This window comes from Anolis sagrei, chromosome 1 (assembly GCF_037176765.1).
Source record: "Anolis sagrei isolate rAnoSag1 chromosome 1, rAnoSag1.mat, whole genome shotgun sequence".
In the NCBI taxonomy this organism is placed as follows: Eukaryota; Metazoa; Chordata; class Lepidosauria; order Squamata; family Dactyloidae; genus Anolis; species Anolis sagrei.
In genome coordinates, this window is record NC_090021.1 from 8,974,319 (window position 1) to 9,118,497 (window position 144,179).

Consider the following 144,179-nt stretch of genomic DNA (forward strand, 5'->3'; position numbering starts at 1 on the left):
TCACCATTCAAGGGTCTTCTGCAGCTGAGACCAACCCACAGATTTCCAGCCATAGACTTTTGTATACAGCAGTGCAATAGAGAACCTCTTCCTTTTCCACATTCTCCGCTGTTTCTTTTGGTGAGCTACAACGCCCCAGCAAAGTTAGAGCATTGATCATACTAGAAGCATTGAATTGGAAGGGACCCCAAGGGCCATCTAGTCCAACCCACTGTTCAATGCAGAATCTCCAACTAGAACATCCCAAGCAGGGAGCTGTCCAGAAAAAATAACATCCTGATCCATTCTTAGGCAATTGTTTCAGTTGCCCAACCACTCCGATCCTTCCAAACTATCATCGTTGGCACTAAACAAACATTCGCTTGCAGGTCTGCTTCCCATTGAGGTGAGTCAGCCTTCGTCTAACTGCTTATCATTCAGGTGTGTGGAACTATAAAGGCACATAGACATTTTCACCTGTGATGGAAATGTCTGTAGACCTTTGTGATCCTGCACAGTTGAATGAGAAGCAGACCTCATAGAGTTGAGAGATGCCTTAATATTACCTATACTATAGAATGAGTACACTGAGTTGTTGTAGGTTTTTTGGGCTCTATGGCCATGTGCTAGAAGCATTCTCTCCTGACGTTTCGCCTGCATCTATGGCAAGCATCCTCAGAGGTTGTGAGGACCTCACAACCTCTGAGGATGCTTGCCATAGATGCAGGCGAAACGTCAGGAGAGAATGCTTCTGGCACATGGCCATATAGCCCAAACACCTACAATAACCCAGTGGTTCCAGCCATGAAAGCCTTCAACAATGCATAGAAAGAATGCAGTTTGGCACCACTATAATAGCCATGATCAAATGTTATGGGATCCTGGGAGTTGTAGTCTAGCAAAGTATATAGTGTTCTCTATCAAATAGAAAGAGAGCCTCACCAAACTATGAACCCCAGAATTCCATAGCATGGACCCACAGTAGTTCAAGTGGTGTAAAACTGCATTAATTCTGCAGTGCGGATGCACCAAATCTCAAAGGGCTTTTGAAGTGTTGGCTGCCCTCCAATGGACATGTTCCAACTGATCCACATTCTCTCCCTCTGCTTTTGAATCTTACTGGTAATCCCAATTGGAGTTTATTATTCATTGCAGGTCTGAATCCGGGGAGCGGAGTGAGCTTCCGCTGACAGCCCCAGCTTCTGCCAACCTAGCAGTTTGAAAACATGCAAATGTTAGTAGATAAATAGGTACCACTCTAGCAGGACAATAACTGCACTCCATGCAGTCATGCCAACCACATGACCTTGGAGGTGTCTATGGACAATGCCGGCTCTCTGGCTTAGAAATGGAGATGAGCATCAACCCAGAGAGTCGGACACGACTGGAATTAATGTCAGGGGAAAATCTTTACCTTTACTTTATCCATTGCCTTCAAGCCAATTCATGACAAACATATGGATGGGATATTGTTCCTTAGAAATCTTGCTAACACTAGCAGGAGTGGCCATGGACTGCCAAAAAGACAAATACTCCAGCTTGAGGAGCTCCATTGAATCCATGGAATTTACCTAGATTCAGAATAATTTATGCAATACTTTAACTGGGGGCCCCAGTGACACAGTGGGTTAAACTGCTGAGCTGCTGAACTTGCTGACCAAAAGATCGGCGGTTTGAATCCAGGGAGTGTGGTGAGCTCCCGCTATTAGGCCCAGCTTCTGCCAACTTAGGAGTTGAAAACATGCAAACATGCAAATGTGAGTAGATCAATAGGTACCGCTTGTGTGGGAAGGCAAAGGTGCTCCATGCAATCATGCTGGGGTCTATGGACAATGTCCGACACTGGGGATGGAACTCATTAGTCATGTCCAACACTGAGGATGGTGCTCACTAGTCATGTCCAACACTAAGGATGGTGCTCACTAGTCATGTCCAATACTGAGGATGGTGCTCACTAGTCATGTCCAACACTAAGGATGGTGCTCACTAGTCATGTCCAACACTGAGGATGGTGCTCACTAGTCATGTCCAACACTGGGGATGGTACTCAGTAGTTATGCCCGACACCGGGGATGGTACTCACTAGTCATGTCCGACACTGGGGATGGTACTCAGTAGTCATGTCCGACACTGGGGATGGTACTCACTAGTCATGTCCGACACTGAGGATGGTACTCACTAGTCATGTCCGACACCGGGGATGGTACTCACTAGTCATATCCGACACCGGGGATGGTACTCACTTGTCATGTCTGACACTGGGGGTGGTGCTCACCTCCATTTCTCTTCAGCTTAGAATTGGAGGTGAGCATCAACCCCAGTGTTGGACATGACTAGACTTAATGTCAAGGGGAAACCTTTACCTTTACTACTATAACTGGGATTACCAGAAAGATTCAAATGTTAAGCTTCAGTGCCCAGAATTGGATTTCAACAAAGAGAGGGTTGTTCTAAGTTTTTTGGGCTGTGTGGCCATGCCCCAGAAGCATTCTCTCCTGACATTTCACCTGCATCTATGGCAGGCATCCTCAGAGGCTATGAGGTCTGTTGGCATACAGCCCCAAAAACTTACAACAACCCAGTGATTCTGGCCATGAAAGCCTTCAACAATATAAAGAGGGTCACGTTATCTCACCAAAAACAACTCAATAACATCTCTCTGTTCTCTCTGTTTGGGCATAAAAACAAGATTTAAAAGAAAGTAGGTAGATACATTGAAATATACCACATATTAACAGCATAGTCCTAGGTATGTTTACTCAGAAGTCCCACTGCATTCGGTGGAACTTACTCCCTAGTTACTAGCATGGGTTGAAAAGTGCAAACCAAAACGGATGTAAATATTCCAATATTGTGCCAGGTCAGACTCTTTGTCCATATAATTCGACATGCCGTAATCTGACCAGTAGCAGTTCTCCAGGGTCTCAGTCATGTTCAAAATCTGTGTCCCAATCATGTCATTGAGATTAATACAGATGAATGGTATAAATGCCACCCATCACAACTGTACTTCCATTCTTCTCAGATGTAGATGGATCAACACTGAAAATCCAGTCTCAGTGCAAATATGTCAACACACATCAATGTACTTCTCAGTGTCTGAACATTCATTTAACATATGGAGAAAAATCAAGGCTTGATGTTTGCTCTCAGACATTGGTTGTCATATAATACTCATCTTGATGTGATCTGGTGATACCTGGAATCAGCAAATAAGTCCTCCAGGTAAGACTGAGGTCCATGCCTCCTGATTCCTTTAGGAAGATGATAGTATACACTGCTTGTAGCTATTCTCATGTCATAAGATTTCTAAGACGCAGGAACATCATGTGCAAAAGAACAAGAACGAGGAAACTCCTCCACTGAAGAAAGCAGAGATCTCCACCAGAGATGTCTTTACCCTCCAAAAAAGAGGAGGAACACACTTGCTCACATGGACAATATATTGAAGTATTTTTAAAAATACCACATTATGGTTCTCTCTGTTGAAAAAACGAGTCTCATGTCATAGGAAGTGTGAGGAAACATCTTTCTCCCAAAGGTTCAATACATCTTATCCTAAAAGTCTAGATCATCTTGATCAATGACCTCTGTGTTCTCATCCTTCTTTTTGGAGCCCTGGCTGTTGTTCTCTTCCTTTTCATCAGTTTTGGGTTCTTCTGCTTTCCCACCACTTCCTGGTGAGGATGCTCGATCTTCTTCCTCTTCCTCTTCCTCTTCTTCGATGTCAGCATACATTGCTCCAGACTTTTTCTCTGAGTTGCTTCCAGCCTCTCCATTGACATTACCATCTTTGTTCATTTCACCTTCTTCTCCATCACTCCCATCCTCAGATCCTTTCTGAGATTGTTGTGAACAGTTCCCCATGGAGGAGATAGCCGAAGCTTTCCGGAGGTTCTTCATAGCTTCACTGGGTTCCTCACAATCCTCTGCCTCCTCCTCTTCTGCAACTGTCTCAGGGTCTACTTCATCTCCATCAGTCTGTTCAGGTACATTGCCATCTTCTCCCTCAGCTTCCTCTTCCTTCTCCTCAGCTTCAGCCTCACCTTCCTTGTTTTCACCTTCTTCTTCTGCTTCAGCTGTTTCGGAACAAGCTTCACAGTCTTCTTCTGGCTTGGCGTCCTCCTCCTCAACCACTTCTGCTCCACCACCGCCTTCAGTGTCTTCCTCAATTTCCTTTTCCTTTTCTCCAGCTTCTGCTTCCAAGCCTTCAGCATCATCAGCATTTTCTGCATCTTCAGTTGGATCTTTTTGGCTCTCTCCTTCTCCTCCCTCTGGCTCTGGCTCTACTGCTGCACCATCTGCTTCATCTTCCACTTTGGGTTCTTCTTCAGTTTCTTCATCTTCCTTTTGTTCGTCATCTACATCTTTCTCTTCTTCTTCATTTTTGTCTTCTTCTTGATTATTATCCTCACAAGCCACTTCTTCTCCTCCCTCTTCTGCTACTTTTTCTTCGTCCTTCTCCTCTCCTTCCTTTTCATCTTCTGCTTCCTCTTTTTCTTCTTCTTCATCTTTCACCGGTTGCTCCTCTTTTTCTTCTTCCATTTCATCAAGAGTCACATCTTCTCCTGCATCTTCTCCTTCTTCCCCTCCCTCCTTTTCTTCTACTTCCTCTTCTCCTTCTTTCACAGATTTCTCCTCCTTTTCTTCCTCTGCTTCGTCAGGAGCCACTTCTCCTCCTCCATGTTCTTCATCTACTCCCCATTCTATTTCTTCTTCTGCATCCCCTTCTGCATCCTCCTCTTTCACAGACTCATCCTCTTTTTCTTCCTCCATTTCCTCCTTTTCTTCTTCCTCTTTCACAGACTTCTCCATTTCTTCTCCTGTTTCCACTTCCTCTGTCTCTGTTTCTTTCTCTTCTGCTTCCTGTTCTTCCCCTTTTGCTTCCTCTTCCTCCTTTTCTTCCTCCTTCACACTCACTTCCTCCTTTTCTCCTTCCTCAATTACGTCTCCCTCTTCTACTTCTTCCCCTTCGTTTTCTTCTTTAACTGATTCTTCTTCATTTCCTTCTCCTGCTTCCACTTCCTCCCCTTCCTCTACTTTCACATCTACTTCCTCCTCCTCCTGTGCATCTTCTTTCTCCTCCTCTTTCTTATCTGCTTCCCCCTCCTTTTCTTCTTCTTCTACTGCAACTTCACCTTCCTTTCCCTCATCTCCTTCTTCCTCTCCCACTTCTTCTTTTGCTTCCTCCACTGCTTCTTCATTTGTTGCTTCCCCTCCCTCAGCTTCTTCACAGTTCTGATTTTCAGGTGCTTCATCAGGGAGAACTTCAACTTCATCTTCTTTTACTTTCTGATCTTCTTCTTTCTCATCGGTTTCACCCACCTCTTTTCCCTCCTCAGGTTCTGTTTCCTGAGCAACCTCAAGTTCATCAGTCTTCCCTTCAGCTTCTTCGTCCTGGTCTTCTTCAGCGATACTGTTCTCCACCATCTTCTCAGGAATGCTGCCTTTCTTCATCTTCAGGATCTGGTGGAGGTCAAAAGCTTTCACAACAGGTGCGTTTGCTGCCACTGGTAGAACGACTGGGCCCCGGAAGGCTCTGGCCTCTATTTTCTTCCTGATGCAGGCATCACATGGGCAATACTCCTCCTCACTAGGCAACTCGCTGTCATCATCTCTAATGGTACTAAAAATGAAGTCTTCATCAATCTCATAAGATAACGTCTCTTGCGGGTTACTCTGGTTTGGATTCTGGTCATTGTACAGGGACATTTTACGAATGCTCTGTAAGCGGCGGCGACGGTTTTCCACCTGAAGGGTAGACTCACGGCGGAGTTCATCAGGAGGTCTTGGTATCTTCCGGCCTGCCCTGCTTCTAATTTTCTTCAACTCCTTCTCGATACTCTTTTGTATCCTCCGATTCACTTCTTCCTTCAACTCGGAGATCATCAGGTTCACCTCATCAGAGTTGGGCAGGTTCCATTTCACCTTGAAGTCATTCATGGCGCTGACGTAGTGAGTCATGAATTCCTTCTCAATCTTCTTCAAAAGTTTCAGCACCCAGATGGGGTCAGGGTCAATGGACCTTTGTTGTACCATGGGGGAAGCTGTAATTGGGGTTTGAAGGGGAACTATCTTGCTGTCGGCTTGGGCATCAGCTTCAGTCTGCTTTGCTCCACCTATTTCAGACTCTTTGTCATCATTACCATCCTTTGCACTTGGGTCATTGTGGCCTGGCTCTTCAGTTAATTCATGGTTGCTTGGCTCTTCAGTCACTTGGTCAACATTCTCTTGACCAGGGCTGTCTTCTGCTTCTTTAACAAGGCTATCTTCTTGGGTTTCCACTTGGATAATCTCTCCATCAACGTCCACTTCTCCCCCCTCTACATTTTCATTTTCTTGCTGGCCACTTTCTTCTACTGCTTCCTCTTCCGCTTCCACTTGGACAGTCTCTCCATCCACATCTGCTTCTCCATCCACTACATTTTCATCTTCTTGCTGGCCACTTTCTTCTTCAGCTTCCACTTGGTCAGTCTTTCCATCAGCATCCGCTTCCCCACCTTCTTCATTTTCATCTTCTTGTTGAGCATTTACTTTTACTGATTCCTCTTCAGCTTCTACTTGGACAGTCTCTCCATCAGCACCCACTTCTCCATCCACTACATTTTCATCTTCTTGCTGGTCATTTTCTTCTACTGCTTCCTCTTCAGCTTCCACGTGGAGAGTTTCTCCAGCATCATCAACTTCTCCCCCCTCTACATTTTCATCTTCTTGCTGGCCAGTTTCTTCCACTGTTTCCTCTTCAGCTTCCACTTGGACAGTCTCTCCATCAGCATTCACTTCTCCACCCTCTACATTTTCATCTTCTTGCTGGCTGGTTTCTTCCATTGCTTCCTCTTCAGCTTCCACTTGGATGGTATCTCCATTAGCATCTACTTCTCCACCCTCAACATTGTCATCGTCTTGCTGGCCTGTTTCTTCTACCGCTTCCTCTTCAGCTTCCACTTGGAGCATATCTCCATCAGCATCATTTTCATTTCCTTCTTGGTCATTTTCTTCCACTGCTTCCTTACCAGATTCCACTTGGATGATATCGCCATCAGCATTTACTTCACCACACTCCACATGTTCATTTTCTTGTTGGTCACTTTCTTCCACTGCTCCCTCTTCAGCCACTTCTTTTTCACTTGCCTGCTCAGTTTCACAGTCCTCTGTGCCTTTAGTTACTTCCTCACCACCAACAGATTCCACTTCTTCACCTCCTCCTTCTGATTTTGGTGGCTGAGAAGCTTCTTCTTCAGCCTCCTCATTCCCAACTTTCAGTTCAGCATTTTCTGCATCTTCTTCGGCAGGTTTGGCTTCCTCTGTTTTCTCTTGTGACAAAGCATGATCCCGACCACCAGCCACACTCCCTTCTCCTGAACCTCCATCACCACTACTAACATCAACCCCTGAAGAGGACATGGGAGTGAAATCGCCCTCTTTTGAACAGTGGCCTTTGTAACCAGAGGGCACTTTTGCTGAGCCCTCTTCTTTTATGTCAGCACTTGGCCCCCCTTTTTCTGATGTGTGCCCACACCAGAGGGCCTGGAAAATATTCAAGAGCTCTGTATATCTTGGCCTATTGAGACCTTTACTTGATTTGTTGGATGGGTCTAACTCTTCATCAAGGAGCTGAAGGCTTGCGAGGCAGGTGATCAAAATATTGGCTGAGTTGCTGAGTTTTCTCCCCATTGTTGGAGATACCTCTGGCAAACTATGTGCTCGGTCCATCTTTGGCTCTTGTTTGGATGCCAGCAGTGCTTTCATGATCTGGACAGAAGTCTGAATGGTACTGGGCAAGTCTTTTTTGTGGTTGTTTTGGCTGGTGAGGGCAGAGAGATTGCACTTGGCTTCTTCAGCTTCCATCTCTTCTAAAACAGCTTCAGAAACCTTCTCATCATTGAGTTCCTCCTTTGGTTCCTCGTCAACTGCCTCTTCTTCTGTTCCTTCAATGATGGGTTCGGCAGCATCTGCAATGCTTTCAGCTTCCTTGGTGTCCTCTTTCTTCTCCTCTGAGTCTCCCTCCAGCAATTCCTGGCTGTTTGAACAGCCTGGTATCTCCGTATCTAATTCTGCACCTTCTCCGTCATCCTGCATCTCACATTTCATCAGCAGGGTCTCAGAAGGAATCTTTCTTAACCATTCATGAACAACTTGTTCCAGAGAGGCATTGGGCAAAGAAGAAGGAATGATTTCGTTGCCACCACAGGAAGCAGAAGGTTCCATTTCTGCTTCTTCTTGGAGCTTCTCTTGGCATGTCCCCTCCTCTGTGTTCAAAGGTTCAGGGGGTTGTGAGACAGTCACTTCTTTCTCTTCCTTGTCTGGGATCAGTTCGGATTCTGTGCATGCACTGGTTCCTTTAGAGCTCTTCTTCAGGAGCAGAGGCCTACTTTTTCTGCTACTAGGTCTCCCTTTTGGAGGGGAGGGATAGCGCAAACTGTACATGGACTCAGAGGCTGATACTTGGCTAGAACCTTCAATATCAGCATGGAGGCTGTTGGCTTTCTTTCGTCTTGGTTTGGAAGACATTGCTATGCTGGACTGTGAGCAAGCATCATCACTTCTCCTTGAAGCTTCCGTCTCTGCACATCTGCTCCTAGCTTCAGAGTGTGAAGAAACCTTTGAACTAGTGCTTCGAAGGTCATCACGACAGGGTTTCGTAATGTGGCCACATTTTGAGCAAGTGGATTCAGACACACCTCCCTGCCTTGAAGAGCCTTCTGGAGAGCCAACTTTGGGAATTCCATCTCCATTTTCCCCACCATAGTCTGAAAAGCTGGAACAATGAGATGGTACTTTGATGGAGCCCTCTATCAGGTTCTCCTTCTGGCTATTTCTGGAGGACCTGCTGTAGCACCTGGAAAGACTGCTTGTACTCTCTGCTTTGTAAGCTGGAGGAGCTGCCACCTCACTTGAGGATGACACATGGGAATGAGGAGGGCTTGAATCTTGGGATGCATGGCCAGAATCTCTTTTATCCACTTCATATGAGCTTCTGGAATAATGAGAAGCCCTGCTATTGGACCTTGCATCTTCTGCTTGGAAAGAACCATTTGGTTTTTTCTTCTTCTTACTGGAGGTGGACCCTCGAGATGACCCAACGGACCTGTTGGATGCCACCTCCAGGTGATTTTGGCTTGGCTTGCTCTTCTTGGAAGTTCTGGAGGAAGCCGATGCAGCACTGCACAGGTGAACTTCATTGCTGTTGTTTCTCCTATGGTTTCCAGCACTAGATACCGACCTTATGGACCTTGCTGTGGAAGATCTTCCACATTCACTGGTATCATCTTTGATGGATGGATTGGAGCATGGATTTTCTGAAACAGAATATATTTCATTGATCTCTTCATCCTCCTTTTCAGCTTCATCCCCTGCTGCATCTTTCTTAGCGCACGAATCCATGGAGATAGAAGAAACTGCACGGTCATTCTCGGAAACCTCATCAGCATTTTCCTGTCCTCCGTCAAATACGCTGCCCTTACCAGACCTGCTGTAGACACTGTTTGGAGGGGATGAGCAGGCAACAGCATCTTCAAGCTCTCCTTTGTCCTTGATGCTACCAGACGAAATGGTCCTTTCCAAACTGCTAGTTTTTTCACATATTCTTATTTGGCTTTCTGCTGAACCTTGAGAGGATTTCGATTTGTTACTCCCTGGTCGGCTACCAGTGTTGATATTTTCTCCTCCCTCTGCTGCATCCTCCTCCTCGTTTTGCAAACTGACTGAGTTGACTATGGTGTCCATTGCCTCAGGCGTCCCCCTTTGGCTTGTGTCGGACTGGCCGCAACCACCTTGACAGCAGCAATTTTTGACCTCACGGTACTCTACCGTATTCTCTACAGTCTCTGAGTAATGAGAAGATTCTCTGACCACATGTTTGGAATATTCCTCTCCACTGGACGAGGTGCGGATGCTGTCCACGGAGGCCACCTTTTTGCGGACGATCCTCCGGTGGGATGAAGTGCTTGAGCATGAAGAATGGGTGTACCAAGTGCTCCTCACCCCTGGTTCCTCTTTCTGAGAAATGTGCATGGGGTTCTTCCAGATGTCATAGTCCTTGCACGGCTTCCCACAATTACGGCAACGGACCTCGTCGATCTCTGACTCATCAACGTTGGACATGTAAGAATCAATATCGCAGGGGTAGAGGAGGGAAGCGTCATCCAGCTCTGAGCTAGCTTCTGGGTTCTCCGTGAGCTCTACTCCATTGTCGTTGCTGACACTCAGTTCTTCACCAGGTATCTTATGCATGGACTTCTTGAGCTGCGTGGACCAATGCAGTGTCTCATCATTCAGCAGACGGAAGCGTACTTTCATCTCGACAGACAGACTGCCATCTTTATTCACATGAACCTTCTTCTCTATGTCGTCATTGACTAAGGAATGGGTCAGGTCCTCTGCTTTCGAGTGCGGACAATTGCGTGGAAATGGAGCGCCATTCTCAGATGACGTTGTCAAGCCATTGATGGAGGATTTTTCCGACGACAAGGAAAACCTTTGAGACCGATTGCTCAAAGATGACCGTGGGTGCATCACACTCTTTTTGGCTTCCAGTCCGAAGTTCACTATGGTTTAAAAGGGTGGGTGTGGAAAGGAATGAGAAAATGGAAAAAGTGTTACAAGAGTAGGTGCTAAAGGGATTAAATGGGACACAATAAGGAAAGGGGAATATCTCCATGACAAGGCACTAGGCATGTGTGATCCATGTATCTAATTTTTTCTAAAGTATTTACAAAACTAGGAGGCAGTGGTGCTTTGTTTCTAAAGTGTTTCTAAAGTTTTGGTGGTGAAAATTTCAGAACTCTAACAAAACTTTCAAAGGGTTGTTGTAGGTTTTTTCGGGCTATATGGCCATGGTCTAGAGGCATTCTCTCCTGGCGTTTCACCTGCATCTATGGCAAGCATCCTCAGAGGTAGTGAGGTCTTTTGGAACTAGGAAAAAGGGTATATATATCTTAAAATTATATACCAGGGTGGGACAAAGGACTCTTGTCTGCTGGAGCTAGGTGTGAATGTTTCAACTGACCACCTTGATTAGCATATAATGGCCTGACAGTGGCTAATCAAGGTGGTCAGTTGAAACATTCACACCTAGCTCCAGCAGACAACCACAACCACAACGACAATTATAATGATGTAATAATACAGTAGACTCTCAGTGGGTTTTGTAGGTTTTTTCGGGCGATATGGCCATGGTCTAGAGGCATTCTCTCCTGGCGTTTCACCTGCATCTATGGCAAGCATCCTCAGAGGTAGTAAGGTCTGTTGGAACTAGGAAAAAGGGTTTATATATCTGTGGGACAAAGGACTCTTGCCTGCTGGAGCTAGGTGTGAATGTTTCAACTGACCACCTTGATTAGCATATAATGGCCTGACAGTGCCTGGAGCAAACTTTTGTTGAGACTTTCAAACTTTCAAAATTTCACCACTGTTAGCTCACCAAATTTCAGAACATTTGACTTATCCACTGATTTTTCAAAGTTTTTATAAAACATTTTTTAATAATAAAGAAAATCTGTTCTTGGTTTGAAAGTGTTATTTCCTGATCCATGGTGTGGTATTTACTCCAGAAGCTTTATTTTTGAGCCAGAAACTTTGTTCAATTTGTGGAGACACAACAAACCAAAATGTGCTATAGGGCGATGTCCCTTGCACAAAGACAGCTTTTGCAGTTAAATAAACTTTTGCTATGTTTATATGGCAGAACCAATTAGAAACTGCCATTTATTTTGAAAGTTTTGTTAGCATTCTGAAAATTTCACACCAAGACTTTAGAGGTGGTTGAACATTTACCTTCAAAGAGGTTCAGCATATTGGCTGGCTCAGTTTTCAGACTAGACCCCACAGTGGAGTCACCGCACCACTGGCATGCAAGACCTTATAGTCATCCCTCCAAATTTGCTGAGATTAGGAGCTGGGGGAAATGCAGACAAAAACATCTGCATATACAGCTCTCTGGGAATCTATAGGGCAGTCATGGCCAAATTTTAGCCCTCCAGTTGTTTTGGACTACAACTCCCAAAATTCCTAACAGCCTACCAGCTGTTAGGAATTGTGGGAGTTGCAGTCCAAAACACCTGGAGGGGCCAAGTTTGCCCATGCCTGCTTTAGGCCCTCCAGTGCACCTCTATGGTGAAATTCTGCTAGACATTAACCATAGTGGACCATCAAAATGACTATTGATGTATTCCCTTTAGGAGTCTTTAGGTCTTCCAGTGCAACACTATTTTGGCCATATCTGGAGATTCCTAGAGAAAACATAACAATCAGATCCTCAAATGTGAGACCCACAAATCTGGAGGCATGATTCTAGCTGCCATTGACATCCTTGGAAAAGCAAATGTACCACTACTCTTACTTTCTTGGTTTTCGCCATTGTTGTTGCTGCTGGCTCGAGATGTCAGGCCTGGCAGTTTCTCCGAAGAGTGTTTCCTGGGGTTTTCCTTCACCATTGGTTTGAAAGGCTCCCGGCCGACGCAGACCAACACATTCGGACAGTGCAACAGGGCTTGCATGCTGTCAATCTGGAGGAGAGAGGAACACAGGAGTCATCAAAGTCTGCAAGTCATTTCAAACTTGGGGCAATCCTAAAAGAGAGTGTACAACTAGTCCAAGTTTACCCAATGGGTTTCCATGACTGTTATGGTGGCCAAGATCCTGTCTGGGGATTGCGTAGGTGAATTTTCTGCCTGTGGAACAATGCATTGATTGTGCCACCCAAACTTGGAAAGGACCACAAAGATTGTCTAGTCCAACCCCTGCCATGCTGTTATGCATAGCTAAAGCACTTCCCAAAATTTCCCATTCAACCTCATAGAATCATAGAGCTGGATGAGACCTCGTGGGTCATCCAGTCCAACCCCATTCTGCCAAGAAGCAGGAAAATTGCATTCAAAGCACCCTCGACAGATGGCCATCCAGCCTCTGTTTAAAAGCTTCCAAAGATGGAGCCCCCACCACACTCTGGGGCAGAGAGTTCCACTGCTGAACAGCTCTCACCACCAGGAAGTTCTTCCTTGTGTATAGATGGAACCCCCTTTCTTGTCGTTTGAAGCCATTGTTCTGCATCCTAGTCTCCAGGGCAGCTGAAAAGAAGCTTGCTCCCTCCTCCCTATGACTTCCTCTCACATATTTATACATGGCTATCATGTCTCCTCTCAGCCTTCTCTTCTTCAGCCTAAACAAGCCCAGCTTCTTAAGCCGCTCCTCATAGGGCTTGTTCTCCAGACCCCTGATTCACCTTCTTCTGGACACATTCCAGCTTGTCAATATCTCTCTTCAATTGTAGTGCTTAGAATTGGACACAATATTCCAGGTGTGGTCTAACCAAGGCAGAACAGAGGGGTAGCATGACTTCCCTGGATCTAGACACTAGACTCCTATTAATACAGGCCAAAATCCCATTGGCTTTTTTTGCCGCCGCATCACATTTTTGGCTCATGTTTAACTTGTTGTCCACAAGGACTCCAAGATCTTTTTCACATATACTGCTCTTAGTTTAAAGACCTCCTACACATTCTCGTGTCTGCCCCTTTCTAAGGCTGTCCATGCCATGGTTAAACAGCTCTTACAGTCAAGAAGATATGCCTAACATTAAGGTGGAATCTTTATCCTATTTTGAAACCACTGTTTTGACTCTCAATCTCGAGAGCAACAGAAAACAGCAGAAGCGTGCTGGGCCCATAACCCTTATCAAGGCCAACTTGCTTCATATCATCCGATTAACTGACTTCAGACAGTTGTTTCTGCTTCAATAAGCGGCTCTTATCCTTATTTACATTTCATTCATTGCAATAACATTTACTCTTTAGCACGGTCACGATGCAAGAGAGAAGAAGCAGAACAATGGTGTCTGCTATTTATACCCCACTATTATCAGCTCATTAATCCAGCCTCCTAGACTATTGCAGCATCTTCCTTGCCTGTTCTATGCATGCTTCATAATGTTCCAAAGATTAACTCTTTCACAGCTAGCAGCATGGACATTTTAAACTTGTACAATATATATATTGACATGACACTGATAATGATATCCCTTCAAACATTTAAACATGGCTATCATGTTTAGCTGGGTTGCAGCTAAACATAAAAAAAACCAAGATTATGGCAACAAGAATGACTGACAACTGGAAAATAGAGGGAGAAAATGTGGAGGCCGTGACAGACTTTGTATTTCTAGGTGCAAAGTTTACTGCAGATGCAGACTGTGGCCAGGAAATCAGAAGACGCTTCCTTCTTGGGAGGAGAGCAATGTCCAGTCTCGATAAAATCGTAAAGAGCAGAGACATCAGACTGGCAACAAAGATCCATTGCCTAGTCAAAGCCATGGTCTTCCCTGTAGTAACCTACGGATGTGAGAGCTGGACCTTAGGGAAGGCTGAGCAAAGGAAGATAGATGCTTTTCAGCTGTGGTGTTGGAGGAAAGGTCTGAGAGTGCCTTGGACTGCGAGAAGATCCAACCAGTCCATCCTCCAGGAAATAAAGCCCAACTGCTCATTGGAGGGAAGGAGACTAGAGACAAAGTAGAAGTACTTTGGCCACATCATGAGGAGACAGCAAAGCCTAGAGAAGACAATGATGCTGGGGAAAGTGGAAGGTAAAAGGAAGAGGGGCCGACCAAGGGCAAGATAGATGGATGGCATCCTTGAAGTGACTGGACTGACCTTGAAGGAGCTGGGGGTGGTGACGGCCGACAGGGAGCTCTAGCATGGGCTGGTCCATGAGGTTCAGAGTCGGAGACGACTGAACGAATGAACAACAACAATCATGTCTCCTCGCCACCTTCTCCATTCCAAGTTTAATATACCCAGGTCCAAAGCCATTCCTCAGAGAGTTTGGTTTCCAAAGCATTTTAGTTGCCCTTCTCTGGACACCTTCCAGCTTGGATTGTTGCACAGTATTCCAGGTCAGGTCTCACCAGTGCAATTTGGCACCCCTTTAATTGCTATCAAATCCTGAGAGGTGTAGTTCAACCAGTTCTTTATTATTTTCTCCTACTGCCTAGTCAAACTACAACTCCCATGATTCCATTGCATTGAGCAATGGCAGTTAAGGGGATGTCAGGCTGCATTCATTCTACAGTGTCGAGGCACCATTTGTCTCAGAAGCGCTACAAGATCCCTTTGAATGCCAGCCAGTTAGCTCTCTTTTGATAACCATTGAATGACACACGAAACACCATTCTTCCTTATACCTATAGGTTCGCCATCCAGTTATCTCAATTCACCGTCTACCATTGCACTTATGCAGGCACTTTTAACATGCCCGGATTTCTCTTTCTTCCTTTCCTGTTGTCTTTGGCTTACTTCCATTGCTGCAATCTCAGTTCATACTACAAACATAGTTTCCATTGAAAGGGTTGCAATCTTGCAATTCCCAGTAGACCCAGGCAAAAGCAATCTGCTGCATCCTCTCTTAACATGCACACCCCTTTTCATTCATAACATTTGCCATCTTAACCACACTATGAAGATGCTTGGCCGCACAAGTCCCAGCTAATTCTGCAAAATGTTGGAGGGTATGTGTTCTGGTACGGTTGTACCAGGAGCTCCAACTTTATTTGCTTTGTATTAAATGTTTGCTTGCAGTCCAAGGTTTCAGAGACTCTGCAGATAGGTGGCTTCCTTTGGTTGCAGTCATAGGGCAAGTCACCTGTCCATCATCGTTAAGTGTTGGTTCCGCTCCTTGTTCAGGGCAATTGGGAAGGGAAGGGAGCCATTTTTAGTTAGTCTCAGTAAGGTAAGCTAATGTACAAGACATGTACAAGCTCCTCCTGTACAAAAGCTTCAACCCTTAAGACTTTCCGGAGGAGAACAGTCTTAAGAGCCTCCAAAGATTCCAAAGATTTCCAGGGAAACAGCCCTAAAGCTTTGAAGAATTACGGAGGGCAAACAGTTTGGAAGACCAAAGAATTCCAGCTGGAGAATCTACTGGCCTTTACTGGTAGGTCCACTCGGTGCTCGAGACACAGATAGACCCGGTAGTGGAGCCCACATCAGTAAGGATTAGATTACAGTCAGCCTGAGAGAAGTTAAAAAGGGATTTTCCTTAAAGTAAAGTAACAGTTACTGAAGACAATTGCCTGTCCTTCGTGGACAAGATTAGGAAGCCACCAGTTGCATAGAAGCCTGGAAGCATTTGTTTAACTTTATTGAAGACAAGAAAAGTTTCTGTTTGATTGTTCATTAATAAAGGGCTTTGTTATACTTCACGAGCCATCTAAAGACCATTTGTGGTGGAAGATCCCTGAGAACTTCTTTTTGGGGCCCCCTGGCTTCCCGCTGGGCAAAGGTTGCACATCCTATTTTAAAGGAAATTCTTTACAGGCCCAGCGCACGACAGAACAGTATGGAATGTGGTGGAAGCTCCTTCCCTGGAGGCTTTTAAACAGAGGCTGGATGGCCATCTGTCAGGGGTGCTTTGAATGCAATTTTCCTGCTTCTTGGCAGAATGGAGTTGGACTGGATGGCCCATGAGGTCTCTTCCAAGTCTAGGATTCTATGATTCTATGGTTTGATGCCATTGTGTTTAGGCCTTCAAGTCACCTTAGTCTGGGGACCCCTGCCCTATAGCAACAGGCATTTATTGGAAGCCTCCCATCCAGGTCCAAAGATGTGCAGGACTTGCATATTTCAGGATGGAGTTCTGTAATGAGGCAATCCAATATAACTAGTGCATTGCAAAAACACTGAATAGATGATGATGATGATGATGATGATGATGATGATGATGATGATGATGTTTTGAAACACAACAAGATAAGTCCACAGCAAACACTCTCCTGGCTGTTGTATTGGATGACACGTCGGACACTTCCCAAGTGTCTAGGACTGTGTGATGTATCAGCGAATAATGTGTGGCCTTTTGCAGCTGGCATATGGTAATTTTGTCAGTGCTGATTGTATTTAAGTGCAGGCCAAGGTCTTTAGGCACTGCACACAGTGTGCCGATCACCACTGGGACCACCTAGACTAGCTTGAGCCAGAGTCTTTGCAGTTCGATCTTTAACTATGATGATGATGAATCATAGAATCATAGAATCAAAGAGTTGGAAGAGACCTCATGGGCCATCCAGTCCAACCCCCTGCCAAGAAGCAGGAATATTGCATTCAAATCACCCCTGACAGACGGCCATCCAGCCTCTGTTTAAAAGCTTCCAAAGAAGGAGCCTCCACCACACTCCGGGGCAGAGAGTTCCACTGCCGAATGGCTCTCACAGTCAGGAAGTTCTTCCTAATGTTCAGATGGAATCTCCTCTCTTGTAGTTTGAAGCCATTGTTCCATTGAGTCCTAGTCTCCAAGGAAGCAGAAAACAAGCTTGCTCCCTCCTCCCTGTGACTTCATCTCATGCATTTATACATGACTATCATGTCTCCTCTCAGCCTTTTCTTCTTCAGGCTAAACATGCCCAGCTCCTTAAGCCGCTCCTCATAGGGCTTGTTCTCCAGACCCTTGATCATTTTAGTCGCCCTCCTCTGGACACATTCCATATTATTATTATTATTATTATTATTATTATTATTATTATTTGTACCTCACTTTTGTCTCAAGGACTGAGAGCAGCTCACAATCTTAAAAGCTATACAATTTAAAATCATACAAAATCTACAGTATTTGGATTGCTGTAGATAGGAAAACCTACCTTATTTCTTCTATTCTATGGTACCATTAAGTCACATACTAATTTCAGTACAGATTTCTCTCTCTGTCTCTCTATCTATCTATCTATCTATATCTATCTCTATCATCTCTCTATAATATGTATGCAAGCACAATTCTAAGGTTCACCTTGATTTTAGAGTAGTTTATCCTGGGGAAAAATGTAAACATTGGTTGAAGTAAACATTAAGTTGACCTGATTTGTTGTTATTGCTCCTCTCTGCCTCTAGATGGCGATCTTTAGCCAGTTAAAACCACAAATGGGTCAAAGATGTTTTTAAGGGCTGATGATTATTATAGCTTATTCCAAATCTTTGGGATCAGAAGTGTTTTGGATTTCTGATTTTTTAAAGAATTTGGAATATATGTATTTGCATAGAGGTACTTAATGTACATAATCTTAGTGATGGGACCAAATATGAAATTGATTGGGTTGTTCTGAGTTTTCTGGGCTTTATGGCCATGTTCAAGAAGCATTCTCTCCTGACATTTCACCCACATCTATGGCAGGCATCCTCAGAGGTTGTGAGGTCTGTTGGAAACTAAGCGAGTGAGGTTTATATATCTGTGAAATAATGTCCAGGGGTCTTTCTCTCACCCTTGACATCATTCCACAGGTATATAAACCCCACTTGCCTAGTTTATTTATTTATTTATTTATTTACTTATTTGAAATATTTATATTCTGCCCTTCTCACCTTGCTGGGGACTCAGGGTGGAGCACAATATATATAGGGCAAACATCCAATGCCAGGACATAAAACCATATATAGACACATACATTAAAATCACTTATATCCACTTTACAATGTTGCTTAAAAACCATCTCAGGACACCATTCTATTATTGCCTCATTGCACTGCCCCAAAGGCTTGGTCCCACAGCCAGGTCTTCACCATCCTTCTGAAAGACAGAAGGAAAGGGGCTGATCTACTGTATCCAGGAAGGAAGTTCCATAGCCAGGGGGCCATCACTGAGTAGGCCCTGTCTGTTGTCCCTGCCAAACGCACCTGTGACCAAGAGCAGGGCCTCCCCAGAAGATCTTAGTTTAGGGAGATGAGTTCAGACATGTAAACTGGGCCCGGTAGCAAACAGGCAGCCAGTAGCAAATAGTCTTCAAAGGCCACTCCACATAGAGCGCATTGCAGTAGTCTATCCTAGATGTAATGAGAGCATGGACCACCGTGGCCAAGTCTGAATTCCCAAGGTTCGGGTACAGCTAGTGCACAAGTTTCCAACAGATCTCACAACCTCTGAGGATGCCTGCCATAGATGTGGGTGAAACGTCAGGAGAGATTGCTTCTGTAACATGGCCATACAGCCTGGAAAACTCACAGCAACCCACTGATTCCAGGATTGAAGTCCAAAACTATATTCTTATAACCGGGCACGATGCACCTTTCAATCTCAACTGATGATTGCTCAGCTGAAGTCCTGGTGGAAATGCAAGCGAAGAAGATTATAACCGGAGGCTATAAAGACATTCGTGGATATGGATGCTGATTGGATTTGCAGATGACAACAAATTGGAAGGGAGAGCTAATACCGAAGAGGACAGGATCAGGTTCCAAAGTGACCTTAACAAGATTAGAGAGCGGAATGGCCAGAACTAACCAAATGCTTAGGCAGGAAAATGAGAAGCACAGGTATAAGATGGACAACACCTGACTTGAAAACAGTCCATGCTAAAATGTTTTAGTGGACCACAAGCTGAATAGGAGCCAAGAGTGTGATTTGGCTGCTACAATGACTAATGCAATCCTAGGCTGCATCAATAGGAGTATAGTGTTTGAGATCGAGGAAACTATAGTCTCACTCTCTTCTGCTTTTGGTCAGACTCACCTGCAATAACCCTGAGTCCAGTGCTGGGCAGATCAATTCATGTCGCTGTGGCCCGCTCTGGATTTTAGTCTGAACTCTGACATCGCCTTAACTTCCACAGCACAATGTTATGGAATCCTGGGAGATATAGTTTTTCAAGGTCTATCTTTCCTTGCCTCAGCAAAGAACACCTCCCACAATTCCATAAGACTAATGTGGTATCAAACTGCATCAGTTCCACAGTGTAGATATACCCTTTGTTTACACAAAGAGATTTATTTATTTATTTATTTTGAATACTTCTACCCTGCCCTTCTCAACCCCCGAGGGGGGGACTCAGGGCGGCTTACAAAATGGCACAATTTGGTGCCTACACAATAATACAATAACATATAAAAACAGCAATTAAATGGTTAACAATTAAAACAATTAAAACAACAATATATCTCACAGTCAATAGCCAATCTCAAGCACAGCGTTCGCCAACTCAGAGTCCATACTTCATTCCACATTGTCCATTCCTATCCGTCATCACAGTCCTTTATTTATCTGCCAGATTGCCCAAACGCCTGGTCCCACATCCATGTTTTTAATTTCTTTCTGAAGGAAAGAAGGGATGTCGCTGATCTAATTTCCCCGGGAGTGAATTCCATAGGTGAGGGGCCACCACTGAGAAGGCCCTGCTCCTTGTCTCCACCAATCTCACTTGTGACAGAGGCGGGGCCGAGAGCAGGGCCTCCCCAGAGGATCTCAGACTCCGAGGTGGGACGTAGAGGGAGATGCGTTCGGACAGATACCAAGGAAATCCTTCAGAATGGTGGGAGTTGAAGTCCAAAACCCCTGAAGGACCCAAGTTTGCCCCTGCCTGCTCTTAATTATAGAATCATAGAGCTGGAAGAGAACTCGTGGGCCATCCAGTCCAATCCCTCCCAAGAAGCAGGAAAATCTCATTCAAAGCACTCCCGACAGATAGCCATCCAGCCTCTGCTTCAAAGCCTCCAAAGAAGTAGCCTCCACCACACTCCAAGGCAGAGAGTTCCGCTGCTGAACAGCTCACTAGGCACCACCTCGGCGGGAAGGTTAAAAGGGCGCCCCATGCAGACATGCCAACAAAAAGATCGGAGATGTCTGCGGACAGAAGGCTCATAGAATTGGAAGAGACCTCATGGGTCATCCAGTCCAACCCCCTCCCAAGAAGCAGGAAAATCACATTCAAAGCACTCCTGACAGATGGCCATCCAGCCTCTGTTTAAAAACCTCCAAAGAAGGAGCCTCCACCACACTCCGGGGCAGAGAGTTCCACTGCTGAACAGCTCTCAGAGTCAGGAAGTTCTTCCTAATGTTCAGGTGGAATCTCCTTTCTTGTAGTTTGTAGTCTGTTGCAAGCCTTCACTAGATTACAAGGCAGAGAGTTCCAACATTGAACAGTCACCTTCCCTGTAGTTTGAAGCCATTGTTCCACATTCTAGTCTCCAGGGCAGCAGAAAACAAGCTTGTGATTTCCCCTGACTTATTTATACATGGCCATCATGTTTATTGCAATGCCATCCTTAAGTTGATTTATGATTTGGTGGTTTGTCACGGTCTTCCTCTGAGGCTGAGAGAGTGTGACTTACCCACTATAACCCATTGAGTTTCCAAACTCATCAGAAATTCAAGTGCTTGGCATTCAAATCCAGACGTATTATACCACACTTTGGAAATTCTTAATCTTTCTAATTTATCATCTTTTTGTTCAAGGGATGCTGCCCAAGGAAAGAGCATGCAATAAAGTGGTTTGACACCCTTTTATCTGCCATGACCCAATGCTATGGGGCCCTGGGAGTTTGCCAAAGTCTTTAGCCTTTCCTGTCAATGAGTACTGCTTGGCTGGGCAACCACCAGCTGCAGTAAATATTGCCAATTGAAAGGTTGAGAGTTCAAAGCCTTGGTTAGGGTGAGCTCCTGGCCTTTAGCCCAGCTTCTGCCTACCTAGAAGTTTGAAAGCAACATGTGGATAGAATAATATATGGTACCGCTTAAAGGCGGGAAAGTATTTAAAGGCACCTATAAGGGAATGCCAGAAAAAAAATGCCAGTGATTCGATCAAGGAGAAAGTTTACAAACAAAGCTCTTTGGCAGAGAAGATGGAGCAACAGCACCCCCTGGTGGCCGGAACTGATCACAAGCTTCCAAGATGCCAAAGATGGGAAAGCCTATATATACCTCTATCTATATACAGTTGTCTGTCTTGTTCAGTGCATAACGGCATTGAACATTTGTCGTATTGTGTTCTCTGATCCACACCGTGTTCCCTTCGGGGTGAGAAGGGTTGAATATAAATACTGTTCATGAATAAATAATAAATAAATACTGATGTCTCACCAAACTACAATTCCCATGACTCCATAGACTTGAGCCATGGCTGTTCAAGTGGTGTCAAACTAAATTAAGTGTACAGTGTAGATACAACTCTGGAAGAAAAGTTGTGTGGGACGTTTCTGTTTTCCCTCTTTTGGAATAAAGGAAACATCCCATGGATATGAGCATATCATTAGTAGTAGTAGTAAAGGTAAAGGTTTTCCCCTGACATTAAGGCCAGTCATGTCCGACTCTGGGGGTTGGAGCTCATCTCCATTTCTAAGCTGAAGAGCCGGCGTTGTCCGTAGACACCTCCAATGTCATGTGGCTGGCATGACTGCATGGAGCGCTGTTAACTTTCCGCTAGAGCGGTACCTATTAATCTACTCACATTTGCATGTTTTCGAACTGCTAGGTTGGCGGAAGCTGGGGGTGACAGTGGGAGCTCATGCTGCTCCTCGGATTCGGACCTGCGACCTTTCGGTCAACAAGTTCAGCAGCTCAGTGCTTTAACTCACTGCACTACTGGGGGCTTCTATTATTATTATTATTATTATTATTATTATTATTGTAGGCAATAAGTGTTATTACTATTATTACTATTCTTATAAAGGTAGGCGATAAGTAAAATAATAGTAATAATAATAATAATAATAATAATAATAATAATTACTATTACTATTATTTTACTTATCACCTACCTGAGGGGACACAAGGTAGCTAACAACTGCACACTATGATCAATTTAAAACAAAATGAATAATTTCAAAAAACCAATTAAATAGTCTTGTGTGGGTTAGATTAGAATATAATTAGAATATAACACTACGTAACAAAATTTGAAATATTTTCTGTTCTGGTTTGAAAGTGTTATTTCCTGTTTAATTGTGCGATACTTATTTTGAAAGTAGTTGTTCTACTCCAGGAAACTTTGTTTTTTGGGGTTGCTACAAACTATGTTCAATTGGTTGAGACTCTATGACAGGCATCGGCAAACTTGGGCCCTCCAGGTGTTTTGGACTGCAACTCCCACAAATTCCTAACAGCCGGTAGGCTGTTAGGAATTGTGGGAGTTGCAGTCCAAAACACCTGGAGGGCCCAAGTATGCCCATGCCTGCTCTATGAGCTATTCATTGAAAAACTATAGCAAAATGTGTTGCTGGATGATGTCCCTTCCGCAGAAATGAAATCTTTGCACTTTAATAAACTTTTTCCATGTTTTTATGACAGATATGACATTTATAACCCAAGAACAAAAATTATGTTACATATGTCCTTTCTACATATTACTAGGTCCTTCGGGGAATTTGACAGGGAATTGACCATCGAGTCATGCTGGAGGATCTACCAATGCCTACAGATGTGTCCTTTCTGGGCATTTTGCAACTCTGTTTTCAACTTCTGATGGAAGTCATTTCTTCAGTAGGGTTTGGTATATATTACCTACAGTTTCATGTGCTGTGTGCACTGGATGATGGGTCTTACTATACATTTAACCATGCATGTAATTGCTTGCATATTGGGGCTAATGTGGAATGCCACTTTTTCTCATTAGGATTTTTTACCCTGTGCTGATAGATCAGGCATGGGCCAACTTTGGCCCTCCATGTGTTTTGGACTTCAACTCCCACCAATTTCTAGCAGCCTACAGATTGTTAGGAATTGTGGGAGTTGAAGTCCAAAACACCTGGAGGGCTGAAGTTTGCCCCTGCCTGTGATAGATTGATAATCATGGAAGATGCAAGGTTGTTCTCAGGAGAGACTTAGAACAAAGGAGCAAGGAGATGCCTTGGTTAATGGACAAATAAGGGGCTAACCTACATAGAGGGAATGTGGATTGTTGTAGGTTTTTCCGGGCTATATGGCCATGTTCTAGAGGCATTTTCTCCTGACATTTCGCCTGCATCTATGGCAGGCATCCTCAGAGGTAGTGAGGTCCTCACTACCTCTGAGGATGCTTGCCATAGATGCAGGTGAAACGTCAGGAGAAAATGCCTCTAGAACATGGCCATATAGCCCGGAAAAACCTACAACAACCCAGTGATTCCGGCCATGAAAGTCTTCGACAATAGAGAGAATGGTTTGGCTCATGGTGGAATCCCACAAAGTCTTTGAACTGCTTTACATACAAATGTATTGTGTAGTTATACATCTTAGACCCAGAAACGTGCAATGATCAACTTAAAGCTTTTCTGAACTGGACTTCACCTGTATGTGACAATCTTTGGTCATCTAGATGTTTAGGACTTCAATTCCTGAAAGCCTCAATTAACATGGTCAATAGTAGAATATGCTGCCTGTGAGACCAGTGGAGTCTCTCTATATGGAGGCTTTGCGGCAGAGGCTGGTTGGCCATCTGTCAGGAGTGCTTTGATTGTGTGTTCCTGCATGACAGATGGGGATTGGACTGGATGACCCTTGGGATCACTTCCATGATTCTATGAACAGCCAGGGATTCTAGGAGTTGGAATCCAAAACATCTGGAGGACCAAAGGCTGAAGACTATTGAGCTAGATGGCTGGTGCAACTCAACCTCGGAAGCATGAAGACTCACCTTCCTCCCATCCAATGTGAACAACTTCTTCACTGTGAACTGCATAATGTCTGAGATCTCATCCAGGAGGGTTTTGAGGCTCCGGGCATTCCTCCGGTTGAGGATGATGGGCCGTTGGGCAGTGATATCTCCATTCTTGACCAGAGTCACCTTCTTTGGTATCCTAGGGCTCTGTTGGGCAAAACCCGATGAGTGGTCGTCCTGCTTCCCATCATGGGCTGCCTTCCTCAAAGCACTGGTTTTCTGCGAACCTGTCCTTCGGTTGGCAGCCCCGATACTGATGGGGGTGACATATTTCTTGTCTGAGCAGAGGTAGCAGCCGCCGTCTTCCAGCTGGTCCAGTGTGCTGATGCAGTGTATGCCCCGTGGGGTCGTAATGGTCCGCACCCCAAAAGGCAAGGGCACCCGGTGGGAGAGGTCATCCATGAGGGCGTTGAAACTCTTGAAGCTGCGTTGGTTGATGGCCATCTTGACCCCTCCAAACTGAGGGTCCCCACTCTTGTAGAAGGTTATCTTCTTGGCCGGGGGTACCTGGGTGACGGCATTCGTCCGAGCCAAAGGGGGAAGGGGCTGGTCATAATTGTAGGAGACGGAGGAAGAGAGGTAGTCAGCGGATGGCTGGGTCATCCTGGATAATGCTTATAGGTAACTGCAACACAAAAAGAAAAATGACATGAAGCTAATGATAGTCATCATCAACATTATCCAACCCCATATGAACCTGATGCTTGAAATGACTAAACTCACTATATGTTAACCTAGAGAAGCTACAATGAGATAACAAGGCAAAGGTCAGGAATTCTGGGAGTTGAAGGTCCAAACAGTTGGAGTACCTCACTTGCCTAGTTTCCAACAGACCTCTCAACCTCTGAGGATGCCTGCCTTAGATGAGGGTGAAACATCAGGAGAGAATGCTTCTGAAACATGGCCATACAGGCTGGTACACTCACAGCAACCCAGCTGGAGGACTGCAATATGAGGATGCCAATCCTTGTGCTGAATGGCAACCTTTCATGATACAGCCCTTGTCCTGAAAGGCAACATTGCATGACTGAACCAAGACACCAAATGTGCAACCAAAAGGTAAAGGTAAAGGTAAAGGTAGTCCCTGACATTAAGTCCAGTCATGTCTGACTCTGGGGTGTGGTGCTCATCTCCATTTCTAAGCCAAAGAGCCAGCATTGTCCATAGACACCTCCAAGTTCATGTGGCCGGCATGACTGCATGGAGCACCGTTACCTTCCCGCCGGAGTGGTACCTATTGATCTACTCACATTTGCATGTTTTCAAACTGCTAGGTTGGCAGAAGCTAGGGCTGACAGTGGAAGCTCATGCCGCTCCCCGGAATCGAACCTGCGACCTTTCGATCAACAAGTTCAGCAGCACAGTGCTTTAACCCACTGCGCCACCGGGGACTCCAACATGTGCAACCAAATCAACATGTTTATCCAATCCATTCACAATACACATCTATCTCCAATGAATGATGCATGCTATGCATAATGGCGTCATGTCTAACTCTGTTTCCATAACACTTGAAATGAATGCAGATGTTCTCCATTGCAAAAAAAATAATCATCATCCAACCATTTCCATATGGGAATTTACTCATGTGTAATAAATGCACCAACAAAAGGTCGGCTCAAAATAGTTGGAAGGCTGCAGTATAACACAATACAATCCTTGTGCAGAATGGCAACATTACACAATGCAGCCCTTATCCTGAATGGCAACGTTGCATGACTGAACCAAGACAGCAAATGTGCAACCAAATCCACATGTTTATCCAATCCATGCGCAATACACCTCCATATCCAATTAATAATGCATGCTATGCATAATGGCACCACGTCTAACTCTGTTTCCATAACACTTGAAATGTGTTCTCCATTGGGAAAAAAATATCCAATCACTTCCATATGGGAATTAACTCATGTGTAATAAATGCATCAATAAAATTCTGGCCTGAATCATAGATCCAATGACAGTTGATCCAGTAAGTTAATAGGTTTTGGCTACACAGGATTCTGCATTCAGCGGTTCATTCAATGAGGCTATTTTTAAAAAACACAGACTGTGGTCTTAGCAATGGGTTAAACCCTTGTGCTGGCAGGACTGAAGACTGACATGTCAAAGGTTCGAATTTGGGGAGAGCACGGATGAGCTCCCTCTGTCAGCTCCAGCTCCCCATGCAAGGACATGAGAGAAGCCTCCCACAAGGATGGTGAAACAGCAGAATATCCAGGCAACATTCCCTGTGCAACATCTTTGCAGATGGCCATTTCACTCACTCCAGAAGCGACTTGCAGTTTCTTAAGTTGGTCTTGACTCAGAAAAATAAGCAATTGCTCTGTTGCATAAATAAATAAATAAATAAATAATAACTAGTTCATCTTCTTCATCATATTTATTTGTTGCCCACCTCTTCTCACAGCTCAAGGTGGGTAAGATAGAAATAAGACCATAAAATGCATTTGTTAATAGGCATATAGCAAAGATTCAAACACAGAGTGTAGAGGGAGCCCCCAAGTTAGGAACAAGACATGTTTTGAAAGTTTGTTCTTATGCTGAATATGTATGTAAGTAGGAACAGGTACATTTTTATATGTAACTCCAGCCATGTATTATATATATGAACTTTGGATAGCACAGGGAAGGGCTAACACATCCCTTCCTTAGCAGTCCCTGTGCAGGTATAGACGGATAGTGCACAGCAAGATTTTGATGTATGGATGTGAAAACTCGACCATGAAGAAAGCTGGCTGGAAGAAATGGTGCAAATTTGAGATGTGTTGCTGAAGGAAAGAGCTATGGATACCACTGATGGCTAAAAAAAGAAGTCAGTCCAAGAGCAACTGAAGCTATTGCAATAAGGAGGGCCCATTGTGAAGTCAATGATTTGGGAGGTGGAATAGAGGCCATGCTGATGACACCAAGTTAATAGGGATAATTGAGGACAAAACCACAATCTAAAATGGTATTACAGATTAGAAAACTGGGCCAAAACTGATAAAATAATAATAATAATACTTCATTTATACCATCTCCCAAGGGACTCAGTGTGACTTACATGAGGCCGAGCCCACAATACATCAATACAAGCATAGCAATTACAAAACAAAACAAAATAAAAATACTAATACAAAGCAATTAAAATAAATCTCATACACAAAATAGCATAAACATTGAACAGTAGCACAAAACACATTTAAAAACTATGGCTGGGCCAAATGTAATTAAGTTAAAAATAATGCTGGGCATGAACAAGGTAGAGGAGGTGGGTTGTTGTAGGTTTTTCAGGCTATATGGCCATGTTCTAGAAGCATTCTCTCCTGACGTTTCGCCTGCATCTATAGCAAAATGATGCAGGCGAAACGTCAGGAGAGAATGCTTCTAAAACATGGCCATATAGCCCGAAAATCCTACAACAACCCAGTGATTCCAGCCATGAAAGCCTTCAACAATATGATAAAATAAATGTCAATGTATAGTATTCTGCGGAGGAATGGGAAAAAATGAAATGTACAGATATTGGAGGGTGACACCTGGCTTGGAAACAGTCCATGCCAGGTGTGATCAGTGAGGATGAGGTGCAAAATGGAGACACTTTGGACAATAAGGTTACTGCAGACTCTGATCGAGAAGGGTCAGGGGAAAGGCTAAGTTCTCATGAGAAAGTTCCTGCCACAGCAAGGGGAAAAACTTTACTCCCTTCTCCAGGCTCGAGCTTGCAAGATAGTTTCACACCTGCTGCAGCTAATGAGGAGATAGATAAGACCAGTCGCCGTCTGGAAATCAGCCAGAACCGTCGAGAGGCCCAATGTTTACGCAGGTCAGAAAGAATTCGGCAGTTAAGGCCAAAAACTGGGGGAGTAGAAACCAGTTTTGGGGACTTAAATTGAGCTTTTAGAGAATTTTCTTTAGACCAGGCATCGTTTCTTTAGACCAGGCAGTGAAAGTAAAGGTAGTTTGTCTTGTTTTCAGGGTAATCCCTCTTTCCCAGAATACTTGAACCTGGCAAGTGAAGATGGCTGTGAGGATGTGATCCTGGATCCCACATGGGGATCCAGGATGGCACTCCCCATTGCCCCAACACTGCGAAAGGTTTGGATTGTGTTGCAAGATTCAAACCTTTCCTGGTGTTTTGTTTTTAATCCAGGGTCCAGCAAGATTCAGTTTATCGCGTTAGCCTGCGTGCATTGTACAGATGTACCCAGCTAATGTGATTGCTATATTGTATTATATGGCAGTGTACATGAGACCAGATGGATGGACGGCATCCTTGAAGTGACTGGAGTGACCTTGAAGGAGCTGAGGGTGGTGACGGCCGACAGGGAGCTCTGGCGTGGGCTGGTCCATGAGGTCACGAAGAGTCGGAGACAACTGAACGAATGAACAACAACATGAGACCAACCAATCTCTGTTTTTTAAAAAACCTCCAGCAATGGGTAAGTTTTTGATATCTGGTGATGTCCACAAGAATACTCAAGTTTGTAAACAGTCTGAAGCCACAACAATGGAGCAATACATTGTATAACACAAATTTCAACTATTGAATGCTTGAAGATGTTGCGATGGATCCCTAATGGAACCAAATATTCGTAAACCCAAAGTGTGAATGAAGATTCATATTTTCGTGAGAGACCTTAGTGAAAGAGTTTGTAGAAAAAAATTGTTTTAGGTGTTGCATTGTTGTGTTGTGTTTTGAGGCCTTGGCCTATGTAAGCCGCATTGAGTCCTTCGGGAGATGCTAGCGGGGTACAAATAAAGTTATAATAATAGAAAGTCTGCAAATTACATTTTGAAAACTATGCAAGAAGTAGAAACAAAGTTCAGTTGTAGCAAATGGTGAACCCTGTGTACAAAATATTGCTGGCCATTCATATTTGTGGGTTTAACTTTTGCGGATTTGATTGTTCACCAATTTGATTAGTATGTCTTTTAGGAAGAAATTAAAATCATGGTTCTGGGACCAGTCTTTTGGTCAGCAGGCACAATAGCACTTTGGATGTGGATTCGACTGGAATGGTGATACGGCTGACATTACTGTTTTATGGTTTTAATTAATGCTCTATTTATTGTTTTACTTGTTTTATTGTAATCGTTATATATAACGGCATTGAATTGTTGCAAAGTGGAAGCTGTCATGAGCCGCCCTTCGGGGGTTGAGAAGGACTGGGTAGAAATAAATAGTAATAAATAATAAATATGTTCTCTAGAAATCACTAGAACCTCCAGCCTCGACCAAAAGTTGACCAAAGAGAGGGAAATTCATGTCATCAAGCAAGCTTTTTAATACTCCCAAATTTAGCACATTTCTCCAGGAATCTCTAAGACCTCCAGCAAAATTGGCAGAAGTTGATCATAAAGTTGTATTTCCTTGAGATTCCCAGAAAGACAAAAATCATGGGATTTGTAGTTGGGTGAGTTATCTGCACTTTTGGTAGAGAAGGCTGCAGACTTTGCAAAACAATAACTCCCAGGGCTCCATAGTATTAAGCCATGGCAGTTAAAAGTGGTGTCAAGCTTCATGAATTGTACAATATAGATGCATCCGATATCAAGTTGCACAGCAAGTTGTCTACTAGCAAGTCCTGAACTACTGCATGGAACTTTGGAAGATTGTATATATGCTGATCTCGGTACATACACACTGGATTACGGTTGCTAAATTTAACATTGGTTTCAAATTTCCAAACAGATTGGGCCATTGCGATTGCGTTTGCATAATTCACGTGCCATTGTTCTCCAAGAGAAGTTAAGGAAATGGTTCATACAGAGATACAAAATATCAGAGCAACACAGGATACAGTTGGAAACTAAGCCAGAGTTAAAAGCCATCCCTGCATCCCTTTTGAATTCAGCATGAAATTTAACTGTGGATCAATATTAATCAATTCAACAGGTTTTTATCATTGCAAACGGCTGGAGAGGTAAATTAACCACTCCCTGGTCAAAGGACCTTACTGGTTTAGATGTCCCTGAACAGAGAATTTATGGACATTGTCGTCAATGAAATGTATTTTAAAAAATATAGTCAGCTAATCTAAATGTGTAGGTTGAGCATCTAGAATTATGAAATCCAGAAAACTTGAAAATCCAGAATCATCCACATGGCTGGTAGAGAAAGGGATACCACTGCTTTCTGAAAGTTTAATGTACACAAAATTATTGAAACTCTTTCTGCATAAAAGTCAAATGATGTATGTATGTATGTATGTATGTATGTATGTTGCTTGGTTGATTAATTGGTTTGTATCACAAAGGCTCCTCCATGACTTGATGGATCTGGACCAAACTTGGCGCACACCCACTCCATTATCCAACTTGAAATATGTTTGGGAAGAGAAGAAGGAAAAGAAGGGAAGAGAACAGTAAGAAGAAAGAGGGGAAAAAGGAAAAAAGGAAAAAAAGGAAAAGAAAGAGAAGAAGAAGGCGAAGGAGAAGGAGGAGGAGGAGGAGGAGGAGGAGGAGGAGGAGGAGGAGATTGGGAGTTGTATATGAGAGAATGCCAGAGAAGAAGGAGAGAAAGGAAGAAAAGAGAGAAGGAAAATGTGTATGAAGGAAACAGAAGATGGCAAGAAAGATCCACAAGAAAATGCATACTCAGACAACTTTGGATGTATACGCTAGTATTGTATAAAATTACTCTCAGGCTGTGTGTATGAAGTGCTGTATAAATGCATGTATTGGTTAACCTCATATATTAGTCAAGAGCAGCTTTGGGAGCCAAACGTATGGATTTTTCCCCATATAATTTTTATTGCAAATATATAAGGAATGAAAAGGGGGATGAAAGTGGATATAGAACAGTTCTAACATCTTATATTTTCATCTTCTTCCATTATTATCTAATAAAAAGCATTTCTATAATGTTAAAAAGGTGAAGAGAGAAAAAAGAGCATTTCCTTTCTAATCTAAAACAGGATAGAAAAGCAGGTGTACAGTGTTTTGAAACAAAGGAGATAGATATGGAAAATAGAAAGCCACAACTAATGCTTTTTATCCTGTCTCTGCTGTCCTCTTTGTAATAAAAAATATAGTCTTTTTGTAATAAAACTTCTTATTTCTGGTAGATTAACTTTCTGAGATTCCTTGGATACCATTGAGGAACCTGTTATTCTTGTCACTGGCTTCTCTATTTTTCTTTCCTTGTTATTCCTACATCACTCCACTACTAATTTTCCCTTGGTGCTATAGAAAATCCAATATTTTTCTTTTCTTTTCTTCTTTTAAAAAGTCTTCTTCAGATTTGGAAGGGTTATGGTTAAGCCTAGTCGATTTGTCCATCTCTAATTATCAGATTTTTTCTTCAAGTTTGGGAGGGTCTGACAATTGTGGGCAATTGTCCATTTCTGCCATAAATTTTGAGTGGGCATTTCCTCTTGTTTCCAGTAATCACAAATAATAAAAAGCTCTTATCCTCTTGTTTGGTGAAGCCAGTCCATTTATATTTATATCTTGAATTTGGAGATGATCATTCATCATGTGCAGTGGCCTGCTGCTGTAGTTGAACATCTTCTTTATCCTGGATCTATTGAGGTTGCCATCTCCTCCTGCCCTCCCAAATGTTCTCTTTCTCCTTTGTCCTCTGATTTTTCCTCTGGATTTAGGTCGTTTCTGAACCTCTCGTAAAAATTATGGGCCTTCATGACTGATGTTAACCAGTACCTTTACCCTTTATAAGATATCATCAGTCCTTCTGGGTTTTCCCATCTGTACTGGGAGCCTTTCTTCTTCAGTTTATCTATCAGGAAAAAGTAATATCTTCTTTTCCTTATTGTCTGAGATGAAAGTTATTTTAATATTGAAATCCTGGTATTTCCTATTTCAATTGGATCCCTAGCATGGTTGGTGGGGACGAGGGAGAGGGCCTTCTCAGTGGTGACCCCAGGCTTTGGAACTCCCTCCCCAGAGAGCTAAGACAAGTTCCATCACTATCCTCCTTCTGCAGGGACCTGAAAACCTGGTGGTTCCAGCAGGCCTTTGAAAATGATTAGCCCAGGTCCTACCCTGGCCATCAGCTAGGACCCTGCTCTGCACTTTATCCACTTCCCTAGCCCTAGGCTACTTTGTTACACTAGACCTTGCCCAGCCCTTTCATAGCTGGCTAGGTCCAGTTCATAATTCTGGCCATTGGTATTTTGAATCCCGTCTGATGGAATAATACTGGAACTGGCCTTTAAATGTTTGTGATTGTTTTAATAGGTTTATGTTTATGTTTTATAATTGTCATTTTGTATGATTTTTGTGTTGGTAATGGAATGTTTTGCCCTATGTTGGAAACCGCCCTGAGTCCCCTCGGGGAGATAGGGTGGTATACGAATAAATTATTATTATTATTATTATTATTATTATTATTATTATTATTACTATTACTATCTACAAGGTGTGGCCTTGCAAAACTTGGGGTTTTTTTTAACTTTTTTTCATGTAAAAAATGCAACCACATCTCTTGGAAGTTTGTTCCTTGCTGCATGTTGAGATTGGACCCTTTAGGTCCTGTCAATTTGAGTCTCAACCACTTGCTCTGGTCTACCAAGGATTCCAGCCACAAATTCGATTATTGCCATATCAAGTTCCAGTACTGATTTCAGTATTCCTCTCAACCTCAAAGAGTGTTCTCTTTGCAAATAATATAATCTTTGGAGTTGAGTTGAATCTCTTTGGAAATTCATTGGCATCTTCTTTTGTGTCTCTTGAATTATCTTTATTTTTTTGTTTTTGCTGTTCTTGCTGTTTCAAAATACCACTCATTGTGTCTGCCATGTGTTGCGTATTTTTCTTCATCTCTTGTTGCCCTTTCTGTAAATAATCTTCAGTCAGTGTAATTGTTTTGTCAATCCTGGCCTCAGTTTTTTTCATTCCATCTGTAATGCTTTTTAATTGGGTGTAGCTTTTCCTCATTAGATCTTCTTCTTGTGGAAGAGATCCTCTTTTGGAAGTTTCTTTCTGATCTCTCTGATCTTTGGATCTTGATCTTGTTGACTTTGCAGTTGTAGTGCCACTTTCACTTTTTCTGTATCTCTTTTTCTGTATTTCAAGCTGTATTTCTTGTTTTATAGTTTTCTCTATGTCAGTGGTTCTCAACCTGTGGGTCCCCAGGCATTTTGGCCTACAACTCCCAGAAATCCCAACTAGTTTACCAGTTGTTAGGATGTTTAGGAGTTGAAGGCCAAAACATCTGGGAACCCACAGGTTGAGAACCACTGCTGTATGCTTTTCTCTGTGAATTATCTCTACAATCACTTTTTGTATTGTTTGCTGTTTGGAGTCAGTCCAGAGGCCCCATGTGATCCCAAGATATTATGTCTATTGGTTTCTTAGGTATGTTGAACAGTTTTAATTTCCACAGTTCATATAGCATAATCTTGAACAAATTAGTTCACTTTCACCCTTTGTAGTTGGTTTCACCAGATAGTTTATTTATTTATTTATTTATTTATTTATTTACTGTCCTTGTATACCGCCGTTTCTCAGCCTAACTGGCGACTCAACGCGGTTTACAACAGAATATACAGTACACAGTATACAATTAAAACCGTAAAAAACATAATACACAATATTTCACATATTGTTTCATCAGGCCGACTTAAAAATTCATGAAGAATAATTCTACTAATTAGATATTTAAAGTTCTTTTTAAAAAATCTCTACAGTTTCCAGTAGCGATGTTTATTGTCCCGAATACTTTGTTTACTTCCCAAATAGATTACTGCAACACACTCTACATGGGGTTGCCTTTGAAGATGTTCGGAAACTTCAACTAGTCCAATGGGCGGCAGCCAGATTGCTCACTCAAGCATCATACAGGGAGCATACCAACCCCCTGTTATGTCAACTCCACTGGCTGCCGGTCCATTTCCGAGCACAATTCAAAGTACTGGTCTTGGCCTATAAAGCCCTATACGACTCCGGCCTAGTATTCTTGTCCGAACATATCTCCCTCTACATTCTGCCTCGTAATCTAAGATCTGCTGGGAAGGCCCTGCTCTGGTCCCACCAGCTTCCAAACATGGCTGGTGGGGAAGAGGAACAGGGCCTTCTCGGTGGTGACCCCCCGCCTGTGGAATTCACTCCCCAGCAAAATTACATTGGCGTCCTCCCTCCTTTCTTTCAGAAGAAAACTGAAGATGTGGTTGTGGAATCAGGCTTTTGGCTAATTGGATATAACAGCACCTGAACAGTGAATTGGACCAGACGATTGTTATAATGGAAATAAAATTATTGCCATTGTTAGCTGCTCTGAGTCCCCATGCGGGGGTGAGAAGAGCGGGGTAGAAATGATTTAAATAAATAAATGTTGCTATTACTGTAGGCTTTAGTTAACCCAGTGGTTTCCAACCTATTTTTGACCAGGGACCACTTGACCAGAGACCACTCTCTAACATTAGTACCAAAAGGGTTACGAACCAGTTTTTGGTCAGCTTTAGATTGAGTTTGGTTATTTGGGATGCTGATTCAGAAAACTGCATTAGACAGACCACATCAGCTCTAGTTTCTGATACAGAACATATGCCATCCAGTAGTCACCATCTGCCCGCCCACAGAAAACCATATTTAATAAGCCTCGGCACTATAAGAGGGTTTTTGGAGACCAGTCGCTCTTGTTGCCATGGTGTAGTAATGGTGAGGGCACGGACCATATTTTAGTTCTTGCAGACCACTGGTGGTCCACAGACCACAGGTTGGGAACCACTGAGTTAACCAAATTTCAAGCAAACAGAACTCTCATGCATCCAACAAAAAATGAAGAACTAATACATACTTTAAATAAAAATTTAAATGCATGTACAATACAGCAAAACTGTGTTATGGAAAATGTATTGTCGAAGGCTTTCATGGCCGGAATCACTGAGTTGTTGTAGGTTTTTTCGGGCTATTAAAAGCAAACGAATTTACCATAACACAGGGTTGTTGTAGGTTTTTTCGGGTAATATGGCCATGGTCTAGAGACATTCTCTCCTGACGTTTCGCCTGCATCTATGGCAAGCATCCTCAGAGGTAGTGTTGTAGGTTTTTTCGGGCTATATGGCCATGGTCTAGAGGCATTCTCTCCTGACGTTTCGCCTGCATCTATGGCAAGCATCCTCAGAGGTAGTGTTGTAGGTTTTTTCGGGCTATATGGCCATGGTCTAGAACAGGGGTCCCCAAACTACGGCCCGCGGGCCGGATCCAGCCACCTGAGGGCATCTATCTGGCCCTTGGGCTGTGGAGAAGGGTGAGAGGCGGGTGAAGGGGGAGGGAGGCAGTGGGCGAAGAGGGGAAGGCGGCGGGCATAGTGGCTTGGGCCTGCTTTGCCCGTCGCCTCCGTTGGCCCAGCCTCTCCTCCCTTCGGGATGCGTCCAGGATGCATCCCGGAGGCAGGAGAAGGGGGGGGGGCTTAAATCCAGTCATGTCCGACTCTGGGACTCTGCTGCTCATCTCCATTTCTAAGCCGAAGAGCTGGTGTTGTCCATAGACACCTCCAAGGTCATGTGGCCGGCATGACTGCATGGAGCGCCGTTATCTTCCTGCAGGAGCGGTATCTATTGATCTACTCACATTTGCATGTTTTCAAACGGCTAGGTTTATATTTATTCTAAATTGCTAAGTTTATATTTGTTAAAATAGTTCTTCATTTTAATTATTGTATTATTTAAAGTGTTTTTTGCACTACAAATAAGATATTTGAGGTGTGGATAGGAATTCATTCATGTTTTTTTTTCCAAATTGTAATCCGGCCCTCCAACAGTTTGAGGGACTGTGACCCGGCCCGCTGTTCAAAAAGTTTGGGGACCCCTGGTCTGGAAGCATTCTCTCCTGACGTTTCGCCTGCATCTATGCAAAGCATCCTCAGAGGTAGTGTTGTAGGTTTTTTTCGGGCTATATGGCCATGGTCTAGAAGCATTCTCTCCTGACGTTTCGCCTGCATCTATGCAAAGCATCCTCAGAGGCAGGCGAAACGTCAGGAGAGAATGCCTCTAGACCATAGCCATATATCCCGAAAAACCCTACAACAACCCTGTGTTATGGTAAATTTGTTTGCTTTTAATTACTGGACTTCAGTATGAGTATCAACTCAGTGAAGAGTTTATGATACAGTACTGTATGGGTATAGTATTAGTTAGGGCTATTTTAATAGTAACTCTCAAGCAACCAGAAATTTATTATTATTATTATTATTATTATTATTATTATTATTATTATCTACATTTCTATACTGCTTTTCTCACCCCTGGGGGGACTCAAAGCGGTTTATAGCATAATAAATGGCAAATTCAATGCCTCACACATATATAAAAAATATCACATATCTAAATCAATAACATATAACTGTGGATAAAAACCGTTAAAACTATAAAAACATCAAACATAGACATGAAACGTATTATTTCTGCAATTAACAATGTAGGCCCCTTCTCTTCTCCCCCACTCCCCAACTCTCTACATTTATCCAGCATCTTCTAATCCCATGGATGCCGGTTAACTGAGAGTCTACTGTATCATTACATCATTATCATTGTTGTTGTGCTGGTGGTGGGTTGTTATTACATGTATATGATCACTCGTTCCCCAGTATTAGGAGTCAATGCAGCTTACAAACATTAAAATCATAGAATCAACCTATGATTCTATGGAAGCTTTTAAACAGAGGCTGGATGGCCATCTGTCAGGGGTGATTTGAATGCAATATTCCTGCTTCTTGGCAGAATGGGGTTGGACTGGATGGCCCATGAGGTCTCTTCCAACTCTTTGATTCTAGGATTCTATGATTCAATACACTTAAGACACAAAGTGATAAATAAAAAAACACAATAAGTTATTATTGAAATGCAAATAAATTGTCCATGAAATTAAAACCAATCGAAAGGAATCCAAAATGGCGCTCTTTTACAAAGTCATAGCAATCAATTTCTAAATGGACTCATTGAACAAAAACCTTTGGATACATCAGATAAGTGATACCAGAAGCCAAAGCTGATACAGAAACATAAATACGCTCACAAACAAGGATGGTACATAGATGTGAATACTTACACAAAACTGCCTCATGGTTTTTGTGCGCAAGGATGGGAAAACTTGTCTTTGGCCTTTTCCGCTCTCCTTTTCCAAGGCAAGGGTTCCAATGGAAAGATACGTGAGCAAAAAGAGAGCAAGCCGCCCGAGGCAAGAGCGCAATGGCTGCCCCTCGCAACTGCCAATCAAAGGCTTCTCAAAGGGACTGCGCATCGAGCTGCCAGGGTTAATCGGGACTGTGTTGCTAACATTAGCCGGCAAAGCCACCTAATCGCTTGGAGAAGGCCTTCAAATCCACCTGCGGCTTTGGGCACAGATGATTTTCCGACTCCTCCCCAAAGCCAGCCACCTTGTTGTGCTTCACCACTGTCACTCCATGCTTTGTGTTCTTAAATCTAGCATAGGCATGGGCAAACTTCAGCCATCCAAGTGTTTTGGACTTCAACTCCCACAATTCTTAACAGACTATCAGCTGTTAGGAATTGTGGGTATATTTAGTTTGGAAAGAAGAAGGTTGAGAGGGGACATGAGAAACATGTTTAAATATTTGGAAGGAGGTCATGTTGAGGAGGGACAAGCTTGCTTTCTACAATGCCATGGAGCCACAGATCCAAACTGCAAGAAAATGCATTACACCTAAACATGATGAAGAACTTCCTAATGGTGAAAGATGTAGAACAGCAGCAGCAGCAGCAGCAGCAACAACAACAACAACAACAACAACAACAACAACAACAAAACAGAATACACTGCTTCCTTGGAGTGTGGTCTCTCTCACTTAGCAGGTCTGGAGGGAAGAGACAAAGCTACAAGACGGACACATGGGCCTGCTGAAGTTACCCATCATAATCCAGGTGGAAGATATACCAGGTCAGGTGCTAGGCAAGAGAAGCAGATGATCTCATGGGTTCATTCCAGCTAAAGTAGGCTTGTTTCATTCATTGCTGAATGTTGAGTCACGATTACTGCAAATCCCACTGACTCAGTGGTTCTACTTGGGTTGTAAGTAAGAGCCATAGGTCCAGACCAAACATAGCTACTGCATTCAGTTTCCGAATCCATTAGATTACTGGATACATCCATAGTTTGGGAAGTTAACTTTTGGGAATGCCAACTCCCCACTAGCCATGCTGGCTGCAGGATTCTGGAAGTTCCCTTCCTCAAAAGTTACCTTTTCTCTACAAAGTACGTAGAAGAACATGCCATGAACATGCCATGGCGGCAGAATCACAACAGGGCAGTGCCATAGACAATGTAGCTCCAATATCAATTCTGAAGGTAAACTGGATTTGGCACATTTTTGATGCCTTGTCTGCAATCCCAAGTAGCAACAGTAAGAACTGACCACGGAACAACAGACTGGTTCAAGATTGGGAAAGGCGTCCGGCAAGGCTGCATACTTTCACCCAACCTTTTTAACTTGTATGCAGAACACATCATGCGAGGATGTGCGGGGCTTGAGGAATGCAAAGCTGGGGTGAAAATTGCTGGAAGAAACATTAACCTCAGATATGCAGATGACACCACTCTGATGGCCGAAAGCGAGGAGGAGCTGAGGAGCCTTCTAATCAAGGTGAAAGAAGAAAGCGCAAAAGCTGGGTTGCAGCTAAACATCAAAAAACGAAGATTATGGCAACAAGAATGACTAACAACTGGGAAATAGAGGGAGAAAATGTGGAGGCCATGACAGACTTTGTATTTCTAGGTGCAAAGATGACTGCAGATGCAGACAGTGCCCAGGAAATCAGAAGACGCTTCCTTCTTGGGAGGAGAGCAATGTCCAATCTCGATAAAATAGTAAAGAGTAGAGACATCAGACTGGCAACAAAGATCCGCCTAGTCAAAGCCATGGTATTCCCTGTAGTAACCTACGGACGTGAGAGCTGGACCTTAGGGAAGGCTGAGCGAAGGAAGATCGATGCTTTTGAGCTGTGGTGTTGGAGGAAAGTTCTGAGAGTGCCTTGGACTGCAAGAAGATCCAACCAGTCCATCCTCCAGGAAATAAAGCCTGACTGCTCACTGGAGGCAAGGATACTGGAGACAAAGCGGAAGTACTTTGGCCACATCATGAGGAGACAGCAAAGCCCAGAGAAGACAATGATGCTGGGGAAAGTGGAAGGCAAAAGGAAGAGGGGCTGACCAAGGGCAAGATGGATGGATGGCATCCTTGAAGTGACTGGACTGACCTTGAAGGAGCTGGGGGTGGTGACGGCATGGGCTGGTCCAGGAGGTCACAAAGAGTCGGAGACAACTGAACAAATGAACAACAACAACAACTGCAATCCCAGATCCTTCCAGGCATCTGTAGGATGTTATGATCTGTAAGTGGAGATATGCTGCACCAGTACTGTGCAACCCCATAAAGAATAGCAACATTGTATGACACATGTAAATGGCTGGGTGCTGTTTTTCAGTCCACAATGTGAAATTATAGTGTGCAATGTAGAGTGCAGAAGGATGCATACACACAGCCTTTATTGGCATACAACAACCAAACTGCCATACAACACAGGTATATACAACAAGAGGAAGTCACAAATAAAAAGAAAACAAACTTAAAAGTTACCAGTCTCAAGGATGAAATTTGCAACAGTCTCACAAAAGAATGCATCAGAGTTGTTCAGAAGATATGTGTCACGCTTTATCCCACAATTCAGCAGCAGATCCGTTGCACAACTTCAGCGCTTTCCAGTAGCTTCTTCCTGCACAGTATTTTCAGTCAACTGCTCCCACAAATTGCAGTCACTCTGGAACTATTTACAGGCACTTGAGCACATGCCCGGCTATTGTCAGTTTTACTATTGTTTTCCCCTCCAATCAAACTTACCACAGCACACGGGTATATTTTGTCTTAGCAGACAGGTTCCTTTAATAAATTACACAGAGCCTTCGGCAAACAGCATCACAGCAGAAGGAGAGAGAATACACTGTACATGACTTCCTTATATACAAATCTGTACATTTACACATAGCAATCTCTGATTGGTTCCCAACTCATTGACTTAACTCAAACCAGGATTGCATCATTAACACTCATTTGGACCAGGCCAGAACACATTCCCCAAATGATTCCATATATACAGTTAATGCATGACTCAGCATTTCCAATAGAAGCCTATTAGCAGTGCATGACTCAGCTATATTACATTACAATACATTGTAAAACCTGGAATTTTATAACACCCTTGCCACTAAGAACACTGTGAAAAAAATTGAATTCCTGTACTTCATCCATTTATTATCATATTTGGGACAATGAAAGGATTATGAAGTGTTTCAACAGAGACCAAGTCACAAGAACAAACCCCTTTGGAACATTCCATTTTTTTTAATATTTCCCATCCAAAAGAGCTGATGGCAACACATTACATCTTGCAGTTGCCAAAGCTGTCCTCTGGGTGGGATTAATCAAAATGTGAAGATATGCTGCCATGGAATTAATGATGTGGTAGGGGAACAAGTTGTCTTTGCTGCAAGAGTCAGATTATGGAAGTCAAGATCCAAAAGTCTGCTCTTGACTGACTTGCAGGCTTCCACGTTCTGCAATCAATAAATTATTTAATACACTACCAGGTATGTAGCCGGGGGAGGGGGGCTTGGGGAGATTCAGCCCCCCCCCCCCGAAATTCTCATGGTGGTCTGCGAGAAGGCCTTACTGGTACATTATTTAAACTGTTATGTTTATTCATATCATGATCTGATCACCATGCTCAATATATCCCATATGCATGGGGGTATTGGGATAACGATACAAAAGGTTTGCTAAGGTAGACCCACTTTCACTCAGACTCAGCCCCCCCCCCCCCCCCCCGAATCAAACTCAGCTCCCCTTGAAACAAAATCCTGGCTACGGGCCTGTACACCACATTCTAAGTTTCTCCAGAAACTAATAGGTTTCCCTAGATGTGTGCCTTATGCCATTCTATGCATTGAGACAGGTCAAACATTCTTGAAACCTTGGCATGGATGAGAGCTATAAAATTCTGGCTGCTTATAGCTGCTTTGAGTCCCTTTTGGGGAGATAAAGTGGGGTATAAATAAATATCATAATACATAATAATAATTTTCAAGCAGACCCCGCTAGCTATATTCCCTCTCTGTTATCAGATAATTTTATTTCAGAATGGTATTTGTTGATTCTTAGAAAGATTGAAGCAATTGGCCTGTCTTTGGAAGAACTCTTAATACTTACAAATGTGGAAGCCAGTGCACAAGAATAATGTGTAATGTGGTATGCACAACTCTGCTTCTGCTGTTGGCTATGTGTTATGATGAATCATGTTCCATCTGAACATGAGGAAGAACTTCCTGACTGTGAGAGCCGTTCAGCAGTGGAACTCTCTGCCCCAGGGTGTGGTGGAGGCTCATTCTTTGGAAGCTTTTAAGCAGAGGCTGGATGGCCATCTGTCAGGGGTGATTTGAATACAATTTTCCTGCTTCTTGGCAGAATGGGGTTGGACTGGATGGCCCATGAGGTCTCTTCCAACTCTTTGATTCTATGATTCTATGATTTGTCCTGCATACATAGCATGACTTGGGCCTTAATTGGAGACGCAGCTAATACTCCAGAGAACAGGATCAGAATGCAAAATAACCTCAGCAGAAAACTGGGCTGAAGCAAACCAAATAAATTTCAATAGGAAGAACTGTACTAGTACTACATTTAGGCAGAAAGAAATGGAATGCACAGATATAGGGTGAGTGACACCTGGCTGGAAAACAGTACATGCAAAAGCGCCATAGTACACCACAAGCTGGACATATGTCAACAGTGTGGTGTGGCAGCTAAAAAAGCCAATGCAATGCTAGCCTGCACAAATACTAGAATAGTATCTAGATCAGTGGTTCCCAACCAGTGGTCCATGGGCCACCAGTGGTCCCCAAGACCAAAACAATAGTCCCAGAAATATTTTTTACACCTGCAATGGTTCCCAACCTGTGGTCCATGGCCTAACTGTTACTTACTACAGCATTGTAATGAGAGTGACAGGTCTTGTGAAACCATCTTATAGTGCTGAGGCAACGGGCATAGAATCATAGAATCAAGGAGTTGGAAGAGACCTCATGGGCCATCCAGTCTAACCCCCTGCCAAGAAACAGGAATATTGCATTCAAATCACCCCTGACAGATGGCCCTCCAGCCTCTGTTTAAAAGCTTCCAAAGAAGGAGCCTCCACCACACTCCGGGGCAGAGAGTTCCACTGCTGAACAGCTCTCACAGTCAGGAAGTTCTTCCTCGTGTTCAGATGGAATCTCCTCTCTTGTAGTTTGAAGCCATTGTTCCCTTGCGTCCTAGACTCCAGGGAAGCAGTAAACAAGCTTGCTCCCTTCTCCCTGTGGCTTCCTCTCACATATTTATACATGGCTATCATATCTCCTCTCAGCCTTCTCTTCTTGTCAGGAGGGGAGAGGCTGACTACCCACGAAAGGGGCCACAACAAGCCTTCTGACTTCTGCTTCTGCTCCTCCTCCCTTCTCTTGAGCGGAGCCGTTCCATGTGGTGCCTGGAAGCAGGGGCACCTTGGTGTCTTCATTTTTAGGCCTGTTCCTGGGTTATTTGGGGTGCTGATTCAGAAAATTGCATTGGATAGACCACATCAGCTCTAGATATGGTTTTCTGTGGGTGAGCAGATAGCGACGACCGGATGACATATCTTCTGTATCAGAAACTAGAGCTGATGTGGTCTATTCAATGCAATTTTCTGAATCAGCACCCCAGATAACCAAACTAAATCTAAAGTTGACCAAAAACTGATTCGTAATCCTATTGGTACTAATGTTAGAGAGTGGTCCCTGGTCAAGTCATCACTGGTCAAGAGGTTCTTGGTCAAGTGGCCCCTGGTCAAAAAAGGTTGGAAACCACTGATCTAGATTGAGGGAAGTTCTAGTCCTCCTCTCTTCTGCTTTGGTCAAACCTCACCTGGAATAACCTATGTCCAGTTCTAGGAAAAGCAATCCAAGATGGACCAAATGGAAAATTGTCTAGAGAAGGGTGACAAAAACAATGAAATGCTTAGAAGTCAAACCCTGTGAGGAGCACCATAGGGAGCAGAGTATGTATAAATATGTGAGAGGAAGCCACAGGGAGGAGGGAGCAAGCTTGTTTTCTGCTTCCTTGGAGACTAGGATGCAATGGAACAATGGCTTCAAACTACAAGAGAGGAGATTCCATCTGAACATTAGGAAGAACTTCCTGACTGTGAGAGCCGTTCAGCAGTGGAACTCTCTGCCCCGGAGTGTGGTGGAGGCTCCTTCTTTGGAAGCCTTTAAACAGAGGCTGGATGGCCATCTGTCAGGGGTGCTTTGAATGCAATATTCCTGCTTCTTGGCAGAATGGGGTTGGACTGGATGGCCCCTGAGGTCTCTTCCAACTCTTTGATTCTATGATTCTATGATTCTATGAAAAGAAGGCCGAGAGGGGACACAATAGCCTTGTTTAAATGTTTTAAAGGATGTCCATTGAGGAAGGGATAAGCTTCTCTTTTGTTGCTCTGGAGACTAGATGGAGAAGTGGATTCAAATGGCAGGTGAAGAGATTCTACCTGGATATTAGGAAGAAAGGTTGGCCTGCCCCTTAGTAAAACAAAAGAGATGTCTTACGGTTTGGGACCTTATTAGCACAATTTAGAACACAACAAAAACAGTATTTTGTAACTTTTCTCTGACTATACTAGATCTTTAACATACCGAACAGATATGTTAAGTATATAGATATAGGAGCCCCGGTGGCGCAGTGGGTTAAACTCTTGTGCTGACAGGACTGAAGACTGACAGGTTGCAGGTTTGAATCCGGGGAGAGCATGGATGAGCTCCTTCTATCAGCTCCAGCTCCCCATGCGGGGACATGAAAGAAGCCGTTCACAAGGATGGTAAAACATCAAAACATCTGGACATCCCCTGGGCAACGTCCTTGCAGACAGCCAATTTTCTCACACCAGAAGCGACTTGCAGTTTCTCAAGTCACTCCTGACATTGGGGGGGGGGGGATGAAGAGGTTTGTTTTATGCCAAGGAGAACGACATCGTGTCATCTTATTGATATAGTGCTTCCGAAGAAACAAAGGATACGCTGATTCCACTTGGGTTTGGTTACAGGGTATCTCCAAAGATACCAACATCTATGGATTTCTGAGCCCCATTGCATACAATGACGTAGCCAAACGGTACCTATACAAAACAGCAAAACCAAGGTGTGCTTTTAGTAATTTTTAAAAAATATTTTCAAGCCTTGGTTGGTTCAATTTGTGGATGCAGAATCTGGATGCAGTCGCATTTGGTGGGGACGAGAGACAGGGCCTTCTCCGTGGTAGCCCCTCGGCTGAGGAACTCCCTCCCTAAGGAGGTTAGATCTGCCCCTTCCCTCTTGACCTTCCGGAAGAAACTTACATCCTGGTTATGGGAGCAAGAGTTTGCAGATTAGATTGATTTTACTGGCAATGATGAGATTTTACTGGACCGCAATTTGGATAGATTTGGATGACGTTTTAACCTGGCGAATTGTTTTAATGTAAAAATGTATTGTCGAAGGCTTTCATGGCTGGAATCACTAGGTTCTTGTGGGTTTTTTCGGGCTATAGGGCCATGTTCTAGAGGCATTTCTCCTGACGTTTCGCCTGCATCTATGGCAAGCATCCTCAGAGGTAGTGAGGTCTGTTGTAATTTTAGAGTGCCCAAACACGAATCAAGGAACATGAAAGGCACTGCAGACTACTTTAACCAGAGAAATCAGCCATAGCAGAGCACCTGATGAACCAGCCTGGACACAGCATATTATTTGAGAACACAGAAATGCTGGACCACTCTCACAACTACTATGTCAGACTACACAGAGAAGCCATTGAAATCCACAAGCATGTGAACAATTTCAACAGAAAGGAAGAGACCATGAAAATGAACAAAATCTGGCTACCAGTATTACAAAAACTCTAAAATTACAACAGCAAAACAGCAGAGAGGAAACAACCAGGCACATCTTAACACCTCTCAACAAGAGATTTTCCCAGGCTCAGGCAGGCCTTCAAATGCTAATGAAGGTGGTCAGTTGAAACATTCACACCTAGCTCCAGCAGAGAAGAGCTTTTTGCCCCACCCCAGCCATTCCACAGATATATAAACCCATTGTCCTAATTCCAACAGACCTCACTCCCTCTGAGGATGCTTGCCATAGATGCAGGCGAAACGTCAGGAGAAATGCCTCTAGAACATGGCCCTATAGCCCGAAAAACCCACAAGAACCTAGTGTTTTAATGTATATTGAAATTTATTTTTTTAGGCATTTGGTTGTATTTTATGATGTGCTTTATTGTTTTGGCATCGAAATGTTGCCGGTTGGTAGCCATCCTGAGTCCCCTCTTGGAGGTTGAGAAAGGACAGGATATAAATGTCCAAATAAATAATAAAAAATAATAAGAAATAAATATGGAGTGTCAACCACATACAATCTGTATAGGTTATAGTTTTAAAATTCTGAAAATATTATTTTGTTTCCCCCCCAAATTAGGAAATGGGTCACTCCCCACAACTTCAAAATTTGAATACATTTTGCATTTCTCATTATTGCACGTTGTTATACTACCCTCAATGTTCTCATGTAAATCCACGAGAATATATATAGCTCGGTGAGAAGAGAGGCGCAAAATGGATCTCGCCCAGTTCCCCTAATATTTACAAACAGCCTTTCCGTTTGTGCCATCGAGACCCATCTCAATTTGCAAAGGTCTCCAAGATCCAGACTTCAGGGTATGTTTGATTCTCTGGGGATAATCTCGGCCAAGTTATAAGAGCGTTTTAGCTCTGCCTTCGCCTCTTGACCACACCGAGCTAAGAGGCAGCATTGTGTAAAAGTTTAATGCGATCACGCGGCCCAGGTTTGGCCTGTCCTTATTTTATCCCAGAGCCAAGCGCTTCCAATCTGTAAATAACATTCATTCTGCTGGATTGCTCTAGTCATACTTTCAGCCTCCATTTCTTCCCTTTCTCTTTATATATGTTTACATGTGGCAGGATTGTGCGTATGTCTTTTGGGTAGTGGTTGGAAAAGCTATTCCCAGAATCTCCAGCGGATGCATTCATGCTGGCTGGGGATTCTGGGAGTGATACTCTAAAACCATTGTAGCTTGCCCAAGCTCTGTCTGCATGCCATATCTAGTCTGGGCTGAAGAGGCAATCTGACACATTGCTGAGCTTAATGGGTCTATGGGGCAGACCCAAGTTCAAATTCTCAGTTGTAGACAAATTTAAGTCAGTCGCAGTATCTCTGGTTATAGATTAATAGCTAAATAACGGCACTATCTATCTATCTATCTATCTATCTATCTATCTATATAAATGCTCTGTGCATAATGAGTTCCTTAAAAACAAAAAAACCAGTGAACGAAATCACACCAAATTTGGCAACAAAACGTCTCACTACATAAGGAGTGACCATCACTCAAAAAATTATGATTTTGTCATATGGGAGTTGTAGTTGCTGGGATTTATGGTTCACCTATAATCAAAGAACATTCTGAACTCTACCAGTGATGGAATTGAACCAAACTTGGCACACAGGCCTCCCATGACCAACAGAAAATACTAGCAGTGTTTAGTGGGCATTGACCTTGAGTTTGGGAGTTATAGTTCACCTACATCCAGAGACTCAAACAATGATGGATCTGGACCAAACTTGGCACAAATATTCCATATGCCCAAATATGAACACAGATGGAGTTTGGGGTTAGGGTGAAAGGATCCCAGGATATTTTCTACCATTTGGGGAAGAGTTACCTCAGTAACTGAAGAAAAAAGAAGAAAGAAAGACCATCTCTATGGTTTCACCAATTGACTGTTTTGTTTGTAACTTTGACAAGCTGTGCCAAGTCTGCAAGGACTTTGAGAAATAAATATTCTGTTTTGGTGTTCATAACCTTTGTAGCCTCAGTTGCTGGGAATATCAAGCTTCTAAAGAAAGACCCCCGCGGTCCGCCCAGACAAAGAGAGAAGCACATAGAATCATAGAATCAAAGAGTTGGAAAAGACCTCATGGGCCATCCAGTCCAACCCCCTGCCAAGAAGCAGGAATTTTGCATTCAAAACACCCTTGACAGATGGCCATCCAGCCCCTGTTTAAAAGCTTCCAAAGAAGGAGCCTCCACCACACTCCGGGGCAGAGAGTTCCACTGCTGAACGGCTCTCACAGTCAGGAAGTTCTTCCTCATGTTCAGATGGAATCTCCTCTCTTGTAGTTTGAAGCCATTGTTCCGCGTCCTAGTCTCCAAGGAAGCAGAAAACAAGCTTGCTCCCTCCTCCCTGTGGCTTCCTCTCACATATTTATACATGGCTATCATATCTCCTCTCAGCCTTCTCTTCTTCAGGCTAAACATGCCCAGCTCCTTAAGCCGCTCCTCATAGGGCTTGTTCTCCAGACCCTTGATCATTTTAGTCGCCCTCCTCTGGACACATTCCAGCTTGTCAATATCTCTCTTGAATTGTGGTGCCCAGAATTGGACACAATATTCCAGGTGTGGTCTAACCAAGGCGGAATAGAGCATGGGTGGCATTACTTCCCTAGATCTAGACACTATGCTCCTCTTGATGCAGGCCAAAATCCCATTGGCTTTTTTTGCCGCCACATCACATTGTTGGCTCATGTTTAACTTGTTGTCCATGAGGACTCCAAGTATAGGGGCTTGTCTAAGTCCATTGGGGAGGGCGTTTCAGAGCTGGGGGAAGGGGGCACCACCAAGAAGGCCCTCTCCCTCGTCCCCGCCAACCACACTAAAGACGGAGGAGGGACTGTGAGGAGGGTCTCCCTAGTAGATCTTAGACCCCTCACCAGTTCATAGGGGGAGATGTGATCACAAAGATAGTCTGAACCCGAACCGTCAACCAATTCAACATAGTTTGTGACAGCCACAAAAACAAATCTTCTTGAGTTATAACAACTACTCTTCTTTCAAACTAAGGACCACACAATTAAACAGGAAATATCACTTTCAAACCAGGAACAGAAAATCTTTCAAATTTTGTTGCATAGTGTTATCACGGAGAGACCTCACCTCCATGAATTGCCTAGTCACCTATTGAAGTCATCCTTGCTTAAGTGCCGAAGCCTTAAGCCACATTGTAGTGCAGTGTTTGATTGTAATTAGGGCAAACATCACACTGCAATATGGCTTAAGGCTTTGGCACTAATCCAAGGAAAACTAAACCCCTGGAACCACTTGCTGTTTGTAAAAGCAGGGAGCATATCACCCATTCCTGGCTCTGGCAGACAACCACTCAGTGAAAATTTCCTTCATTTCATTATTATTATACTGACACAAAACCACAGTATGACACAGCAAACGAGATCTATATACTGGATTTCGTATTACAAGATCACAAGTCGAACATTTCCCAAGCGTCTATGTATTTTCGAATAACACAGACAAAAGAGGAGGACATATCATCTCAGGAAGATGGAACGATGATGAAACAACTTGAATTGGCCAAATTGAATAAAATGTCTTACTTCTATAAGAGAAAACATATTGAATCATTTTCACAAAGATGAGGAACCATGAATTGTTTTCTGCAAGAAGGAGGTGAGAAGTTACCAATCATTGGGTTCAAGAATGAAGAGTTCAGATTTATTAGTAGTAGATTTATTAGTAGGTGCCTTTCACCTTAAGAACAGACAAGCATCCCGAGCTCTGAGGATCACCTGGGAAGGAATCCCACTGGAGCATTGCAGCGCACCCAAATACCTGGGAGTCACTCTGGACCATGCTCTGACCTACAAGAAGCACTGCCTGAACATCAAGCAAAAAGTGGGTGCTAGAAACAATATCATACGAAAGCTGACTGGCACAACCTGGGGATCACAACCAGATACAGTGAAGACATCTGCCCTTGCGCTGTGCTACTCTGCTGCTGAGTAAGCATGCCCAGTGTGGAACACATCTCACCACGCTAAAACAGTAGATGTGGCTCTTAATGAGACATGCCGCATTATCACGGGGTGTCTGCGCCCTACACCACTGGAGAAATTACACTGCTTAGCCAGCATTGCACCACCTGACATCCACTGGGAAGTAGCAGCCAATAGTGAAAGGACCAAGGCAGTGACATCTCCAGCCCATCCCTTGTTTGGGTATCAGCCAGAACGTCAATGACTTAAATCAAGAAACAGTTTTCTAAGATCTACAGAGACACTCGCCGGAACACCTCAGCAAGCGAGAGTCCAAAAGTGGCAGGCTCAAACCCAGAACCTCAATCAGTGGTGATACCAAATGAGAGACTCCCCCCTGGGCACACAGAAAACTGGGCGACTTGGTAGGCACTGAACAGACTGTGTTCTGGCACCACGAGATGCAGAGCCAATCTTAAGAAATGGGGCTACAAAGTGGAATCCATGACATGCGAGTGTGGAGAAGAGCAAACCACTGACCACCTGCTGCAATGCAACCTGAGCCCTGCCACATGCAGAAACACCTTGCGGAAACACCAGAGGCACTCCAAGTGGCCAGCTACTGGTCAAAGGACATTTAATCAACTACCAAGCTTGCAAATACTGTGTTTTGTCTGTTTGTTTGTTTTTGTTAAAAATGTAATACAAATGTCTGGTTGCTGATGACATGATAAATAAATAAATTAGTAGTAGATCTACTATGGAAATAGGGGAAGCACTAACTCTAAGATCTTCCGGGGCGGCCCTCTTATTGGTCCCACTACCGTTTCAAGCGCGGTTGGTGGGGACGAGAGAGAGGGCCTTCTCAGTGGTGGTCCCCCGTCTCTGGAACGCCCTTCTAAGGGAAATAAGACAGGCCCCATCCCTCCCCTCCTTTCGTAAGAGCTTGAAGATCTGGTGGTTTCAACAAGCTTTGAAAATGGCCAGTTCTAACTCAGCCCTACACATTGTCGAATACGGCCTTATTCTTCCTACCAATTACCCAGATTCTTTCCTCTAATCGACCCCGGAATGAACAGCTACAGACCTGTACCTAATATTATTGTTGCCTACCATAGCATTGAACTTAATTCCTGGGCCCCCTAGAATTTTTGGACGTGAACAAATCTTGGCCCGGCCTTTTCAATTTTTAAATTGCCTTGAACAGGCAGGATTACTTTTAATATATGTGTGTTATGATGACAATTCTATGCTTATATTTTGTTTTGTTAATCTTATGGTTATGTTGTTTTTTACTTTGTATGTTTTGTGATGTTACCTGGTGTGCAGAAGTCTTTGATACTATGTATATGTTTAATTGATGGAGTATATTTTTGTGTTTTGTAACAGTAGCTAAGATTAGAGTTATCTGGTTTGTATCAACAGGGAGCGTTGCCAAGGAAACCAGGCAGGCTAGCTCAGAGAGTGAGAAGTGGGCGGAGCCAAGGAGGAGAAGCTATGTGCATCTTTGGAAAAGGGGTAGTTGGAGTTAGGAGTTAGAGTGAGAGTGAGAGTGAGAGAGAGTGGAGAGGCTTGGAAAAGCCTAGGAGAGAGGTGTGAATAGCTAGAGTTTTTCAGTCTAGGAAGGTTGAAAGGAGAAACCTGACCAGTTTCTTTAGTTAAAGTAGACTAAAGGAAGCTTGTTAAGATCTCTAGTCGAGGAAGGACTAGAGATCAGATATTTGATCAAGAAAAGATCAAATAGGAAGGCTATTCATATTAGGAAACAGTGTTTACTAAAGTGCTTCACCTCAGTAAAAGTTAATCACGAACTGTGTCATCTAGAAGAGTGGACTGTGTAACAAACTAATTATATTCAAAGTTCTATAAGATATTTAACAGCCTGTAACCATGCACTTTGTACAAAATAAACTTGTTAACTTTTGTTGAAGACCGTCTCATCTCCATTAATCTGCGTCTGTCGAGCCAGATCTCATCGGTGGTACCTCCAATACCTCATGTTGGTGGCAGTTACCTTAAATTAAAAACAATAATTGGCCTCTTCTATAACATATTCTTATCAACAATAGAGGCCTGAGATTAATTCCCTCCATAATCATCCACACCTTTATAATTGGCTCGCAACCTCTACAATTGGCTAGCATCTGTACACCTGGGAACCGCTCTGAGTCCCCTCAGGGAGATGGAGCGGTATATAAATATATTATTATTATTATTGTTATTGTTATTATTATTATTTGTATTATGATGTATTATTATCTATACCAGGAAAATTGGAAGCCAATTATATCTTTGATCTCTAAATATAAGAACAACAACAATTTACAGTACAGGCAGTGTGCTGTCACACGATGGGCCTGTAGCAATTGTCTATTAACAGGACGTGGTCTCTATATGCTCAGCGGGATGCCTGGGGTGCCTCGGCTGAGAGGCCCTATGGATTTCCCTATACAAAGTCTTTAGAAGCTCAGAAAGTTTAACAAGGTTCTTTATTAATGCTTAAATCTTCAACAAATCAATCAAATACTTTAAAACTCTGGAAAACTGGTAGCGTTCTTAATTTGCCCACAAGAGACAGGCAACTTGCTTTAAGAACTGTTTCTTTCTTCTATAAAGGAAATCCTTGACCCTTCCCTGGGCAATCTGTTCTTAGGCTGGCGTGGGGCCCTACTCCTGGTTCCAATTTGCTTTATGGGTAACCCGAGTAGACCTTACCGGCCAAGACTTTGTAGATTTTCCAGCTGGTGTCCTTTACCTTCCAGCAAAGCTGGCTGTATTTCTTAGTAAAGCTGTGGAACTGCTTTCCCCCGATGTTTGTGAGAAACGAAGCTTTCTACAGGTGGGAGAATCTCACACGTCCTGTTGGAAAGGCTTCTCCGTGATAACTGAGCTAAAGGTCCCCTTTCCCTCCAAAATCCTGGGGAAAGGGGCGGATCTAAAGGCTGCAACAATGATTGACAGGTTGTTGGCCCTATAACTGCAATCTGGAAAAAGCTACCAAATTGCAAAGTGCATAGCCTTCAGGAATTAATGTAAACAAGCAAAGAAAGAAAAAGAGAATTCAAACCCCTGGCACAGCCGTGCCAGAACAGGCAGTCTCCGAGTTATGAACATCCGACTTACAAGGGACTCCTACTTAAGAACAGAGATGAAACAACAGGAAGTGAGAGAAATATGCCTCCAGGAAGGGAAATCTACTCCTAAAAGCGGTATCATGAGGAAAAGGAGTCTCAGCTGAAGCTATATCTCTAATCTTTGTTTCCACAACAAGCCAAATTTTGCAAAATCCAATTATCACAGGGACAGAAAGTGAGGTGAAATTTTCTGAACAGGAGCACAGGCAGCCATACAAACTCCACAACCCTTCCCTATGCTATCCAGCTGGCTAATAATAATAATAATAATAATAATAATAATAATAACTTTATTTGTATCCCGCCTCCATCTCCCCAAGGGGACTCGGGGCGTCTAACATGAGGCCAAGCCCAAACAATTACAATAAAGCAAAATGAAATACATACAAGACACAACAACATCAGGTAAAAATACTTATGCAATAAGTATAGCTAGGAATACTCCCAGACAACGAAGATCCGCATAGTTAAAGCAATGGCATTCCCCGTAGTAACCTATGGATGTGAGAGCTGGACCATAAGGAAGACTGAGCAAAGGAAGAGGGACACTTTTGAACTGTGGTTCTGAAGGAAAATACTAAGACTTCCTTGGACCGCAAGAAGATCAAACCAGTCCATACTTCAGGAAATAAAGCCCGGCTACTCACTAGAGGGAAGGATATTAGGGGCAAAGATGAAGCACTTTGGCCAAATCAAAGAATCATAGAGTTGGAAGAGACCTCATGGGCCATCCAGTCCAACTTCCTGCCAAGAAGCAGGAAAATTGCATTCAAAGCACCACCGACAGATGGCCATCCAGCCCCTGTTTAAAAGCAATCCATACTTTGTTTTTCAACACGATTGTGACGTCAGGAGTATTGTGCTCCAAAACTCTGTCTATCTGAATCTGTAAGTCCCAGAGTAGCTGGACGTGTTCATTCTCTGTAACTTTTTCCAGCTTGTGATCCCACCAGTTCTTTGTCACAGGCAGATGGTATTTGTGGAACAAGTTCCAATCAATCATCTGAGCAATGGTGTTAAGCCTCTGCTTGTAGTCTGTCTGCGCGATCTTCTTGCAGCAGCTGAGAATGTGATGTATTATTTCATCTGCTTCCTTGCAGAGTCTCCATTTGGGATCTGTCGTTGACTTTTCAATTCTGGCTTTGATGGCCTTGGTTCAAATGGCTTGTTCTTGGGCTGCCAGAATCAGGCCCTCCGTCTCCTTGCGAGCCACAGCCATGTTTTTTCTTTGTCAATTTGGCTCTCAATTTTTCCCATGGAGAGCCTTACATTTATTATTTTACCCTATTTATTTTTCTTATTATTACATTTATTATTTTACCCTATTTATTATTATTATTATTATTACATTTATTATTTTACTGTATTTTTTAATTTTACTCTATTGTTATTATTACATTTATTATTTCACTCTATTATTATTGCATGTATTATTTTACTCTATTTATTTTTTATTTTTTACTCTATTTAATATGATTACATTTATTATTTTACTCTATTATTATGATTACATTTATTATTTTACTCTATTTATTTTTATTATTTTACTCTATTGTTTTTATTACATTTATTATTTCACTCTATCATTATTACATTTATTATTTTAATCTATTTATTATTTTATTTTTACTCTATTTATTATTATTACATTTATTATTTTACTCTATTTATTTTTATTATTTTACTCTATTATTATTACATTTATTATTTTACTCTATTTATTATTTTATTTTTACTCTTTATTATTACATTTATTATTTTACTCTATTTATTTTTATATTTTACTCTATTTATTATTATTACATTTATTAATTTCCTCTATTTATTATTATTATTATATTTATTGTATTACTCTATTTATTTTTATTATTTTACTCTATTGTTATTATTACATTTATTATTACATTTATTATTTTATTCTATTTATTATTATTATTATATTTATTATTTCACTCTATTATTATTATTACATTTCCAGTATTTTACTCTATTACTGTTGTTGTTGTTGTTGTCACATTTATTATTTTGCTCTCTTTATTATTATTGGAAGGATACACAAGCACATTTACATTGAAGAAAGTTCGAATAATGGTTTAATCAGAGTTAGACAGTTTTATGTTAAAGTACAGTTTTATGTAAATATTAAAAAAAAATAACCTACTGACTATTATTATTATTATTATTATTTAGAATCATAGAATCATAGAATCAAAGAGTTGGAAGAGACCTCATGGGCCATCCAGTCCAACCCCATTCTGCCAAGAAGCAGGAACATCGCATTCAAATAACCCCCAACAGATGGCCATCCAGCCTCTGTTTAAAAGCTTCCAAAGAAGGAGCCTCCACCACACTCCGGGGCAGAGAGTTCCACTGCTGAACGGCTCTCACAGTCAGGAAGTTCTTCCTCATGTTCAGATGGAATCTCCTCTCTTGTAGTTTGAAGCTATTGTTTACAGTATTTATGCCTCAATTCATGTAATTTTATTGGCATCTATTTTTATTTTGAAATTTACCAGTAACTTCTGCATTTCCCACCCTCGGCTTATACTCGAGTCAATACATTTTCCCAGGTTTTTTTTGGTAGTAAATTAGGTGCCTCAGCTTATATTTGTACTCGAGTATATACGGTATTTTTTTAAGTGGTTTTTCTCCCTTGTGCCAAAAATATTTTTGCTCTGAGGTCTCTTCCGCAGTCAAATGCCAGCTTCTGTTAGGAGTTTTCATGCCTGTTTCCCCAGAATCCACCTGGCTCTGTGGCTCATTATATCGGTTCAGCTGTGAACTGTCCTATTAGGTCAGGGCTAAAGCACTTAAGACTCAAGGCTCCTGTCAATGGTAATCACAGCTAAGACGCTACATGCATGGCAGGTTTGCTTTGCAAGTGACATCTTTGCAGGGGAAACGGCGGAGATGGGCAAAGCTATCTTTTGAACTATCGTGACTTTGTTGGACGACACCTTGTTACTTTATTGGGTATCGACAACTGGACTTTTGAACCTTCAATGATGTGAATTCTTAGTCAATTATCTAGGGGTGCATATACTGCAGTTTCGTACCACTTTAACTCCTATGACTCAATGTTATGGAATACTACTAGTTGTAATTTGATGAGGTACCAACATGCTCTGGCAGAGGAGACTAAAGACTCCCAAGGGTGCCATAGCATTTAAGTCATGTCAGTTAAAGTGCTGTCAAACTGCATTAATTCTACAGTGGAGATGCACCAGGCTATTGTTGGGAAATGCGGTATGTTTCCGGAGTGTGGTGGCGGCTCCTTCTTTGGAAGCTTTTAAACAGAGTCTGGATGGCCATCTGTCAGGGGTGATTGACAAGCTGGAATGTGTCCAGAGAAGAGAGACTAAAATGATAAAAGGTCTGGAGAACAAGCCCTATGAGGAGCGGCTTAAGGAGCTGGGCATGTTTAGCCTGAAGAAGAGAAGGCCGAGAGGGGATATGATAGCCATGTATGTGAGAGGAAGCCACAGGGAGGAGGGAGCAAGCTTGTTTACTGCTTCCCTGGAGACTAGGACGCAAGAGAACAATGGCTTCAAACTACAAGAGAGGAGATTCCATCTGAACATGAGGAAGAACTTCCTGACTGTGAGAGCCGTTCAGCAGTGGAACTCTCTGCCCCGGAGTATGGTGGAGGCTCCTTCTTTGGAAGCTTTTAAACAGAGGCTGGATGGCCATCTGTCAGGGGTGATTTGAATGCAATATTCCTGCTTCTTGGCAGAATGGGGTTGGACTGGATGGCCCATGAGGTCTCTTCCAACTCTAGGATTCTATGATTCTTATAGTGTCACGTTTTGTCATTCCACTATTGTGATCTTGGAAATTCCATTCTGATGCCTTGTCCAGTGTCCACTAATTTGGACTTTTGGTCACTTGGATGTTCTGTATCAGAAGCTAGAGCTGATGTGGTCTATCCAATGAAATTTTCTGAATCAGCACCCCAAACTGAATCTAAAGTTGACTAAAAACTGATTCATAATCCTTTTGATACTAATGTTGGAGAGTATCTCTGGTCAAGTGGTCCCTGGTCAAGAAGTCCTTGGTCAAAAGTGGTGCCTGGTCAAGTAGTCCCTGGTCAAAGTGGTCCCTGGTCAAAAGTGGTGCCTGGTCAAGTAATCCTTGGTCATATGGTCTCTGGTCAAGTAGTCCCTGGTCAAAGTGGTCCCTGGTCAAGTGGTCCCTGGTCAAAGTGGTCCCTGGTCAAGTGGTCTCTGGTAAAGTAGTCCCTTGTCAAGTGGTCCCTGGTCAAGTGGTCTCTGGTAAAGTAGTCCCTGGTCAAGTGGTCCCTGGACAAAGTGGTCCCTGGTCAAAGTGGTCTCTGGTCAAATAGTCCCTGGTAAAGTGGTCCCTGGACAAAGTGGTACCTGGTCAAGTGTTCCCTGGTCAAAGTGGTCCCTGGTCAAGTAGTCCTTGGTCAAAAGTGGTGCCCGGTCAAGTAGTCCCTGGTCAAAGTGGTCCCTGGTCAAGTGGTCCCTGGTCAAAGTGGTCCCTGGTCAAAGTGGTCCCTGGTCAAGTGGTACCTGGTGAAGTAGTCCCTGGTCAAGTGTTCCCTGGTCAAGTGTTCCCTGGTCAAAGTGGTCCCTAGTCAAGTTGTCCCTAGTCAAGTTGTCCCTGGTCAAGTGGTCCCTGGTGAAATAGTCCCTGGTCAATTGGTCCCTGGTCAATTGGTCCCTGGTCAAAGTGGTCCCTGGTTAAAAAAAGGTGGAAACCACTGACTTAAATATTAGGAATAATTTTTTTTAATGTAAGAGCTTTTTGGCAGAGTAATGGGCTGCCTCATTGGACTCCCTTCTTTGTCGATCTTCTATGGCATGGAATGAGCACCTGTTGAGAGTGCTTTGTGTATTCCTGCATGGCAGAAGGAGGTTAGATTAGATGACCTTAGTAGACCCTTCCAACTCTATGATTCTGTAAACTGCATGCAAAATTATGTATTAATTGTATTATACAACGCTTGGGCTGAATGGCAATGCTGCACAACTGAACCAAAATACCAAATGTGTAATCAAACATGCAGATTTTCACTTTTCGTTCTTGCAGCCAAGAGATTTTTCCAAAAATTAAATGGAGTCTCTTTTCCTGCTGCTTGAAACCACTGCACTTGTTCAAGGGCCTTTCCACACAGCCATATAACTCAGAATATCAAGGCAGATAATCTACAATATCTGCTTTGAACTGGATTATCTGAGTCCACACTGACATATAATCCAGTTCAATGTGGATTTTAGACAGCTGTGTGGAAGGACCCGAGTATCTAGAGCAGCAGAAAACAAGCTGAGTCCATCTTTTCCATGATATTCCTTCAGATATTTAAACACGGCTATCATCTCCCCTCTCAATCTTCTTGTCTCCAAACTACACGTAACTGGCTCCTGTTTCGACTTTTCAATTCCATCCTTAGCACCAAAAGTGCACAATCAAAGTGACCAAAAGCATCTCAAGGAACATGCAGAATCAAAACAGCACAGCCCTGTGTTGAAATCCCTTTCTATAAAAAGATTTGGTTCTCTAAAAAAAGAACTAGGTCTTATGGCGGTTGCATGGATCCCTCCAGGAAACAGCGGTCTGTATGTCATCCTGATTTCTCCTGGAGATGTTCACTAAGGAGGCAAGATGCCCCATGAGGATGCTTTACCACTTGGAATTTCTCCATCGCCAGGAATTTCTCCAAGCCAATCAAGTCGAGCCATGGGAAGGAATCAGGAGCTGGAAAGACTGATCCCGCATCACATGTTTTGTATTACTGGACATGTTTGAAAGAGCGAAGGGAGAGGCGGAGCAGCTGGGAGATTTAGATAAATAGCAACACGTCACCTGCATTAGGCATGGGCAAAGGGTGGACCGGGGCCAGCTGCAAGCTATCTACAGGCTACCTGCAGACCCATACGATGCACCTTTTTGTGATCCCCTCATGCATGTGCCCCAAACCCAAGGTTCACGGGCTGAATCTGGCCCGTCAGGTCATTTTATGCGGCCCTACAGATACTGGACTATAGCTCCTATATTTCACATAATTAGACATCACTATTAGAGCTGATGGGATGCAGGTGAAACATCAGGAGAAAATGCTAGTAGAACACATTGGCCATATAGCGAAGATGACGTTTGTAAACTGGTAACCAAAGTCTAATTCTTTTATCAATAATTTCAGATAATCCCAGTTGAGATTATCAAATGCCTTTTCTGCGTCAAGGCTTAATAGGGCTAACTCGTCTTGACTATTCCTTTCATAGTATTCAATGGTATTTAAAATAACTTTTACATTGTCCTTAATTTGTCTATTCGGGAGGAATCCTGCTTGCTCTTCTTTCACCCAATCTTTCAAAAATGTCTTTAACCTTTCAGTAAGTATGCTGGCAAAATTTTTGTAGTCAACATTAAGGAGGGAAATAGGTCTATAATTCTTTACATCCCTTGGATCTTGTTTCTCCTTGTGTAACATCGTAATGTGGGCTAGTTTCCAAGAGTCAGGAAGATTTTGTTGGTCTGTTTGTCTTCCTACACAGTTTCTGGACTCGTTCCAGCCCAGTGTTCCACCTGGGAGTTTAATAGGGCTGATATTTTAGTCCTACTCAACTCTACTGTTTAGATCAGGGCAAATATAGAAGGCTAATGGACACACTGGACCTATAGCATCATGACTCAAATGTGACCTTTTTTCCAAACTGCACATCACATGATGCCCTCTTTGCTCACTATTGTTTCAGATCAGTGTTTCTCAACTTGGGGGTCAGGACCTCCTGGGGGGGGGGGGTTGCGAGGGGGTTTCATAGGGGTCGCCAAAGGCCATCAAAAGACACATATTTCTTGTATCGTATTGTTGTTGTTGTTGTTGTTGTTGTTGTTGTTATTATTATTATTATTATTATTATTATTATTATTATGTTCCTAAGGTAAATGAACCAAGAATTTCAGGCCTGAACTCAATAATAAGCTCTTGGAGGTCCATGTGCAGCATAATCATGGAGTTAAAATATCTAGGTTATCTCTTATTTTGGAATAGGATATATTCCAAAATCCAACATTTTCCACAAACTTTGTTTCAAGTACAAAATTATTTTGAAATATTGTATAAAATTACCTTCGGGATATGTGTATGTATAAGATGTGTATGAAACATAGATGAATGGGTCCCATCTCTAAGGGCTTTTCCAGACCCTATATTCCAAGATCTGATTCCAGGTTTTCTGTTTATCCCAGATTATCTGGCAGTGGGGACATATAATCCAGTTTAAAGCAGAAAATCTGGGATCAGATCCTGGGATATAGGACTGTCTGGAAGGGCCCTAAGATATGTCACTATGTATATGGAAATATTCTAAAATCCTGAAAAAACTAGAAAGCCAGAACACTATAGTCACAAGCATTTCAAATAACAATCACTTAATAGGTATTCATTGGTGGATTCCCATCCAAGTATTAACCAGGGCTGACCCTGCTTGGTGTTCAAGATCAGACAGGATCTGATGCCTTTAGGATATTTTTAGGTCTGTGTTTGATCCTGTGTTCCTATAATTAAACCACACCAATTTCAACGATATTTCATGATGCAGAGATATACAAAAAACCCAAAAGGCATTTCAGATATGAGACACTCAATCATTGCTGATTTCCCACCCAATTAACACCCAGAGTTGATCCTGCTTAGCTTCCAAGGTCAGATGGGATTTGTTGCTTTTAGAGTATTTAGAGGTCCACTTTTGATCCTAGGAGTATATCTCTTTCTAAGATATCTAATGATGCAAAATCATAAACAAATAAATTCCCAAATCCCAAATATTTCTCGTCCTAAGCGTTTAGGATAAGGATCACTCAACATGAAGCTCCTTGCCTTGACCTACCTTGGTGGCCTCCAGGACATCACGGTGTCCCACCTTTGGTGACCCAAATCCAGGGCTTGGATCTCTTCTTCCAAAAAGAAAACAATAGCCCAAAAAGGGCTACCAAAGCAGAATGGTTTTTCCAACCAATAGGGTCGGTGGTGCCACATCTGGAGGTCACCCCATTGACTTGGAAGGGATTTAAGGAAGGTTCGAAGACTGTCCCATCATCATCCCAAACCCCCCATCAGCCTACGTGAGAAGAGGAGGAGGAGGAAGACTTGTCTTCAGATCCGAAAAGAAAGTGGTGGGCTGTTTCTTCCTGTGGAATGGCTGCCCTGAATAGGATTAGGATGAGCAGAAAAGCGGATTAGGGCACAGGCACCATCTGTAAGCAGGAGGCTAATGAGGTTAGGAAGCTCATCGGCTTCACCATGGCTACCGTTGGTGGCAACGGATCGTGTCCCAAAAAGATGAGCCATCACAGAATCAATAGAACTGGAAAGGATCCCCAGAAGCCATCTAGTCTGGCTCTTGGCCGATGCAAGAACTCGTATCCAAAGCCCTCTTTGAGAAGTGACGATAAAGGCCTTGTCTACATTGCATTGAATGCAGACTCATATAATGAAACATGAGGCCAAGCCCACAATACATCAGTAAAAACAATAACAACATCAGTAAAAAACAATAACAACAGTTATGGTGTCATAAATTAGTTAAATTAGCTTCTCCGCATAAAGCGGTACCTAAATTTCCTATTTGACAGATGCAACTGTCTTTTGGGCTGCATAGGTCAACAGCAAGCTAGACTATTAATGATCAGGAGCTTATTCCGACCCGGGCTAGCTTCGAACTCATGACCTCTTGGTCAGGAGTGATTTAATGCAGCTGGCTACTAACTAGCTGCTCTACAGCCCGGTTCATATGTGAGTCTACATCAGGCATGGGCAAACTTCAGCCCTACATGTGTTTTGGACTTCAACTTCCAGTTAGTCCAAAATGCCTGGAAGGCCAACATTTGCTCCAGAGTACTGTGACCCCCACTGACAATGGTCTTGTATCATATTTGGGACACAGAACACCCAGAACCAAGGCAAAATACTGGAGAGGTTTGGGAGGAATTCATCTTGATTTATAGGAGTTGTAGGTACTGGGATTTACAAAATCTACTTTTCCAAATAAAGGCAGGAATCCAAGATTTTGTGTTGTTCATTCGTTCAGTCGTTTCCAACTCTTTGTGACCTCATGGACCAGCCCACACCAGAGCTCCCTGTCGCCCATCACCACTCCCAGCTCCTTCAAGGTCAATCCAGTCACTTCAAGGATGCCATCATCCATCTTGCCCTTGGTCGGCCCCTCTTCCTTTTTCCTTCCATTTTCCCCAGCATCATTGTCTTCTCTAAGCTTTCCTTTCTTCTCATGATGTGGACAAAGTACTTCATCTTGGCCTCTACTATCCTTCCCTCCAGTCCAAGCTAGTTTTGAATAAATATTCAGTTGTGGTGTTGTAGTACCAGTAGGTCAGATGTAGATGTGCCGCTTTTACTATATATATAATCTCCTAAAAACTTGTTTGTGTGTTCCCCTGCTCTTGTGTAACTAACTATACTTTTTAAATAAAAAGGACTGAGAGGAGATATGATAGCCATGTATAAATCTGTGAGAGGAAGCCACAGGGAGGAGGGAGCAAACTTGTTTTCTGCTTCCTTGGAGACTAGGACGCAATGGAACAATGGCTTCAAACTACAAGAGAGGAGATTCCATCTGAACATGAGGAAGAACTTCCTGACTGTGAGAGCCGTTCAGCAGTGGAACTCTCTGCCCAGGAGTGTGGTGGAGGCTCCTTCTTTGGAAGCTTTTAAACAGAGGCTGGATGGCCATCTGTCAGGGGTGATTTGAATGCAATATTCCTGCTTCTTGGCAGGGGGTTGGACTAGATGGCCCATGAGGTCTCTTCCAACTCTTTGATTCTATGATTCTAAGATGCAAAGCAGCTCGTAACTTTTAAAACTTGATTTGAACTCAGCTCTTTCTTCTTTCCCAAAGTGGAGAATTTGCACTCTTGTCTTGCAGGCAACCTAAAGGTTGAACAACAGACCGTGATACATGGCAACCTTTGCTGGAGCTCACTGTGTGGATGGATACAGTTTCAATGTGGCATCATCTTCCCTTCCAAAAAAAGAGTTTTGGAATTGTTTACATTGGCCAAATGTCAACGATTTCTGCCTTTGCACCACTGCATTCAACTGCCAGGCAGGACATGTAAATGATTCAAGGGTTTTGAGGTTGTAACATGTGCCCTCTGTGGCTCTTTTCATGCCCGTTGCCATGCGCCCGCTTTGGGAGCGCATTCTTCCAGCGGAACCTGTCACTTTCCCCTTTCATTCCATGGTTTTGTGCATCAGAAGCCAAGGTCTCCTAGCAACTGATCTCACCGAGGAGGATGGCCAGCTTAACCGCTGAAGGTGTCGAGACTGTTTTCCGGCTGCCGGTAAAAACAAGAGGAAGAACTAACATAGATTTTTGCAGGGTGTGGAGGTGGAAGGCCAGGAATAGGATAGTGTCTTTCTGGAATATAATATGTTTTGTCAGCATGCTATGTTTCATTCTCTCGTTGCTGAGTGCCTTTCAAGTTATTGCTGACTTATAGAACCTATCACAGGGTTGTCTTGGTAAAATCTGTCTGGAGGAATTTGCCTCCCCAAGGCTGTGAGAGTGTGACTTGTCTAAAGTGGCTCAATGAGTTTCCATAGAATCATAGAATCAAAGAGTTGGAAGAGACCTCATGGGCCATCCAGTCCAACCCCCTGCCAAGAAGCAGGAATATTGCATTCAAATCACCCCTGACAGATGGCCATCCAGCCTCTGCTTAAAAGCTTCCAAAGAAGGAGGCTCCACCACACTCCGGGGCAGAGAGTTCCACTGCTGAACGGCTCTCACAGTCAGGAAGTTCTTCCTAATGTTCAGATGGAATCTCCTCTCTTGAAGCCATTGTTCCATGACCAAGTGAAGAATCAAACTTTGGTCTCCATAGTCAAAGCATAGCATTCCACGGGTTTCCATGGCTGAGCTGGGATTTGAAGCCAGATCCTAGAATCATAGAATAATAGAGTTCAAAATACCCCATGGGCCATCTAGTCCAATCCCCCTGCCATGAGGAAGAGCACAATCAAAGTATCCCTGACAGATGGCCATCCAGCCTCTGCTTAAAAGCCTCCAAGGAAGGAGCTTCCACCAGATCTCCAGAATCAAACCACTGCTTGCTTTTGTATATTATAGGGATACGTCTACCAATCAGAATTTATACTCCGAAGTTAAATGTTCCGGATTGAGATGTGCAGTTTTAAGTTACAAAGTGAGAGAAAGAGAGATAGATAGAGAGAAAGGAAGATAGGGAAGGAAAGAGAGACCGACAACACAATCAAGACAATCAAGTCATTGGATTATTGGGAAAAAATTGCAATTGAATTTTCTTTTGATTGCATTTTATTTTCTAATTTCCCACTTTCTTCCAAGAAGCATAAAAGTTATTTACAAACTTCACTTCACCTGTGACTTTACCATTACAACAACCTGTAAAGTAGCTTCAGCAGCACGATGGAATGACCCAAGGCCACCCAATGATCCTCAAAGCCAAGTGAGGATTTGAACCCAGGCGTCTCCAACCAAGTTCAATGCTAACTATTAAATTAACCTGGGTTTGGCTAAGGTGACACCCTTTTAGGTATTCAAACATGGCTATCATATCACTTCTTAACCTTCTCCAAGCTAAACAAACCCAGCTTCATAGGGATTCATACTTTCGAGATTTTTGATCTTTTGGGCACCTCTTTGGCCACGTTCCAGCTTGTCAATATGCTTCTTGAATTGCTTTGCCCAGAACTGGATGAAGGGTTATTCCAGGTGAAGACTGAGCAAACAGAATGGAGTGGGATTATTATGACTTCCCATTATTTAGACACTATTGATGCAGCCTTGAATCACATTAGCTTTTTTAGCTGCCACATAGACAGGTTGATTTATTTTATTTATCGTGTCAGGAGCAACCAGACAGTTGTATTACATATTTAAAAAACAAACAGACAGACAGACAAAACACAAAGTTTGCAAGCTTGGTAGCTGATTAAATATATTTTGACTTGGAGTGTCTCTGGTGTTGCTGCAAGAAGGTCCTCCATTGTGCATGTAGCAGGGCTCAGGTTGCATTGTAGCAGGTGGTCAGTGGTTTGCTCTTCTCCATACTCGCATGTCGAGGATTCCACTTTGTAGCCCCATTTCTTGAGGTTGGCTCTGCATCTCGTGGTGCCAGAGCGCAGTCTGTTCAGCGCCTTCCAAGTCGCCCAGTTTTCTGTGTGCCCAGGGGGGAGTCTCATTGGGTATCAGCCATTGATTGAGGTTCTGGGTTTGAGCCTGCCACTTTTGGACTCTCGCTTGCTGGGGTGTTCCAGTGAGTGTCTCTGTAGAGCTTAGAAAACTATTTCTTGATTTAAGTCATTGGTGTGCTGGCTGATACCCAAACAGGGGATGACTGATACCCAAACAGGGGATGAACTGGAGATGTCTCTACAGGCTGATTATCCTGTATCCAAAATGTTTGGGACCAGAAAGCTTTTGGAATTATTATGATTATTTTGGAATACCTGTATTTGCATATACATCCATAATAGGATGCCTTAGAGATGGGATGCAGAAAACACAAGAATCTGTATATGTTGTTGTTGTTCATTCGTTCAGTCGTCTCCGACTCTTCGTGACCTCATGGACCAGTCCACGCCAGAGCTCCCTGTCGGCCGTCACCACCCCCAGCTCCTTCAAGGTCAGTCCAGTCACTTCAAGGATACCATCCATCCATCTTGCCCTTGGTCGGCCCCTCTTCCTTTTGCCTTCCACTTTCCCCAGCATAATTGTCTTCTCTAGGCTTTGCTGTCTCCTCATGATGTGGCCAAAGTACTTCAATTTGTCTCTAGTCTCCTTCCCTCCAATGAGCAGCCGGGCTTTATTTCCTGGAGGATGGACTGGTTGGATCTTCTCGCAGTCCAAGGCACTCTCAGAACTTTCCTCCAACACCACAGCTCAAAAGCATCGATCTTCCTTCGCTCAGCCTTCCCTAAGGTCCAGCTCTCACATCCATAGGGATGTAAATATGCTTAAGGTATATGCTTATAATAATCTGTATATGCTTAAGGTAATTTTATATGCAATATCTTTAATCATTTTGTGCATTAAACAGTTTATTTACACTGAATCGTCAGAGAGCAATTGGAGTCCCTGGTGGTGCAATGGGTTAAAACCCCTGCGCCAGCAGGACTGGACTGACAGGTCGGAGGTTCAAATCCAGGGAGAGTGCAGATGAGCTCCCTCTGTCAGCTCCAGCTCCCGATGAGGGGACATGAGAGAAGCCTCCCACAAGGATGGTAAAACATCAAAACATTTGGGCACCACATGGGCCAATTCTCTCACAAGAGAAGCAACTTGCAGTTTATAAAGTTGCTCTTGACACGAAAAAAGTAATCAGAGAAGAATAGTGTCACTATCTCAGCCACTCACTTGAACAATATTGGGTTTCTGAGCATTTTGGGTAAGGGATGCTCAATTTGTACCAGTATTCCAATGATTTGGAAAACAAATCTAAAATCCAAAGCACTTCTAGTTCCAGGCATTTCAGATAAGGAATACTCATTATGTAGTTGAGTCTCTTTCTTGGGAGGTTTTTCAACAGAGGCCAGAAGGTCATATTTCAGGGGCTTTCAATGCCCAATGTTCAATTAATCTTTTTTCTCTTTTGCTTTTATGTAGAAATGCATTGTTTTGAGAGCTCTGCTAGGCAAAAAAAAGGATAAATACATGTACATTATGTGCATTGAACCATCAGAAAGCAAAGAGGTCAACATCCCGCCATCCATGGGCAAACTTTGGCCCTCCAGGTGTTTTGAAATTCACTGGGTTGTTGTAGTTTTTTTCGGGCTGTATGGCCATGGTCTAGAGGCATTCTCTCCTGACGTTTCGCCTGCATCTATGGCAAGCATCCTCAGAGGTAGTGAGGTCTGTTGGAACTAGGAAAAAGGGTTTATATATCTGTGGAATGACCAGGGTGGGACAAAGGACTCTTGTCTGCTGGTGCTAGGTGTGAATGTTTCAACCTCTCAACCTCTCAACAAAAGTTTGCTCCAGGCACAGTCAGCCCATTGTATGCTAATCAAGGCGGCCAGTTGAAACATTCACACCTAGCTCCAGCAGACAAGAGTCCTTTGTCCCACCCTGGTCATTCCACAGAGGATGCTTGCCATAGATGCAGGCGAAACGTCAGGAGAGAATGCCTCTACACCATGGCCATACAGCCCGAAAAAACCTACAACAACCCAGTGATTCCGGCCATGAAAGCCTTCGACAATACATTGTTTTGGAATTCAACTCCCACAATTCCTAACAGCCTGTTTGCCTGATGTAGACAAATGCCATATTTTGGAGCATTTCATATTTTGGGGATCCCGGATTAGGCCTGTTGTTTAGCCTGTGTACGTTTTCCATTTCTGCACAGCTTGCAAGAAAATGCAAATTTCCATTGACGCCCATAAATCTGTGCCTTCGTCTTTTTTTCGGAGACAAATCCCCCCCTTCTTTTAATGATGCACAAGTCACCCCTTTCTCAAGTGATGTATTAGCTGCAAGCGTAATGAGGCCACTTAATTCCAGAGCATCATTAACTAACTGAGCCTTTAGGTAAATTAACTTGAAGAGGAGGGCAACTCCCAGCAGGAGATGCTAGGCGGCTACTAATCCCTCCCAGCTCCCCGCTCTCGGCTTGGTTTGCTCTGAATAAGCACTTATATCTACATCTCCTCCATACCTACAGCTAAGGTGAAGGGCAGCATGATGCACTAGGATTTAGGATGATATAGGACAGTTTAAATTATGACACAAAATAAATATTTATATGCCCCGCATTGCCCAGGTGTCGGAAGGGCTGCTGCCTGTCTGCTTTCTCCCTTCTCTAGCTCTGAGAAGGCCTATCTCGCAATGTCTCCATAGCAATGCTGTGGCAATGGTGGGCAGACACTCTTTGTGTCTCTTTCTTTCCTTCCTCTATTTCCCATAAACGTCTTAGAATAGAATCATAGAATCCTAGAGTTGGAAGAGATCTCATGGGCCACCCAGTCCAACCCCATTCTGCCAAGAAGCAGGAAAATCGCATTAATAGAATCATAGAATCAAAGAGTTGGGAAAGACCTCATGGGCCAGCCAGTCCAACCCCATTCTGCCAAGAAGCAAGAAAATCGCATTCAAAGCACCCCCGACAGATGGCCATCCAGCCTCTGTTTAAAAGCCTCCAAAGAAGGAGTCTCCTCCGCACTCCAGCGCAGAGAGTTCCACTTCTGAACAGCTCTCACAGTCAGGAAGTTCTTCTCAATTTTCAGGTGGAATCTCCTTTCTTGTAGTTTGAAGCAATTTTTCCATTGTGTCCTAGTCTCCAGGGAAGCAGAAAACAAGCTTGCTCCTTCCTCCCTGTGGCTTCCTCTCACATATTTATACATGGCTATCATATCTCCTCTCAGCCTTCTCTTCTTCAGGCTAAACATGCCCAGCTCTTTAAGCCGGTCCTCATAGGGCTTGTTCTCCAGACCCTTGATCATTTTTGCCGCCCTCCTCTGGACACATTCCAGCTTGTCAATATCTCTCTTGAATTGTGGTGCCCAGAATTGGACACAATATTCCAGGTGTGGTCTAACCAAAGCAGAATAGAGGGGTAGCATTACTTCCCTGGACCGAGACATGATGCTCCTATTGATGCAGGCCAAAATCCCATTGGCTTTTTTTGCTGCCACATCACATTCTTGGCTCATGTTTAACTTGTTGTCCACAATGACTCAAAGATCTTTTTCACACGTACTGCTCTCGAGCCAGGCATTGTCCCCCATTCTGTATCTTTGCATTTCGTTTTTTCTGCCTAAGTGGAGTATCTTGCATTTGTCCCTGTTGAACTTCATTTTGTTAGTTTTTGCCCATCTCTCTAATCTGTCAAGATCATTTTGGATCCTGGTCCTGTCCTCTGGAGTGTTGGCTATCCCTCCCAATTTGGTGTTGTCTGCAAACTTGATGATCCTGCCTCAAGCCCTTCATCCAAGTCATTAATAAAGATGTTGAACTAGACCGGGCCCAGGACAGCACCCCCAACAGATGCCCATCCAACCTCTGTTTAAAAGCTTCCAAAGAAGGAGCCTCCACCACACTCCGGGGCAGAGAGTTCCACTGCTGAACGGCTCTCACAGTCAGGAAGTTCTTCCCAATGTTCAGGTGGAATCTCCTTTCCTGTAGTTTGAAGCCATTGTTCTGCGTCTTAGTCTCCAGGGCTGCAGAAAAAAAAGCCTGTTCCCTCCTCCCTATGGGTTCTCCTCACATCTTGTTCCATGGCACTCATTATGTTTCCTCTCAGTCTTCTCTTCTGCAAGCTAAACATGCCCAGCTCTTTAAGCCGCCCCTCATGGTGTATTTTTGGGGTTTTTATGTCTGTTCACTTGGGGTTTGTGTGTGTGTGTGTGTGTGCGTGTGTGTGTGCATGTGCATGTTTATAGGTGATGGACACTCGTTGGCCTGATAGGTATATTGTGTCCAAATTTCGTGTCAATTCATCCAGTGGTTTTTGAGTTATGTTAATCCCACAAACAAACATTACATTCTTTATTTAAATAGATTGTTCATATTGCTCTAATCAATTTATTTTTCAATTGTGCACATTTGTGTACATTTTGGACATTTCAGTATGAGAAGACCATTGAATTACAGTGTGTTTGGGGTGTATTTCGAGATTCTCAATGGTTTCCTTTGGGAATGTTTCCAAACTTTTTCCTGTTTCCTCTTTAATCCCATGCATCACCAACTTGAAATTGTACTCATTTTGGTTTTTTTAAGTATTTTCGTTGAGAATTTTCAAATACACTAAAAAAAACTCTACAAACATGCTTATCTCCATTTTCTGAATACATCCAGTTCCACATCTGAATCTGAGTGTCACAAAATGGAATGAGTGTAAACCAAAAGAGCTGCAAACCCTATCTCTCATTTGTCTTTTAGTCCTAAGGCTTAGAGGAGAAATATTATGGCAGCTCCATGTGTGTTTATATGTCAATGCCTTCGTGATGTTGCTTCTTCCATCTTTTCTGCAGCAACCAAGTGGTCGCCAGTATCTGAGAGATTTGCTAGACTGGACCGAGTTTGATGAAGTCCGGGACTTGCGTCGAAGCATCCACTTGGACGTCTATTACTGGAGTGTTGTGTTTGCTGCTGAGAAGGGCTTCTCTTGGCCGGCCGTGGCGGAAGTGGCCAAGTTGACTGGGGAGCTCTTGGAGGAAACCAAAGGTGAGCCAAAGTGGCAAAATGAAAGCCATTTAAACAGCAATATTCATTCTGTACAACTGTTACATCCCTAAAGATACATCTATACTGTAGAATTAATGCAATTTGACACTACTTTAAATCCCACAGCTCAAAACTATGGAATCATGGGAGCTGTAAGTCTACAAGGTCTTGAGTCATGTGTGCCAAACAGTGTTGGCACCTCCCCAAACTACAGCTCACATGATTCCATAGCATTGTGCCGTAGTTTCATACTGCATCAGTGTTGTTGTTCATTCATTCAGTCGTCCCCGAATCTTCGTGACCTCATGGACCAGCCCACGCCATAGCTCCCTGTCGGCCGTCACCACCCCCAGCTCCTTCAAGGTCAGTCCAGTCACTTCAAGGATGCCGTCCATCCATCCCTGGGGAAGGCAATGGCAATCCACCCCAGTATCCTTGCCAAGAAAACTAAATGGACCATTACAACCAGATATATGTCTATAGTGTAGATGATACTTAAGAACTTGGGAAATATCTTAGAGGTTGGACTACATATCCCATTGCTGCCTAAAAGGATCCTGAGAGTTGTAGTCATTGGCTTGCCCAATATAGATGTGAGCATTGAGTCCAAAGCCCTTTATGCCTTTTCAGTGAGAGAACTCCAACTTAAGTTGACTCTGATTGATGATGGCCCCATGAACAAGAGACCTTCAAATCCCTGTTTCATTGATTGACCTGCTCAGGTCTTGTAAATTCTGAGCAGCTGAGGCTTCCTTGATGAAGTCTACCCATCTGGAATGGTGTCCTTGTCTTCTATCAGACTAATCTGATCTCTTTTTTCGATAGAGTTACAAGCTGGGTAGATGCGGGGAATGCCGTGGATGTAGCGTACCTGGATTTCAGTAAGGCCTTTGACAAGTTCCCCCATGACCTTCTGGCAAGGAAACTAGTCCAATGGGGGCTAGGCAAAACTACGGTGAGGTGGATCTGGAATTGGTTAAGTGGACAACCCCAGAGGGTGATTCTCACCAATGCTTCCTCTTCATCCTGGAAAGAAGTGACGAGTGGAGTGCCACAGGGTTCCGTCCTGGGCCCGGTCCTGCTCAGGATCTCCATTAATGACTTAGATGAAGAGTTAGAAGGCAGGATCATCAAGTTTGCAGACGACACCAAATTGGGAGGGATAGCCAATACTCCAGAGGACAGGAGCAGGATTCAAAACTATCTTGACTGATTAGAGAGATGGGCCAAAATTAACAAAATGAAGTTCCAACAGTGACAAATGCAAGATACTCCACTTTGGCAGGAAAAACGAAATGCAAAGATACAGAATGGGGGACAATGCCTGGCTCGAGAGCAGTACGTGTGAAAAAGATCTTGGAGTCCTCGTGGACAACAAGTTAAACATGAGCCAACAATGTGATGTGGCGGCAAAAAAAGCCAATGGGATTTTGGCCTGCATCAATAGGAGCATAGTGTCTAGATCTAGGGAAGTCATGCTACCCCTCTATTCTGTTTTGGTTAGACCACACCTGGAATATTGTGTCCAGTTCTGGGCACCACAATTCAAGAGAGATATTGACAAGCTGGAATGTGTTCAGAGGAGAGCGACTAAAATGATAAAAGGTCTGGAGAACAAGCCCTATGAGGAGCGGCTTAAGGAGCTGGGCATGTTTAGCCTGAAGAAGAGAAAGCTGAGAGGGGATATGATAGCCATGTATAAATATGTGAGAGGAAGCCACAGGGAGGAGGGAGCAAGCTTGTTTTCTGCTTCCTTGGAGAAAATTGGACAATAGCTTCAAACTACAAGAGAGGAGATTCCATCTGAACATGAGGAAGAACTTCCTGACTGTGAGAGCCGTTCAGCAGTGGAACTCTCTGCCCCGGAGTGTGGTGGAGGCTCCTTCTTTGGAAGCTTTTAAACAGAGGCTGGATGGCCATCTGTCAGGGGTGATTTGAATGCAATATTCCTGCTTCTTGGCAGGGGGTTGGACTGGATGGCCCATGAGGTCTCTTCCAACTCTTTGATTCTATGATTCTGTGATTCTATTGCCTTCTCCCTACCCAAGCATTATTGTCTTTTCTAGTGAGCCCTGTCTTCTCATGATGTGGCCAAAGCCTCAATTTAGTCATCTTGGCTTCTAGAGAGAGTTCAGGTTTGCTTTGCTTTAGGATATTGTTGCACTCTAGCCTTGAGACACCTTCTCACCCAGCACCACACCAGAGTTCAGGAGTACTATCTACAAAGGTTTATTAAGAAAAGCATGCACAAAGGGGGGAAAGGCATTCCCCAAAAGTTTAGTTTAGTACAGAATGCAAAATAACAGCAATCCAAACATGTCCAAATACATGAAGTCAAGAGGGCCAAAAACCCAAACATAAATCCATAGGCATGAAAACAGGAACTTTTTCCAAGCCAAACCCTTCAAGGAACATAGGCAAAAAATAGGAAACTTGAACCATGAAGTTGAGAAGTGAAACAGGAAAACCATCTTTATGGCAACGTTGTCATCTCTGAGGTGCACCAAGTAAACACCACTTAATTTAAGACCGAGCAAGAAGCCATGAGATCATGCCGAATGCACCTGGGCTTCTCTCTCAGAATGTCTAATTAGTCTATCTTTCATTCCCTCCGTTCTCAAACCTAATTGGGCTTCTTGGAAAAACCCAGCCATTGGCCAAAGGCCATTTCACAAGGGAATAGAAATCTTCACTTTCTGTTGCCTGGGAACAAGCAGGGGAATCCCAAACAATGTCTTTCTCGGCCTGCAATTATCTTTGATCATTAGCAGATTCTTCACTTTGAAACCCATCAATTCCCTCATCCTCTGAAACATCAGAAAAATCCTGTGCTGTTTGCTGAGCCACAATACTTTTCTCCCCTACCCCCTCCCCAGCCCACCCCCAGTCTTTTTTGCATGATCTCTCTGAATATTCATAAGCACAACATTTAAAATGACTTGATTTCCCCCTGTTAGCTTTCTTCACTACCAATCTTTTAACAACCATACATAGAAATGGAAAATACGATGGTATGGATGCTTAGTATTCAATGACATACCTTTACCATTCAGGATCTTGTCTTGTTTCTTCATGGCTGTCTTTCAAAATCTTACTCCTCATCTGACTTCTTGATTGCAGTGATTGCATCCACTTGCCATTCAACAACTGATTATATGGATCTACACAAGTTGGGATGACAATATGGTTCATGCCAGCAAATTGTGTGGCTTATTGAATTTAGCCCAATACTACCCCTACTACGCCATTGTTTTATAGCCTCCAACTATCCCAATTTGTATTGTCGAAGGCTTTCATGGCTGGTATCATTGGGTTGTTGTAGGCTTTTTCAGGCTATATGGCCATCGTCTAGAGGCATTCTCTCCTGACGTTTCGCCTGCATCTATGGCAAGCATCCTCAGAGGTAGTGAGGTCCTAGTTCCTAGTTCCAACAGATTTGGAATCCCAATTTGGCAGAGATTGTCCTAAATAATCAACTTTTCTGGTTGCTTCTAAAATGTCCCAGTTTTTTCTCACTCTCTTCTCAATTTCTCCCTTCATCAACTTACACCAGTTGCAGAAAAATGAGTCCAAAGTGCCAAATTGAAGGGAGAGAGAAGAAGAGGGAGGCCAAATCTTGTCCTTCCCTGTAGGCTCAGGCCAAAGCAAACTGCTGCCACGTCTTAGATAGGGCATCTACTTTATTCATTTACCTTTTGCCATGTTTTGATGTTGCTTGGCCATCCATGTCTCTGTTGTCATCTGGAAAAAGTGGATGCGTATGTCGGTTTGAGCCAATGAGGTGTCATGGTTTCAGCGTTGGACTACAGCTCTGGTTTTAATCCTCACTTGGCCATTGAAACCCATTGGTGGACATTGAGCAAAACACATTTTTTCAGCCTTAGAGGAAAGCAAGGGCTACCCAACTCTGTGTTAGGTTCCCCTTAGGATCACCATAAGTCAGAGATGACTTGAAGGTGCTTAGTAACAACAATGGTTGGGGGGGGGGGGGGTGTTACGGATGGGAGTTTTTAAAGAGTGAAATACTCAAGGCAAACAGTGCCAACAAAGAGAAAAAATAGGGCAAGTGCAAAGAAGACAGAATGTATGTCCAAAGAACTCACAATTGTGCTAACACTCAAAAGAGACGTGCACAAGAAGTGGAAAAAGGGAGAAATCATCAAAGAAGAATTCAAACAAATAGCCAACTCCTGTAGGGAGTGGACAACAAGTTAAACATGAGCCAACAATATGATGCAGCGGCAAAAAAAGCCAATGGGATTTTGGCCTGCATGAGTAGTAGTATATTGTCTAGATCCAGGAAAGTCATGCTATCCCTCTATTCTATCTTGGTTAGACCACACCTGGAATACTGTGTCCAATTCTGGGCACTACAATTGAAGGGAGATGCTGACAAGCTGGAATGTGTCCAGAGGAGGGCAACTAAAATGATCAAGGGTCTGGAGAACAAGCCCTATGAGGAGCGGCTTAAAGAGCTGGGCATGTTTAACCTAAAGAAGAGAAGGCTGAGAGGAGACATGATAGCCATGATATGTAAGGAGGAGGGAGCAAGCTTGTTTTCTGTTGCCCTGGAGACTAGGATGCAGAACAATGGCTTCAAACTACAAGAAAGGAGATTCCACCTGAACATGAGAAAGAACTTCCTGACTGTGAGAGCTGCCCTGGAGTGTAGTGGAGGCTTCTTCTATGGAGACTTTTAAACAGAGGCTGGATGGCCATTTGTTGGGCGCGCTTTGAATGTGATTTTCCTGTTTCTTGGCAGGGGGTTGGACTGGATGGCCTATGAGGTCTCTTCCAACTCTATGATTCTATTATTCTTCCAGCAGTTTGACATGCTGAAATTTGGCACATGGTCCTTTTGGTGTTATTACCCTCCAGCTTAGAGATAAGAAGCAGTAAAAGTTTTTCCTCTTAGTTTTTTTAGGACACATCAGAAGGAGGTGGCTGACGCAAGAGGGCATGACGTAAATAAGGAGCCTGGCTTTCACCACCTTCCCTCCGGCAGCGTGGGCACAGCGGAGGTGAAGTAACTCAGGGCTTAGCAGAAGCTTATGGAGACCAAGCCGGTGCAAATTAATTTCAAATTAATTATAAACATCCCCCTAATTAATAAAAGCCCAGTTTATGACTAGTAGCAATGACAGAAATGACACTGCTTGTAAATGTCTTGCGTGGGCAGGAAGGGAGAACGTTTCCCGTCTCTGGTATTTCATGGATACAACCTTCTTCACCTCTGCCTCATCTCCACCTGCCCAAATTCCACATTTTACGAGCCCATCCCACCTTTGCATCTGGCATTTCACATAAGCCGCAACTGATAAGTCTGGGAAGTTACACCCTAAGAGAAGGTTCAAAGGTGGGGATCGGCCCGTTTCCACCTGCCCAGAGCGGCAAAATATCCAGATGCCAGCCACCGAAAGCGGCTGAGCTCAGCGTTCCAGAAGTGGACCCACAGGTTCCCCTGGTTCAGGAAAAGTGGTTGCGGTCCAGCCTGCTGGCTGAGAAGAGGGCAACCCCGTTGTCTGGGTGAAGCCTCTGCCTAGGCGTGTGCAATCCAGGCCGCAGGAATCGGAGACGGGCTCCTCCCTGCCCTGGGCTGATGTTTCTCGGTTGGCACGAGGCAAGCAGGCCCTCTTGAGCAAGCAGAGATTGCCGATCGATGGGTTTCTGATCAGGGCTGCATCCCTGTCCTCGGCTTACCTTTCGTGCAGGAGGTCAGAAAAAAGGAGGAGAGTCAAACTATACCCATGCCAACCTATTTCCCTCTGACAAGGATGCAAATTGTCCAGTACTGCTGGGCCCCACTCTGTGCAAGTGGATTTATGTTTATTGGTTGGCACAAGGCTAGATGGTCTTCCTGAGCAAGCAGAGATTGGTGATCAATGGCCTTCTGATTGAAGTTTGATCCCTGTCCTTGGCTCACCTTTGTGGAAAGAGGTCAGAAAAAAAGGAAGACAGTTAGAATCATAGAATCATAGAATCAAAGAGTTGGAAGAGACCTCCTGGGCCATCCAGTCCAACCCCATTCTGCCAAGAAGCAGGAATGTTGCATTCAAATCACCCCTGACAGATGGCCATCCAGCCTCTGTTTAAAAGCTTCCAAAGAAGGAGCCTCCACCACACTCCGGGGCAGAGAGTTCCACTGCTGAACGGCTCTCACAGTCAGGAAGTTCTTCCTCATGTTCAGATGGAATCTCCTCTCTTGTAGTTTGAAGCCATTGTTCCATTGCGTCCTAGTCTCCAGGGAAGCAGAGAACAAGCTTGCTCCCTCCTCCCTGTGGCTTCCTCTCACATATTTATTCATGGCTATCATATCTGCTCTCAGCCTTCTCTTCTTCAGGCTAAACATGCCCAGCTCCTTAAGCCACTCCTCATAGGGCTTGTTCTCCAGACCCTTGATCATTTTAGTTGCCCTCCTCTGGACACATTCCAGCTTGTCAATATCTCTCTTGAATTGTGGTGCCCAGAATTGGACACAATATTCCAGGTGTGGTCTAACCAAAGCGGAATAGAGCATGGGGAGCATGACTTCACTATATCTAGACACTATGCTCCTATTGATGCAGGTCAAAATCCCATTGGCTTTTTTTGCTGCCACATCACATTGTTGGCTCATGTTTAACTTGTTGTCCACAAGGACTCCAAGATCTTTTTCACACGTCCTGCTCTCGAGCCAGGCATTGTCCCCCATTCTGTATCTTTGCATTTCGTTTTTTCTGCCAAAGTGGAGTATCTTGCATTTGTCCCTGTTGAACTTCATTTTGTTGGTTTTGGCCCATCATCTCTTTAATCTGTCAAGATAGTTTTGAATTCTGCTCCTGTCCTCTGGAGTATTGGCTATCCCTCCCAATTTTGTGTCGTCCTTGGCTCACCTTTGTGGAAAGAGGTCAGAAAAAAAGGAAGACAGTTAACATAAAGTCATCCCGAACATCCCGAACAGTTAACATAAAGTCATCCCGAACATAAAGTCATCCCGAACATCTGTCAGAGCCCTTGATGAACCAACCTGGACACAGAATATTATTTGAGACACAGAAATGCTCGACCACTCTGACAACCATCATGTCGGACTACACAGAGAAACCACTGAAATCCACAAGTACATGGACAATTTCAACAGAAATACTAAGAAATTGAACAAAATCTGGTTACCAGTATTAAAGAACACCAGAACCGAGGCAGTAAATAAATAAATAAAAACACCACTCAGAAATAGGAAAACTCTAGACAGCAAACAACCAAGTGCCAGTTAGCGCCTCCCAAACAGGCTGTTCAGGCAACAGAGGACAGGCTACCTCTATGCAGATACCTTCACTCACTGACTTTGTAGCTACATGGTTACTCAGTACTATTCAAGCTTGCTAATTGCAATATTCAACATGAAAGGTTCTTTCTTCCACCCTGGGCATTCCACAGATATATATATATATATATATATATATATATATATATATACACACTCCATTTGTTTCACTGCGAACAGATCCTCTGAAGATGCCACTAGCCACAGATGCAGGCGAAACATCAGGAGAGAATGCTACTGGAACAGGGCCATGCAGCCTGAAAACCTCATAGCAACTGAATGTATAGTTTTGCTAGTCTCAGCTCAGGGCAAACAGGCTGATGTTTCACAATTGCTGCAAGGCTAGATGGTCCTCTTGAGCAAGAAGAGATTGGTGATCAATGGCTTTCTGATCGAAGTTTGATCCCTGTCCTTGGCTCACCTTTTTGGAAAGAGGTCAGAAAAAAGTAAGTCAGTGTATTGTCGAAGGCTTTCATGGCCGGAATCACTGGGTTGTTGTAGGTTTTTTTGGGTTTATGGCCATGTTCTAGAAGCATTCTCTCCTGACGTTTTGCCTGCATCTATGGCAAGCATCCTCAGAAGTCCTGACGTTTCGCCTGCATCTATGGCAACCAACCTCTTGAGGATGCTTGCTATAGATGCAGGTGAAACATCAGGAGAGAATGCTTCTAGAACATGGCCATACAGCCCGAAAAACCTACAACAAAGTCACCCCAAACATAGGACAAAGCTACACTGTAGAATGAATGCAATTTCACACCTCCTTTAACTGCCGTGGCTCAATGCTGTATTGTTATGAGAGTTATAGTTTCGTGAGGCACCAACGCTCTTTGATAGAGAAGGCTAAGAACCTTGTGAAACTACAAATTCCAGGATCACATGTGTTTGGTGACATACCAGCACCCCTTGGCAAAGAAGACTAAAGACCTTGAAAAACTACATCTTTTAGGGCGCCGTATCAATGAGCCATGACAGTTAAAGTGGTATCAAACTGCATTAATTTCCAAGTGTAGGTGCACCTGTACTGTCTCCACGTGCCAGGCTTTACTTTGTTTTCGATGTTTACATTGCTTTATCTGGTTGCATAGCTTACTACATGTTTATCCTGCTCACATAATATTCCTATCTGAAATTATTTTTAAATGTTTATATAGATGTTATCTATGCACTCCTCCGTTGTTGTTGTTGTTGTTCCTGTTGTTGTTGTCCGCCTCCAAGCCAACTGCAGCTTGGAATAACCTTCTTGCAAGGTTTGCTTAGCAATCCTGGCTCATGACAAACACTTTCCCAGGTTTTTCTTGGCATGTTGGCTTTGCCATTCCCTTCCTCTGGGAAAAGAAGACTTGCCCAAGGCTACCCATTTCGTTTCTGTGGCTAAAACACTAAAACCACGATGCTACTCTGCCTCTTTGGAGCCATTCCGATGTTCCACAATATAGGTCGAGATGTAAATATGTTAATGGTGATGTTATCTGATCAGAAAGAAGTTGATTGGGGTGTTCTTCCCAGTTGGGCAAAGAGTGCTCTAATTCTTTGTTGTGTGCCATCAGATCAGTGTTCACATGTGCCAGTTCTGTGAGCTCTAGTGAAGCTTAGGTCTTGCAAGGCAGACTTAACTTGCTTTCAGTGTTACACAATCCTGGGAATTGTAGTTTGACAAGGCCTTCAATTTTTTTTGTTGTGTCAGGAGTGACTTGAGAAACTGCAAGTCGCTTCTGGTGTGAGAGAATTGGCCGTCTGCAAGGACGTTGCCCAGGGGATGCGCAGATGATTTGATGCTTTTCTCAGCCTTCTGGGAGGCTTCTCTCATGTCCCCGCATGAGGAGCTGGAGCTGATAGAGGGAGCTCATCTGCCTCTCCCCAGATTCGAACCTGCGATCTGTCGGTCTTCAGTCCTGCCGGCACAGGGGTTTAACCCACTGTGCCACTTGGGGCTCCATAAGGCCTGTGACGGCGCAAGTGGCGCCACCTATGTATAGAACTGTTAGTTGCAAGATTTAAACTGTTGTTCATTCGTTCAGTCGTCTCCGACTCTTCCTGACCTCATGGACCAGTCCACGCCAGAGCTCCCTGTCGGCCGTCACCACCCCCAGCTCCTTCAAGGTCAGTCCAGTCACTTCAAGGATGCCATTGTATCATGCTTAATCCTGCCCCTTTTTACCCTGCTTATGTATAGTTGTATGGATTGGTTGCTTGTAGCTGTCAAGCAGTACTGTTTGGCTCCACCTCTTCCTGCAAGAGGGGAGAGCTTCCTTTTTCATTCTGCCATCAGAGTTTGTACCAGATGGACATGAGTAAAAGACTTGATTCTAAAGGACCCTGATTTAAGTTACCTCTTAGCAGCAGTTCTGAGGTTTTTTACCCTTGGGACTCATGCTTTATGTCCAGATCGTCCTGGACAATTATTGAGGAGACCCAAGCGCCTTCAAACCGGTTCTTTTGGTACCAAAGGAAGATCATGAGTCTTCAAAACATAGGCCATCTGAACTGGGGTTGTGGTTTGCTCCGGCATTCACAGCCATTGAGGAAAGAGGAATCTTGGTGAGGCTTCTCAGCTTCAAACCCCTTGGACCCAGAGCTAATTGAGACTGTAACGTATATTTTCCTTCACCCCTCTAAACTTTTCCAGCTCATTGCTTTGAAGAAATGACTTTGTCAAATAGTGTTAGTGTCAAACTACAAATCCCAGGAGTCTATAACATTGAGCCATGACAATTAAATTAAAAGTGGGGGTGAGTCTACACTATAGAATTAGTCAGTTTGATGCCAGTTTAATTGCCATGGGAGTTATAATTTGGTCAGACACCAGCCCACTTGGGCAGAGAAGGCTAAAGATCCCACAAAACTACAACTGCCAGGATTCCATAGCATGGAACCATGGCAGTTAAAGTGATCTCAAACTGCATTAATTCTACAATGTAGATGCACCCCTGGTTGTCTTACAATTTTAGCATCCATTTGGATTAGGAAGAACTTATTCCCTCTATTCTGCTTTGGTTAGACCACAACTGGAATGTTGTGTCCAATTTTGGGCACCACAATTCAAGAGAGATATTGACAAGCTGGAATGTGTTCAGAGGAGGGTGACTAAAATGATCAAGGGTCTGGAGAACAAGCCCTATGAGGAGCGGCTTAAGGAGCTGGGCATGTTTAGCCTGAAGAAGAGAAGGATAAGAGGAGATATGATAGCCATGTATAAATATGTGAAAGGAAGCCACAGGGAGGAGGGAGCAAGCTTGTTTTCTGCTTCCATGGAGATTAGGACAAGGAACAATGGCTTCAAACTACGAGAAAGAAGATTCCATCTGAACATGAGGAAGAACTTCCTGACTGTGAGAGCCGTTCAGCCGTGGAACTCTCTGCCCCGGAGTGTGGTGGAGGCTCCTTCTTTGGAAGCTTTTAAACAGAGGCTGGATGGCCATCTGTCAGGGGTGATTTGAATGCAATATTCCTGCTTCTTGGCAGGGGGTTGGACTGGATGGCCCGTGAGGTCTCTTCCAACTCTTTATTATTTATTATTTATTTATTTACAGTTCTTATATTCTGCCCTTCTCACCCCGCAGGGGACTCAGGGCGGATTACAGTCAACACATATATGGCAAACATTCAATGCCAGTTTTGACAAACAACATTTAACACAAATACACTGAGGCTATTTAACTTTTTTCTGGCCGCCAGGGGAGCTGCTGCTTTTCATCATCCATCAACGACACCGATGAAGTTCTTCCGCATTCCACATTCCCCGGAGTCTTTTTTCTTTATGGCCTCATAAATTAGTTAAATTTAGCCTCCCACACAGGGTGGTCCCTTATTTTCCTACTTGACAGATGCAACTGTCTTTCGGTTTGCAAAGGTCGACAACGGGCTACACAATGGCTGGACACCCACTCCAGCCCGGGCTGGCTTCGAACTCATGACCTTTTGGTCAGAGTGATCTTAATGCAGCTGACACTCAGCCAGCTGCGCCACAATCCCGGTGCGCCACAATCCCCCCTCTTTGATTCTATGATTCTATGAACTTCCTAACTGTGAACGCTGTTCAGCAGTGGAACCCTCTGCCCCAGAGTGTGGTAGAGGCTCCTTCTTTGGAAGCTTTTAAACAGAGGCTGGATGGCCATCTGTTGGGGTTGCTTGGAATGCAATTTTCCTGCTTCTTGGCAGAATGGGGTTGGACTGGATGACCCACGAGGTCTCTTCCAACTCTATGATTGTATGATTCTAATGAACGATGCAAAGCATAAAACATATTTGAATCATTTCACCCCCTTTAAAAGTATGTAAATCATCTGCTGCCATTATTTTTGTCTTCTTAATACTCAGCCTTTGGACTTAGTCCTTGAATTTTCAGTAGACATTTTGTTCCAATTTTGGGGGGAAATATGTGATTTCTGCAGGGAATAAAGGAGACCCTAATAATGCCAACCACTCTACATAAACCTGTGTCACGTCTCCCTCTTGTGGCTGCGTGAGCAACGTGCAAAAATACAAATATGATTTCACGAGCACCTCTCTTCAGAACACAAAGAAACTCCCACCAGTACTTCCACCAGTCCATTTCTCTACAAGTTTTCCCTACAAGAAAAAAAATGGGTTCTCAGCCTTCCTAATGCCGCGACCCCTTATCATCTTGTGATGACCCCCAAACATAAAATTATTTTCGTTGCTACTTTGGCTGCTGTTACGAATTGTAATGTAAACATCTGATATGCAGGATGTATTTTCATTCACTGGACCAAATTTGGCACACATACCCTATACGCCCACATGGTGGGTTTGCGGGGGGGTGGGGGTGGGGTTATTTTGTCATTTAGGATTTGTAGTTGCTGGGATTTGTAGTTAACCCACAATCAAAGAGCATTCTGAACCCCACCAACAATAGAATTGAATCAAACTTGACACACAGAACTCCCATGACCAACAGAAAATTTATTTATTTTATTTGTCGTGTCAGAACAACCAGTCAAATTATATTACATTTCTAACAGAACAAAGCAAACAAGCAGATTACAAAATTTATGAGAGTTGATTAAATGTCCTTTGACCAGTATCTGGCCACGTGGAGTGCCTCTGGTGTTGCTGCAAGAAGGTCCTCCCTTGTGCATGTGGCAGGGCTCAGGGTGCATTGCAGCAGGTGGTCAGTGGTTTGCTCTTCTCCACACTCGCATGTCGAGGATTCCACTTTGTAGCCCCATTTCTGAAGGTTGGCTCTGCATCTCGTGGTGCCAGAGCACAGTCTGTTCAGTGTCTCCCAGGTCGCCCAGTCCTCTGTGTGCCCAGGGGGGTCTCTCATTGGGTATCAGACATTGGTTGAGGTTCTGGGTTTGGGCCTGCCACTTTTGGACTCTCGCTTGCTGAGGTGTCCCAGTGAGTGTCTCTGTAGGTCTTAGAAAACTATTTCTAGATTTAAGTCGTTGACGTGCTGGCTGATACCCAAACAGGGGATGGGCTGGAGATGTCTCTGCCTTGGTCCTTTCACTATTGGCTGCTACTTCCCGGCGGAAAATAATGGAAGGGTTTGGTGGGTTCAGAATGCTCTTTGATCGTAGGTGAACTACAAATCCCAGCAACTACAAATCCCAAATGTCAAGGTCTATTTTCCACAAACTCCATCAGTGTTCACATTTGGGCATATCAAGTATTTGTCCCAAGTTTGGTCCAGATCCATCATTGTTTGAGTCCACAGTGGCCTCTGGATGTAGGTGAACTACAACTCCAAAACTCGTGGTCAATGCCCATCAAACTTTACTAGTATTTCCTGTTGGTCATTGGAGTTCTGTGTGCCAACTTTGGTTCAATTCTATCGTTAGTGGTGTTCAGAATGCTCTTTGATTGTAGGTGAACTATAAATTCCAGCAACTACAACTCTCAAATGACAAAACCAATCCCCCCTCCCAACCACACCAGTATTCCAATTTGGGTGGTGTCGGGTATTTCTGCCAAATTTGGTCCAATGAATGAAAATGCGTCCTGCATATTGGATATTTACGATTCCTAACAGTAGCAAAACTACAGTTATGAAGTAGCAACAAAAATAATTTTATGGTTAGGGGTCACCACAACATGAGGAACTATATTAAGGGGTCCTGACATTAGAAAGGTTGAGAACCACTGACATAGATTGAGGTATATATAGGCTTTTCTCATATTTGGCATCTTGGAGGCTTTGTTTGGTTCTGGCCATGGCAGATGCTGTTGCTTCACTTTCCCTGCAGAAGAGGTTTGTTCAGAAACTTCCTCCTTGATCGAATCGCCAGCATTTTCCTGGCATTTCCTCATGAGTGCCTTAAATACCTCCCCATTTAAGCCTTACCTACTTATCTACTCACATTGCTGTTTTCGAAACTGCTAGGTAGGCAGAAGCTGGGCTAAAGGCCAGGAGCTCACCATGACCCAGTCTTCAAACTGTTCATTTGGCAAGATTTACGGCAGATGGCGGTTAACCTGCTATGATAAAGCCCGTCCCTAAAAATAATCTCTAGATATTCTGCCAAAAAAAAGGAAGCAGAGTTGTAAAAGTTACTTTTTTTGGACAACAGTTTCCATGTTGTTGGGTCTGGGAATGCATCTACATTAATGTAGTTTGACATCACTTTAACTACAATGGCTCAATGCTATGGAATCATGGCACCCATAGTTTGACAAGGTCAATAGGAGCATAGTGTCTAGATCTAGGGTAGTAATGCTACCCCTCTATTCCGCTTTGGTTAGACCACATCTGGAATATTGTGTCCAATTCCGGGCACCACAATTCAAGAGAGATATTGACAAGCTGGAATGTGTCCAGAGGAGGGCAACTAAAATGATCAAGGGTCTGGAGGACAAGCCCTATGAGGAGCGGCTTAAGGAGCTGGGCATGTTTAGCGTGAAGAAGAGAAGGCTGAGAGGAGATATGACAGCCATGTATAAATATGTGAGAGGAAGCCACAGGGAGGAGGGAGCAAGCTTGTTTTCTGCTTCCCTGGAGACTAGGACGCGGAACAATGGCTTCAAACTACAAGAGAGGAGATTCCATCTGAACACGAGGAAGAACTTCCTGACTGTGAGAGCCGTTCAGCAGTGGAACTCTCTGCCCCGGAGTGTGGTGGAGGCTCCTTCTTTGGAAGCTTTTAAACAGAGGCTGAATGGCCATCTGTCAGAGGTGATTTGAATGCAGTATTCCCGCTTCTTGGCAGAATGGGGTTGGACTGGATGGCCCATGAGGTCTCTTCCAACTCTTTGATTCTATGATTCTATAAGGTCTTGAGCCTTCTTTGCCAAAGTGCACGGGACGTCACCAAACTACAAATCCCAGGATTCCAGAGCATCGAGCCATGGCAACTCAAGTGGTGACAAACTGCATAAATTCTACAGTGTGGATGCATCCTAGAACTATTTCTTGCAAGAAGCCTTGCTGAAATCCATCTGTGCAATCTTTTAAGTGGCTTGGCGTGTAACATGTGCACACATGCATTCCTGGCACCGTTCCCTCACCTTGGGCTGTATACCTAGCCTGACTCTTGATAAACATGGGCTTTTGCCCTGACCTCCAAATCCTGAAAGGGCTTGTGTATATTTTCTTTCCCCATCCCTCCACCTCCATACCTCCCCCCTATGCTTTTCGCCCCACGTTTGCTGCCAAAAAGCAAATTAGAGTTCCTCATGCTCCCCTTGTTTGCTTGAGATAATGCCTTCAGTTCACACCATCAAGGTGTGGCAAGTGTGTGTTTATTTAACTCGGGGTTTGAAAGAGAGATGGGCTACAGAGGACACCAGAGCTCCCGGATCTGGGATTTCGGTGTGAATCATTTTGGAGAAGAGTTTCTGTTGTCGTTTTGCAAGCGATCGGAAAATGGCTTTCTTGGAGATGTGCCATTGCTTCCCTTGGAGGATGAGAAAATGTGACAGTCTTTGGAGATTTGGCATTATTTCCTCAAAGGCTGAGAGAGTGTGGCTCACCAAATGAGTTTGCAGTTCCAAGCAGGGAGCTTTGAGATGGTAGAACAGAAACTCTCCGAAGCTCTAGGTGCTCTTACTGCCTATTACAGGGAAAACCAGCTGATCCCTAATCCATCTAAAACACAGACATGTGCTTTTCATCTCAAGAACAGACAAGCATCCCGAGCTCTGAGGATCACCTGGGAAGGAATCCCACTGGAGCATTGCAGCGCATCCAAATACCTGGGAGTCACTCTGGACCATGCTCTGACCTACAAGAAGCACTGCCCGAATATCAAGCAAAAAGTGGGTGCTAGAAACAATATCATACAAAAGCTGACTGGCACAACCTGGGGATCACAACCAGACACAGTGAAGACAATGTATTGTCGAAGGCTTTCATGGCCGGAATCACTGTGTTGTTGTAGGTTTTTTCGGGCTATATGGCCATGGTCTAGAGGCAATCTAGCAATGCCTCTAGACCATGGCCATATAGCCCGAAAAAACCTACAACAACACAGTGAAGACATCTGCCCTTGCGCTGTGCTACTCTGCTGCTGAGTATGCATGCCCAGTGTGGAACACATCTCACCACACTAAAACAGTGGATGTGCCTCTTAATGAGACATACTGCGTTATTACGGGGTGTCTGCGCCCTACACCATTGGAGAAATTACACTGCTTAGCTGGTATTGCACCACCTGACATCCGCCGGGAAGTAGCAGCCAATAGTGAAAGGACCAGGGCAGTGACATCTCCAGCTCATCCCTTGTTTGAGTATCAGCCAGCACGTCAATGACTTAAATCAAGACATAGATTTCTAAGATCTACAGAGACACTCACTGGAACACCTCAGCAAGCGAGAGTCCAAAAGTGGCAGGCTCAACCCAGAAACTCAACCAATGGCTGATACCAAATGAAAGACTCCCTCCTGGGTACACAGAAAACTTGGAAGGCACTGAATGAACAGACTGTCTTCTGGCACCACGAGATGCAGAGCCAACCTTAAGAAATGGAGCTACAAAGTGGAATCCACGACATGCGAGTGTGGAGAAGAGCAAACCACTGACCACCTGCTGCAATGCAACCTGAGCCCTGCCACATGCACAATGAAGGACCTTCTTGCGGCAACACCAGAGGCACTCCAAGTGGCCAGATACTGGTCAAAGGACATTTAATCAACTACCAAGCTTGCAAACTTTGTGTTTTTTTATCTGATTGTTTTGTTCTGTTAGAATTGTGGGAGTTGTGACTTAATGAGGCACCAGCACTCTTTGGCAGTGAATGCTAAACATCCCAGGATTCTGTAACATTGAGCCTTGGCAGTTAAAGAACAAACTGGATTAACTGGGCAATGTAGATGCAACATTGGAGACACATTCATTCCAAGTACTCCACTTTGGCAGAAAAACCTAAATGCAAAGATACAGAATGGGGGACAATGCCTGGCTCGAGAGCAGTACGTGTGAAAAAGATCTTGGAGTCCTCGTGGACAACAAGTTAAACATGAGCCAACAATGTGATGTGGCGGCAAAAAAAAAAAAAAAAAAAGCCAATGGGATTTTGACCTGCATCAATAGGAGCATAGTGTCTACATCTAGGGAAGTCATGCTCCCCATACTCTATTCTGCCTCGGTTAGACCACACCTGGAATGTTATGTCCAGTTCTGGGCACTGCAATTGAAGAGAAATATTGACAAGCTGGAATGTGTCCAGAGGAGGGCGACTAAAATGATCAAGGGTCTGGAGAACAAGCCCTATGAGGAGTGGCTTAAAGAGCTGGCTATGTTTAGCCTGAAGAAGAGAGAGGAGACATGATAGCCATGTATAAATATGTGAGAGTAAGTCACAGGGAGGAGGGAGCAAGCTTGTTTTCTGGTGCCCTGGAGACTAGGATGCGGAATAATGGCTTCAAACTACAAGAAAGGAGTTTCTATCTGAACATTAGGAAGAATTTCCTGACTGTGAGAGCCGTTCAGCAGTGGAACTCTCTGTCCCGGAGTGTGGTGGAGGCTCCTTCTTTGGAAGCTTTTAAACAGAGGCTGGATGGCCATCTGTCTGGGGTGCTTTGAATGCAATATTCCTGCTTCTTGGCAGAATGGGGTTGGACTGCATGGCCCATGAGGTCTCTTCCAACTCTAGGATTCTATGATTCTAGGAGAAAAAAGTCCATCATGTTGGTTTCTCCCGGCGTCCCAGTTCCCTTCATTGCCTCTCATCACTGGGCAATGTGATAAGGATCCTCCCACACAGGAGCGCCTTGATAAGAGAGATTAACCTGTTATCAAGGGAGGTTAACTCGACACTACTGTGGGCGGGGAATGTGGACTCTCCCAATGTCATATTAGCAGCTCCTCTGCCTTTCGCAAGACTTGCTTCTGGCATGTTGACACTCTTTCCATCCACCTCCCCCCAAAAAACGACACACATAACACACTTGCAAACACTTTGCTATTTGCACAACTTGGTCACTCTGGGTCTGTGTCACGTAGGGAGAATGAAAGGAGTCTTCTAGACTTGCAGTTTCTCAAGTTGCTCCTGACATGAAAAAAAAAGCAGAGGCTAGATGGCCATCTGTTGGGAGGGCTTAAGTTGTGTCCTCCTGCCTGGCAGAGTAGGGTTGGACCGTATGGCCCAGATAGTCCTTTCCAGAGGCGGCCCTAGGTAATTTTCAACGGTAAGCAAACAGTATTTTGCCCCCCCCCCCCCCCCAACCAATCACTGATATATATTTTCTGTTTGTTGAGGGAGTTCTGTGTGCCATATTTGGTTCAATTCCATCATTGGTGGAGTTCAGAATGCTCTTTGACTTTAGGTGAACTATACATCCCAGTAACTACAACTCACATATGTCAAGGTCTATTTTCCCCCAAGAGCGCCTCAATAGCACCCCTGGGCAAAATCAACTATATTGCAAATGCTTACTTTACATAATGGGTTGAGCCGCCCCTGGTCCTTTCCAAGTCTAAGATTCTATGATTTCAGATACAAACCTGCCCAGAGAATCCATTTTTGGGATATAGATGGAGCCCCATATTTCAAGGGTCTCAGAGAAGGCTGGAGACATGTACAACCACAGTCCCCATGATTCCATAGCATTGAGCCATAGCAGTTACGGTGGTGTCAGACTACATTAAATCTACAGTGTAGATCAGAGTTTCCAAAAAATTCCATATTGGTGACACATTTTGAGAAATGCATCATTTCATAATACGGTAATTCAATTTTACTAGCTAATGATGATGGTGATGGTGATGATGATGATGATGATGATGATGAACAACTTTATTTATAAAGTTGGTGGGGACAAGGGAGAGGGCCTTCTCGGTGGTGGCCCCTCGACTCTGGAACTCACTCCCCAAGGACATCAGGCATGCCCCAACTCTGGCAGTCTTTAGGAGGAGCCTGAAAACATGGTTGTTTCAGTGTGCCTTCCCAGAATAAGGAAAAACTCTTAGCAATATGTCCCTAAACGCACTTTATTAATGATCTAGGATTGTCTGCACATTTCATCCCTCTCCAAAATTTCTATCCTAGTTATATGTCACCTGGTCATGCCCAGCATTATTTTTAAAAATTTTAATTATTACATTTGGCCCAGCCATAGGTTTTTAAATATCATCGTGTTATTGTTAATGTTTATTGCTTATTTTCTGCTTATGAGTTTATTTATTGTTTGCATTACTGCTGCTATTGTTTTTATTGTTGTATTAGCTGTCCCCTGCCAGGCGTTGCTGTGGCCCAGCCTGGTGATCTGGAAAAAAAGTAATGAGAAAGTGTTGGCTTCTAATATATGTAATTCCTTTATGCTTGTGAATAAACAGTATTTCTTGTTGTTTCTTTGTCAGTATTGATGTGGAGAGTGTCTGGTTTGCCTACTCTGGAACATGCAACATATCATAGTCCTTCTTTAAGGGTCTCTTTCAAATCTATGATACTATATCTGTGTGTGAGAGAGAGAATCATATCTATCTATCTCTATGGCTGGGTGGCTCTTTGCCAGGAGGGCTCTGATTACATTTTCTTGCCCTGGTGAAGAGAGTTGGACTGGATGGCCTTAAGTATTTTCTGTTGGTCATGGGGGTTCTGTGTGGGAAGTTTGTCCCATTTCTGTCGTTTGTGGATTTCAGAATGCTGTTTAATTGTAGTGAACTATAAATCCCAGTAACTACAAATCCCAAATGTCAAGGTCTATTTCCTCCAAACTCCGTCTGTGTTCATATTAGGCATATGGAATTTTTGTGTCAAGTTTGGTCCAGATCCATCATTGTTTGAGTCCACAGTGCTCTCTGGATGTAGGTGAACTACAACTCCCAAACTCAAGGTCAATGCCCACCAAACCCTTCCAGTGTGTTCTGCTGGTCATGGGAATCCTGTATGCCATGTTTGGTTCAATTCCATCATTGGTGGAGTTCAGAATGCTCTTTGATTGTAGGTGAACTATAAATCCCAGCAACTACAAATCCCAAATGTCAAGGTCTATTTCCCCCAAACCCCATCTGTGTTCAAATTTGGGCATATTGAATGCTTGTGCCAAGTTTAGTCTAGATCCATCATTGTTTGAGTCCACAGTGCTCTCTGGATGTAGGTGAACTACAACTCCAAAACTCAAGGTCAATGCCCACCAAACCCTTCCAATATTTTCTGTTGGTCATGGGAGTTCTGTGTGCCAAGTTTGGTTCAATTCCATCGTTGGTGGAGTTCAGAATGCTCTTGATTGTAGGTGAACTATAAATCCCAGCAGCTACAACTCCCAAATGACAAAATCATAATTTTTTGAGTGATGGTCACTCCTTTGGTGTGATTTCGTTCATTGGTTCTTTTGTTTTTAAGGTACTCATTATGCACAGAGCATTTATATATATATAGATATTTAAATATACAAGTTATTGCTTATTTCACGTAGACTCAGAAGCTTCTTGTTACATCCGTGTGACACACCTATACACACTAATCGCGAAACACAGTTTGGAATGCAGTGGCGTAGATGCATCTGGAGGAAATGTAAAAACAACCCCAGTCTGAATGAGTTTCAAGATGGAAACTGGAGAACCCTGAAGAGCCTGAACTTCGCTGGTTTGCACATCCCTGGGTTGCCTGTTGTTTATTTATGACACCGTTGAGCCCGTTCCCAAGGTTTTAGGGTGGGTCCCCGGTTAGAACTGCCTAATGGAGGTTTCGAAAGCCAGGTGTCCCAGGCAAACAGTTTGCACTCTGAAGATTACCCTGTATATTTGAGCTGGCCTCATTCCTCAGTCGGAGAGGAGAAAACTCAACATCCCTCTCGTCCAGCATCCTGGTTCCCACAGTGGCTTAAAAAGACACCTCCAAGGTGCATTTACACTGTAGAGCTAATGTGGCTTGACACCACTTTAAATGTCATTCTTTAACGCTATGGCATCCTGGGAGTTATGGTTTTGCAAGGTCTTTAGCCTTTTCTGCAACTACAAATCCTAGGATTCTGTTGCGTTGAATTATGGCGGTTGAAGGTGTGTCAGATTGCATTATTTCTACAGTGTCAATTCACCCTTTAATCCTAATCCAGGGTGCATCTACATAGTAGAATTGATGCAGTTTCACCCCACTTTAACTGCCATGGCTCAATGCTATGGAATCCTGAGAGTTTTAGCTTGGCAAGCAGGCAAGACTACAACTCCTAGTATTAGATTGCATTGAGCCATGGCAGTTAAAGTGGGGTCAAATGACATTAATTCTGTAGCACAGATACACCTAGTCTAAAATATCAAAGTTGTGATATGAAGGAAAATCCTGATTGGCTAGATAAACCCTGATTAGGTGTTTCTCAACCTTCCTAATGCCACGACCCCTTAATACCGTTCCTCATGTTGTGGTGACCCCCAACCATAAAATTATTTCCGTTGGTACTTCATAACTGTAATTGTGCTACTGTTATGAATTGTCATGTAAATATCTGAAATGCAAGGTGTATTTTCATTCACTGGACCAAATTTGGCACAAATACATAATATGTTCAAATTTGAATACTGGTGGGATGAGGGTGTGTTTATTTTGTGATTTGGGAGTTGTAGTTGATGGGATTTATAGTCCACCTAAAATCAAAGAGCATTCCAAACTCCACCAAGGATGGAAGTGAACCAAACTTGGCACACAAAACTCCCATGACTAACAGAAAATACTGGAAGGGATTGGAGGGCACTGACTTTGAGTTTTGGAGTTGTAGTTCACCTATATCCAGAGAGCACTGTTCACTCAAATAATGATGGATCTGGACCAAAACTGGCACAGATACTCAATATGCCCAAATGTGAACACTGTTGAAGATTAGGGAAAATAGACCTTGACATTTGGGAGTTGTAGTTGCTGGGATTTATAGTTCAACTACAATCAAAGAGCATTCTGAATCCCACCAATGATAAAATTGGGCCAAACTTCCTACACAGAACCCCCATGACCAACAGAAAATACTGTGTTTTCTGATGCTCTTTGGTGACCCCTCTGACACCCCCTCATGACCTTCCCAGGGGTCCCGAACCCCAGGTAGAGAAACGTTGATTTACACAGTAGAATTAATGCAGTTTCACTCCATTTTAACTGCCATGGCTCAATGTTATGGGATTCTGAGAATTTTAGTTTGGCAAGGCATCAGGACCTTTTGGGCAGGCAAAACTATAACTCCCAGTATTCCATTGCATTGAGCCATGGCAATTAAATTGGGGTAAGATGGCATTCATTGTATAGTGTGGATACACCTGGACTAAGATATCAAGGAGAAAGCCTGATTGGTTGTGATATGAAGGAAAAATCCTGATTGGTTAGGATATCAAGGAGAAATCCAGATTAGCTAGGGAATCCTGGTGGATATCTATATGCAAAGTACATTTCATGTTTGTATGGATATATTTGAATACAGATTGGTCTTCATTTATGCTAGCATTCAGTGTATGGTCTGACAGAAGATCAGGCAGCATACACCCCATTGCGCCATCCTGACTTGCCTATGGGATTATCCAAATTCCTACCTCTGGCTCCCTATCACATCACGGAGGTCATATTATTTACCTTTTCCCCTATCTGCTGAACGGGAGTGTGCATGTGATGGTGGGTGGGAAAAGTCAGGAGCCAACTTGCTGAAAGCAAAGCAGAATCCTGCGTTTGCCTTGCCAGAAATTCAGAGTAATATTTTTCTGCCTTCTTTTACTATCAGCCCGACCAAATCACCACGGATGAGCAGATAACTTAGCAGTTGAAGTCTATCAAAAAAGTGGGAGTAAGCCAGGAGTCAATCTCCAGAAATAAAGCTTTCTGGGAGAGAAAAAGCAAACAAACAAGATTAGGTGTCAAAACTTTACAAAAGGTAAAGACAGCTCACACTGTAAAATGACATTTTGGAGTGGCTCAAAGATATACTCTGGAGGGACTTTTGGCACGGCTGCCTTGGAATCTAACCACCCAAAGATTGGCTTGTTGCCTTTAGGGCCATATTAGATATCACACATATGTATATATTAACAGTTCATTGGCAGTAAACTGCCATCAAAAAAAGGTGATTTTGCAGACTCTGCTTGCAAAGAAGCTCTAGCAAAATACAGTTTGGGAGTTTTGATAAGGATGCCCTCCACTCATAGAATCATAGAATCAAAGAGTTGGAAGAGACCTCATGGGCCATCCAGTCCAACCCCATTCTGCCAAGAAGCAGGAATATTGCATTCAAATCACCCCTGACAGATGGCCATCTAGCCCCTGTTTAAAAGCTTCCAAAGAAGGAGCCTCCACCACACTCCGGGGCAGAGAGTTCCACTGCTGAACGGCTCTCACAGTCAGGAAGTTCTTCCTCGTGTTCAGATGGAATCTCCTCTCTTGTAGTTTGAAGCCATTGTTCCGCGTCCTAGTCTCCAGGGAAGCAGAAAACAAGCTTGATCCCTCCTCCCTGTGGCTTCCTCTCACATGTTTATACATGGCTATCATATCTCCTCTCAGCCTTCTCTTCTTCAGGCTAAACATGCCCAGCTCCTTAAGCCGCTCCTCATAGGGCTTGTTCTCCAGACCGTTGATCATTTTAGTCGCTCTCCTCTGGACACATTCCAGCTTGTCAATATCTCTCTTGAATTGTGGTGCCCAGAATTGGACACAATATTCCAGGTGTGGTCTAACCAAAGCAGAATAGAGCATGGGTAGAATGACTTCCCTAGATCTAGACACTAGGCTCCTATTGATGCAGGCCAAAATCCCATTGGCTTTTTTGCCGCCACATCATATTGTTGGCTCATGTTTAACTTGTTGTCCACGAGGACTCCAAGATCTTTTTCACACGTACTTCCCTTCCTTTCAACTATTGAAATATGGCTCTAATGTCCCCTCTCTCAGCCTTCTTTTCCACATATTAAACTTTCACAGCTTCCTCAGCCTTTCCTCATACAGCGTGGCTTCCAGACCTTTGACTGTTTTGGTTGCCCTTCTCTGGACATATGTTATTTCCCATCAAGTTGATTAGAGCTCTCCAATCAAGACCTTGCTCAGACCTTACAAAGTCAGGGTAGTGTTGCACTCCAGAGCAGGATTCCCTCTGACTTCAAACACCACACAGCTGAGTTAAAATAGCAAGCAGTTTATTGAAGATAATAAAAGCCAAGGCAATAAAAAGTAATCCACAGTAAAAGGTAAATCCAAATTGGATAGAAAAGAAAAAGGAACAAGTATTCCAAAAGAATAGTCCAAAGGGGTCCATAAAACTAGATTCTTGATTTCCATGGCAATAAACAGCAAGGCATTTGAACATGAATCAATCAAAAGCAAAAGTCCAGGAACTTAGAGGCACCTGAACATGAATCAGACAAAAGCAAAAGTCTAGGAACTCAGAAAAAGAACTTAACATGAATCCAACAATGCTTTGTCTGCCATTAGATTCTGTACTTGGCACTTACATCCCAACTATCTCTACTGTATTTCCCAAACAGCCAAGAATGGATTTTTCCTCAGCCTTGGGTTCACTGCTAGCCTCTGCTGTAATCTGGTTGAGTGCCTTAGAGTATGATTTGTTTGTCTTTGCTGACTAAAAACACTTCTTCTGTTCAAGGGTTCATTAACTTCTCCTAAATCCCCCCAAAGAAAGAGAAGGCATTGAATTTGCCATTGTTGTAAACCACTTTGAGTCCCCCCAGGGGTGAGAAAAGCGGCATAGAAATTGTCAGTGTGTAATTCATGTATGATGTGTGTTTAAATGTAATTTTATGTGATAGGATTGTGATTGTAATAGAATTGTATTGCCCCGATGTAGTTTGACACAGAAGGGTTAAACAGCAAAGTAACAAGCTGTGAGAATGTGACCCTGAGTTCTTGCTCTGTGAAAGATTAGGGAGTGTCAGAGATAAACTTCCTTCCAGCTGCAGTTTGTATTAGTTCCTATCTCTTTCGGTTTGTGTTCCTCACGTCTGTCCGCTGATGATATATGTTGTCTATTTTGAGCTGCTTAAGAAAAGCTGAAAACCTGCTTTTACCGGAGACTCCAGAGTCCATTATTCTGAGCTTCTGCGATACTCTGCTACACACTAACAGAAATGTAGTTAAGAAATAAATAATAAATAAACTTCTGCACCTGGAGAAGATAACTGGCCAGGGAACTGTGGCACTGAGCCTTTCCTAGGCTCAAGGACTTGAGAATCCTCTTGCAGCAATACAGGCCTCTCTAAGCCATCAACTGAGCTACATTCAGGCCCAGGACACAGACCATCATCCCCATTCTCTTCAGGAACATTCCCATCAGAGGAATCACTTGGAACATGAACCACATTGTAATTCCCTGCATCCACAGCAACCTGATTGTTAGATACATGAACCACATTGTCACTCCCATCATACAGAGCACCCTGATCATTAGGCACAATCACAAGTTGAACAGGCTTACATACAACAGGTAGTGGCATCTCTGATTAATCCATTTGTAGTGCAGTCTTTCTTTTTAGTAAGCATTATCATCTAATTAGTCATATCATCTCATGATGTCTCCAATATACAGCTTTGTATAGTTTCCTTGGCTTCTAGTGAGAATTTAGCTTTGATTTGCTTTCGGACCCATTTACTGACCTTTTTAGCAGTCCATAGTATCTATTCAAGCACCCTATTTCAAATATTGGTAAGTTGATTTTCTTCCTACCAACTTCATTTGCTGCCAACTTTGAGAACTAGACATAGAAATTAGAAATCCTATGGCATGGATGATTATGACTTTGGTAGTTAAGTTAGTGTTTCTACTCTTGAAGACCTTTTTTAAGGTCCTTCAGGGGTGCTTTTACAAGAGTGCACAGTGCAAATTGAATGCACCGAATGCACAGTGCAAATAATGCAGTTTGATGCCACTTTATGTGCCATTGCGCCAGTGCTATGGAATCCTGTGATTTGTAATTTGTAGTTTGGTGAGTTATCAGTATCTTCAACAGGGAAGGCTCAAAACCTTGTAGAACTACAACTCCCATGATCTGGAGTTGAGCTATGGCAGTTTAAGTGGTATCGAACACCCAAAACCTTAGCCTTGTTCTGAATTCTTGGCAACAGTCTCCATTATGTATAGGAAACCTTTAACTATTTCACTGTCTCTCATTACCCACTTTAAGTCATATAGATCATTTGTGATCACACACAAACACACAAAATCATGATCATTTTGTCTTAATATTCAGTCCTAACCCTACTTTGTTTCTTAACTTTCATCAGCAGCCGTTGCAAGCCTGTGCTATTATCTGAAAGTAATATGGTATCATCTGCATATTTGAAATTGTTGGTGTTCCTTCCCCCAGTTTTCCCATCTGCTTCCTGTGAGTCTCATCCTGCTTTCCATAGCATACATTCTGCTTATAAATTAAGCAGATAAGGTGATAAAATGCTATCTTGTCTGAAGCCTTTGCCAATGGGATCAACATTCTGTCTTTCAATATTTTATATTCAAAGCGACCTCTTGTTCAAAATATAGGCTTTGTATCAGAGCCCTCAGATATTGTGTCATTCCCATTTATTTTCATGTAAACCTATAATTTCTTACGATCTTTTGTACCATCAAAGATTTTGTTGTTACCTATAAAACACAGGTTGACATTATAATAATGATAACAACAACAAAACAACCTAATTTCCACCTTTTTTCTTGAATGAAATTCAGAGTTTTTAATATATATTTTTCCCACTTTCAAAGGGCTCCGGCAAATGTGGAGAGCTGAGGAGTGTTCATTTAAGATTTCCCCTCACCCACTTCTATTTATCACAGGGTTCTGAAACTGCACATGTGTAATGATCTAAGTCTCTATAGGTTACGTGCCAATTTACAACTCAGAATTGATAAGGGTCTTGATTTTACAGGCGGTGAAGTGGTGTGAGTCTTGATAATTGACCCAGTGGAATACAGAGCAGTCCTCAAGTTCTTTTATCAAAGGAGACGTTCAATGAGATGAAAGAAGTTTATGGTGATGATTCCCCATCATATAATGTATTCAAGAATTGGCAGAGTCAATTCAAATGTGGTCGGACTTTGGTGCAAACAGCTCCAATTCCAGGGTGACCCCACTCTGCTATTTATGAACACACCATCCAGCAAGTGGAGATCGCTATTTTGGAAAATGCTGCATAACCATTCACCACCCAGCCCAAACTCTCAAGATTAGTGTGGTGTCCATGGAAAAAATCCTCCAAGAACATCTTCACATGCATAAGGTATCTGCTCGCTGGATTTCTCAGCTTTTTTTTGCCACTGCATGACACTGTTGGCTCATGTTTAACTTGTTGTCCACGAGGACTCCAAGATCTTTTTCACACATGCTGTCAGGCCAAGCATTCCCCAATCTGTATCTTTGCATTTCATTTTTTTCTGAAAGTTGAATGCTCTCAGACTCTATTGACAATGTACCATGGAAACCAGGAGGACTTTTTCAACAGACTGATCACACAGGATGAAAGCTGATTCCATCGCCATGATCCTGAGATTCAAGTCCACTCGATGCAATGGAAGCATCATGACTCACTGCCTCCAAATAAGGCACGTGCCCAGCACGTGAGTAGTACTGATGGATTTCCAAGCAAAGGGGACCATGATCACTGGGGCAGACTATGCTTCACTGCTGCAGGTGAGATCACTCTCACAGTATTTTGGGACCAGCACGGAGTAGTACTGATGGATTTCCAAGCAAAGGGGACCATGATCACTGGGGCAGACTATGCTTCACTGCTGCAAACTTTGCTGGAGGCCATCAAAACCAACAGACATGGCATGCTTACCAAAGGTGTCCGCCTTCTACAAGACAATGCACCAGTTCACAACTCACATGTTGCCCAAATGGAAGCATGCTCCTGTGGATTTCAAATTCTACCACATCCCCCTTATTCATCTGATTTTGCATCATCCCCCCAGCAACAGCAAGGGTATCCTTCTGGGCAGCTAAACCAGGAAATCCCAACTGAATACCCTCCCCAGAGAGTCTTCCTCCAGGGACAAACCAAGAATGGGCAACTTGGAAGTCCCTGAACAGACTCAGAAGTGAAGTGGGCAGATCAAAAGACAACCTGACAAAATAGCACCACCTAAAAGAATCCCACACCTTGTGTGACTGTGGAGCAGAACAGACAACTTCGCATCTGTATGCTTGTCCACTATGCCCTGCCTCATGTACAGAGGAGGAATTGTCAGAGGCTACAGACAATGCAGTTGCTAGTGTCCGTTTTTGGTCAAAAGATATTTAGCTGCCTACGCTCCTTCTATTTTTATCAGTTTTATATTAATTTATGCAATGCTTTTGATACAAAATAAAAAAATTAAAAAATCTGGTTTTGCATCATTGGACTTCCACCTCTTTCCAACGATGTAGGGCAAGTGGGTTGTTGTAGGTTTTTTCGGGCTATATTGCCATGGTTTAGAGGCATTCTCTCCTGATGTTTCACCTGCATCTATGGCAAGCATCCTCAGAGGTAGTGAGGTCTGTTGGAACTAGGAAAATGGGTTTATATATCTGTGGAAAGACCAGGGTAGGACAAAGGACTCTTGTCTGCTGGAACATGAAAGGCACTGCATACTTCAACCAGAGAAGTCAGCCATAGCAGAGCACCTGATGAACCAACCTGGACACAGCATTTTATTTGAGAACACAGAAATGCTGGATCACTCTCACAACCACCATGTCAGACAACACAGAGAAGCCATTGAAATACACAAGTATGTGGACAATTTCAACAGAAAGGAGAAAACCATGAAAATGAACAAAATCTGGCTGCCAGTATTTAAAAAACTCAAAAATTACAACAGCAAAACAACAGAGAGTAAACAATCAGGCACATCAAATCACTCTCAACAAAAGATTCCCCCCAGGCACTTCCAAGCCATTGAATGCTAATCAAGGTGGTCAGTTGAAACATTCACACCTAGCTGCAGCGGACAAAAGTCCTTTGTCCCACCCCAGTCATTCATAGAATCATAGAATCAAAGAGTTGGAAGAGACCTCCTGGGCCATCCAGTCCAACCCCATTCTGCCAAGAAGCAGGAATATTGCATTCAAATCACCCCTGACAGATGGCCATCCAGCCTCTGTTTAAAAGCTTCCAAAGAAGGAGCCTCCACCACACTCTGGGGCAGAGAGTTCCACTGCTGAACGGCTCTCACAGTCAGGAAGTTCTTCCTCATGTTCAGATGGAATCTCCTCTCTTGTAGTTTGAAGCCATTGTTCCGCGTCCTAGTCTCCAAGGAAGCAGAAAGCAAGCCTGCTCCCTCCTCCCTGTGGCTTCCTCTCACATATTTATACATGGCAATCATATCTCCTCTCAGCCTTCTCTTCTTCAGGCTAAACATGCCCAGCTCCTTAAGCCGCTCCTCATAGGGTTTGTTCTCCAGACCTTTTATCATTTTAGTCGCTCTCCTCTGGACACATTCCAGCTTGTCAGTATCTCTCTTGAATTGTGGTGCCCAGAATTGGACACAATATTCCAGGTGTGGTCTAACCAAAGCGGAATAGAGGGGTAGCATGACTTCCCTGGATCTAGACACTATGCTCCTATTGATGCAGGCCAAAATCCCATTGGCTTTTTTTGCCGCCACATCACATTGTTGGCTCATGTTTAATTCCACAGATATATAAACCCATTTTCCTACTTCCAACAGACCTCACTACCTCTGAGGATGCTTGCCATAGATGCAGGCGAAACGTCAGGAGAAAATGCCTCTAGAACATGGTCATATAGCCCGAAAAAACCTACAACAAACCAGTGATTCTGGCCATGAAAGCCTTCAACAATCAATGAAGGGCAGGCGTTTTACAGATGATGAGACTCTGATTTCTGAAGTCACAACATGGCTTTTGGAGCAATCTGTCGACTTCTACAAGCAAGGTGTTTACAGTTGCATAAAAAGATGGGGAAAGTGTGTGTCCCTAGATGGCACCTATGGAGAGAAGGAGTAATTACTGTGCCAAGTTTCATTGCTTTCACTCCACAGGAAGTGGGTCAGGGGAAATCTTTAATGACGGCCCCTCTTACTGATCAGTTTATTACAGCGGTACTACACATAATTATTCCTCCTCAGTAAGGATTGTAGTATCATGATGTTCAGCATTTGGTGTTGATGTTACTTAGCTGGTTTTATTGGGCCTTTTTTTCAGTGTGTGTACACCGAGCCTCCGGGGATGGGTTTAGAGTTCGAGACTGCACTCGGCATAAATGGCGCCACTCCTTCCTCTCTCTCTCGAGTGTCTTGCAAAGAAGCTGTGAAGAAGAAGTTCCTTCTCATTGTTTGCCTTAAGTCTTTCTCAAGCCTGTGTTTTGTTGGAACTTTATGTCTGGAAATGAGCCCTTTCTTCTTTCAACTGATCTAATCCTGAATCCATACATATCTCTATATTTATTTATTGGCATATTGATAGTGTGGCTTTATTGACCCAGTGCGAGCCTTTAAATAAACAATAGCCAGCCGGCTTCTCATCTCCACCCAGCCCGAAATGAGAACCCTTGAATATAAACTGGGTTGTATAATAAATGAGCTCACTTTTAGGTGTCCCATTAAATAAATATTGCCGAGTGCTAATGAGCAGGCTTGTGCCAAAAGGCTGGCTCCAAAATGTCTATGCGCCGATTGTGACACCATTAGCCCCAATGGAGATGAAACAGGTGGGAGGGAACTTGTTTAGGATCAGGGTGGCTGGCCTCAAGGATCTGCCCCATCCGCACTGGAGCCCCCAGTGGCGCAGTGGGTTAAACCCCTGTGCTGGCAGGACTGAAGACTGACAGGTCACAGGTTCGAATCCGGAGAGAGGTGGATGAGCTCCCTCTATCAGCTCCAGCTCCTCATGCGGGGACATGAGAGAAGCCTCCCACAAGGATGATACAAACATCAAATCATCCAGGTGTCCCCTGGGCAACATTCTTGCAGATGGGCAATTCTCTCACACCAGAAGCGACTTGCAGTTTCTCAAGTGACTCCTGACACGACAAAAAAAAAAGTTCAAGTGGTGTCAATCTTCATTAAATCCACAATGTAGATGCACTGCACTCCAAGAAAGCTCAGCCTAAAAGTTCTAATGGTTGGCACACAAGACATAGACAAGCAGAGAACATGAGAACACGAGAGAAGCCTCCCACAAGGATGATAAAACATCAAATCATCCAGGCGTCCCCTGGGTAACGTCCGTGCAAACGGCCAATTCTCTCACACCAGAAGAGACTTGCAGTTTCTCAGGTCACTCCTGACACAACAAAAAAACCTGGGTTTTAGTCTGAACTTTAAAGGACCTTAAAGGCTAAGGAGCTTCTGGTGACACAGAGGGTTAAAGTGCTGAGCTGCTGAGCTTGTATAATCCGGGGAACAGGGTGAGCTCCCGCTGTCAGTCCCAGCTTCTGCCAACCTAGCAGTTTGAAAACATGCAAATGTGAGTAGATGTGACTTGGCCATGGTGGTCCACACTCTGGTTACATCCTGTTTAGACTACTGCAATGCTCTCTACATGGGGTTGCCTCTGAAGACTGCCCGGAAGCTTCAATTAGTCCAATGAGAGGCAGCCAGATTGCTAACAGGAGCGGGGTACAGAGAGCATACGACTCATCTGTTACGCCAGCTCCACTGACTGCCAATTAGCTTCCGAGCACAATTCAAAGTGCTGGTCTTGACCTATAAAGCCCTAAACAACTCCGGCCCAGTTTACCTGTCCGTACGGATTCTCCCCTATGAACCATCAAGGTTACTAAGATCTTCCAGAGGGGGCCTGCTCTCAGTCCCACCACCCTCGCAATCGCGTCTGGTGGGAACGAGGGACAGGGCCTTCTCGCTGGTGGCCCCTCGGCTTTGGAATTCCCTCCCACCAGAAATTAGATCTGCTCCTTCCCTCCTGACCTTTAGAAAGCTAATACAAACCTGGCTTTGGAATATGGCATTTGATGATTGAGTCAATACCCCTTGTCCACATGGAAGGATGGCGATGAATTGAGACTGTATTTGATGACTTGGCTTGTGTAATGTGATGATGTATTTTATTGTATTTTATATTTTAATGTATAATGATGATGCATTGTGCTGTTTTGTATATTACTGTATATGAACACATGTGTTGAACCGGCCTGAGTCCCTCCTCGGAGGTGAGAAGTATATAAAACTTCTAAATAAATAAATAGATCAATAGGTACCGCTCCAGTGGGAAGGTAATGGCATTCCATGCAGTCATGTCCACCACATGACCTTGGAGGTGTCTATGGACAACGCCGGCTCTTCAGCTTAGAAATGGAGATGAGCACCACACCCCTGAGTCGGACACGACCGGACTTCATGTCAGGGGAAAACCTTTACCTTTACCTAAAGGATAATGATCCTAGGATTCCAAAGCATTGAGCCAGAGCACTGAAAGTGGTGTCAAACTGCATTAATTGTACAGTGTAGATGCACCCTACGGGTTATGTCTTCCAGTGCAACGACTCATGGTTTTCATCCCCATGGACTTTTTCCCATACCAGACCTCATCACAATATTGTAGCTAAAATACCAGAAAATTTGATAAAATCTTTATTTTCAAAGTAGCAACGATCTTGTTGTAACATGCCGATGAAACCCCGTGATTCAAAATGTCACGGCAATTAGGTAAGAATGACAGTTCTGACTGGAGAACATGCGCATTAGAAAGTTCAAAAAGCAAATCAACATTGAGTTCTAGATTTGTAGATCTGTCGATATAGAACATGTTTTTTTTGTATAAAAGATAATATGCGTGTGCTGAAACAATACAGAAAAAATGATTTTGCGGACACTCCTTTTTATGGCGTCATTCGGTGCAGATGGCAAACCGTGCATTCAATAATGATACTATGTCTCTTCTGAAGGAGACAAGGGCCACGTCTATACTGTAGAATCATATAATCTAAGAGTTGGAAGAGACCTCATGGGCCATCCAGTTCAACCCCCTCCCAAGAAGCAGGAAAATTGCATTCAAAGCACCCCCAACAGATGGCCATCCAGCGTCTGTTTAAAAGCTTCCAAAGAAGGAGCCTCTACTACACTCTGGGGCAGAGAGTTCCACTGCTGAATGGCTCTCACAGTCAGGAAGTTCTTCCTCATGTTCAGATGGAATCTCCTTTCTTGCAGTTTGAAGCCATTGTTCCGCGTCCTAGTCTCCAAGGAAGCAGAAAACAAGCTTGCTCCCTCCCTCCCTATGGCTTCCTCTCACATATTTATACAAGGCCATCATGTCTCCTCTCAGCCTACTCTTCTTCAGGCTAAACATGCCCAGCTCTTTAAGCTGCTCCTCATAGGGCTTGTTCTCCAGACCCTTGATCATGTTAGTCACCCTCCTCTGGACACATTCCAGCTTGTCAATATCTCTCTTGAATTGTGGTGCCCAGAATTGGACACAGTATTCCAGGTGTGGTCTAACCAAGGCAGAAGAGAGGGATAGCATGACTTTCCTGGATCTAGACACTATACTCTGACTGATTCAGGCCAAAATCCCATTGATTTTTTTTTTTTTTTTTGCTGCTGCATTACATTGTTGGCTCATGTTTAACTTGTTGTCCACGCCCTACAGGAGTTGGCTATTTGTTTGAATTCTTCTTTGGTAATTTCTCCCTTTTTCCACTTCTTGTGCATGTCTCTTTTGAGTGTTAGCACAGTTGTGAGTTCTTTGGATATACATTCTGTCTTCTTTGCACTTGTCCTATTTTTTCCCTTTGTTGGCACTGTTTGCAATTTCACCTTGAGTATTTCACTCTTGAAAAACTCCCATCCATCCATAACTCCCCCAACCATTGTTGTTACTATGCACCTTCAAGTCATCTCTGACTTATAGGGGATCCTAAGATTCCTATTGATGCAGGCCAAAATCCCATTGGCTTTTTTTGCCACAGCGTCATATTGTTGGCTCATGTTTAACTTGTTGTCCACAAGGACTCCAAGATCTTTTTCACACATACTGCTCTCGAGCCTGGCATCGTCCCCCATTCTGTATCTTTTATATTCTGTAAATATAATGTAGTTTGACACCACTTGAACTAACATGGCTCAATGCTTTGGAAACCTGGGAGTTGTAGTTTTGCAATGTCTTTCGCGTTCTTAGTCATTATTTCCCCAAATTACAACTCCTATGATCACTTAGCAAGGAGCCATTTTAGTCTAAAATGGTGTCAAACTGCATTAATTCTACGATAAACACATGTTTTAAATTATTTTGTTGACTATGCCAAACAGATCTTTGAAATCTGCACCATCTTGGAAGGGAATCTCAAGAATCATCTAGTAATGGTATCTTTAAGAAAAGACTCCCAGTTATTCTGCTTTGGTTAGACCACATCTGGAATATTGTGTCCAATTCTGGGCACCACAATTCAAGAGAGATACTGACAAGCTGGAATGTGTCCAGAGGAGGGCGACTAAAATGATCAAGGGTCTGGAGAACAAGCCCTATGAGGAGCAGCTTAGGGAACTGGGCATGTTTAGCCTGAAGAAGAGAAGGCTGAGAGGGGATATGATAGCCATGTATAAATATGTGAGAGGAAGCCACAGGGAGGAGGAGGGAGCAAGCTTGTTTTCTGCTTCCTTGGAGACTAGGACGCGGAACAATGGCTTCAAACTACAAGAGAGGAGATTCCATCTGAACATGAGGAAGAACTTCCTGACTGTGAGAGCCGTTCAGCAGTGGAACTCTCTGCCCCGGAGTGTGGTGGAGGCTCCTTCTTTGGAAGCTTTTAAGCAGAGGCTGGATGGCCATCTGTCAGGGGTGATTTGAATGCAATATTCCTGCTTCTTGGCAGGGGGTTGGACTGGATGGCCCATGAGGTCTCTTCCAACTCTTTGATTCTATGATTCTATGATTCTATGGTATCTTTAAGAAAAGACCACAAGTCATGTCTTTGAAAATATCCTAAGGATATTTTCCCAGTTTCCAGGGTTGTCCATTCTACCGCTGAACAGCTCTTGCAACCAGGGAGTTCTTCCTAATGCCTCGGTGGATTAATACACCTGTTTTCTTTGCATCGACACTCAAAACTCCTGTCATGTTCTCCTCTTGTTCAAACATTCATCTGGTATCATGTATTTTCTTGCATTGCATTTCAAAGAAGCCCAGGTTCTTCAAAATCCCCCAGTGAATGACTGCTCTTTAACATGACACAGCCTTCAGAAACAGAAGAAAATAAATACTCAGGTGCTGACAGATGCTTCAAGAGCAGCCAAACGCTCCGAGCTTGGCAGGAGCAAGATATGAATAACTTGTTACTCATAATCAATTCATTTCCTCCAAGTCAAAGAATAATCACATTAACTCTACATTGCAGAATTAAGGCAGTTTTGTTGACGAGCTACGGCAACTCCCCCCCCCCCCCCCAAAAAAATATTTATAGACTATCAAAGGGTTCTGAGCATGTTACATGATTTATTATTAATATTAAAACATTTTTCATGGACACAGAGTTGTGAAATGCTGAAATCATAGAATCATAGAGTTGGAAGAGACCTCATGGGCCATCCAGTCCAACCCCCTGCCAAGAAGCAGGAATATTGCATTCAAATCACCCCTAACAGATGGCCATCCAGCCTCTGCTTAAAAGCCTCCAAAGAAGGAGCCTCCACCACACTCCGGGCAGAGAGTTCCACTGCTGAACGGCTCTCACAGTCAGGAAGTTCTTCCTAATGTTCAGATGGAATCTCCTCTCTTGTAGTTTGAAGCCATTGTTCCGCGTTCTAGTCTCCAAGGAAGCAGAAAACAAGCTTGCTCCCTCCTCCCTGTGGCTTCCTCTCACATATTTATACATGGCTATCATATCTCCTCTCAGCCTTCTCTTCTTCAGGCTAAACATGCCCAGCTCCTTAAGCCGCTCCTCATAGGGCTTGTTCTCCAGACCTTTTATCATTTGAGTCGCTCTCCTCTGGACACATTCCAGCTTGTCAATATCTCTCTTGAATTGTGGTGCCCAGAATTGGACACAATATTCCAGATGTGGTCTAACCAAAGCAGAATAGAGGGGTAGCATTACTTCCCTAGATCTAGACACCCATTGGCTTTTTTTGCCACCACATCACATTGTTGGCTCATGTTTAACTTGTCCACGAGGACTCCAAGATCTTTTTCACACGTAGAGGTTCCAGAACTGAACTAGCAGACCTTTATCGTATCTAACTCTTTAATAAAATGTATTAATGTGATGATTTTTGTGTAATTTGTATCTTTTATGTGCTGTGTCAAATTCATAATAAACCTCTATAGCTTTGCCTTTGGCACAGAGTGCCTGTACTCTCTCCTGGCTGATCTTTTTTAGTGAAGGTTCACCAGGCATGGCTCTTCTTGTCAACGGTCCTATAAGCATAAACTAGCCACCCCCTGCCACGTGTTGCTGTGGCCCAGTCTGTTGATCTGGAAAATAAAGTAATGAGAAAGTGTTGGTTTCTAATATATGTAATTTTTTTATGCTTGTGGGTAAACAGTATTTTTTGCTGTTTCTTTGTCAGTGTTGATGTGGAGATTGACTGGAACATGCAACATATCATTGTCCTTCTTTAGGGGTCCAATTCAAATCTATGATACTATATATCTCTCTGTGTGAATCATATCTATCTATATCTATGGCTGGATGGCCTTTTGTCAGGAGGGCTTTGATTACATTTTCTTTCCCTGGTGAAGGGAGTTGGACTGGATGGACTTAAACATTTTCTGTTTGTCATGGGGGTTCTGTGTGGGGATTTTCCCCAATTCTCTCATTAGTGGGGTTCGGAATGCTGATTGTAGGTGAACTATAAATCCCAGTAAATACAACTCCCAGATGTCAAGGTCTATTTTCCCCAAACTCCATCTGTGTCCATATTTGGACATATGGAATAGTCATACCAAGTTCGGTCCAGATCCATCATTGTTTGAATCCACAGTGCTGTCTGGATGCAGGTGAACTAAGGTAAAGGTAAAGGTAGTCCCCTGACATTAAGTCCAGTCATGTCTGACTCTGGGGTGTGGTGCTCATCTCCATTTCTAAGCCGAAGAGCCAGCGTTGTCCATAGACACCTCCAAGGTCATGTGGCCGGCATGACTGCATGGAGGTGAACTACAACCCCCAAATTCAAGGTCAATGCCCACCAAACCCTTGTAGTGTTTTCTGTTGGTCATGGGAGTCTTGTCTGCCACGTTTGGTTCAATTACATCATTGGTGGAATTCAGAATTGTCTTTGATTGTAGGTGTACTATAAATCCCAGCAACTACAACTCCCAAATTACAAAATGAATTTTTTGAGTGATGATCATTCCTTGGGTTGGTAGGTGTCTTGTGGCCAAATTTGGTGACAATTCGTCCAGTGGTTTTTGAGTTATGTTAATCCCACAAACAAATATTACATTGTATGGTCGAAGGCTTTCTTGGCTGGAATCACTGGGTTGTTGTAGGTTTTTTCAGGCTATATGGCCATGGTCTAGAGGCATTCTCTCCTGACGTTTCGCCTGCATGTATGGCAAGATGAGGATGCTTGCCACAGATGCAGGCGAAAACATCAGGAGAGAATACCTCTAGACCATGGCCATATAGCCCGAAAAAACCTACAACAACCCAAATATTACATTTTTATTTATGTAGATGTATAAATTGTATCAAATGAAATGAATCAAAGTGTATCTAGAAGTATGCTACCTCTCCATGCCCTCCATTTACATAAATCCTTGGGGAAGGAAATCACAGCTAGGGTCTCTCCAGCTATTTCCCAGCCAGACAACTATAAAAACTTTTGTGTGTGTGTATGTAGGAGTGGGACGTCTAAATGGCTCTCAGAATTGGATACGATGTCTTGTATTTTTCAGTGAAATCATGCTTGTACCTTTTGGAGTGAATTGCTTGTACTTGCATCCTATTTGGCCAAGTCATAATAAGCCTCTATAGCAGTGTTTCTCAACCTGGGGGTCGGGACCCCTGAGGGGGTCGCAAGGGGGTGTCAGAGGGGTTGCCAAAGACCACAAGAAAACACAGTATTTTCTGATGGTCATGGGGATTCCATGTGGGAAGTTTGAACCAATTCTATCGTTGGTGGAGTTCAGAATGTTCTTTGATTGTAATGAACTATAAATCCCAGGAACTACAACTCCCAAATGGCAAGATTTATTTTCCCCAGACTCCACCAGTGTTCACATTTGAGCATATTGAGTATTCGTGCCAAAGTTGGTCCAGATCCACCATTGCATGAGTCCACAGTGCTATCTGGATATAGGTGAACTACAACTCCCAAACTCAAGATCAATGCCCATCAAACCCTTCCAGTGTTTTCCATTCGTCATGGGAGCCAAGTTTGGTTCAAATCCATCGCTGGTGGAGTTCAGAATGCTCTCTGATTAGAAGTGAACTATAAATCCCAGCAACTACAATTCCCAAATTACAAAATCAATCCTCCCCCAACCCCACTAGCATTCACATTTGTGTGTATTGGGTATTTGTGCCCAGTTTGGTCCAGTGAATGAAAATGCATCCTGCATATCAGATATTTACATAATGATTTATAACAGTAGTAAAATGACTGTTATGAAGTAGCAATGAAAACAATATTATGGTTGGGGGTCAACACAACATGAGGGACTGTATTCAGGGGTCACGGCATTAGGAAGGTTGAGAACCACTGCTCTATAGCTTTGCCTTCAGCACAGAGTGCCTGTACTTTCTCCTGGCTGATCTTTCTTAGTGAAGGTTCACCGGGCATGGCTCTCCTTGTCAACGGTCCTAGCAGAATTCACTTAAGTTTGACATCACTTCAATTGCCAAGACTCATGGAAGTTGTAGTTTGGTGAAGCTTTAGCAATCTTGGGTAGAAAAGTCTAAAGGCCTTGCAAAGCCACAACTGTCATGATTCCTTGGCATGAGCCATGGCAGTTAAGAGTGGAACTCAAACAAATGGAACTCTCAAGCAACCGGCAAAAGCAATCCACGAATCTATGCGTACAACATCCAGAAAGCTGTTTTTATAATAGAGTGAAAACGTGTTTCCTTAAGTTAAGTTTGTCTTTATTTGCTTTCCATGATTGTATTTCAATATTCAAATGGTTCGGGCCCCGCTTATCTTCGCAATCGTATTTCCATCTATGAATCGGCACAAACTCTAAGATCCTCCAGGGAGGCCCTCTTCTCACTCCCACCTCCATCACAAGCACGGTTGGTGGGGATGTGAGAGAGGACCTTCTTGCTGTTGAACCACCGCGTCTGGAAAACCCTTCCAAGGGAAATAAGACAGGCCCCATTCCTCCCCTATTTTCGTAAGAGTTTGAAGACTTGGTGGTTTCAACAAATCTTCGAGCCCAGACACTGTCCAGACACGACCTAGCCTCTATATATTACCCTGGTCCTTCTCCTAACTTACTTACTTAGGCGATCCCTCGCTTTCCGAGGATGATTGTCTTCCAATATTCTTGCGGGTCCGTATGTGGCTGTGGAGCCCTATTCTTGCTCTGCATCTTCTTCCGCAGTGAGGGCATTGGTTTCCAGGTGGAAGGCGGTCTCGGCCGGGGTTGGCATGATGCGCCTTCCTCTTGGCACGTTTCTCTTTTTCACCCTCCACTCGTGCCTCCTCAAATTCTGCAGCACTGCTGGTCACAGCTGCCCTCCAGCTGGAGCGGTCAAGGGCCAGGGCTTCCCAGTTCTCAGTGTCTATGCCAGAGATTTTAAGGTTGGCTTTGAGGCCATCTTTAAATCTCTTTTCCTGTCCTCCAACATTCCGTTTTCCGTTCTTAAGTTCGGAGTAGAGCAGCTGCTTTGGGAGACGGTGATCGGGCATCCGGACAACATCTCCTAACAGGCCCCTGGAAATAACCCGTCCCCACTTTTGTCGTTTACCTATTACAGTACTGTACCCAAATGCCGGTCCCATCTTATTTCAATTTGTATCAGCCTTGACCCAGCCTTTTTAATTGTCCTGACCCATTCCCTTTCCATTCCCTAACAAATAGATATGAAGAGCAGGCAGGATTTTTTCTTTTAATATTTAGTTGTCGTTGAGTAATTCCATGCTTATGTTGCTGTTACTGTTATTTTTTGGTCATGTTGTGACTCTGTGTGTTTTGATGTTGTTGCTTGGAAACCGCCCAGAGTCCCCCCGGGGAGATAGAGAGGTATATAAATAAAGTTTTATTCGTATTAGTATTTATTATTAATATCAAGTGAATACAGAATGTATGGTATGGTATAGTATGAGGTATAGTATTTTTAATGATCTTGTGCTTTATGTTTGTAATTTAACTATAATATACCTCCAACTATGAGGAGAAGCAGGTAAATAATAATAATAATAATAATAATAATTATTATTATTATTATTATTATTTATTTATTTATTTATCGTGTCAGTATCAACCAGACAATTGTATTACATTTTTAACAAATTTTTAACAGACAAAACAGAGTTTGCAAGCTTGGTAGTTGATTAAATGTCCTTTGACCAGTATCTGGCCACTTGGAGTGCCTCTGGTGTTGCCGCAAGGAGGTCCTCCATTGTGCATGTGGCGGGGTTCAGGTTGCATTGCAGCAGGTGGTCAGTGGTTTGTTCTTCTCCACACTCGCATGTCGTGGATTCCACTTTGTAGCCCCATTTCTTAAGGTTAGCTCTGCATCTCGTGGTGCCAGAGCGCAGTCTGTTCAGCGTCTTCCGAGTCGCCCAGTCTTCTGTGTGCCCAGGAGGGAGTCTCTCATTTGGTATCAGCCATTGGTTGAGGTTCTGGGTTTGAGCCTGCCACTTTAGGGACTCTTGCTTGCTGAGGTGTTCCAATGAGTGTCTCTGTAGATCTTGGAAAACTATTTCTTGATTTAAGTCATTGACATGCTGGCTGATACCCAAACAAGGGATGAGCTGGAGATGTCTCTGCCTTGGTCCTTTCACTATTGGCTGCTACTTCCCAGCAGATGTCAGGTGGTGCAATACCAGCTAAACAGTGTAATTTCTCCAGTCATGTAGGGCGCACACCCCGTGATAAGACCTACATCCACTGTTTTCATGTGGTGAGATGTGTTCCACACTGGGCATGCATACTCAGCAGCAGAGTAGCATAGTGCAGGGGCAGATGTCTTCACTGTGTCTGGTTGTGATCCCCAGGTTGTGCCAGTCAGCTTTTGTATGATATTGTTTCTAGCACCCACTTTTTGCTTGATGTTTAGGCAGTGCTTCTTGTAGATAAACACGGTCCAGAGTGACTCCCAGGTATTTGGGTGCGTTGCAATGCTCCAGTGGGATTCCTTCCCAGGTGATCCTCAGAGCTCGGGATGCTTATCTGTTCTTGAGATGAAAAGCATATATCTGTGTTTTAGATGTGTTAGGGATCAGCTGGTTTTCCCTGTAGTAGACAGTAAGGGCACCTAGAGCTTTGGAGAGCTTCTGTTCAACCATCTCAAAGCTCCCTGCTTGAGCAGTAATGGCACAATCATCAGCATAGATGAAACTTTCTGTCCCTTCTGGCAGTGGCTGGTCATTTGTGTAAATGTTGAACATGGATGGAGCAAGCACGCTCCCCTGAGGCTGGCCGTTCTTCTGTTTCCGTCATCTGCTTCTCTGGCCCTGGAACTCAACAAAAAAGCTCCTGTTTTGTTGCAGGTTTCCTATGAGACGGGTGAGGTGGTAGTCCTTTGTGATAGGAGCTGTCTTCAGAGACCTGTCAGCAGCTTATGATACTGTGAACCACCGCCTCCTCCTGAGAAAAATGTATAATATCACAAATAATAATAATAATCTCCTCCTTCCATTGCCCCACTCCAGGTGTTCCCCCTTTACAAGCCATCCAAGTCCTGCAAGAGAAACTTGTCAACTTCCGGGTGAAGTTGTCCCCGACCCAGTTGCGTGCCGTCTGCGATTACTTCCACAATACGTTCATCAAGCATTACTGGCTCTATCAGTTTGTATTGACCCGGGAGAGAGACCGCCAGCAGTCCTTTGGCAGCCTGGAGGTCTATGCGCCCCCCATCCCTTTGCCCCTGAGCGAAGGCATGGAACTGGAAGCCTGGAAGTTTGAGCAGCAGTTGTCCGCCCTCTCTGCGGCCGAAGATGAAAAGCGGGCCAGCTTGGAACGCATCCGAGAATCCCTATGGGAAAAGAAAGAACATCTACTGCAGGAAGTGTACAGGAGTGTCCAGAGGCAAGCCGGTGGCCTGAGCAGAGAGGTAAATCGGGAGACTGTGATGGAGGTTTTTAAGATGAGACTGGATGGCCATCTGTCAGAAGTGCTTTGATTCTGTGTTCCTGCATGGCAGAATGGGGTTGGGTTGGATGGCCCTTGGGGTTGTTCCAACTTTATGATGTCCTTCATAGGGCTGCCAGCTCAGTAACATCCCAGGCCAAAACCTGAGATCTAAGGATAGCCCCTTTATCATAGAATCAGATGACTGGAAGAGGACCATCCAGTCCAATCCCATTCTTTCACACAGAAAGACAGAATCCAAGCCATCCCGACTCTGCTAAGAGACACCACAGCACACCCCACTGTTGAGAATTGCCATACATCATTGAGTAGCCTATCGTAGATTCATAGCTAGAAGAGACCCCAAGAACCATCCAGTCCAAGCTCATTTTTCTATATGGTAAGACACCATTGAAGCACTCCTGACAGATTAATTAATTAATTAATTACAGTATTCCGCCCTTCTCACCCCGCAGGGGACTCAGGGCAGATCACAATGCACATATACATGGCAAACATTCAGTGCCAGAGACACACAACATAGAATCATTGAATCATAGAGTTGTAAGAGACCTCATGGGCCATCCAGTCCAACCCCCTACCAAGAAGCAGGAAAATTGGATTCAAAGCATATAAAGACAGACACACAGAGACTATTTAACTCTCCAGCTTCATGAGGATATGCTTCAAATTCTGGCCACTGGGGGAGCTGTCGCTTCACGGTCCACTTGTGACACCGATGGAGTACTTCCTCATTCTTTTGCACGCTGCTTGAGCTTTTTATGGCATTGTAAATTAGTTAAATTACAATTAAATTAAATAGCCTCCCCGCATAAGCGGTACCTACATTTCCTACTTGACAGATGCAACTGTCTTTCAGACTGCAAAGGTCAACAGCAAGTTAGACAAATGGTCAGGAGCTTACTCTGACCTGGGCTGGCTTCAAACTCTTGACCTTTGTCAGTACTGATTTGAATGTAGCTGACTCCCAACCAGCTGGCCATCCAGCCGTGCGTACAAACCTCTAGGGAAGGAGACACCAGGCTTGCAGGCAGCATATTCCACTATCCAGCAGCTCTTACTATTAAGAAGTTCTTCATTATGTTTAGGAATCTCCTTTCTTGCAATATGAATTCATTGCTTCCTTGTGTCCTGGTCTGTAGAGCACTGAAAACAATGCCTCCAGAACATGGCCATATAGCCCGGAAAAACCTACAACAACCAAGCCTACTCTGTTTATAACACAACATCCTTTCAAATATTTAAACATGGTTATCGTGTCCCCTCTCTTCTCCAACCCAAGCATATCCAGCTACCTAAATAGCTCCTCGTGGGGATTCATGGGTTCCAGACTTTTGGGCATTGTGATGGCTCTTCTCTGGACAACTTCCATCTTGTCCAACTCCTTATTGAGTTGGTCAGAATTTGGCACAGGTGTATTCCAGGTGAGTTCAGCCAAAGCAGAAGATTTCCCTTAGTCTAGACACTAGGTTCCTTTTGATCCAGACTAGAATCACATTGGCTTTTTTAGCTGCCGCATCACACTGTTGACTCATATTCATGCATGAAGTATCGGTCACAGCTTGTCATTCAAACACACAGAGATAGGAAACATGTTTTTTCTGGTTTCTTAGCTAAAGGGTATGCTCCCAGATTATTTCTCACCTATGTTTAACTGGCTTCTTTTGACCCAGAGCCACCCCAGATTCACCCTGTTGGTGCCACACCTGTTTGTAGTATCTTGGGCTGAAATTACATTGATAGCTACACATTTACCTTGCCCAGGTTCAATTGGGCATTGCTTTTTTGCTTCTCTGAATCAGTAAAAAGGTAAAGGTAAAGGTAGTCCTCTGACATTAAGTCCAGTCATGTCTGACTCTGGGGTGTGGTGCTCATCTCCATTTCTAAGCCGAAGAGCCAGCGTTGTCCATAGACACCTCCAAGGTCATGTGGCCGGCATGACTGCATGGAGCACTGTTAGTAGATGATGCAAAATTCTGGAAAAAAGGAGAGAGAATATTCTCCCCATCTCCATCTCTCTCACCAGGAATAATTTTGTACCTTTCTGTCATGATGCCCCTTGCTTTTTTCCTAAACCAAAATGGCTTTTTTCCTAAACCAAAACCCATTTAAGGGTTTCTGTGAGTTTTCCAGACTGTCTGTCCATTTAAGGTTTTGAATAATGGGAACAGGTTGAGTATTGCTATGTTGTCGAAGGCTTTCATGGCCAGAATCACTGGGTTGCTGAGAGTTTTCCAGGTTGTATGGCCACGTTCCAGAAGCATTATCTCCTGACATTTCACCCACATCTATGGCAGGCATCTTTTGGAGTTCAGCCTGTAATTGTGTTTCAAGATCAGGGTGCTTTGGATGTGGGGAATGATGTTAATGATGTTCAAGATGAGTTTCAAGATGGCAATGGTTTGGTCAGTGATATTGATGCAGAGAATGACCAGGAGATCCCTGTAGTTTCCCATGAGAATGTCCCTGAGGGGTGTGGGGATGATGATGAAAATAGCTCGGCACCTGCAGAAATTAATGAGCAAGTAGAGCAAGTAGATAACGAGCCGAGAGATAGACGAGAAGAGTTCAGTCGAAACAGGAGAGATGTGCAAAGGCTAAGGCGCTCTGCCAGGCTTCGACAGAAAACAACAACAAAGCCTCAACTAAAGAGAAACCAATTTCTGACCACTAGTGACCTAACTAACGAGGGGATAAAAGTCTCAGGTTTGGGATGTGTAGTCAGATGAAGCATCATTTAGAATCATGCCAAATTCTCATCCTTGTTTTATGGAAACCTTGCTTTGAAGTTTCATGCTAAGATAATTCTTGTTCATGGTTTTAGATTTCTGGATTTCATGATTGCTTACCCAAGCCTTGGATCAATGTATTCTTGATTTTCTGGATTGTACTGGAGATGTGTGGACTTTGCTTTTATGAATGTTGCTGAACTCGACCTTGGACTAATTTGTTCCTGCTTATCTTCTTACCTAATTGAATTTACCTATTTCTTTAAAATGCTTTTTACTTTACTGCTTTTTACTTATCTTCAGTAAAGGGATTGTTTTTTCCTATTCAATGTGTGGTGTTTAAAGTCAGAGGATTGTTATTGTTCTGGAGTGCAACAGCATCCTTAGAGACCTCACAACCTCTGAGGATGCCTGCCATAGATGTGGGTGAAACGTCAGGAGAGAATGCTTCTGGAACATGGCCATACAGCCCAGCAAACTCACAGCAATCCAGTGATTCCAGACATGAAAGCCTTAACAACACAAAATAAAATAGATCCCATACAAAACAAGCACACACCTTGAAAGCTCCAGTGCCCATCCCATTTTGCCTGATGGATCTGAGGCAAAACCTGCCATAGATGTGGGTGAAACATCAGGAGAGAATGCTTCTGGAACATGACCATACAGCCTGGAAAACTGACACCAACCCAGGTTGAGTATCACTTCTCCAAAATGCCTGGGACCAGAAATGTTTCGGATTTGGGGATTTTTCAGGCTTTGAAAGATCCCTGTTTGCATATACGCACGTAATGAGATAAGTAGGAGATGGGACCCATGTCTAAACACGAAATGCATTGATGTGTCATCTACACCTTATGCACACAGCCTGAAGGTAATCTGATACAATATTTTTAATAATTTTGAGCATGGAGCAAAGTTTGTGTACCATCAGAACTCAGAGGAGTCACTGTAATCTCAGCCACCTGTGTGGACTATTTTGGATTTTGAAGTATTTGGGATTTCTGGATAAGGGATGCTGTGGTTCCCAACCTTTGGGCCTCCAGGTGTTTTGGACTTCAACTCCCAGAAATCCCAGCCAGCTCACCAGCTGTTAGGAACTGTCCAAAACACCTGGAGACCCAAAGTTTGGAAACCACAGGAAAGCCGTGGCATCAATTCAAAGGTGAATTGTTGCCTTGGATGCCTCAGGAAAAGATTATTTTCCCTCTTTTTTGTTAAAAATGATTTGTCTAAAGGATCAGGGACCACAAAAAGCCGCAGTAAAGGGCCACACTTTGTTTACCCTTATCAAATAGCACTCAGTGCCTATCTAAAAAAGAAGCTAGTAAATTGTGGGCTACTGGTAGGTAGATTGGAAATTTGTTGACTAGAGCAGCGTTTCTCAACCCCATAATGCAGTTCCTCATGTCGTGGTGACCCCCAAACATAACATTATTTTCATTGCTACTTCATAACTGTAATTAAGAATCGTCATGTAAATATCTGATATGCAGGATGTATTTTCATTCACTGGACCAAATTTGGCACAAATACTTGATACACCCAAATTTTAATACATGAAAACTCAATATGCCCAAATATGAACACTAGTAGAGTTTGGGGGAAAATAGACCTTGACATTTTTGAGTTGTGATTGCTGAGATTTATAGTTCACCTACAATCAAATATCATTCTGAATCCCACCAATGATAGAATTGGGCCAAACTTCCCACACAGAACCCCCACACCTTGAAGGGACTCGCTAGTGCAAGACTCCCTCCGGCCTTGCATGCTCTCCGTCACCCCGCACATGCGCACAACACTTCCATGCGCCAAGCATGCCTGCTCTCCCCTCCATGCTTGGATTCTCAGAAACAGCCCTCCCTTTGGCTGAGAGGCCAGCTGAGTCCATCACATTAAAGGAGGGCTTTTGGTGGGAGGATTCACCATCTGTTTCCCAAAAGGAAGACAGGCAGAGAGATCTTTAGTCATCTCTGCCAAAGGGGTTCCTAAGAACATCAGAAATATATGTTTTCTGATGGTCTTTGGTGACCCCTCTGAAACCCCCTCATGAGCCCTCAGGGGTCCCATCCCCAGGTTTAGACATGCTATGTTAGGTGAACTGGAAATTGGTTGACTAGAGTGAAGCAACTTTTGGGATATCCCTCCTCTCGTCTCCCCTTTTGCTGAGTTAATTTAATACAAACTATTTTGCTTTGCATTTATAGCAACTGAAGTGTGCTAAGGGGGAAATGGGAGGAGACATGAGAAGCTGGAACATTTTAAAAGCAACTGAAACAATAGGATGGCAGAGGACTGATGAGGATTAGTCTCTACCTATTCGGGCCTCAATCTGTGGGTCCAAATTACAAGAGAGGAGATTGGGTCACAATCTGAGGGAAAATCTGTTTATAACAAGACCATGTTGACTGTGGAACAGAGACCTTCAGAAGATCATACATTCTCCTTCTTGGAGAAGGAGTAAGAAGTGGGATGGCGAAATGCCTGGGAAGTTTGATCTGTCAGAACAGGTGTTAGTATTTTGAGTGTCCATTTTTGGACTACAGTTCCCAGAATTGTAATCTTGTAGTTCAATACATTTGGATCTGATTTCCCAGTTTAGACCACAGATTGAGAGCATCCCAGGCTTACATCTTTGGGTCCCCGTTCCCCAAATTCTCTTTCTTTGACAGTCGAAATTTGCATCATTAATCTGTGACAACCCAGTTTGTCTCGCTCACTCGAGATGGAAGCCTTCCACCTGTCTGGGCTTGCCCCCTGCCAGCTCTTCTTTGCTCCAAAATCTTTTCTGTTTGGGGAAATCGACTGAAACTCAAAGGCATTTTGCGGAGCGGCATCCATGGGCCCCATTTACGAAAATAAAATGAAACAAACCCTCTGTGCGTCAGGCATGTGCAAGCTGTCACCAGGCCAAGACCTGTGGGCGAAGGCACAGCAAAAGAGCAGCGAGCGTCACCTTTTGAACCCGAGCAGAGTGCGAAACCCAGCTGTGCCAATATCCCACCCTGGGTGCAAATGGAAAGCTCCCCAGGATTCGGTGTTCCTCTCGGTGGGTCTTGGACCTGGTCCCATTGCCATCGCAGGGGCCTCCGAGATCCGATGGATCTCTTCCAAGCTCAATAGCTCTTGGGAATATGGGAGAGCAGCCAAACATCACAGCAACCCTGTGGCTTCTGTTGACAGGTATCTCTATCCACATGCCGCAAGCTGCCTCCTTGACCCACATGCAACCTCAGATGCTCCCCCCACCACTATCTTTTTGGCCCCTACCCAGCTCCAGTTACAAACTAGAGCTCTCTGTTCCCAAGCCCCACCTTGGATTCCTGGAACAGACGTAAAGTTAGCCACTGCTGGCGTATCTTGCACCATGCTGGCTGGGGAAATGGTAGGATTGTGAATCACAGAGTTGGAAGGGAACTAATGGCCATCCAGTCCAACTCCCTGTCATGCATCATGAGTGCACAATCAAAGCACTCTCAACAGATGGCCATTCCACCTTTGTGTTAAGACTCCAAAGAACAAAACACAGCCAAACCCCAAGGCAGCGTATTCTACCATCAGACAGCTTTTGGCATCAGGAAGTTCTTTCTAATTTTTAGGTGGAATCTCTTTTCCTGCCATTTGAATCCATTGCTACCTCCTCAATACAAGATCCTTTCAAGTATTTAAGCATGGCTCCTATGTGTTGGAGGAAAGTTCTGAGAGTGCCTTGGACTGCGAGAAGATCCAACCAGTCCATCCTCCAGGAAATAAAGCCCGACTGCTCATTGGAGGGAAGGATACTAGAGACAAAGTTGAAGCACTTTGGCCACATCATGAGGAGACAGGAAAGCCTAGAGAAAACATTTATGCTGGGGAAAGTGGAAGGCAAAAGGAAGAGGGGCCGACCAAGGGCAAGATGGATGGATGGCATCCTTGAAGTGACTGGACTGACCTTGAAGGAGCTGGGGGTGGTAACGGCCGACAGGGAGCTCTCGCGTGGGCTGGTCCATGAGGTCACGAAGAGTCGGAGACGACTGAACGAATGAACAACAACCCATGTCTCCTCTCATTCTCCTCCTCTCAGATGGGTGGTGAATCCTATTTGGGTTTACTCCAAACTTTATAGAGTTATCCAGGGTGTCAAATGTATGGTGGGAGTGTTTGGCATCATCACTGCTTTGGTACATTTTGGGTTTTGTTTTAAGGTGCGCTGTGTTTGCTTTCCAGGCTCTCGTTTCTCTCGTCAGAGACGCCATCAAAGCCCAGCTCCAGACTCTCCAGGATATCATCCAGCATGAGATTGAGACCACCTTTGAAATCTTGCAGCTCAAGCTCCAGAAGAAGAGCCTGACGCTAAACCCACCACCCATCTACCCACCACTTCCAACGCCGGAGAGCCAAGGAAGGAAAGAGGGCAAAGCTAAGAAGAAATCACCAGAAAGTAAGCGCAAAGGGGAGGACAAGAAGACAAAGAAGAAGAAGAAGTAATCCACAATGAGGCTTTTACATTTGGGTTCACTGAAAATCCCTTGGAAGGAAAATTGACAGACTTTGGGAAAGTTCCTACCATTTCTAGAATTCCCCTACTCCATGCTAGCTGGAGATTTTCTGGGAGTTGTAGTTTAAGAAAGCAAGGTTTCTGTGATTTGGAAATTTAAACATACTAATCCAAAGCAACCAATGATTCTATTGTTTTGGAGAGTTGAATCTGCATTGAGTTTTTCAAGAGGTGGACCCCAAATTTGTTCAGAACCTCAGACAGCTCCATAAAACTGCAGAGTTGCTCTCATAAAGCCCAATGAGAAACTAAGGAAACTTTTGACTTTTATCTTCCCCTTTCCTCGTTTTTTGGAATCTCTCTCTGAGATACCAACATGGCAATTGATTTGTGCCGATTGTAAATCACCCCTCCCTAAGAAAAAAGGAAGGAAATAACTTCTCGTGATAGAAGATTCATATATATATATATATATATATATATATATATATATATATATATACACACACACACACATACATACATATACATATGTATATGTATATGTATGTATGTATCAGCAAGAACAATTCAAGCTGAATCTTTTTGATAGACATGTATTACTCCAGGTAGTAGAACTAATATTAATATATCTATATTGAAATATCTATTTGGCATAAAACCTTCTTCAAAGATGGTCTCAATCACAATCCCATAGTCTTAAATAGTGAAATCCAGGAACAGCTCAGTAAGAAGAAGATCTAAATCTCTCTCTTCCCAGATATAAGTGTCTATGAGCATGAAAAACCCAAATTGTGTCCCTAAAGGTGTGCCAAGGTTTGGAAATCACTACATGGGGCTTAAAATTGTGAGACTTATATACTTTTGCTTACATTTGCCCTTGCAATGCCCCAACTTCACTGCTGCAAGATGCTCGCTGTGTTTCTGTGTCCCCGTCTTCTTGATGCCCCGTGGCAGCATTTCCAAATAAACTCAATATTTGATTTTGCTTTTAACCCATGAGGTATGTGTTTGTGTTTGTGTTTTAGCGATGCATTACTCTTAAGCTTCCATCAAGGTTGATCCATCCTAAAACCAATAATCTCCAAATACACGTAATTCAGTGCCGAACACTAAAAACCCCTGGGTTGAATAAATAAATATCTGGAGGAGAGATCTCCATGTCCAGTGACAGCCAAGAAAGCAAATAATTAGATCCTAGAGCAAACTAAGCCTGAACTCTCCTTAGAAGATAAGATGACTCATCTGAAAGTGACAGACTTTGGCCATTTCATGGGATAACGTGACTCACTAGGAAAGGCAGTCATAGAATCGTAGAATATAGAGTTGGAAGAGACCACAAAAGCCATCTAGCTGAATGCAGGAGAAGCACAATCAAAACACCCCAACAGATGCCAACCAATGGCTATTTAAAAGCCTTCAAAGAAGGAGCTTCCACCAGACTGAGGCAGAGAGTTCCACTGCTGAACAGCTCTCACCATCAGGAAGTTCTTAATGTTCTTAATGTTCAAGTGGAAGTTCTTAATGTTCAAGTGGAATATCCTTTCCTGTAATTTGTGCACTAGTCTCCTGGGCAGCAGAAAGCAAGCATGTTTCCTCTTCCTTTCCTCTTCTAGCTTTTCAAATATGTAAACAGAGCTCATATCTCCTCTCAACCTGCTCTTCTGAAGGCTAAATAGACCAATTTCTTTAAGATGCTCCTCATAGGGATTCACGGTTTCCAGACCTTTGATCCTTTTTGTTGTCATCCTCTGGACCCCTTCCAGCTTAGAGTCAATATCTGTCTTAAATTGTGGTGCCCAGAATTGGACATGGTATTCCAGATGAGGACTGACCAAAGCTGAAGAAAGGGGCATCATGACTTCTCTTGATGTAAACACTATACTTATTTTGATACAGCCCAAAATCCCATTGGCTTTTTTAGCTGCTGCATTACACAATGATGATTGGTAGGATCAATGGCAGTAGGAAAAGAGGAAGACCACATTTTAGGTGTGTAAAATCAATCAAGAAAGCCACAGATATGAGTCTGCAAGACTTCTAACAAGGCAACTTAGGTATCTCTAATTCATAGAGTTGCCAGAAGTTAAGGTCATCTTATTGCTAGTCCCAACTCAAGAAAACTCATTGAATCTATGGGATTTCTGCAAACAGGCTCACATTTCAACAACTGAATAGATCTACTCTGCTGTGGTGAATATCTTCAAGTCATCCCTGACTTACGTCAACTCGAAGATGAACTTTTAATGGGGTTTTCTCAGCAAGACTTGTTCAGAGGTGGTTTGTTTTTGCTTTCCTCTGATTTATTCATCATCACATCAGGAGAGAATGCTTCTGGAATGGCCATGCAGCCTGGAAACTCACAACAACCCAGTGATTCCAGTCATGAGAGCCTTCAACAATACATTAGCCCCTTTGTTTCAGGGAGAATTCTAGTTTTGTCAAAGGTTTTCATGGCCGGTATCACTAGGTTGTTGTGAGGTTTCTGGGCTGTCTGGTCATGTACCAGAAGCATTCTCTTTTGACGTTTCACCCACATCTATAGCAGGCATCCTCAGAGGTTGTGAAGATGTCTCTGAGGATGCCTGCCATAGATGTGGGCGAAACGTCAGGAGAGAATGCTTCTGGATTATAGACATACAGGCTGGAAAACTCACAGCAACCCAGAATATTAGTTTATCCATAACTTTTGCCCCCTTGACCACACTCTGATGTTGCTTGGCCACATGTGCCCAAGTTTTCTTCCACATTATCTGCTTAGAACTGGATTATGTGAGTCTACACTGCCAGTGTGGAAGGGGCCCAGCCAAGACTTGAATGCTGGAAGGAGGCTGTTTTGCCTTGCATGTCCCTTTTGGCTGCTGTGCCGTCCATCCAGGATGGACCTGTCATCTTCTTCTCTCCTCCTTTTTCTCTCCATTGTGCCTTTTCCTTTGGAGTTAAGGGTCTCTCGTGATGCCGTAATTCTCCTCCAAAGCCCACTTTACTGTGTTCTTTTAGGAAAGGAAATGGCCGAGTTAGGCTTGGAAGTAGCCAAAAGCGTGTCTGATTTTCCCTCCAGATCCTCCTGGGATCGAGTAAGAAAGGCTAAAAATGACAGAGAAACCTGAAAAAGTAATTTGAGGAGGGGGAAGGAGGGGAAAGGGTGGGACGCTCGATCTGACCTGCTTTCCTGTCTGAGATCTGGATGAAAGGGCTCAAGCTGGAGGTCCCCAGAAAAGGAAGCAACTGGTTGGGAGGAGAAGGCAAATACCATCCTGCCCAACCTTGGAATTTTTTGCCGAAAATATCTGGATTTTGCTTTTTTTAAAAATTGTTTACCCTCCCAACTCAACAGGGCCCATCAGTTCCATTCTATGTACCCATTTGGATTTTTGAACTTTGTCCTTGGAAACTCTGGGTTAGAATAGATATAATTATTCCATCAGCTCTCAATGAGTTTAATTGCACCTGATGGATCCATATGCATCTGTGGGTCATGGCTGTCCAAACCCAATATTAGAACAAAAGGCATTTCAACACATTTTGAAAGGTTGGGTTGCTGTGAGTTTTCCGGGCTGTATGGCCATGTTCAAGAAGCATTCCCTCCTGACGTTTCACCCACATCTATGGCAGGGCATCCTCAGAGGTTGAGAGGTTGTTGGAAACAAGGCAAAGGAGGGTTATATATCTGTGGAATGATGTCCAGGGTGGGGGAAAGAACTCTTGTCTGCTTGAGGCAAGTGTGAATGTTGTCATTGGCCATGGTAGTATTGAATGGCCTTGCAGCTTCGAAGCCTGGCTTCTTCCTGCCTTAAGGAATCCTTTGTTGGGAGGTGTTAGTTGGCCCTGATTGATTCTTGTCTGGAATTCCCCTGCTTTTTTAATGTTGTTCTTTATTTACTGTTGTGACTTTAGAGTTTTTTAAATACTAGTAGCCAGATTTTGTTCATTTTCATGGTTTCCTCTTTTCTGTTGAAATTGTACACATGCTTGTGGAATGCAGAATTCCTGCTTCTTGGCAGGGGGTTGGACTGGATGGCCCATGAGGTCTCTTGCAACTCTTTGATTCTATGATTCTATTATTCAAGGGCTTCTCTGTGTATTCTGACATGGTGGTTGTAAAGCTATTGTCCTCCCAACCCAGCTATATGCCTGTGAAATGTGGACTGTCTATAGACATCACATGCAACTCCTGGAACGATTCCATCAGCCCTGTCTCCAGAAAATCCTGCAAATCACACTGACTTTTGTCCACCTGCAAGACAGGTGGACAAAAGTCAGTGTGCTGGAAGAAGCAAAGACCACCAGCATTGAAGTGATGGTCCTCCGCCATCAACTCCAATGGACCAGCAACATTGTCTGGATGCCCGACTACTGTCTCCCAAAGCAGTTGCTCAAGAATGGAAAACGAAATTTTGAGCATTCTTGGTAAGACAAGCAGACAATGTCAGCGTGCTGGAAGAAGCAAAGACCACCAGCACTGAAGCGATGACCCTCCACCATCAACTCCACAGGACCGGCCACATTGTCCAGATGCCTGACCACTATCTCCCAAAGCAGTTGCTCTACTACGAACTCAAGAACGGAAAATGGAATGTTGGTGGGCAGGAAAAGAGATTTAAAGATGGGCTCAAAGCCAACTTTAAAAACTCTGGCATAGACACTGAGAACTGGGAAGCCCTGGCCTTTGAGCGCTCCAGCTGGAAGTCAGCTGTGACTAGCAGTGCTGCAGAATTTGAAGAGGCACGAATGGAGGGCAAAAGAGAGAAACGTGCCAAGAGGAAGGCGCGTCAAGCCAACCCCAACTGGGACCGCCTCCCACCTGGAAACCGATGCCCTCGCTGTGGGAGAAGATGCAGATTAAGAATAGGGCTCCACAATCACCTACGGACCCACCCTCAGGATACCACTCTTGGAGGACCATCATCCTCGGACTATGAGGGAATGCCTAAGTAAGTAAGAATGTTTCAATTGGCCACCTTGATTACCATTTAAAGGCCTGACATTTTCAAGGTCTGGCTTCTTACTGACTGGGGGAATCATTTGTTGGGAGGAGATTAGGTGACACTGATTGTTTCTTGTCTGGAATTCCCATTTTTGAGTGTTATTCTTTATTTGCTGTTGTGATTTTAGAGTTTTTTAAATACTGGTAGCCAGATTTTGTTCATTTTCATGGTTTTCTCCTTTCTGTTGAAATTGTCCACATGCTTCTTGTGGATTTCAGTGGCTTCTCTGTGTCGTCTGACATGGTGGTTGTTGGAGTGGTCCAGCATTTCTGTGTTCTCACATAATATGCTGTGTCCAAGTTGGTTCCTCAGTGCTCTGCTATGGCTGACTTCTGTGGTTGAGTTAGCCTGCAGTGCCTTCCATGTTCCTTGATTCTGGCAACAGTCATCCATGCCGCAGTAGGCTGGACTATTGCAACGCCCTGTATGTGGGCCTTCCGATGTCTACGGCCCGAAAGCTCCGTATTGTTCAGAATGCGGCAGCCAGGCTACCCACAAGAAGGCCCATGAAATGCCATATAACACCAGTGTTGCGGCATTTGCATTGGCTTCCAACTGAGTACTGTGGTCGATATAAGATGCTAGTTCTGATCTTTAAAATTCTTTACGGCAAGGGTCCATCGTATCTTAGGGACCGTCTCTCCTCTCTAAAATGAGGCGCTGACACTCTTTGGCAGAGAAAGCTAAAGACCTTGGAAAACTACAGCTTCCAGGATCCCATAAAATTGAGTCATATCATTTAAAGTATGCTATCAAAGTGTATTAAGATGCACCCTTTGCTAGGTTGTTGTAGGTTTTTCAGGCTATATGGCCATGTTCTAGAAGCATTCTCTCCTGACGTTTCGCCTGCATCTATGTCAAGCATCCTCAGAGGTTGTGAGGATGTTTGCCATAGATGCAGGAGAAATGTCAGGAGAGAATGCTTCTCAAACATGGCCATATAGCCCGAAAAACCTACAACAACCCAGTGATTCCAGCCATGAAAGCCTTCGACAATGCACTCTTTGCTGTTGCATTATATGCAACGCTGTAATAACTTTTGTACAGTGGCAAAATCAAGCTATTGGGTTCTTTTGGAATGAAAAAAATATTTTCAAAGTGCAGGTTTTGTGGATGCAGAATCTATAGATACGAGGCCAACTGTATAATTAATTTTTTTATGGTGTCATCTAATATGTTTCATCGGATCTTTTCTAGCTCTGTTGGCAGCCATCCAGGAATGGAAAGAGGGAAATGATTGAAAACAGATCAGATCAGATAAAAATCAGTTCAGTCAATCAATCAAGAAAACACGAAATCCATCATGTTCTCTGCTTGTCTATGTCTTGTTTGCCAACCATTAGAGCTTTTAGGCTGAGCTTTCTCGGAGTGCAGTGCATCTACATTGTGGATTTAATGCAGATTGACACCACTTGAACTTTTTTTTTTGTCGTGTCAGGAGTGACTTGAGAAACTGCAAGTCGCTTCTGGTGTGAGAGAATTGCCCATCTGCAAGGACATTGCCCAGGGGACACCTGGATGATTTGATGTTTGTATCATCCTTGTGGGAGGCTTCTCTCTTGTCCCCGCATAAGGAGCTGGAGCTGATAGAGGGAGCTCATCTGCCTCTCCCCAGATTCGAACCTGTGACCTGTCGGTCTTCAGTCCTGCCGGCACAGGGGTTTAACCCACTGCACCTCCGGGGGCTCCTTACCACTTGAACTGCCATGGCTCAATGCAATCTATTCCTGGGAGGTGTAGTATGGTGTGGTACCAACGCTCTTTGACAGAGAAGGTTAGGAACCTTGTGAAACTACACATTCCATGGCAGAGTGCTTTTAGGCTGAGCTTCCTTGGAGTGCAGTGCAACTACAGTGAGGAATTAATGCAGTTTGACACCACTTGGACTGCCATGGCTCAACGCCATCTCATCCTGGGAGTTGTAGTTTGGTGACATACCAACGCTCTTTGACAGAAAAGGCTAAGGACCTTGTGAAACTACACATTCCATGGCAGAGTGCTTTTAGGCTGAGCTTTCTTGGAGTGCAGTGCAACTACAGTGAGGAATTAATGCAGTTTGACACCACTTGGACTGCCATGGCTCTACGCCATCTCATCCTGGGAGTTGTAGTTTGGTGACGTACCAACGCTCTCTGACAGAAAAGGCTAAGGACCTTGTGAAACTACACATTCCATGGCAGAGTGCTTTTTGGCTGAACTTTCTTGGAGTGCGGTGCATCTACATTGTGGAATTAATGCAGTTTGACACCATTTGGACTGCCATGGCTCAATGCAATCTCATCCTGGGAGTTGTAGTTTGGTGAGATACCAACACTCTTTGACAGAGAAGGCTAGGAACCTTGTGAAACTACACATTCCATGGCAGAATGCTTTTAGGCTGAGCTTTCTTGGAGTGCAGTGCATCTACATTGTGGAATTAATGCAGTTTGACACCACTTGGGATGCCATGGCTCAACACGATCTAATCCTGGGAGGTGTAGTTTGGTGAGATACCAACACTCTTTGACAGAAAAGGCTAAGGACCCTGTGAAACTACACATTCCATGTCAGAGTGCTTATAGGCTGAGCTTTCTTGGAGTGCAGTGCAACTACAGTGAGGAATTAATGCAGTTTGACACCACTTGAACTGCCATGGCTCAACGCAATCTATTCCTGGGAGGTGTAGTTTGGTAAGGTACCAATGCTCTTTGACAGAGAAGGTTAAGGCCCTTGTGCAACTACACATTCCATGGCAGAGTGCTTTTAGGCTGAGTTTTCTTGGAGTGCAGTGCATCTACAGTGAGGAATTAATGCAGTTTGACACCACTTGGACTGCCATGGCTCAACGCGATCTAATCCTGGGAATTGTAGTTTGGTGAGGTACCAACGCTCTTTGACAGAGAAGGTTAAGGCCCTTGTGCAACTACACATTCCATGGCAGAGTGCTTTAAGGGTGAGTTTTCTTGGAGTGCAGTGCCTCTGCACTGTGGAATTAATGCAGTTTGACACCACTTGGACTGCCATGGCTCAACGCCATCTAATCCTGGGAGTTGTAGTTTGGTGAGGTACCAACGCTCTTTGACAGAGAAGGTTAAGGCCCTTGTGCAACTACACATTCCATGGCAGAGTGCTTTTAGGCTGAGCTTTCTTGGAGTGCAGTGCATCTACACTGTGCAATTAATGCAGTTTGACACCACTTGGACTGCCATGGCTCAACGCGATCTAGTCCTGAGAGTTGTAGTTTGGTGAGGCATTAATGATCTTTGACAGAGAAGGCTAAGGACCTTGTGAAACTATAAATTCCAGGAACAGGTCTCTAGCGTCCATAGGATGTAACCATGGCAACTAAAGTGGAATCATAGTGCTGTAATTCTGTAGTGTGAAAGGGTCTAGACTCCTGAAGACCTAATAGAGCACTCTAATCACTGTACATACTACCTTTAGCAGCCTAAGGCTATTTCAGTGATACTCAAAATAACTGAATCCAAGTGGTTAACCTTAACTATTCCCAGGTGCATTAAAAGGTTCAAAAAAGTAAATCAGTTTTTGCCTTGCAAGTCTGTTTATACACGACATGTAAACGGAGCTTAACAAAATATGTTCTTGCGGTCATATCTAACTGCAGGGATTTTAGTTTGACATTGTTCCATAGGTTTGGATTCCACGTATTGTCAGTTTGCTTGTAATGACTTAGTGGCTTTTTTATTTGCATTTTACCTGTGCAATTTGTTTCACAATTGTATTGTAAGGTTTGTTTATTGCTCTTTCCTTCTGTGTGTGTCTGTGCACAGATGTATATATTAGACTGTAAGCCTTTGGCAGGACACATTGTTTTTGGTTGTTTCATTTGTGTAGTGCCATGTACATTTGATGCTGCATAACAATAATAATAATAATAATAATAATAATAATAATAGAAGCAATTGGACACAATACGAGGATTTAAAAATCAAATTGCAAAGACTCTGGCACAAGCCAGTCAAGGTGGTCCCAGTGGTGATTGGCACACTGGGTGCAGTGCCTAAAGACCTTGGCCTGCACTTAAACACAATCGGCACTGACAAAATTACCATCTGCCAGCTGCAGAAGGCCACCTTACTAGGATCTGCACGCATTATTCGCCAATACATCACACAGTCCTAGACACTTGGGAAGGGTCCGACGTGTGATCCAATACAACAACCAGCATAGTGATCTTGGATTGTTGTAGGTTTTTTCGGGCTATATGGCCATGGTTTAGTGGCATTCTCTCCTGACGTTTCACCTGCATCTATGGCAAGCATCCTCAGAGGTAGTGAGCCTTCGACAATACATAATGATCTTGTTTGCTGTGTACTAATCTTGTTGTATTTCAAATAATAATAATAATAACAACAATAACAAAGTATGGGTTGTCGATGTTGCAATCCCAGGTGACAGCAGGATTGCAGAGAAACAACTGGAAAAGCTGACACGATATGAGGATTTAAAGATCGAACTGCAAAGACTTTGGCAAAAGCCAGTAAAAGTGGTCCCAGTGGTGATCGGCACACTGGGTGCAGTGCCTAAAGACCTTGGCCTGCACTTAAACACAATCAATGCTGACAACATTACCATCTGTCAGCTGCAAAAGGCCACCTTACTGGGATCTGCATGTGTTATTCGCCAATACATCACACAGTCCTAGACACTTGAGAAGGGTCCGACGTGTGATCCAATACAACAACGAGCATAGTGATCTTGGATTGTTGTAGGTTTTTTTGGGCTATATGGTCATGGTCTAGTGGCATTCTCTCCTGACGTTTCACCTGCATCTATGGCAAGCATCCTCAGAGGTAGTGAGCCTTCGACAATACATAGTGATCTTGTTTGCTGTGTACTAATCTTGTGGTATTTCAAATAATAATAATAATAATAATAATAATAATAATAATAAAAACCAAGTATGGATCGTCGATGTTGCAATCCCAGGTGACAGCAGGATTGAAGAGAAACAACTGAAAAAGCTGACACGATATGAGGATTTAAAGATCGAACTGCAAAGACTTTGGCAAAAGCCAGTAAAAGTGGTCCCAGTGGTGATCGGCACACTGGGTGCAGTGCCTAAAGACCTTGGCCTGCACTTAAACACAATCGGTGCTGACAAAATTACCATCTGCCAGCTGCAGAAGGCCACCTTACTGGGATCTGCACGCATTATTCGCCGATACATCACACAGTCCTAGACACTTGGGAAGGGGCCGACGTGTGATCCAATACAACAACGAGCATAGTGATCTTGGATTGTTGTAGGTTTTTCAGGCTATATGGTCATGGTTTAGTGGCATTCTCTCCTGACGTTTCACCTGCATCTATGCCAAGGATCCTCAGAATCATAGAATCATAGAATCATAGAATCAAAGAGTTGGAAGAGACCTCATGGGCCATCCAGTCCAACCCCCTGCCAAGAAGCAGGAATATTGCATTCAAATCACCCCTGACAGATGGCCATCCAGCCTCTGTTTAAAAGCTTCCAAAGAAGGAGCCTGCACCACACTCCAGGGCAGAGAGTTCCACTGCTGAACGGCTCTCACAGTCTTCCTCATGTTCAGATGGAATCTCCTCTCTTGTAGTTTGAAGCCATTGTTCCGCGCCTAGTCTCCAGGGAAGCAGAAAACAAGCTTGCTCCCTCCTCCCTGTGGTAGTGAGCCTTCAACAATACATAGTGATCTTGTTTGCTGTGTACCAATCTTGTTGTATTTCAAATAATAATAATAATAATAATAATAATAATAATAATAATCAAAGTATGGATCGTTGATGTTGCAGTCCCAGGTGACAGCAGGATTGAAGAGAAACAACTGAAAAAGCTGACAAGATATGAGGATTTAAAGATTGAACTGCAAAGACTCTGGCACAAGCCAGTAAAAGTGGCCCCAGTGGTGATCAGCACACTGGGTACAGTGCCTAAAGACCTTGGCCTTCACTTAAACACAATCGGCACTGACAAAATTACTATCTGCCAGCTGCAGAAGGCCACCTTACTGGGACCAGCACGCATTATTCGCCGATACATCGCACAGTCCTAGACACTTGGGAAGTGTCCAATGTGCGATCCAATACAACAGCCAGCAGACTGTCTGCTTTGGACTCATCTTGTTGTGTTTCAAATAACAACAACAACAACAACAACAATAATAATAATAATAATAACAACAACAACAACAACAACAACAACAACACTGTAATCCTTCCAAATGAGCTGTGGTTAGGGGCACAAGACCCGTGTTAATCGAAGACAGCGTTTCTCAACCTGGAGGTCAGAAACACTGTGGGAGTCATGGTGGTGGGGGGGGGGGGGTTGGAGGGGTCACCAAAGAACATCAGAAAACATAGTATTTTCTGTTGGTCATGGGGGTTCTGTGTGGGAAGTTTGGCCCAATTCTGTCATTGTTGGGGTTCAGAATGTTATTTGATTGTAGGTGAACTATAAATCCCACCAACCACGACTCCCAAATGTCAAAAATGTATTTTTTTCCAAATTCCACCAGTGTTCATATTTGGGCATATGGAGTATCCGTGCCAAGTTTGGTCCAGATCCATCATTGAGTCTACAGTACTCTCTGGGTTGCCTATTTAAAAAAGAAGCTAGTAAATTGTAAGCTACTCTTAGGTGGATTGGAAATTGGTTGACTAGAGCAGTGTTTCTCAACCTGGGGGTCGGGACCCCTGGGGGACTAATGAGGGGGCATCTGAGGGATCTCAAAGACCATCATAAAATGCAGTATTTTCTGTTCGTCATGGGGGTTTTATGTGTTCACCACCAGTGTTCACATTTAGGCTTCACATTTAGGTGAACTATAAATCCCAGCAATTACAACTCCCAAATGTCAAGGTCTATTTTTTCCAAACTCCACCAGTGTTCACATTTGGACATATTGAGTGTTTGTGCCAAGTTTGGTCCAGATCCATCATTGTTTGAGTCCACGGTGCTCTCTGGATGTAGGTGAACTACAATTCCAAAACTCAAGCTCAATGCCCACCAAACCCTTCCAGTATTTTCTGTTGGTCGTGGGAGTTCTGTGTGCCAAGTCTAGTGCAATTCCATCATTGGTGGAGTGCAGAAAGCTCTTTGATTGTAGGTGGACAATAAATCCCAGCAACAACTCCTAAATCTCAAGATCTATTTTTTTTCCAAATTCCACCAGTGTTCATATTTGGGCATATGGAGTATCCATGCCAAGTTTGGTCCAGATCCATCATTGAGTCCACAGTGCTCTCTGGATGTGGGTGAACTACAACTCCAAAACTCAAGGTCAATGCCCAGTAAACCCTTCCAGTATTTTCTGTTGGTCATGGGAGTTCTATTGGGTATTTGTGCCAAATTTGGTCTAGTGAATGGAAATACATCCTGCATATCAGATATTTGCATTACCATTCATAACAGTAGCAAAATCACAGTTCTGGAGTAGCAATGAAAATAATGTTATGGTTGGGGGTCACCACACCAAGAGGAACTGTATTAAGGGGTCACGGCATTAGGAAGGTGGAGACCCCCTGTTATAGAAAGTCTTCCAACTGAGATCCTATTGTTGCTGCTGCTGCGTGAAAGGCAAAGCATCATTTCGGTCCCCAAAGTGTGCTGAGAAGGCCTAAGACAGGCTCCTGCTCCTTGGCTGCTCTTGTGTTTTCCTGCCAAGCCTTGCCACTGGAGGAGACTTCTGCTGCGGAGAGGGAGCGGATGCGAGTCCAGCCGTTTCCTGGCTGATAACGGGAGCCGGGCCCCTCCAGCCGGATGTTATGAGTCCTGGGGCTTCTCTTGATGTCTCACTCCATTGCTGAGGAAGAAATCACGAACTGTTTATCCTCGCAGGGGGAAAATATCCCTTTTCTTTCTCCCTGCCTCCTTCGCCCTTTATGCACATATATGGCCACTCTTTGGTTCGTGCAAACCACGGGCAAAACAACATAAGGGGGAATGCAGTGAGTCATGTGTTGGGGCGATTGGAACAGATTTGAAGGGACTCTGGTTTATTCCTGGAAAAATTCAAATACAGTTATTCAGCCTCCATAGGGATAGGTAGATGCCGGATAAATGTAGTTTCTGGATACTTAAGTGTGACTATTAAAACAGGCCTATAAAAGGTAAAGGTTGTCCCTTGACATTAAGTCCAGTCATGTCTGACTCTGGGGTGTGGTGCTCATCTCCGTTTCTGAGCTGAAGAGCCGGCGTTGTCCATAGACACCTCCAAGGGCATGTTGCTGGCATGACTGCATGGAGTGCCGTTACCTCCATTACCTTCCCACCAGTGCGGTACCTATTCATCTACTCACATTTGCATGTTTTCGAACTGCTAGGTTGGCAGAAGCTAGGGCTGACAGCGGAAGCGCACGCCACTCCCCGGAATCGAACCTGCGACCTTTCGGTCAACAAGCTCAGCAGCTCAGTGCTTTAACCCACTGCACCACTGGGGGCTCCATAAACACTATACTGTACTGTACTATATAGCAATGTAGATATAGCGTGTATTACATGAAGTTTGCCTTTATTTGCTTTCTCTTCCTGCATTTCAATATTAATATCAGGCCAATAATGAATGTATAAAGACTATACTGTACTATAAATTGATTACTTTTTATTTTTATCGTGTCAGGGGCAACCAGACCATTGTATTACATTTCTAACAGAACAAAACAAACAAACAGATTTAAAAAACACAAAGTTTGCAAACTTGGTAGTTGATTAAATGTCCTTTGGCCAGTATCTGGCCACTTGGAGTGCCTCTGGTGTTGCCGCAAGAAAGTCCTCCATTGTGCATGTGGCAGGGCTCAGGTTGCATTGCAGCAGGTGGTCAGTGGTTTGCTTTTGTCCACACTCGCATGTCATGGATTCCACTTTGTAGCCCCATTTCTTAAGATTGCCTCTGCATCTCGTGGTGCCAGAGCGCAGTCTGTTCAGTGCCTTCCAAGTCGTCCAGTCTTCTCTGTGCCCAGGGGGGAGTTTCTCATTTGGTATCAGCCATTGGTTGAGGTCCTGGGTTTGAGCCTGCCACTTTTGGGCTCTCGCTTGCTGAGGTGTTCCAGCAAGGGTCTCTGTAGATCTTAGAAAACTATTTCTTGTTTTTAGTTGTTGACGTGTTGGCTGTTACCCAAACAAGGGATGAGCTGGAGATGTCTCTGCCTTGGTCCTTTCACTATTGGCTGCTACTTCCCAGCGGATGTCAGGTGGTGCAATATCGGCTAAACAGTGTAATTTCTCCAGTGGTGTAGAGCGCAGACACCCCGTGATAATGCGGCATGTCTCATTAAGAGCATGCATACTCAGCAGCAGAGGAGCATAGCGCAAGGGCAGATGTCTTCACTGTGTCTGGTTGTGATCCCCAGGTTGTGCCAGTCAGCTTTTGTATGATAATACGAAATTAATATTGAATTTTGATATTAATATTGAAATGCAGGAAGTGAAAGCAAATAAAGGCAAACTTCATGTAATACATGCTATATCTACATTGCTATATACTGCAGTTTGAAACTACAGAGTAGACCAGGCATGAGCAAATTTGGGTGCTCCAGGTGTTTTGGACTTCAACTCCCACATTTCCTGACAGCCTCAGGCCCCTTCCTTTCCCCCCTCAGCTGCGTAAGCTGTCATGATACCATTGCAGGAGCCCCCAGTGGCACAGTGGATTAAGCCCCTGTGCCGGCAGGACTTAAGACCAACAGGCTGCAGGTTTGAATACAGGGAGAGCGCAGATGAGCTCCCTCTATCAGCTCCAGCTCCTCATGCGGGGACATGAGAGAAGCATCCCACAAGGATGGTAACACATCTAAACATCCGGGTGTCCCCTGGGCAATGTCATTGCAGACGGTCAATTCTCTCACGCCAGAAGCGACTTGCAGTTTTCTCAAGTCGCTCCTGACACGACAAGAAAAAAAGCATGGAGCCATGGCAATTAAAGTGGTACCAAATTATATTTATTCTACAGTGTAGATGTGTTGTCAGTTTCACACAATGGAAGTAAGACGTGGACAAGGAAGGAAAGCAGGATAGATAAATAGGGGCATCTTAGCTTTATAAAATCTACATTATATGCTTTGAACTGGATTATATGGCAGTGTAGACTCATATAATACAAAGCAGATAGTGTGGATTTTCTGCTTTGATAACCTGCATTATCTGGCAGTGTAGAAGGTGCCTAAAAATCAACTAAAAAACAGAACAACAGGAGATTTTCCTTTTATATATATATTCCCCACAGCATTGAGCCATGATGGTGAAAGTGGTGTGGAACTGCACTAATTCTACAGTGTAGATGCAACCAAAAAGGTGATTCTTGCATAGACAAGTAAGAAAGTACAGGAAAACGAAAACTACAACTATACTTGGCAATGTGTAGTCAAAGGCTTTCATGGCTGGAATCAATGAGTTGCTGTGAGTTTTCCGAGCTGTACGGCCATGTTCCAGAAGCATTCACTCCTGACATTTCACCCACATTTATGCCAGGCATCCTCAGAGGTTGAGGGTGTGTTGGAAACTAAGTCAGTGAGGTTTATATATCTGTGAAATGTCCAGGGTGGGGGAACAAACTCTTGTCTGCATGAGTAAAACTCAAAAAGCAAGAGAATTCCAGACAAGAATCAATCAGGACCAGCTAACATCTCCAAACAAAGGATCTCCCCAAGCAGCAACCAGATGGATTTTGAAACGGCAGGCCATTAAATGTTAATCAAGGTTGCACATTGCAACATTCACACGTACCTCAAGCAGACATTCCACAGATATATAAACCTCACTTACCCCTCAACCTCTGAGGATGCCTGCCATAAATGTGGGTGAAACGTCAGGAAAGAATGCTTCTGGAACATGGCCATGCAGCCCGGAAAACTCACAGCAACCCATATTCTGGGCAAATTTGGAAGCTCTTGGCAGTGCCTTAAGGCAGGGGTTCCTAGACCTTTTCCACCCAAGAAATGTTTATATCACCCTGTGTATGTAGGTATATAAAATAGATATAAAACCAAGCATTTACTCATTTGGAAGTCTTGCTGAACAGGCTGACATTCCTTTTGTATGAAGTACAGCTGTCACATTTTCTGCAGTTTGTAAACCTTGCACGCTGTAGCTAGAAGATTTGTTTAAATAGATGGTGTTCAGAAACCTTTTACTGTTTCCAAATTTTTTGGGACACCAACATGGATCAAAGGGGACCTCCCTATTGTAGCCGGGACCCACAGTTTAAGTATCAATACCTTAAGGTGAGTTTCCCGCAGACCGTAGCTCCCCAACAAGCTTGGCAAGACCATAGCTACATTGCAGTTGCAGGATAACCACGGTGACAGATGGAGTAACCTTGGCACTCAGGTCACCTTGGGAGCAAGTCCTCCCAATTTGGAGGGGACACAGCCACATCCTGGACATTTCCTGTTTCTTTCCTGCTCAGATTTCTATCTCTGACCCCCAGGTTGGCAATCCAGGGGAGAAAGCAGAAACAAACAGACCCCACCACCTGCTTCTTCGGCTTCGAGGAAGTGATCTCCTCAGGAGGCGCTCACTCACGACTGGGATGGATTCCAAGGCGTCCGGGAAGAGTGATGTAAACCTCATGACTTGGGATGACTAATGTAGAGGCTTGCAGGACAAACATGGAGGAAATGGGCTGGATGGACAGATGGACCAATAAAGATAAGCCAGTGGTGTATTGGTTTGAGCATTGGACTGTGATGCTCAAACCAGCTCAGCCATGGAAACGCACTGGGTGACCCTGGGCAGGTTGCACTCACTTGGCCCCAGAGGAAGGCAAGAGCAAACCTCCTCTGAACACAACCCTATGCTAGCTTTGCTTTTTCTTGGAAATGACTTGATGGCATGCAACAAGACATAAATACGTTCAGCAGCAAACTACTAACTGGGGCGAATTACAAGGAGCAGTCAACCCCCCTGTTTAAGGAGCTCCATTGGCTACCGTTGATTTTCCAGTCCCAATTCAAGGTGGAGATCATCACCTATAAAGCCCTGAATGGTTTGGGACCTGCCTACCTTCGTGATCACATCTCTTCCACAAACCTGGAACTCTCTGCCCCAGAGTGTGGTGGAGGCTCCTTCTTTGGAAGCTTTTAAACAGAGGCTGGATGGTCATCTGTCAGGGGTGATTTGAATGCAATATTCCTGCTTCTTGGCAGGGGTTTGGACTGGATGGCCCATGAGGTCTCTTCCAACTCTTTGATTCTATGATTCTATGAAACCTGCATGTTCCCTCTGATCCTTGGGGGAGGCCCTCCTCTCACCTCTTCCTCTATTACAGGCATGACTTGTGGGAATGAGGGAGAGAGCCTTCTCCGCGGTGGCCCCCCAGCTATGGAACTCGCTACCTGGTGAGATTAGGCAAGCCCCTACCCTAGCAGCCTTTAAGAAAGATCTAAAGACTTGGCTTTTCCGATGTGCCTTTGAAGTTGTTGTTCATTTGTTCAGTCGTCTCCGACTCTTCGTGACCTCATGGACCAGCCCACGCCAGAGCTCCCTGTCGGCCGTCACCACCCCCAGCTCCTTCAAGGTCAGTCCAGTCACTTCAAGGATGCCATCCATCCATCTTGCCCTTGGTCGGCCCCTCTTCCTTTTGCCTTCCACTTTCCCCAGCATCATTCCCTTCTCTAGGCTTTGCTGTCTCCTCATGATGTGGCCAAAGGACTTCAACTTTGTCTCTAGTCTCCTTCCCTCCAGTGAGCAGTCTTTAGTCCTTTGAAGAGTGACCATATATTCCAGTCCTGTTGTTTCACCTACACTGCTTCCCTCATATTGCACTTTTCCCCACCTTATTGAAAGTCTAATCCCACTGTTCAGTCCCCTAAGAGCTCCTCCCCCACAATTGTACCTTTTCATTGCTATCTCATCCATAGTTTTATCATTTTATGTCATGCATTTGGCCCGCCCACTGTGTTTCATTTTTCATTATGTTATTTTGTACTGTTTATTTTACTTGATTGGTTTATTTATTTTATTGTGATGTTATTTTGTTGTTTATATTTTATGTTGCTGTAATGTATCGCTGGGCTTGGCCTCATGTAAGCCGCTCTAAGTCCCCTTTGGGGAGATGGTGGCAGGGTATAAATAAAGATGATGATGATGATGATGATGATGATTGCAGTCTGACACTGCTTGAACAGCCGTGGTTCCATGCAGTGTTTGACAAATCTGTTATTTTCTACCAAAAAGCATTGGGGTCTCACCAAGCTACAACTCCCAGGATGCTAAGAGCTATCAGCCAAGAAAGGAATATCTCTTACATTTGTCTCACAAATGCAGCATTTAGCCTGGAGTGTCCCAATATAAGGCAGGATGTAGGTGTCTAGACAAAGGGACTTTGCCAAGCTTTTGCCCTGAAGAGCCAAGGAGCAAATTTCACAGGCTTTGGATAAGTTCCTTTTCTGGACTACAACTCTAAGAATCTCTCAGCTTGTATAGCTAAGATGGAACCAGGTTGAATACACTAGAATCATAGAGTTGGAAGAGACCTCATGGGCCACCCAGTCCAACCCCATTCTGCCAATAAGCAGGAAAATTGCATTCAAGCACCCCCAACAGATGGCCATCCAGCCTCTGTTTAAAAGCCTCCAAAGAAGGAGCCTCCACCACACTCCGGGGCAGAGACTTCCACTGCTGAACGGCTCTCACAGTCAGAAGAGCTGTTTAGATGGGATCTCCTTTCTTGTAGTTTGAAGCTATTGTTCCGCATCCTAGTCTCCAAGGCAGCAGAAAACAAGCCTGCTCCCTCCTCCCTGTGACTTCTTCTCACATAATTATACATGGCTATCATCTCTCCTCTCAGCCTTCTCTTCTGCAGGCTAAACATGCCCAGCTCTTTAAGCTGCTCCTCATAGGGTTTATTCTCCAGACCCTTGATCATTTTAGTTGCCCTCCTCTGGACATATTCCAGCTTGTCAATATCTCCCTTCAATTGTGTTGGACACAGTATTCCAGGTGTGGTCTATCCAAGGCAGAATAGAGGGGGAGAATGGCTTCCCTGGATCTAGAAACTATACTCCTCTTGATGCAGGCCAAAATCCCATTGGCTTTTTTGCTGCAGCATCACATTGTTGGCTCATGTTTAGCCTGTTGTCGACAAGGACTCCAAGATCTTTTTCACATGTACTGCTCTCGAGCCAGGCATTGTCCCACATTCTGTAACACATTTTTTGTTCCTGGGTTCTAAATGTCATTTCCTAATTGGTTCTATCATAAAACATTAGAAAATTTTGGAAAACGTTGTTTTTGAAGGAAATCCACAGCACGTTTTGCTCTAGTTTTTTCAATAAATATCTCATCCAGTCTCACTCAACTCAACATAGTTTGTGGCAGCTACAAAAACAAAGTTTCTGGACATCTACTTTCAAAATAAGTGCCACACAATTAAACAATAACACTTTCAAACCAGAAAGAGAAATTTTAAAAAGTTTTGTGACATTGTGATACCAATCCGCACCATAAACACAGAGTTAAAATATCATAGAATCATAGAATCAAAGAGTTGGAAGAGACTTCATTGGCCATCCAGTCCAACCCCATTCTGCCAAGAAGCAGGAATATTGCATTCAAATCACCCCTGACAGATGGCCATCCAGCCTATGCTTAAAAGCTTCCAAAGAAGGAGCCTCCACCACACTCCTGGGCAGAGAGTTCCACTGCTGAACGGCTCTCATAGTCAGGAAGTTCTTCTTCATGTTCAGATGGAATCTCCTCTCTTGTAGTTTGAAGCCATTGTTCCATTGCGTCCTAGTCTCCAGGGAAGCAGAAAACAAGTTTGCTCCCTCCTCCCTGTGGCTTCCTTTCACATATTTATACATGGCTATCATGTCTCCTCTCAGCCTTCTCTTTTTCATGCCCAGCTCCTTAAGCCGCTCCTCATAGGGCTTGTTCTCCAGACCCTTGATCATTTTATTATCCTGGTTGAGCATTCCTTATCCAGAAAACCGAAATACTCCCAAATCCAAAACTGTCCCTATTGGTGGCTGAGGTAGTGATGCTTTGGATGACTCGCTCTGCACCAACTTTGTTTCGGGCACAAAATTATTTTTGAATATTCCTTCAGGCTTTGTGTATAAGGTGTATATGACACATCTGTGAATTTTGTGTTTAGATATGACACATCGGTGAATTTCGTGTTTAGACTTGGGTCCTATCTCCGAGATATCTCAAGATATATACATGCAAATACTTCAAAATATGAGGCAAAATTTAAAAAAAAAATCTGAAATCCAAAATATTTCTGATCCCAAGCATTTTGGATAAGGGACACTCAACCTGTATTCTTCGATGATTTCCTGTCGAAAAACTAACCCTGCTTTGCTTCCAAAATTACACTGGATATGGTGCCTTTAGGATATTTTTCAGCCAATGATGAGGATGAGTGGCTTGAGAATAATATGTGTGAAAAACATTGTGGACAACAAATTTTGTTTTGTTTTTCATCGTGTCAGGCATGACTTGAGAAACTGCAAGTCGCTTCTGGTGTGAGGACAACAAGTTAAACATGAGCCAACAATGTGATGTGGTGGCAAAAAAAGCCAATGCGATTTTGGCCTGCATTAATAGGAGTCTAGTGTCTAGATCCAGGGAAGTCATGCTACCCATGCTCTCTATTCTGCCTTGGTGAGACCACAACTGGAATCACACTGTGTCCAATTCTGGGCACCACAATTGAAGATGGATATTCTCAAGCTGGATGTGTCCAGAGGAGAGCGACTAAAATGATCAAGGGTCTAGAGAACAAGCGCTATGAGGAGCGGCTTAAAGAGCATAGCATGTTTAGCCTGAAGAAGAGAAAGCTGGGAGGAGTGCAAGGGCTGTTCAGCAGTGGAACTCTCTGTCCCAGAGTGTGGTGGTGGCTCCTTCTTTGGAGGCTTTTAAACAGAGGCTGGATGGCCATCTGTCAGGGGTGCTTTGAATGCGATTTTCCTGATTCTTGGCACGGGGTGGATGGCCCAAGAGACCTCTTCCAACTCTATGATTCTAAGGGATACTTAAAAGGTGTTCTCCTGACATTAAGTCCAGTCGTGTCTGACTCTAGGGTTGGTGCTCATCTCTATTTCTAAGCCGAAGAGCCGGCGTTGTCCATAGACACCTCTGAGGTCATGTGGCCAGCATGACTGCATGGAGCGCCATTACCTTCCTGCTAGTGCGGTATCTATTGATCTACTCACATTTGCATGTTTTCAAACTGCTAGGTTGGTAAAAGGTGTTCTGCAGACATTAAGTCCAGTCGTGTCCGACTCTGGGATGTGGTGCTCATCTCTATTTCTAAGCCAAAGAGCCAGCGTTGTCCATAGACATCTCTGAGGTCATGTGGCCAGCATGACTGCATGGAGTGCCATTACCTTCCTGCTAGTGCGGTACCTATTGATCTACTCACATTTGCATGTTTTCAAACTGCTAGGTTGGAAGAAGCTAGAGCTAACAGCAGCAGCTCATACCAATCCCTGTATTCGAACGTGCAACTTTTTGGTTAGCAAATTTAGCTTAAATTTTCCTTCTTGGGAGGTTTTTTTAATGGGTGGGAGGGCACTTTAGTTGAACATTCCTGCAAGGGGTTGGGCTAGATGGCCTTTGGAGACCCTTCCGGCACTACGATGCTACAACACCACAATAAGCGAAATAATATTCCATGGAAAACTATAAGAATAACACCCCACGGGGGCGTTTTGGAAAGCTGCTACTGTGCATTCCTGGAATGTGGGTTTACTTAATTGCCAAGCGGTGAGATGCTGTGATCGTGATAAAGGATATCAACATCTCTGGTCTCATCCATGATCCCGGAAGGCGCCTGTTGCTTTTGCACAAGTCGGGTCCAAGGCCAAGCCAGGCTCAGGAGGAGAGAAAGAGCGAGGGAAAGTGGGCGGCTGCGACACGGTCCACGCCCCGATCCATCTGTCAATGAGCCACCAATATCAGGCTCACGCTTGGCAAGGAGATGAAGGCTGCTCAGCCTCGCTTAGGTGGAATCCCTCCATCGCAAGGCAGCAAAGCTGTTTTAATAAAGCAATTAAGTGCAATCAAGCAGCTGATGGAGTAATTATATGTTTCTGCTGTTGCTGCAGTGCTCAAAGCATTCCAGCAATGGCAATAATCGCATTACCTAAGTCGGTAGCGTTCTCCGCCTGGTCGCAGGGCAAACCTATACCGTGCAGACATTGCATTGATATTGGTGTAATTTGGGATTTTCCTCAACTAAAGTCTCCGCTTTCTTCCTCCTGGAGAGAAATGACCCATTCTAGGCCTTTCAGGGCTATCTGAGGTCTTAGCAAAAATATTAGCAAAAAATAGTAAATAACAACAACAAATGGGTTGTTGTAGGTTTTTCCGGGCTATATGGCCACCTTCTAGAGGCATTTTCTCCTGACGTTTCGCCTCACTACCTCTGAGGATGCTTGCCATAGATGCAGGCAAAACGTCAGGAGAAAATGCCTCTAGAACATGGCCATATAGCCCGGAAAAACCTACAACAACCCAGTGATTCTGGCCATGAAAGCCTTCGACAATACAACAACAAATTAAACCAGGTTTCTTGAGTGACAGGACACTCTGGTTGTATCTACATGCAGTTTGACCTGAGAGCTAAAATGCATCAAGATTAGGCATGGGCCAACATGGGCCCACCAGGTGTTTTGGACTGCAATGCCCATATACAGGAAAAGCACAATCAAAACCCTCCCAACAGATGGCCATCCAACTTCTGGATGATGTAATGATGATGATGAAGATGATGATATGTATTGTCGAAGGCTTTCATGGCCGGAATCACTGGGTTGCTGTAGGTTTTTTCGGGCTATATGGCCATGGTCTAGAGGCATTCTCTCCTGACGTTTCGCCTGCATCTATGGCAAGCAAACTCAGAGGTAGTGAGGTCTGTTGGAACTAGGACAAAGGGTTTATATATCTGTGGAATGACCAGGGTGAGACAAAGGACTCTTGTCTGCTGGAGCTAGGTGTGAATGTTTGAATGCGTGAATGAAAGATGATGATAGTTTTGATACTCCTGACCTCAAGATAATGTTAAAAAACAAAGTATGCATCATCGATGTTGCAATCTCAGGTGTCAGAAGGATTGAAGAGAAACTGGAAAAGCTGACATGATATGAGGATTTAAAGATCAAACTGCAAACTGTGGCACAAGCCAGTCAAGGTGGTCCCAGTGGTGATCAGCACACTAGGTGCAGTGCCTAAAGACCTTGGCCTGCACTTAAACACAATCGGCGCTAACAAAATTACCATCTGCCAGCTGCAAAAGGTCACCTTACTGGGATCTGCACGCATTATTGGCCGATACATCACACACTCCTAGACACTTGGGAAGGGTCCGACGTGTGATCCAATACTACAGCCAGCAGAGTGATCTTGTCTGCTGTGGACTCATTTTGTTGTGTTTCAAATTTCACCGAAATACAACACCACCTGAGCTCTGTGAGTGCAGCATTTTTCCGAATGAAGCAGAGAGTGTTTGAGGACTGGGACATCCGTAGGGATACCAAGGTGCTTGTTTATAAAGCTATTGTCCTCCCAACCCTACTATACGCCTGCGAAACGTGGACTGTCTACAGACGTCACATGCAACTCCTGGAAGGATTCCATCAGCGCTGCCTCCGGAAAATCCTGCAAATCTCTTCGGAGGACAGGCAGATCAACGTCAGCGTGCTGGAAGAAGCAACGACCACCAGCATCGAAGTGATGGTCCTCCACCATCAACTCCGCTGGACCGGCCACGTTGTCCAGATCCCCGACCACCGTCTCTCAAAGCAGTTGCTCTACTCCGAACTCAAGAAAGGAAAACGGAATGTTGGTGGACAGGAAAAGAGATTTAAAGATGGGCTCAAAGCCAACCTTAAAAACTCTGGCATAGACACTGAGAACTGGGAAGCCCTGGCCCTTGAGTGCTCCAGCTGGAGGTCAGCTGTGACCAGCAGTGCTGCAGAATTTGAAGAGGCACGAATGGAGGGCGAAAGAGAGAACTGTGCCCAGTGGAAGGCACGTCAAGCCAACCCCGACCGGGACAACCTTCCACCTGGGAACCAATGCCCTCACTGCGGGAGAAAGTGCAGATCAAGAATAGGGCTCCACAGTCACCTACAGAGCCACCAGTAAACTGGTCCTGGAAGATTATCCTACTTGGCCAACGAGGGATCGTCTAAGTAAGTAAGTAAGTAAGTAAGTAAGTAAGTAAGTTTCAAATAATAATAATAATAATAATAATAATAATAATAATAATATATAATATTATTATTATTATATAATATTATAATAATTATAATAAGCGCACTGGGTGCCATACCAAAAGATCTCAGCCAGCATTTGATTTAGAAACAATAAACATCGACAAAACCACAATCTGTCAACTGCAAAAGGCCACCTTACTTGGATCTGCGTGCATCATTTGAACATACATCACACAGTCCTAGACGCTTGGGAAGTGTTCGACTTGTGATTTTTTGATACGAAATCCATCATATAGATCTCGTTTGCTGTGACATACTGTACTTTTGTGTCAGTAAAATAATAATCTATATATATAAATTTGTTAGGGGCATCCAACGAGGAAACAAAACTCAAAAACCCCCCAACGAAACTGTACCAAAATTGCCATGCCCATAACACAACCCACAAGGTACAAACATATCTACTCAAAATGAAAAACAACACAACAACACACTCACAAAACGGCAAATCAACAAAACTCACAAACCCCCCAACGAAACTTAACCAAAATTCCCATGCCCATAACACAACCCATAAGGTACAAACATTTCTACTCAAAATGAAAAACAACACAACAACACACTCACAAAACGGCAAAACAACTGAGCATGCGCATTGGTGCCCAGCCGCAAGTTCCCTGGCGCGCGCACACAGTTCCCTCTGCGGAAGCCATGCCCACTCCAAGCCCCGCCGCGCCGCTTCCCGCACACACACCCCCCCCCCCGCCGCACGCACACACACAACCCCACGCTCCATCACTCCCCCCGCCGCACACACACACGCAACCCCACGCTCCATCACTCCCCCACCGCCACAGACACACGCGCAACCCCACTCCCCCCCGCTGCCGCACACACACACACGCAACCCCACGCTCCATCACTCCCCCCGCTGCCGCACACACACACACAACCTCACGCTCCATCACTCGCCTGCCCCAATCTTACCTCCTTTTACTTCACGCCACCTCCAAACCCCACCGCACCCCTTCCCGCCCTGTCAAAATCCAGGAAAGACAGGAAGGAAGGAAAGAAGGAAGAAAGAGAAAGGGAGATAAAGAAAAGGGGGAAGGAAGGAAAGTTAGAGAAAGAAGGAAGAAGAAAAGGAAAGAAAAGGAAAGATGGAAGGAAAGAAAAGAGAGACAACAGAAGAGAAAGAAAAAGGGGGAAGGAAGGAAAGAGGTAGAGAAGGAAGAAATGAGAGACAGAGGGAGGGAAAGAAAAAGGGGGAAGGAAGGAAGGAGAGAAGGAAAGAAAAAAGGGAATGAAAGAAGGAAAGAGGGAGTGAAGGAAGGGGGAAGATGTAGAGAAAGAGGGAGGGAAGGAAAGAAGGAAGAAAAGAGACCAGAAGAGAAAGAAAAAGGGGGAAGGAAGGAAGGAGAGAAGGAAAGAAAAAAGGGAATGAAGGAAGGAAAGAGGGAGTGAAGGAAGGGGGAAGATGTAGAGAAAGAGG

At 43.8% G+C, this 144,179-nt stretch overlaps 2 protein-coding genes across 3 annotated transcripts; one reads left to right on the forward strand and one right to left on the reverse strand.

Annotated features, from left to right (window-relative positions):
• Nucleotides 1–1,956: 1,956 nt before the first annotated feature.
• RP1L1 (RP1 like 1) lies at nt 1,957–60,494 on the reverse strand. 2 transcript variants are annotated; one of them, XM_060754656.2, is made up of 4 exons: nt 60,189–60,494; nt 24,335–24,983; nt 12,320–12,485; nt 1,957–10,526 (listed from the first exon to the last, which is right to left on the reverse strand). In XM_060754656.2, the coding sequence occupies exons 2-4, from the start codon at nt 24,959–24,961 to the stop codon at nt 3,538–3,540; spliced, it is 7,782 nt and encodes a 2,593-aa protein (XP_060610639.2). In that variant the 5' UTR covers nt 24,962–24,983; nt 60,189–60,494; the 3' UTR covers nt 1,957–3,537. The 2 variants fall into 2 exon arrangements, with proteins under 2 accessions (XP_060610639.2, XP_060610640.2); XM_060754657.2 differs by lacking the exon at nt 60,189–60,494 and adding an exon at nt 37,355–37,529.
• Nucleotides 60,495–62,607: 2,113 nt separating this feature from the next.
• C1H8orf74 (chromosome 1 C8orf74 homolog) lies at nt 62,608–118,729 on the forward strand. The gene is made up of 4 exons (XM_060754655.2): nt 62,608–62,658; nt 69,329–69,521; nt 110,915–111,315; nt 118,295–118,729. Exons 1-4 carry the CDS (start codon nt 62,611–62,613, stop codon nt 118,553–118,555), a joined length of 903 nt encoding a protein of 300 aa, XP_060610638.2. The 5' UTR covers nt 62,608–62,610; the 3' UTR covers nt 118,556–118,729.
• The last annotated feature ends 25,450 nt before the right edge of the window (nt 118,730–144,179 follow it).

Coding starts and splice junctions, on each gene's coding strand:
- RP1L1 (XM_060754656.2), bottom strand. CDS start 24,961: ATGACCCAGCCATCCGCTGACTACCTCTCTTCCTCCGTCTCCTACAAT. Junction 12,486..24,334: donor TCACATTGGATGGGAGGAAG/GTGAGTCTTCAT, acceptor TCTCTCCTCCAG/ATTGACAGCATGCAAGCCCT. Junction 10,527..12,319: donor CAATGGCGAAAACCAAGAAA/GTAAGAGTAGTG, acceptor TTTAAACCATAG/TGAACTTCGGACTGGAAGCC.
- C1H8orf74 (XM_060754655.2), top strand. CDS start 62,611: ATGGCCAGCTTAACCGCTGAAGGTGTCGAGACTGTTTTCCGGCTGCCG. Junction 62,659..69,328: donor AGACTGTTTTCCGGCTGCCG/GTAAAAACAAGA, acceptor TCTTTTCTGCAG/CAACCAAGTGGTCGCCAGTA. Junction 111,316..118,294: donor CCGGTGGCCTGAGCAGAGAG/GTAAATCGGGAG, acceptor TTTGCTTTCCAG/GCTCTCGTTTCTCTCGTCAG.